General features: G+C 31.9%; 5 protein-coding genes and 1 long non-coding RNA gene across 9 annotated transcripts; 3 read left to right on the forward strand and 3 right to left on the reverse strand.

Annotated features, from left to right (window-relative positions):
- Positions 1-5,311: 5,311 nt before the first annotated feature.
- Positions 5,312-33,960, reverse strand: LOC134683436 (uncharacterized). Of its 4 annotated transcripts, XM_063542721.1 has the most exons (11): positions 33,843-33,957; positions 28,075-28,101; positions 26,692-26,756; positions 25,496-25,668; positions 24,306-24,447; positions 21,359-22,593; positions 19,641-19,737; positions 13,231-13,319; positions 11,883-12,087; positions 10,615-10,818; positions 5,312-10,049 (listed from the first exon to the last, which is right to left on the reverse strand). In XM_063542721.1, the coding sequence occupies exons 4-11, from the start codon at positions 25,595-25,597 to the stop codon at positions 10,018-10,020; spliced, it is 2,106 nt and encodes a 701-aa protein (XP_063398791.1). In that variant the 5' UTR covers positions 25,598-25,668; positions 26,692-26,756; positions 28,075-28,101; positions 33,843-33,957; the 3' UTR covers positions 5,312-10,017. The 4 variants fall into 4 exon arrangements, with proteins under 4 accessions (XP_063398791.1, XP_063398790.1, XP_063398792.1 ...); XM_063542720.1 differs by lacking the exon at positions 28,075-28,101 and having other exon boundaries at positions 33,843-33,960; XM_063542722.1 differs by lacking the exon at positions 28,075-28,101 and having other exon boundaries at positions 33,852-33,920.
- On the reverse strand, positions 29,747-31,112 carry LOC134684952 (E3 SUMO-protein ligase ZBED1-like). Its single transcript, XM_063544274.1, has 2 exons — positions 30,694-31,112; positions 29,747-30,199 (listed from the first exon to the last, which is right to left on the reverse strand). The coding sequence occupies exons 1-2, from the start codon at positions 30,826-30,828 to the stop codon at positions 29,747-29,749; spliced, it is 588 nt and encodes a 195-aa protein (XP_063400344.1). The 5' UTR covers positions 30,829-31,112.
- A 10,702-nt stretch (positions 33,961-44,662) lies between the features above and the next one.
- LOC134684208 (thymidylate synthase-like) lies at positions 44,663-69,693 on the reverse strand. The gene is made up of 9 exons (XM_063543481.1): positions 69,617-69,693; positions 66,738-66,856; positions 64,828-64,955; positions 62,869-63,045; positions 60,202-60,372; positions 48,221-48,321; positions 47,335-47,409; positions 46,641-46,712; positions 44,663-44,994 (listed from the first exon to the last, which is right to left on the reverse strand). Exons 2-9 carry the CDS (start codon positions 66,842-66,844, stop codon positions 44,857-44,859), a joined length of 969 nt encoding a protein of 322 aa, XP_063399551.1. The 5' UTR covers positions 66,845-66,856; positions 69,617-69,693; the 3' UTR covers positions 44,663-44,856.
- Positions 69,694-75,212: 5,519 nt separating this feature from the next.
- Positions 75,213-92,546, forward strand: LOC134684953 (uncharacterized). The gene is made up of 11 exons (XM_063544275.1): positions 75,213-75,384; positions 78,902-79,132; positions 79,955-80,029; positions 82,201-82,311; positions 82,844-82,963; positions 83,826-83,980; positions 85,182-85,227; positions 86,430-86,660; positions 87,781-87,855; positions 91,596-91,703; positions 92,349-92,546. Exons 1-11 carry the CDS (start codon positions 75,313-75,315, stop codon positions 92,544-92,546), a joined length of 1,422 nt encoding a protein of 473 aa, XP_063400345.1. The 5' UTR covers positions 75,213-75,312.
- Positions 92,547-93,606: 1,060 nt separating this feature from the next.
- Positions 93,607-96,995, forward strand: LOC134684210 (uncharacterized). Its single transcript, XR_010101202.1, has 4 exons — positions 93,607-93,754; positions 94,547-94,592; positions 95,336-95,572; positions 96,937-96,995. It is a non-coding gene; the product is annotated as an uncharacterized LOC134684210 (long non-coding RNA).
- A 5,869-nt stretch (positions 96,996-102,864) lies between these two features.
- Positions 102,865-105,997, forward strand: LOC134684211 (uncharacterized). The gene is made up of 3 exons (XM_063543482.1): positions 102,865-103,002; positions 104,274-104,357; positions 105,306-105,997. The coding sequence occupies exons 2-3, from the start codon at positions 104,307-104,309 to the stop codon at positions 105,900-105,902; spliced, it is 648 nt and encodes a 215-aa protein (XP_063399552.1). The 5' UTR covers positions 102,865-103,002; positions 104,274-104,306; the 3' UTR covers positions 105,903-105,997.
- The last annotated feature ends 38,182 nt before the right edge of the window (positions 105,998-144,179 follow it).

Raw genomic sequence — 144,179 nt, forward strand, 5'->3', positions numbered from 1 at the left:
GCCAGTTACTTTATTTCAAGAGTAATTGCATTAAAGTGATAAATAAACTCATCATAGATACCAGGATTAAATTTTGTAACTAAGCCAGACATGCATTTAGTCCACAATGACTCGTCAGTGACGTTCAAATAAACAAAAACAAAAAAAGGCCAAATAAAGTACGAGGTTGATTTATTTATTTTTTTAATGATTCATTTTCATGTTTTTCTTGATATCTTGAAAACTAAAATAGAGATAACTTTGGTATCAAAACCAGAATGAAGTACAGGGGTGCCGCACTTGCACTATCATTTTCCATGTTCAATGGACCATAAAATGAGGGTGATAAATCTAATTTGGCATTAAAATTAAAAGATCATACCATGAGGAATGTGTGTACTAAGTTGCAAGTTGATTGGACTTCAACTTCATCATACAGGAGTGCACACGTGAAATGTCTCACCTTCTTTACTAATCATTGATATTATGTTGATAGTCCTAAATAAAAAGCTTTATTACAACTGTCACATAAACTTAACATTAACCAAGATAACTAAACATTAACTAATGAACCATGAAAATGAGGTCACGGTCAGATGAACCATGCCAGGCAAACATGTACAGCTTACAATTCTTTCATACTACAAATATAGTTGACATATTGTTTATAGTTTAAAAAAAACAGAGCAAAAGCACAAACTGAAGACTGAGCAATGGACTGTGAAAATGATGTCAAGGTCAAATAAAACCTGTGCGACTGACATAGATCATAAAATATTTTCATACACCAAATATAGTTGGCATATAGTATTATATAAAAAGACCAAAACTCAAAAACTTGGACCACTGAACCATGAAAATGAGGTCAAGGTCAGATGACATCTGCCTGCTAGAAATGTACACCTTACAATCATTCCATACAACAAATATAGTAGACTTATTGCATAAAGTATGAGACAAGAGTGCACACACTGAAATGTCTCGCCTGTTTAGCTCACCTGGTCCGAAGGGCCAAGTGAGCTTTTCTCATCACTTGGAGTCCGTCGTTGTCCGTCGTCATTAACTTTTTACAAAAATCTTCTCCTCTGAAACTGCTGGGCCAAATTTACCCAAACATTGCCAAAATCATTATTAGGGTACCTAGTTAAAAAGTTGTGTCCAGTGCCCCGGTCAACCAACCAAGATGGCCGCCATGACTAAAAATAGAACATAGGGGTAAAATGCAGTTTTTGGCTTATAACTCAATAACCAAAGCATTTAAAGCAAATCTAACATGGTTCAAATTGTTAATCAGGTCAAGCCCTATCTGCCCTGAAATTTTCAGATGAATCGAACAACCCGTTGGTGGGTTGCTGCCCCTGAATTGGAAATTTTAAGGAATTTTTGCTGTTTTTGGTTATTATCTTGAATATTATTATAAATAGAGATAAACTGTGAACAGCAATAATGTTCAGCAAAGAAAGATTTACAAATAAGTCAACATGACCGAAATTGTCAGTTGACCCCTGTAGGAGTTATTGCCCTTTATAGTCAATTTTTAACCATTTTTCGTAAATCTTAGTAATCTTTTACAAAAATCTTCTCCTCTGAAAGAACTGGGCCAAATTAAACCAAACTTTGCCACAACTATCATTGGGGTATTTAGTTTAAAAATTGTGTGACGTGACCCGGCCAACAAACACAAGATGGCCGTCACAGCTAAAAATAGAACATAGGGGTAAAATGCAGTTTTTGGCTTATAACTCAAAAACCAAAGCATTTAGAGCAAATTTGACATGAAGTAAAATTGTTTATCAGGACAAAATCTATCTGCCCTGTAATTTTCAGATGAATCGGACAATCCATTGTTGGGTTGCTGCCCCTGAATTGGTAATTTTAAGGAAATTTTGCTGTTTTTAGTTATTATCTTGAATATTATTATAGATAGAGATAACCTGTAAACAGCAATACCGGGGTAATGTTCAGCAAAGTAAGATTACAAATAAGTCAACATGACTGAAATTGGGAGGAATTGCCCTTTATAGTCAATTTTTAACAATTTTTTGTACATCTTAGTAATCTTTTACAAAAATCTTCTCCTCTGAAACTACTGGGCCATGTTAATTATAGAGATAGTTGTAAGCAGCAAGAATGTTCAGTAAATTAAGATGTACAAACACATCACCATCACCAGAACACAATTTTGTCATGAATCCATCTGCGTCCTTTGTTTAATATTCACATAGACCAAGGTGACCGACACAGGCTCTTTAGAGCCTCTAGTTTACAAATCATTGATATTATGTTGATAGTCCGAAGTATGAAGCTTTATTAAAGACTGTCACATAAACTTAGCATTAACCAAGATAACTAAACAAAAACCAATGAACCATGAAAATGAGGTCAAGGTCAGATGAACCATGCCAGGCAGACATGTACAACTAACAATGCTTCCATACAACAAATATAGTTGACCTATTACTTATAGGTTAAGAAAAATACACCAAAACACAAAAACTTAACACTGAGCAATGAATCATGAAAATGAGGTTGAGGTCAAACAAAATCTGTGCGACTGACATATAAATCATAAAATATTTCCATACACCAAATATAGTTGACCTATGGCATATAGTATTAGACAAAAAGACCAAAACTCAAAAACTTAACTTTGACCACTGAACCATGAAAATGAGGTCAAGGTCAGATGACATCTGGCTGCTAGACATGTACACCTTACAATCATTCCATACAACAAATATAGAAGATCTATTGCATTAAGTATGAGAAAAACAGACCAAAACACAAAAATCTAACTATAACCACTGAACCATGAAAATGAGGTCAAGGTCAGATGACATCTGCCAGTTGGACATGTAGTACACCTTACAGTCCTTCCATACACCGAATATACTAGACCTATTGCTTATAGTATCTGAGATATGGACTTGACCACCAAAACTTAACCTTGTTCACTGATCCATGAAATGAGGTCGAGGTCAAGTGAAAACTGTCTGACGGGCATGAGGACCTTGCAAGGTATGCACATACTGAATATAGTTATCCAATTACTTATAATAAGAAAGAATTTAACATTACAAAAAATATTAACTTTTTTTCCAAGTAGTCACTGAACCATGGAAATGAGGTCAAGGACATTGGACATGGGACTGACGGAAAATTCTTAACATGAGGCATCTATAAACAAAGTATGAAGCATCCAGGTCTTCCACCTTCTAAAATATAAAGCTTTTAAGAAGTTGGCCAACACTGCCAACGCCGCCTTATTACTATCCCTATGTCGAGCTTTCTGCATTAAAAGTTGCAGGCTCAACATAAACTACCTTGATCAAAAACTTTAACCTGAAGCGGGACAAAGGGACAAACATATGAACGAATGAACAAAGGGATACACAGACCAGAAAAAGTATGACCCTCTACTATCCTAGGTGGGTCATAAAAACAAGTCAAAATGCCCAAATCATCAGTCAACTTCTTTAGAAAGTTCTTGCTCTGTAATGACTATTTTTTACCAATTATTTTTGTATTGAGCAAAAACCAGAAGATAGAAAACTGTAAACATGGTTGATAGATGATAGCTTAACACTACATCAGCACAAAATATAGTCTGTCAACTCCTCAAACAAGATCTAGTATTACCTTTGAAAGACATTTTCATGTGTTTGCAGAAACTATTGAAATTCAGAAAGGAAATGGGGAATGTGTCAAAGCAATAACAACCAGACCATAAAGCAGACAACAGCCGAAGGCCACCAATGGGTATTCAATGTAAGGAGAAACTCCTGCACCCTTAAGCATCCTTCAGCTGGCCCCTTAAAAAAATATATGTATACTAGTACAGTGATAATGGATGTCATACTAAACTCTGAATTATACACAAGAAACTATAATTTAAAATAATACAAGACTAACAAGGGCCAGAGGCTCCTGACTTGGGACAGGCGCAAAGCTAGTTTACATTGTTACACTACTAATCATATTGTTATTGTACCCTATGTAACAGATTTGTATCAGCTATAATGTTTCTGACCTATCATCCTGGTTCTTTTAGTTGCAACATCTTTGAAACTACATATCAGAATTACATAAAACTTTGCAGAAAATAAGGACAGACTACATGTATGTGCATATCAACAGATGATTTGAGTTAATGCTTTTTTCAGGAGTTATGCACCTTTTAACTTCGAATTTTGGCTACTAGAAATGTCTATGTAACGTACTAATACCCAGTCATGTCCACTTGTTTTTTGTTAAATATTTTTCTATTTGTATCCATCTGATGAGTAAAGCCTTTTTCAACTGATTTTTATTGTTCTTTCTTATAAGGTACTGTTACACCACTGTCCAAGGTTAGAGGAAAGGTTGGGATCCTGCTAACATGTTTAACCCCACAATCTTCTGTATGTATGTGCCTGTCCCAAATCAGAAGCCTGTAATTCATTGGTTGTCGTTTGTTGCTGTGTTACATATTTGTTTTTCTGGGTTCTTTTTTTAAATTCATTAGGCAATTAGTTTTCTTGTTTGAACTGTTTAACATTTGGATGTTGTAGCCTTTGATAGATGACTTATGTAGTATGGGCTTTGCTCATTATTGAAGGCTGTAGGGTGACCAGTATAGCTGTTTATTTCTGTGTCATTAATTGGTCTCTTGTTGGGAGTTATCTCTTGGCAATCATACCACATCTTTGTGTTAGGAGTTGTCTCTTGGAAATCATTACACATCTTCTTGTTGGGAGTTGTCTCTTGGCAATCATACCACATCTTCTTTTTTACAATATTTATAACAATATTATATACCACTCAAATCTGAAACTTGAAATAAAACAGACATCAACCAATTTTAGTAACAATTATACTCTGATCAATTTCAGTCAATTTTAACAATATAAATAAACTATCAAAATGATTCACTAACAACAATATACAATATAAAATATCATTCAAAATTTTCCATTTTAAAAAAATCACATTTTTTCAACACTATTTTAAAAATATATAAGAGCTTTGGTGGATTTACTTAATTCTCATTTAAATATTGTGGATTATATTATTATTCATTGAATATCAATTTTAATGGATTTCCTTGGGAAAGATGAACAACGAATTTAAGGGTTCAGCGTGTACATGCAAACTTTGGCAAACCACAAAAATCAAAAATTTCCACAATCCACAAAAATTGATACCCATGAAAATAAAAGAATCCACATTATGCATGGTGGGAGAAAGGACACAAAATACCCTGCCCATTATGGAATGACTTTGCCATTTCTACTCTTACATAATAAGAATTGTACAAACAAAACCTCATGTCATTATTATGAGGGGGGATAGGGTCAATCCCGAAATCCGGAGCTTAAAAACACCCGATCCCCGAGTCCCAATAAAGGTCCTGTCCCCCCTCTCTCATTTACATATCAAAATGTTTGAGCATTTAAACAATTCAACATATTTACTGCAAATCTAGAAATGATTGTGTTTTAGCCCATTCTTGTCTACTTCACATTGATTTAATTTCATGATTGTCAACTATATTTGATGTATGAGAGTAACATATCAAACATAAGAACATATCAATTCAGTGAATAATAAGCATGATAAATAATTTAGAAGATTTAAAAAAATTCAGAAAAAGTGTATTTCCTAAACCGCTTTGGTTTTACTTATAGACGAAAGCCAATAGGATAAATTAAGGCACTTTAAATTGACTCCAGTGAAAGCAAGATAATAGATTCATCAAGTTTGAGAAAACACATAAAAAATAATGCTTTCAGTTAGTAACTTGTGCCAATTTTGCTTCACAGAAGGAGCTGTACACATGTTCCTGTGGAGGTAGTTAAAATTTATTTGATTGATTGATTGATTGATTGTTTATTGCTCAATGCCCAGTGGCAAATATTTCATGCATGTTCAGGACGACGAATTGATTTAAAAAATACCTATATGGTTTGAATATTGGGTCTTTAAAAACTAAATGAGTATAAAACTCATAGGGCCGTACCATATGAGTATACCCATATGGTCATGGTCCAATTAATGAGTATAAAACTCATAGGGCCGTACCATATGAGTATACCCATATGGTCATGGTCCAAATAATGAGTATAAAACTAATAGGGCCGTACTATATGAGTATACCCATATGGTCATGGTCCAATTAATGAGTATAAAACTCATAGGGCCGTACCATATGAGTATACCCATATGGTCATGGTCCAAATAATGAGTATAAAACTCATAGGGCCGTACCATATGAGTATACCCATATGGTCATGGTCCAATTAATGAGTATAAAACTCATAGGGCCGTACCATATGAGTATACCCATATGGTCATGGTCCAATTAATGAGTATAAAACTCATAGGGCCGTACCATATGAGTATACCCATATGGTCATGGTCCAAATAATGAGTATAAAACTCATTGGGCTGTACCATATGAGTATACCCATATGGTCATGGTCCAAATAATAGTAAGGTCAGAAACATATCCATAGGATATAATGTTGTTTCATGTTCAGTGAAGCACAACATCTACGACAAATACTTGTTTGGCATGTCTTACAGACAAAAAGTTCACACCTCAATGATTGATTGATTGTTGGTTGCTTTACGCCGCATGAGCACAAAAAGGCTATATCGCATCGCGGCAAGCACACCTGAATGAAACAACAATGATACACGACATATGAACTGACGAAGAGAATCACAAACCTAACAGAAACAAAATACCCCCTTCTAATAAAGCTAGGCAGGGTGTAAAATATTGTATCAATAATTATAAATTTTATAGAATAATAAACAAGAATGTGTCCCAAGTACACGGATGACCCATCTACACTATCATTTTCTATGTTTAGTGGACCGTGAAAATGGGATAAAACTCTAATTTGGCATTAACATTAGAGAGATCATATCATAGGGAACATATTTACTAAGTTTCAAGTTGATTAGACTTTAACTTCATCAAAAACTTAAACCTGAAGTGGGACGAATGGACGCACAGACCAGAAAACATAATGCCCATAAATGGGGCATAAAAACACAAAATACTTTATAAAAAATACCAAGGCACAAACATTATTGATTGTCATTAATAAAACATGATTTAAAACATTATAGCCTGGGTTATCTACCTTTGAAATACTTAAACAATAATACATAATAATATAAACATTGCACTATCAGCATAAAAAAATATTATATATTAGGGACGACATCAAGAGTTCGATGTAGGATATAAAAACTTAAATCAAATAGTTTGGGGGTGGTGGGGTGGGTGGGTGGGGTTAAAATTCTGCAAGTTTTGTATATCTATAATCGATTTTTACATATATCTCTATTGGTAAATCAATTTTTCCCAAATTAAGTTAAGAGGGGTGCAGAATTTTTCCCAAATTAAGTTTTTTATTCTACATTGAACTTTTGATGTCGTCCCTTAAATTGAAGTATCAATTTTTCTCTTCAATGAAATTAAGACACTTTGAACAATATAAAAATATAGTGGAAATATTTATCAAACAAGAAGTAAAAATACTACATCTCTAATAGAAATACAATAAATAATGTTGACACAGAATAGAAAAATAGGAAAAATTTACGAAATAATGAACCACAAAAATAAAGAATAGAGAAAAGTACAATTTCAAGTGAAATTTACAGATGAATTCAAATTTGAAACCTTAAAAAAAAAAGCATTCTTGAAATTAATACAAGTGTAAATCCAGAATCCTGACGTATTGTAAAAGGTTCTTCCAACCCTCTATTAATGATGCATGACATAATTTATATTTTTAAAACAAGTTTTTGGGTTATGAAATAAGACAATATGAGACACACTGTATAATTGCTATAAACAATCTAAAATTGCCACTTATATAAAATATAAGTATTTCATTGATAATACATACCGATAATAAAAAAATAAATAAATCATAAATTAATAAAGTAACTGACTGTACATAGTTCCTGATAAAATATAACAAAATTTCAACAAACATTTATCATTAACAAAAATACTATTTAAACCTAAAATATTAAATCAAAAATTGTGAAATCACATATTTGCACTGGAATGTACATTTGATTAAGGCAGTTAAAGCTGTTTATTTGGCAACACACATTTAACCATATAACCTTGCCACTTGAGCAAAACATTGATGGTAAGAGTTGTCTAACTTAGGACCAATATGTTTTAAGGTTGCTAACTAGCATCCAAACATACTGTCCACACTAATCTGTGTCCACATTTGTTTAAGGTAGTAAAACATTGATTTTGTTCACATACATGCAGAAACATTATTGTTAGATTATTAAAGTTGTTTATTTGTTGAATGTCTATATATTACTATTTGATTTTTCTTAAAATAAGTCATATATGAGGTTTGAATTGTTTGCAATTTTATCTTGGCAGGTCATTTTTATAGATGACTACATTATATGAGATTAGGCCAATTGTTAAAGGCTAAATGATGATATATCTATTGTGGATAGTCGTCTTGGTATATGTATAAAGGCAGTTATTCCTAACGAAAACTTTAGGTATTAAATCAAATTGAGAATAGAAATGGGGGATGTGTCAAAGAGACAACAACCTGACCGTAGAAAAAACAACATCAGAAACCTTTTTACAAAATTTACCTTTAATAACGAACAACAATATGTTTTCATTTTATACAAACTACACATATGCCGATACAGTATTTTAATATAAAATCTGAAACACCTTTTGTTTCTTAAATAAAAAAAACTTAACCAGTTTTTAGAAAAGAAAAATTTTTACTTATTAAATTGCTCCTTTCTGTTATAACATTCACGACAAGTGAACCACTTCCGAAAAAGCTTCCAAGAAACTCACTCTGAAAAACCCAATAATCTGATTTAAAATTACAAACAAAATACAAATGATCTCCCTTGTAGGAAAGTTAACTGGTTTAAATAATACAGAGCAACCAGTAGAAGTAATACAATAAACAGTGAGTTAATTTTTAAAAGTTTCCAGGTTTATAAACCAGTTTGATTACAAGTATTTTAGGAGATAAAATAGACCTTTAATAATTTTGAAACTCATCTTAACAAAGTAATATCTCTTAACTAAACAGGGATTGAAAACACTAAGCATTTAGCCTTGACTCTTGATTGAGTATTACTGTAATAAAGTAGTTCTACTTATTAAAAAGGAAAAAAAACTCCAAATTGTAGTTTTGGGGTAAAATTCAGTGGCAGATCCAGAAATTTTCATAAGTGGGGGCCCACTGGCTGCCTAAGAGGGGGCCTGATCTCGTCATGCTTCAGTTATTCCCTATATAAGCAACCAAATGTTTTTATCAAAAGGGGAGGGCCAGCCAACCCCCCCCCCCCTAAATCCTCCTCTGAAATTAATGATTCTAGATATCAGTTTTTGAAAGAGACTATAGACTACATGTGCAAAGTTTTCTCTCAAAAGTTTTCATCATCTTTTTGAGAAAACAACTGATTTCAAAACAAAATGAGGCACATCTAGCCACATATTTCACTTTTAATGATCTGGTTTATTGAGTTTGTAAAATTAGTTAATGCCATGGAAACCAATGCAGCCATATAGGTCCTGAGTTCTCTAACATCTGCTAATCATTAATAAATATTTAAACAATACTGTTAGCAAAATAATATTGTAAGACACAAGTCATTTTTATACTTTTGAGCAATAAGTTATGGAAAAAGATTTTGATTGTCGATATGTATTTATATGTTGATAACTTTCTTCATTGAATTATCTCCCTTTTTGCAAAAAAGTTATCACAAAACTCACTAAAAAACAAGGCACCATAGAGGTTAAACAAGAACCAAATGTGTGTTTAGGGTTTACTACCTATAAAATAGGTAAGTTACTAAGGTCAGAAATTCTGTATTTTTAGCAGCTGCTATTACATCATACTGTCATAGTAGATAAAACAATACCATTTATAAAGGAACTTAAAAGTCTTCGTTGTTTTTTGTCAAAATCTTTGGTAAAAATTCTGTAGCGCTGATCCATCTTATATCTCATCTTGTTCTTATACATCATGTTGGGGTCACTTCAATTTCAGTTACAACTAAAACAGAAACAATTTACAAAAAACTAACACATAGCTGAGAGGATAAAAGAGCAGTGTTATCACAAGAAAAAATAGTCAACTGAGGCTTGGCCAAGATAACGCTTCGCTAGATTATCTTTACAGTGACCTATAGTTGTTAGTGTCTGTGTCATTTTGGTCTTTTGTGGATAGTTATCTCATTGGCAATCATACCACATCTTCTTTTTTATATTTAATCAGGATTTTTCAAAGGCGAATATTTAAAAGCCAATGTTTGAGAACTGAGACAGTTGAAGGGATATGATCAAAAGAACCTACATAAACCTTTAAACTGTATATTTGTTTATTTCCATATAGGATCACTAAAAGAAATTTCTGAATTGACAGAAAACTGAACATCAACTTCTGCAACAATTCTCCTTTTCAGAATCAAAAGGACCATGCCTATTATTTTGTTTGTACAGCAAAATGAAAATAGCGTACTTCATTGGTTGAATTTCTATCAAATATCAAGTTTCAAACCAATCACAAGGTTTTGGTGTACACTTGAGGAAATATTACCCAGAATGCACTAGATTCTTACCTTCTACGGGTGGACTATCCAAGCTAAAGTTAAAGATGGCCTCCTGTTGAAGCTGGGTAATTGTTTTTAATACAGACATGTACTGGAACAGAGACAATGCCATTCTGCTACTGTGGGGCCTCTTGTTGAACATACTGGCAAAAATATCCAGAAAGTGAGAGTTCAGGAGTTCTACTTTGTCTTTTTCTTCCAAATTCTCAACATCTATAAATAAACAATAAAAAAACGTAACTTGTATTCCTTCTTATCTTTCATACTTTTCATGTTATATACAAGTGACCTGATGAAAACAAGAAGTATAGATGTTTGCACTTATTTCAGGTGTTAATACCAAAAACTCATATTATTTTTGGGAATTAGTGTTAAATAGAAGCAAATTATCTCCCTTATTTCAAGCAAAAGTGCTTAGAAACCATATGTATTTGGACTTCATGTAAAATAACATTTCATATTAAAACCCTATGCTTCTTACTTTAATTGAAATATGTTCATATTCTTGATTATTTCAATAACAAATACCTCAATCTATTTTATTTTTAATCAGTTCAAAATCAAAACTATCTCCTAATAATGGAACTTACTTTTTTACAGAAGAACCTATTATTTTTCACCAAATTTTCTTTAATATAAATATAAATTTGGGAAAATGACGAAAGACCTTCAATTGTAATCATGTGAACAATTAGAAAATATTTCTAATATTCCTTTCAGAATGAAAACTTATAGGAAATATAAATCATACAGAATACGCCATAAACATGCTATTAAGGGAGATAACTCATGATATGCAATGCATTTCTTTTACTTTCAAGTCAATTTGTTTTCCATTTGACCTGAGTTCTGGCCAGGTGAAATAGACACAAAAAAACCTGTCGAATTTCCATAAGGAGGTATCATTTTTTTTAATATTAGAGACTTTAGTGGCAAAGTTGTCTTTGTACTTCACTTATAGAAATCATTGATGGACTTTTTTTTTCATTTACAAGCTTTTGAAAAAAGATTGCTAGTATTTAAACGCCACATTTTTTTGTCACTTTCAAGTTTGTATTTGTGGAGGAAAGTGGAGTGCCCGGGAGAATCCATTGACCTTTTATAGGGAAACTGATTATCTGAGTCAATTAATATAGGAGTTGAGTGCATCTTAATGAGTGGGATTTGCGCTCAGTGTGGCCTGGCTTGTGATTACAGGAGTAGAACTACTAAGACCACTTGGCAACTGAGGCCCCGCAAACTTTTAAGAATTTAACAGCCTCAGTATTGACACTAACCTGGATTAGTCAGTCTTATAGCACTCAATAAACCAATCTCAGTATCAGACAAGTTGTACTGACTAAACTTCCTGCCAAAATCTAACATCAGCGTTGTCAACTCTTCACCAAGTATCATCTTCATCGTAGCCTTGGAATAAAACACCTTTGTGTTGTTTAACAGCACATAAGATTCATTCTCACACAAAAACTCTGAATTTATCATCTGTAACAAAGAATACAATGTCATATATTTGCATTCATATTGATTTTAATACTGTGGATTCATTATTACTCACTGGTTGCAATTTTCCAAAAGAGGTGAACCACAAATTCAATGTTCAACGAATTACATATTTTCAGTAGGATCTATAAACAGTGATTGGCAAAACAACCAAAACAAAAATCCACCAAAATGCAAGTTTTCAGCAATCCACGAAAATTGGTACCCACGAAAATAAATGAATCCACAGTATATATTGGGACAGCCACAGTGACACAAATAAATGGGATTTGCATATCCAACAAGGGCCTGCAATTGTCACCACAGCCCTATAAAGCACCTGAAAACTCACCCAAAGCCATCCCATATAGCTCTACTTTACATAAATAAACTTAATAAACACCACATCTTCCTATATCTATTAATAAAGTATACTGTAAATTCAGAAATTAATGCCAGTTTTTTATTATTGCGAAAAATGCGACAGAGTTGTAAACGCAATAATTTAAACTCGCATTTTGAAATATTTTATATGAATTTAATAGGATTTTGTTTCATTTGAGATTTGATTTGAGAATAGAAGCCAGCTGCACAAGTTTTCATTTCTTTTATTTCTTAATTAACAGAAGATATGAGACCAAAATAATACCAATGCAAATACAAGGTAAAAATTAGAGTCAGCCTTTTCCAGCAACTTTTTAAAAATAGAATATGTCGAAATGAAACTCCATAACCTTTATAATAAATATTTTAGCTTATTTTGTTCCTTAAATAATGCTCTTCTGAAAATTAAGAAATAACAAGAATGTGTCCCAAGTACATGGATGCCCTACTTACACTATAATTTTCTATATTCAGTGGACCGTGAAATTGTGGTAAAAACTCAAATTTAGCATTGAAATTAAAAAGATCATATCATAGGAAACATATGTACTAAGTTTCAAGTTGATTGGACTTCAACTTCATCAAAAACTACCTTGACAAAAGCCTTAACCTGAAGCGGGACGAATGGACGGACGAACAGACAAACGAACAGAGGGACCTACAGACCAGAAAACATAATGCTCCTCTACAAGGTGTAGGTGAGGCATACAAAAATAAAAACAGAAGCAGCTGGCTTCTATTCTAAGCAGATTGTCTAATTACCATCCAGATTTCCATATAGGCATTCATTGTTAGTTTTTCTTGGTCAGCCATGGTAAATTTAGAAAATCCTGGAGTCTTACTGGCAAAGCCTAAAAATATAAAGCATCAAGAAAATTGAGACAAATAAATGGCTGATTGACATCAGCATGTAACCAAAAACATTTATATACTAATTCAATGTCAAAACAAATACTAAAGATGAAGTAAATCAATTAGATCCTGGATCATTTCAAGGAAAAGATCAAACTTTATTTATAACATTTTCAGAATTATTTGTGGAATACCTATTTTTGTCAATTCTGTGGGTATATATCCAGGAATTAAAATATCTAGCTTGAATAGAGAGTTGTCTCACTGGCATGCATACTGCATCTTCTAAGATTTATGTACCTTTTCTTAAATATTCATTTACAGAGTTTAGTTAAGGGACGACATCAAAAGTTCAATGAAGGATAAAAAACTTAATTCACATAGTTTTTTCACTGACCCCCCTCCCCCATCTTAACTTAATTTGGGAAAAATTGATTGACCTATATGGATATATGTAAAAATCAATGTCGGAAAACCAAATCTTGCAGCAGTTCAACCCACCCCCACCCCCCAAACTATTTAAATTAGTTTTTTTTCTTACATTGAACTTTTGATGTCGTCCCTAAACCACAAATCATATATCCACAAAACATCAATTTTTTTTATGCAGGGAAATTGTTACAATGTACATAAAAATAAATATTAGTCCATAACAGCCAATATTCCCTCTGAGAAGTAACCAATTTCACTTCACCAATAAATGTCTATTCAGTGATGCTATTCCAAAGTTCACAAGAGTGCACACGCTGAAATGTCTTGCCTTCTTTACAAATCATTGATATTATGTTGATAGACTTAAGTATAAAGCTTTATTAAAAACTGTCACATAAACTTAACATCAACCAAAATAACTAAACAAAGACCAATGAACCATGAAAATGAGGTCAAGGTCAGATGCCAGGCCATGCCAGGCAGACATGTACAGCTAACAATGCTTCCATACAACAAATATAGTTGACCTATTACTTATAGTTTAAGAAAAATAGACCAAAACACAAAAACTTAACACTGAGCAATGAACCATGAAAATGATGTTGAGGTCAAAGAAAACCTGTGCGACTGACTTATAGATCATAAAATATTTCCATACACCAAATATAGTTGACCTATGGCATATAGTATTAGATAATAAAACTCAAAAACTTAACTTTGACCACTCAACCATGAAAATGAGGTCAAGGTCAGATGACATTTGCCCGCTAGTTATGTACACCTTACAATCATTCCATACAACAAATATAGAGGATCTATTGCATAACAATGAGAAAAACAAACCAAAACACAAAAACTTAACTATAACCACTGAACCATGAAAATGAGGTCAAGGTCAGATGACATCTGCCAGTTGGACATGTACATCTTACAGTCCTTCCATACACCAAATATACTAGCCCTATTGCTTATAGTATTTGAGATATAGACTTGACCACCAAACTTAACCTTGTTCACTGATCCATGAAATGAGGTCGAGGTCAAGTAAAAACTGTCTGAAGGACATGAGGACCTTGCAAGGTACGCACATACCAAATATAGTTATCCAATTACTTATAATAAGAAAGAATTTAACATTACAAAAAATCTTAATTTTTTTTTCAAGTAGTCACCAAACCATGAAAATGAGGTCAAGGACATTTGACATGTGACTGACGGAAAGTTCGTAACATGAGGCATCTATATACAAAGTATGAAGCATCCAGGTCTTCTACCTTCTAAAATATAAAGCTTTTAGGAAGTGAGCTAACGCCGCCGCTGCCGCCGCCGGGTCACTATCCCTATGTCGAGCTTTCTGCAACAAAAGTTGCAGGCTCGACAATAAAACCAGACTATTTAGTATTTTTACAGACAGTTAAATTAACTCATTGGCAATCACACTACATGTATATCTTCTTATTTCATACTGAATGACTAATAAAAATAAAAGTGCACCTTCCATTATACATGTTATAAGCCTTACCCATAACTTATTTATTGTAATATTTTACTCCTTCCATTTGCCTTACCCGTAACTTGTTCATTGTAATATTTTACTCCTTCCATTAGTCTTACCCATAACTTGTTCATTGTAATATTTTACTCCTTCCATTAGCCTTACCCATAACTTGTTCATTGTTATATTTTACTCCTTCCATAATCTTTACCCTAACTTTTGCATTGTAATATTTTACTCCTTCCATAAGTCTTACCCATAACTTGTTCATTGTAATATTTTACTCCTTCCATAAGTCTTACCCATAACTTGTTCATTGTAATATTTTACTCCTGCCATTAGCCTAACCTATAACTTGTTCATTGTAATATTTTACTCCTTCCATTAGCCTTACCCATAACTTGTTCATTGTAATATTTTACTCCTTCCATTAGCCTTACCCATAACTTGTTCATTGTAATATTTTACTCCTTCCATAATCTTTACCCTAACTTTTGCATTGTAATATTTTACTCCTTCCATAAGTCTTACCCATAACTTGTTCATTGTAATATTTTACTCCTGCCATTAGCCTAACCTATAACTTGTTCATTGTAATATTTTACTCCTTCCATTAGCCTTACCTATAACTTGTTCATTGTAATATTTTACTCCTTCCATTAGCCTTACCCATAACTTGTTCATTGTAATATTATACTCCTTCCATAAGTCTTACCCATAACTTGTTCATTGTAATATTTTACTCCTTCCATTAGCCTTACCCATAACTTGTTCATTGTAATATTTTACTCCTTCCATTTGCCTTACCCGTAACTTGTTCATTGTAATATTTTACTCCTTCCATTTGCCTTACCCATAACTTGTTCATTGTAATATTTTACTCCTTCCATTTGCCTTACCCCTAACTTGTTCATTGTAATAGTTTACTCCTTCCATTAGCCTTACCCATAACTTGTTCATTGTAATATTTTACTCCTTCCATAAGCCTTACCCATAACTTGTTCATTGTAATATTTTACTCCTTCCATTAGCCTTACCCATAACTTGTTCATTGTTATATTTTACTCCTTCCATTAGTCTTACCCATAACTTGTTCATTGTAATATTTTACTCCTTCCATTTGCCTTACCCATAACTTGTTCATTGTAATATTTTACTCCTTCCATAATCTTTACCCTAACTTTTGCATTGTAATATTTTACTCCTGCCATTAGCCTAACCTATAACTTGTTCATTGTAATATTTTACTCCTTCCATTAGCCTTACCCATAACTTGTTCATTGTAATATTTTACTCCTTCCATTAGCCTTACCCATAACTTGTTCATTGTAATATTTTACTCCTTCCATAAGCCTTACCCATAACTTGTTCATTGTAATATTTTACTCCTTCCATTAGCCTTACCCCTAACTTGTTCATTGTAATATTTTACTCCTTCCATTTGCCTTACCCCTAACTTGTTCATTGTAATATTTTACTCCTTCCATTAGCCTTACCCCTAACTTGTTCATTGTAATATTTTACTCCTTCCATTAGTCTTACCCATAACTTGTTCATTGTAATATTTTACTCCTTCCATTTGCCTTACCCGTAACTTGTTCATTGTAATATTTTACTCCTTCCATTTGCCTTACCCATAACTTGTTCATTGTAATATTTTACTCCTTCCATTTGCCTTACCCATAACTTGTTCATTGTAATATTTTACTCCTTCCATTAGCCTTACCCATAACTTGTTCATTGTAATATTTTACTCCTTCCATTTGCCTTACCCCTAACTTGTTCATTGTAATAGTTTACTCCTTCCATTAGCCTTACCCATAACTTGTTCATTGTAATATTTTACTCCTTCCATAAGCCTTACCCATAACTTGTTCATTGTAATATTTTATTCCTTCCATTAGCCTTACCCATAACTTGTTCATTGTTATATTTTACTCCTTCCATTAGTCTTACCCATAACTTGTTCATTGTAATATTTTACTCCTTCCATTTGCCTTACCCGTAACTTGTTCATTGTAATATTTTACTCCTTCCATTTGCCTTACCCATAACTTGTTCATTGTAATATTTTACTCCTTCCATTTGCCTTACCCATAACTTGTTCATTGTAATATTTTACTCCTTCCATTAGCCTTACCCATAACTTGTTCATTGTAATATTTTACTCCTTCCATTAGCCTTACCCCTAACTTGTTCATTGTAATATTTTACTCCTTCCATTTGCCTTACCCCTAACTTGTTCATTGTAATATTTTACTCCTTCCATTAGCCTTACCCCTAACTTGTTCATTGTAATATTTTACTCCTTCCATTAGCCTTACCCATAACTTGTTCATTGTAATATTTCACTCCTTCCATTAGCCTTACCCCTAACTTGTTCATTGTAATATTTTACTCCTTCCATTAGCCTTACCCCTAACTTGTTCATTGTAATATTTCACTCCTTCCATAAGCCTTACCCATAACTTGTTCATTGTAATATTTTACTCCTTCCATTAGTCTTACCCATAACTTGTTCATTGTAATATTTTACTCCTTCCATTAGCCTTACCCATAACTTGTTCATTGTAATATTTTACTCCTTCCATTAGCCTTACCCATAACTTGTTCATTGTAATATTTTACTCCTTCCATTAGCCTTACCCGTAACTTGTTCATTGTAATATTTTACTCCTTCCATTTGCCTTACCCATAACTTGTTCATTGTAATATTTTACTCCTTCCATTTGCCTTACCCCTAACTTGTTCATTGTAATAGTTTACTCCTTCCATTAGCCTTACCCATAACTTGTTCATTGTAATATTTTACTCCTTCCATAAGCCTTACCCATAACTTGTTCATTGTAATATTTTACTCCTTCCATTAGCCTTACCCATAACTTGTTCATTGTTATATTTTACTCCTTCCATTAGTCTTACCCATAACTTGTTCATTGTAATATTTTACTCCTTCCATTTGCCTTACCCGTAACTTGTTCATTGTAATATTTTACTCCTTCCATTTGCCTTACCCATAACTTGTTCATTGTAATATTTTACTCCTTCCATAATCTTTACCCTAACTTTTGCATTGTAATATTTTACTCCTGCCATTAGCCTAACCTATAACTTGTTCATTGTAATATTTTACTCCTTCCATTAGCCTTACCCATAACTTGTTCATTGTAATATTTTACTCCTTCCATTAGCCTTACCCATAACTTGTTCATTGTAATATTTTACTCCTTCCATAAGTCTTACCCATAACTTGTTCATTGTAATATTTTACTCCTTCCATTAGCCTTACCCATAACTTGTTCATTGTAATATTTTACTCCTTCCATTTGCCTTACCCGTAACTTGTTCATTGTAATATTTTACTCCTTCCATTTTCCTTACCCATAACTTGTTCATTGTAATATTTTACTCCTTCCATTTGCCTTACCCCTAACTTGTTCATTGTAATAGTTTACTCCTTCCATTAGCCTTACCCATAACTTGTTCATTGTAATATTTTACTCCTTCCATAAGCCTTACCCATAACTTGTTCATTGTAATATTTTACTCCTTCCATTAGCCTTACCCATAACTTGTTCATTGTAATATTTTACTCCTTCCATTTGCCTTACCCGTAACTTGTTCATTGTAATATTTTACTCCTTCCATTTGCCTTACCCATAACTTGTTCATTGTAATATTTTACTCCTGCCATTTGCCTTACCCATAACTTGTTCATTGTAATATTTTACTCCTTCCATTAGCCTTACCCATAACTTGTTCATTGTAATATTTTACTCCTTCCATTAGCCTTACCCCTAACTTGTTCATTGTAATATTTTACTCCTTCCATTTGCCTTACCCCTAACTTGTTCATTGTAATATTTTACTCCTTCCATTAGCCTTACCCCTAACTTGTTCATTGTAATATTTTACTCCTTCCATTAGCCTTACCCATAACTTGTTCATTGTAATATTTCACTCCTTCCATTAGCCTTACCCCTAACTTGTTCATTGTAATATTTTACTCCTTCCATTAGCCTTACCCCTAACTTGTTCATTGTAATATTTCACTCCTTCCATAAGCCTTACCCATAACTTGTTCATTGTAATATTTTACTCCTTCCATTAGTCTTACCCATAACTTGTTCATTGTAATATTTTACTCCTTCCATTAGCCTTACCCATAACTTGTTCATTGTAATATTTTACTCCTTCCATTAGCCTTACCCATAACTTGTTCATTGTAATATTTTACTCCTTCCATTAGCCTTACCCATAACTTGTTCATTGTAATATTTCACTCCTTCCATTAGCCTTACCTATAACTTGTTCATTGTAATATTTTACTCCTTCCATTAGCCTTACCCATAACTTGTTCATTGTAATATTTTACTCCTTCCATTAGCCTTACCCATAACTTGTTCATTGTAATATTTTACTCCTTCCATCAGTTGGTTCCAAATGAATTTCAATTCTTCCCTGTCTGTGTTTGTCATAGGAACTTTCCACTGAAAATAAAAACACTACTGTTTAACACACTGCAATATTGGCATAAAGGAAATGTTTCCAAATCCCCAAAATTCAGATGTGGTAAAAAAAACTTCTACAAGGTATATTTTGGACAAACCTAAAGGCAGATCTTGAAAAAAAAATTAAGAGCAGTTTATGAAATGTATCCTAGTCCAGAATTTTTATACTAACTGCAATGAAGACCAATTTGGGGTCTTGGGTTGTTTTCTGCTCTTTGTGGGTGGGATAGCCTTTTTGACTAATTCCCAGTTGCCTTTCTCAATTCATATGTCAAATCAAACAAGATCTATAGTATAGTGTATTTAAATTTCATCTGTGGCATATTTTTACCTTACCTGAAGTGTATTTTTACCTTTCTTATAGAGTATTTTTACCTTACCTGAAGTGTATTTTTACCTTTCTTATAGAGTATTTTTACCTTACCTGAAGTGTATTTTTACCTTTCTTATAGAGTATTTTTACCTTACCTGAAGTGTATTTTTAACTTTCTAATAGAGTATTTTTACCTTACCTGAAGTGTATTTTTACCTTTCTTATAGAGTATTTTTACCTTAATCATGTTAATTGTGATGTATTTTAATGTCATCTGTAGTATATTTCTATCTAGCCTGTAGAGTATTTTTATCTCATCTGTAGTGTATTTTTATCTCATCTGTAGTGTATTTTTATCTAGCCTGTAGTGTATTTTTATCTAGCCTGTAGTGTATTCTTATCTAGTCTGTAGTGTATTTTCATTTCATCTGTAGAGTATTCTTATCTTATCTGCAGATTATTTCTATCTAGCCTGTAGAGTATTTTTATCTCATATAGCCTATAGTGTATTTTTATCTCATCTAGCCTGTAGTGTATTTTTAGCTAGCAGGCTGTCTGTAGTGTATTTTTACCTTACCTGTAGCGTATTTTTATCTAGTCTTTGGTGTATTCTTATCTTATCTGTAGTGTATTTTTATTTCATCTGTAGTGTATTTTTATCTCATCTGTAGTGTATTTTTATCTAGCGAGCAGTGTATTTTTATCTAGCCTGTAGTGTATTTTTATCTAGTCTGTAGTGTATTCTTATCTAGTCTGTAGTGTATTTTAACCATAACTGTGTATTTTTATCTAGCCTGTGGTGTATTTTCATTTCAGCTGTAGAGTATTCTTATCTCATATAGCCTGTAGTGTATTTATATTTAGCCTGTAGTGTATTTTTATCTAGCAGGCTGTCTGTTGTGTATTCAGGTATTTTTACCTTACCTGTAGTGTATTTTTACCTTACCTGTAGTGTATTTTTACCTTACCTGTTGTGTATTTTTATCTAGCCTTTGGTGTATTCTTATCTTATCTGTAGAGAATTTTTAACTCATCTGTAATGTATTTTTATCTCATCTGCAGTGTATTTTTATCTAGTCTGTAGTGTATTTCTATCTAGTCTGTAGTGTATTTTTATTTAGCCTGCAGTGTATTCTTATCTAGCCTGTAATGTATCATTTATCTCTCATGCAGTTAGGTAGTGTTTTTTTTTATCTCAACTGCAGTGTTTTCACATGTAGATCTCACATGTAGTGAGGTTTATTTATTTCGTCCGTAGCATATTTTTAAGCCATTGTTTTAACATACCTCACCACTCTTATACTTTTTATAACACTCCTTGTTAAAGGCTTGATAATGAAACAGAAGATCGACTGGTGCTTTAAATCTTTCCAAGGTCACATCGATCAGCTCTTTAGATTCTTTCGCTACTTCCTCAGATTTTTCAACTTCAGTTCCGTTCATGTCAAAGTTTATTTGTTGAACATTTCCTATTTGCCTGCTCGCCAGATTTTCAGCATCAAACATATTATACGTAACAGCATTGTTAGTGTTGTCTTCATTGGGCGACGAAACTTCTGCCAATCTCAATGCATCTAGTTGTCCTTCGCCAATAGACGTTGAACTCTTACTGGACAGGCTGTTTGATCGTTCGTGAAGTATCTGGGTCACCTCAGGTTTTTCAAGAACCTGTCTAACGAGTTCTTCTATCACTATTGAGCTAAAATGCACCTTAGAAGTAGAAGGTATGTTAGGACCACATGTGGTCATTTGGACATCTGAATTAGGAGAAGAAAATGTGGATGGTCGTAGAACATCATGATTGTTTGAGAAAGACTGTCCATTTTGAGAATTTGATTCATGCATGTTTTTATCACAAGTTTCACTAACTGCACTAAAGGATGATGGAATTATATCATCAGTGGAATGGCGCTGCGATAATGGATTTATATCATCAGTGGAATGGCGCTGCGATAATGAATTTATACTACTAGTGGAATTGTGCTGTGATGATGGATTCTGTAGCGCTGGTATATGCCCTTTCTGCAATGTTTGCCATGACATCTCGGAAAATTCAGTCTTTTGAAAATCCATAGGTAAATTTTGACAATTTTCATTTGCTGAATTCCTTGGATTTCTCCAGTTCTCAAAATTCCTATCGTTTTGTGATTTTTCTTGAAATTCCTGACAATTTTGTAATCTCTCTTTGAAGTTCTGTTCAATTTCAGATCTTTCATGAAAGTCATGATGATTTAGCACTCTTGAATTTGTTTCTATCTCACCATTTTCTAAAGTATTCATGTGTTGAACATGCATATGATTTCCCTCTTCAAAGTTTCGTTCTAATGATTGAGGGATCACAGCACATACCTTTTGGGAGGTAAAAGAGTGTCTCTGTTCCATAGAACAAACGTTTTGAGAGAAAGAAGAACTATGTTCTTCACTTTGAAGAAAGTTATTAATCTGGTCAGGTGTTGTCTCATCTGCAGCTTCAGCCAAGGCTTTCTCCTTCTCTGTCTTTGGAATTCTGCCCATCTTTACGGCTGAAAAAAAAAATATTATACATGTTATAAATGAAAATGCTGAATTTACTATACTAAAATAGAATTCAATTTCTAGATGAATTATATTAAAAACTCACCACACTATTCTCTCTCAATCTCTTTCTCTTTCTATCTCTCTCTCTCTCTCCAGTGTTCAAACTGCCTTAATACTCTTTATCTTATATTTATATATTCAAAAAAAATTGCTTCCTAATAGACAGTTGTATTGATTAGATAATATCTTTAGATTTATATATAATATATTGCTTTTATATTTGTGTATATTATGTTGTAAATTGGAAGTTATAAATAATAAAAAAAAAAAAAAAAGGAGAAGTGAAGATGTCAAACACTGATTTTTTTTTTTTTAAATGAAAAAATATATATATATATATGTGTAAATTTCAATGATGTTACTTTTGGTCATCTAAATGTTTTTATTGTTTTGGTATACGTAATAACTGTGGATTCATTATAATTCATTTTTTGTTGGTTTAAATTTAGATGTTCAACAAATTAACACATTGTCTATACATGTAATATCAGTGTAGGACAGTACAAAATGTCAGTGAAAAACAAAATCATAAGACATTTTATAAACGTTATATTTTCTTATCACTTGTTTCTGTCCTTGGGGGTTCGTATGAAAAATATTTTGACAGCTTCTCAGTTGTATCCGTGTTTTGAGTTTTTTTCAGAATTCCCGTGTCCTTGTTTGGTTTAGTGCGTCAGACGAGATTTTACTGTCAATGACTGTCGTTATCTTTTATTAAACACAATTTGTTTAGCGACCACCATTGCCAGTAAAGCCTTATTTGACCCACTAAACAATCAATATCACACATGACATGTTTGTCATCCACCATGTTTAATATTCTACTGCACTTATTCTTCTTCTATATGTATATCCTTCCAATTATGGAACACCTCCTCAACTTGTACGTTTTAACGATGTGATCAGAGGATTTCCGAAAATTATTGTTCCGAGGTTGGGGTGTGTTATTTATATGAGTAATTACGATTTTGAGAATAATAATGCACTCGCCCAATGATTTATTTTTGGGTCAGTAACTATCTTTCTTTTTACAGTTTCTAATCGCCCAATCAAGGTTTTGGTCACATTTGGCGACCAGGCAACCGGCTGTGTTCTACACTGAATATGATTGTAATTGAAAATCTGTCATATTTTTTTTGGTCATTAATTCCATAGATCTAGAGCTTTCTAATTTAGTATTTCTTCTTCATTGGTCAAAGGAGTATATTCAGTAATTTCTTTCAACCAGTTTTTATCAGTCATTTATGGCGAAAATTTATTCAGTAATTCTGGTAATTTAAACTTTTCTCCAAAGACTTTTAACTTGCAAAAAAATTAGTCATAGTGGTTTTTTTTATCTTTAAAGTAACACATATCAATACTTTAAATCTAAATGTTATTGTTCTTTTTTAACTTGGTACAGGCATTTTCTTAAATTGAAAATGGTGGATTAAACCTAGTTTTATCATGTTTATAGCTAGCTCAACCACTCGCCAGTATGACAGTTGCAGAAAATTATATTATTATAAAATAACTTTATTTGAAAAGCACTTTACGCCCATATGGACCAATGGCTTATATTATACTACCAACAATGTGTGATTGACTAATTTATGTTAACTCCCCCCCCCCCCCGTCCCCCCCCATCCCCCCCCCATCTATCTTCACTCCTACTCACCATCAATAGACATTCCAAATTGAAGACACATATTAAACCTGCATGATTTACATCTATTCCGATTCTTTGGTGAAATATCACATTGTCCTCCGAAAAAACACTTATATTTATGTGCTTTTGGGATGCTTCTCTTGAAAAATCCCTAAAAAATCAAACATAAACAAGATCTACTGCACATGCTGATTCATTATTATTTGTCTGATACCAGTTTTGTTGATTCAGAATAATTCATTGGATACCAGTTTTGTTAATTCATTATTATTCGTCTGATACCAGTTTTGTCGATTCATAATAATTCATTGGAAACCAGTTTTGGTAACTTTTGTGGATAAATAAGAAACATGAGTTTAAATGTTTAACAAAGAACATATTTTCTATTGACTTGTATAATGCATTAACACAAACTATTACCAGGGTTCTCAGTATGGATTTTTGCCCATGGCGAGTTCAGCAGTGAGAAGATGAAATTTTATTGATATATGATATGATTTCAGTCTCCATGACAAAATAGAGCAGGGAAATAACATCACATTTAGATTATGTTTTAACTTTTGTTAAAAAATGATAATATATGTGCTCAGTTGATAAAACATTTTATAATTTTTATACATCTTTGGACTCATCAGTTTTTAAAATGGTGAGTCCAGACAGATTTTGATTAGTCAAGGACTCAAGGACTCGTCTTAGTGAGATTCCTGCTACTGTGGATTCATTTATTTTCGTGGGTACCAATTTTCGTGGATTGGAGAAAACTTGCATGTTCGTGGATTTTTAATTTCGTGGTTTTGCCGAAGTCTCCATGTAAGCCTATAGAAAATGTGTTATTTGTTGAACATTTAATTTCGTGGTTAGAATCTACCCACGAAAGGCACTTAAATTGGTATCCAACAAAAAATAATGAATCCACAGTATTATAAAGGGTTAACAGTCTATATTTCTTGCTGCATTGAAGACTCATTGGTGGCATTTGGCTGTTGTCAGCTCTATGGTCAGGTTGTTGACTCTTTGACACATTCCCCATTTCAATTCTCAATACTATATTCTATAATATTTTTCTGCAATGAAATGCAGGGTTAATTTCTGACAACTGTCAAATTCAATGGAATGTTTTTTTCTGACTCTTCTGTATGAAACCAGATTTGACTAACTATAATTTGGTGGTAGAACACTTAAAAGAAAGATCTGTTTACCTTACAACCTTCACATGTAGCCACCCCATAATGGACACCAGTAGCTTTATCTTTACAGATCTTGCACTTCCCGAACGGGAATGGTATGGCTCCTATCGGCATAATCTCCGCTCCCAAAAATTGAAACTTTTATAGTATAGCTGGTATGGCTCCCTACAGCTTGATGTTCATATCTAAAATATAATGACAATCTTTTTCATGATTATATAAAGTACTGCTTCTATCCCCATATTAATCTCCTTAATTGAAAATGTGTCATTTTTAGGATTACAGGTACAGTTCCTTACAGCGTTATTTTCCTCCATAATGACGCCTTTTGACGCCCCCCCCCCCCCCCTTACTCCATAATGTCACCTTTTGACGCCTGTGTAGTACCTCAGTTGAAACATTTTGACTACAAAGTGTCTGCAGTTGACTTAATAAAATTTGTATCCAATATGAAAAGGAATATCATAGGAATATCTGACTTACATTTATTTCATGAAATAGTTGTTTTTCACAATGCCTTAATACTTTAAAGCATATGGTCAGCATTTTATAAAAAAAATCCTATGCGAATCAAGCATGCAAAAAAAGAAATTCAATGGAGGAAAGGGTTAAGAAAATGATAAACTTTTATATGATTGCAGGATGAACAATTCTTTTCTGCATCTTTTTTTTTAGTTATATTCTCTGTCCTACCTTTTTATGTTTCACTCTATTTGGTCCTGCCTTTTTTTATAAGTTTTATCATTAAAGTTATAGCATGAATTGTAATCCTATAAAAAAGAAGATGTGGTATGATTGCCAATGAGACAACTGTCCACAAGAGACCAAAATAACACAAACATTAACAACTATATGTCACCGTACGACCTTCAACAATGAGCAAAGCCCATACCACAAAGTCAGCTATAAAAGGCCTGATAAGACTGCCTTTTTTTTGTGGCAAGTTGCTCATCCGGTTTCTTTTTTACTAAAAACTTCTGTTCTGCCTTTTTTCAAATTTAACTCTAGCTCCTATAACAATATACGGGTATGTCTGAAACCTTTGCAATCAATTTACCGGTAATACAAATCTGGCAATGTAACATTAGATTGGGACTTGTAAAAAGTATATATGCATTAATTAATGATTTAAAAATTCATATAGCTTCATAAGTGGAACCATGAACCCCCTCCCCTAAATAAAATTCCCATAATAATATGTCACTTACTGTATTAACACCAATGTTCGACTGAGTTAAAAGCTTTCAACATGTTCAAAGTCTTCATTGATTTTCTACAAACAAAAAATAAAACTTCCCACTTATAATCTGTAACAACATACATATGTACCTATTCATAAATCAGGGGAAAACACAAAAGATACGTCTACTGATAGAACAACAATAACATCAAATAATACCACAAGATGAGCATTTTAACGATTTTGATTACAATATCTCTGCAAAGATTTTTTTCATGGACAAAATATCTGCACCTGAGATTATGATAACAGTGTATACAATATCTACATGATTAAAAAGATTTTCAAATTTTTATTGATTTTTCTACGAAGAATAAAGCATGATCTAACAATGGCCATTATAAACACCCTCATTAATTAATCAGGGAAAACACAGCAGATAAAAGTTAAAAATAGATCAATACATGTAGAATGAATAAAGGAAGAAGAAAGATGAGGCCAAAACAAATCACATGTGTGTTTCCAGCTACATGTATTACATCTTTGAAAATAATAGGGTACATACATTTTGTAGGTAACGGTAGGGATTTTTTTTCTATTTTACATTTTTTAACATTTTAGTTTATGGGAGAGAAATTCTGACTTTAATGGTTCTAATATTGAACCAGTTGCTTCACTGTGAGGGCGCACCTTTATACAACCGCAGAGGTCGAACCCTGAACAGTTGGGGCAAGTATGGACACAACATTTAAGCTTGATACAGCTCTGAATTTGGATTGTGATTAAATAGTTGACACAACATAGGTTTCTGACACAGAATGAAAGTGATCTAAGAACTTTAAAACTTAAAAAAATTAAATTGACATTTACCTATTATGGTCCAATATCCAAAATTTAAATACATGGTTTAAGATTCAGCATATCATAGAACCCCCATACTTCAATTTTTAATGAAATCAAATAATGTTTAATTTTAGATCTTTTAGATCTTTATGTGGACCAATTTGAACAACCAAGCCCAAATATTAATTATCTAAATGCATGGTTTGATTCAGCATATTGAATAACCATATATATACAATTTTTGTTGAAATCAAACAAAAAAAAAGTTTGATTTTGGCCCCCGATTTGGACCAATTTGAAAACTTGGCCTATTAATCAAAAATCTAAATACATGTTTAGATTCAGCATATCAAAACACACCAAGAATTATTTTTTGATAAAATCAAACTGAGTTTAATTTTGGACCCTTTGAACCTTTGTATGTATAGACCAATTTGAAAACAGGACCAAAAATTAAGAATCTAAATACACGGTTAGATTTTCAATTTTTGCGGTTGTTAAATTACCAAAAATACTTTAAGGTTGGCCTTTTCTAAGCTTAAAATATACATGTAGGGTATGTACGTACCTTAGTTAGAATTTTTTTTAATTTGGCCTGAAATAAATGAAAAATATAAAAGATTCTTTGTGAAATATCAGAGACATGATAGTAATGTATTATTAGTTGCATTAATGTGTTAGTGACCTAATTTAATATATACAGGGTCATATACATATGGGGTGAGAGCTGTACTCGAACCCAATATGGAATTTACTGACCATATATATATCATATAAAATGTGCCAATTTTTCAGCTATCACAATTATTAGTCTTGCATTATTGTTCATTCTTTAACTGTTTAAAAATCGCAATTGTAATTATTTTGTCATCTGTGATAAAAGTTACATCCTGATAAAGAAAAAAAGAATAAAAGTCTCCTTTTAAAATATTTCTTCTAAGTCAATTAATAAACGAACAGGTGATTTCTGCTGTTATAATAATTATTGATTATCATGTGTTTCACTTATTTTTGGTCTTGTTTTACACTTTTCAGTCATATATTTATTCTTGTTATTGATTTTTTCGAAAGGTGTCAAAATTAACAAATTATCACTATTTTCTCATATTTTGCTTTGGTCTTCATGGTCTTTTCTTGTACTAATTTTACATATCAAGCTTCTTAATAAGAGTGATTAGCTTGGTTTTTTTTTAATTTTTTGGTGTTTTAGGCTATTTTGTGGTGGTCACTTTTTACTGGTGGAGGAAGCTGCCATGCCAGGAGTAAAACCATGACCTTTGATAGGAAAACTGACAATCCTAGTCATTTAAGATTGGAGTCCAGTGCACCCACGTGTTTCAAACTTAAAACCTAAGTGTTGACTGGCTAGTGATTACAGTAGTAACTACTTAGACCACTTGGCCATAGAGGAGAGGAAGACTTCTACAGATTAATTTTCTTCCTGTTTAAGCCAAAATCTGTGAAATTTACTCAAATTTTACATTTTAGGGGCTAAAATCGGTTGTCCCAATATTACTGAAATGTTAGAGGTGATTGATCTTAACCTGCTAACATTTTTAGAAATTGACCAAAATTGAATTTTACTCCTACATGTACATGTACATGTACAAATGTACATGTCCCAGTGTTCTCTCCAGGCCGATATGACGCTGCGGTCCAGCAGCGCCTTAACAATATTTTCGTAATTCATGCAGGGCCACTATAAGCCACTGTCCCTAATACCTACATGTCTCTTAGTTTATAATTATTTTTTTTACTCTGCATTAATAAACACATGTCTATTAGCTTTATATTTAATATTGTATGTCATGATTTATGCCTGATTGCTATCATGTTGCAATAGTTCACCTAACCTTAAAAAAAAGAGTTACACACCCTTGATTTTTGCACCTTCAAAATTTTTTGGTGAGAACACTGTATGAACTATTTAACAGGTTTAAGCAACAGCTGTCATTGATTTTTCCTAAATTGTGACTTGGATGGAGAGTTGTCTCATTGGCACCAGGGATGGGGTCGATTACTTTGAAATGTAATCGATTACATTACAATTACTTTGCTTATTTTATGTAATCGATTACATTATGATTACACCCAATTTCAAATGTAATTGATTACATTAGATTACTTTTCTCCATTGTAATCATGATTACTTGTGATTACTTATGATTACATTGTATATTTTACTTAACATCAACAAACTAAATCTATAGAATTTTTTTAATATCATAAATATATACAAGTTAAGTAAAGTGATACTTGTACTGTTTGATAATGCACCAATCAAGTATGAAATGACCTGTGATTCCTAAGAATCCCTTCATCTGACGATTAGACCATAAATCGATAGTCAGACACACACTTTCTGCTGAGCGTAATTTTTCCTTTATATTTGATTGAATATTGCTTGCTTTCTGATGTAATAGTTTGGTAGAAAGATGTTTCCTGCTAGGAAGTTGATATTTTGGATTCAATGATTCGACAAAGGTCTTGAATTCGTGACTCTCTACAACTGAGAGTGGTGTTAAATTTCCAGCTACAAATGAAACCAAAGCATCTGTAATCTGCATTTGAGAAGCATCATTGGCAGAGTATTTTGAAACTGATGTAGATTTTGTAAAGTTGCTTATATTTGTTTGCGATATTTGTGTACCATCCTCAGATTTACTTTGAATGAAAATGTCTCTGTGCTTTCTCTGTAAAAGAAAACAAAAACATGGTTATTTATTTATTATTTATAAAAAGAATTAAACAGACAGTGACTAATTAATGATCAAGTACATTGTAGTCTTATTGTGTTTGACCTGAGGACATAATTGACATGTATACATGTTTTTACAGGTGTTAATCCCCATTTAAAATTTTATGACAATCAATAGGTGTAAGAAAAATGTGTTGTGTTAATTGCATTATTAAATAATGTTATGAATTGCTAATATTAATTGCATGCACAATTATATAACATATTTTAATATTGAACATTTAAAAAAAACATTTTGTGTAAACTAAAAATTGGAAGTATTTTCAAAGTTTATATAGATGTTTAAAGCAATGAAAACATAAAATATTGTAATATTTATAAAGTACAAATTGTAGACCTGATACCCTTGCTCTAAATTTTGGTCTCTCAAGAAATGATAATAATCATGATAATATTTCAACATTTCAATAATTATTTAAACTAACTTACCTTTAAATGTGTCACAAAGTTTGATGTTGTTTTGGCATTGCCAGAGATGTATGTTGGACAATATTTGCACTTTGCCTTCACAGTCCCAGAATTTGGTGCATGATCGGGAAACACAAAGTGTTTCAAAGCAGACATTTTATATAAATTTCAACATAACATCCAATTCAAAAATTAAAGATAAAAGCTTAGTTATAGACTTATAATATAAATAAAATCTTTCAACAAAGAAAATTTAAATATCCAATAAAAAGAGTGAAAATAACTAGTGAGTAGATTTCAATGCAAGAGTTAATACTAAGAAAATTCTAGTTTAAACCAGTGTGATCACTGAAGTATAGAAAATAAACATGTTTCACTTTTTTCTAATTAAATAGTTTAAATCTTAAATCAATCTCAAATCTTAACCATAGTTATACAAAACTTTTTCAAACAGTAATAAAGATCAATGACAATTGGACAATGTAAAACATTGTAAACTTAAGTTTAATGTGCAAGCATGATTTATTTTAAAAATAAATTATGTCTCTAAAATTTGTAATCATCAAGTAATCATATAAATGTAATCTAGAAGTAATCTATAAGTAATCATGATTACACCTGTTTTTTGCAATGTAATCGATTACATTCCGATTACTTGTAATCAGAAAATGAATGATTACTGATTACATGTGATTACATGACAAAATGTAATCGATTACAGCTGATTACGATTACTGATTACGATTACCCCATGTCTGATTGGCACTCATATCACCTTTTCATCTTCTTATATGTGCTTTATAGTTGTAAGGATCTTTATCCTGGTTAACACATTTTACAACTTCATTTTATCAGAAACATCCATATTAACATTTGTCCACCTTGATAATCAGGGGCGGATCTAGCCATTTTAAAAAAAAAAAGGGGGGGGGGGGGTTCCAACTATATGCTCCCATTCAAATCCCATTCAAATCCATTGATTGGCCAAAAAAAGAGGGGTCCAACCCCAGGAACCCCCCCCTGGATCCGCCAATGTTAATTCATTGTAATTTTTTCAGTTTCTCAGACTTTTTCCCTGATTTTCACATGTATGGATATTTTGACAGAATATCAATAAATCAGCTGATTACATTTGATAGAAAGGTACCATGAACTAATTAATAAACTAAAGGTGTTAATTAATATATTGTTAAATTAAAATGTGTGGTAAAATATTATCAGATGCCAGCTAAACATATTAAAGGATTGTTTAAAGATGTCAACTTAAAGGATTGATAATAACTGTTTGTTTTACAGTTTGAAGTTTTGAAATTATAAATTATTTGAGTGGATAAGCGAGTGGTTAACAGAATATGATGCTATATTGCAGAATTTTTATTAGAAAACTGATTTCTTATAATTGATATTCAGCATTGATGAATTTATGGGAATTGTGATTAAGTATACCTAATGAACAACATTTATTCATATTAATTGAAGTTTTTCCCGCATAATGCATATAGTGATCACGAAGATGCTTGATCACTTGTTGGTGAATTTACAGCTTTGTAACTAGTGAAGCAAAACAGCAAAAGTAACAGGTGATCCCCTTTCTATTGAATAACGTCATTAAGCACAGGCACTCTTCTCAGAAAAAAAATTCTACTTTTTTGTATATATATAAACATGATAAAGGTACATGTATAATAGGAATTTTTTTTCTGAATAGGATTTTTTTTTCTAAGACGAGTGCCTGTGTCATAATGGTATGAATAATTGACATTATTTACAGTTAAAGACATAACTAGAAAGTGGTCTATTTGTTTTCTTACCAAGAACTTGAAAGCAAGTTCTTAATGTTCTTAACAAAATATATTTATGCTACATGTAGTTGGCAATAAAAAATTAAGAGTGGCAAATTTTTTTTTACTTGAGAGGAAACCCTGCCAAAAGTTACATGTACATTTGTAAGTGAGCACAAAATGAGGGGCTCTACCAAGTTGTCTACAAGTACATACTACATTTTTTATTCCAAGAAGGCCACACATCCTTTTCATATTTATGGTCAACTTCAGATTAGAAATTGATCAGAAATATGGTTTAAATTATTGTTCATTTCTAGTCTCTAAAATTATTAATTATTGCTGAGTTATGATGTTATTATTATGTATCTTATTTTGTTAGGTTATTCATTTGTAGCAGTTAGGATTATTATGTCATAATTATTTCCCTTGTTTAAAACTATAAATTTCATATTTCTTTGTTTAATAATTTACATGAAGCTTATTCAGTATATATTTGTTAAATTGCATAGCTTTTGCTATTTGAAATCATTAGTTAAAGGTATTTATTTTTATTGTAAAGTTTAATATTTGCATCGTTGCAAATTCTTTGGATACCTTCTGTAAGAGATTTATATATTTTATATAACTAGTTTTAGATTCTTGATTTGAATGCTCTGAGGACTGACATTCAGTCCCACTAAGGAAAGCCAAGCTTTCCAACCAGTTTCCAATAGGTTAGTGCATTTGCTACATGCCTCCTCAGTATGGTAAATTATTTAATACTCCATTTCTACTCTTTTGGCTATACGTAAATAAAACATGTAATTTGTTAATTAAATCATAATTGTTTTCAGTTTTTGGTTTTTATTTACTTAGATTTATTACAGCTCATCACTTTTGGCATCAGTCGTTTTCCCCACACATCAGTTTACAAACTAGAATTAGCTGTGGTCCGCATCCCCGAATCTTAGGCAGAATTGTTCCTGCTACACATTATTTGTATGTTATCATGGTTATGGAAAAGACATTCTAAGACCTTAACTTGAGTTTATTAAATACAATTGTCAACGTTTTGGACAATAAATATGTTTAAACTACATTTTACAACGAAAATGTGTGTCCAAGCAGTGGTGTGGTTAGACCAACATGACCATGCCAAGTGGCTATAGTCAAGGGGATGAAGGGGCCTCGTTTGCAGGTATAAAATTTTATTTGTTTTGCATGTGTACTTTATATGTGCATATATGTACATGTTGTATTCCGACATTCAGTCATTGCTTTATCGATTTTCTTGTATACCCGACACCGAACCATTTCAATAAATAGCTCAATTTTTAGCATTTTTATGAGTGACAATTAATTCTAAAAGTCGTCGGAAGAAATTGTGAAAACTTAATATTTACTTACTCATGTTACTGTAGTATATCATGTATATAGTGGACAACATCATAGGATATAACCAACACCACACTGGTTTGTTTTGATTTGCAACAGGTGAATTCCACCGGGTGTATTGTGGGAAATGAAATAGGGTATTGTGACGTCACACGAACAGGTGCTCGACTTTCTCACGATCCAGGTCAATAATGTGTTACAATATATACAGTGAAACCTGTACCAAAGACAACCCAAGGGAGATAAAACAGGTGGCCTAAAAATAATCTTCATATCTGCGCTTTGGGGGGGGGGGGGGGGGGGGGTCTTTTTTTTCTATATTCCTTTCATATTTAGGTAGATATTCTGTGAAATTATAAATAATTTTCGTTTTGAATAAGTTAGAATATGTATTATTGGATAAAGCACATGTATGGGCCTTTTTCAAAAAATGTGGATTTTCTTGTACAATCAATATTTCTAAAAAAGTGTAAATATTTTTATCCAATTTTTAGATACACAATTTAGTTTTTGGTGTGTGTAACAAGTTCCAACAAATTCAATATGAAATTTAGCTACAGAAATTGCTTCCAGTGGGTTTCAAAGGGGCCAAAAAACCAAAAATTGCTTGTACGAAATTGAAAAACTAGTCTTTTTTTAATGCTGGTCTTAATAACCAGCCGAAATTATAATTTTTCTTTTGTTATTATAAATATATAGGTATAACTGCAGGTATGTATACACAAATACAGGGAATTATTATATTTTATTAGCATTTTTTTTTTACTTTTCATTTCGTACTTAAAAAAATGTCAACTACATAACACAAATGAAATAATGTTGCCAATAAACAACTGATTATATCCCTTGGAACTAAGGAAGTGCTCTCTACTTACTCTTCATCTTCTGATGACGTGCTTATAAAGTTACAGGATGACATCATGGATTCATTTCATTATAGATTAGTTTTGGCGAGTACAGATTAGTTTTGGCGAGTACAAATTATTCCGTAATTTTATTCTATGTCAACTTTGTAACGGCAAAAACATTGATAAATTTTGGCATAAATATTTTTTTTACATAAATCATTCAAAGTCTATAATACTGAATTCAATAAAAACCCATTTATCTGGTAGTATTAGGGTCAAGAAAAACTTTCAAAAACCACAAATCAGAGGCGGATTTAGGGGGGGGGCAGGGGGCCCGGGCCTCCCTTTGCCCCCCCTTTTTGGGAAAACATTTGGTTGCTTATATAGGGAATCATTGAAGCGTGACTGGAGCGGGCCCCCTCTTAGGTCAGTCAGTGGGCCCCCACTTATGAAAATTCCTGGATCCGCCACTGCAAATAGGTCAACTACATAACGGTCAACTACATAACGCAGTGAATCGTTATGTAGTTGACAAAAAGCGTTATGTAGTTGACAATGCTGAATTAAATTCACTTTTAAAAAATGTTTCTAAAAAGTATTATGACTGTTATTTTAACTGTTTGAAAAAAGTGTGATGATCTTTATGGAAATATATATCAAGCAAAATGTTAATATTATTTAAAAAATAGGGACCGGAACTAAATCCGTTATGTTGTTGACATTTGTCCCATACTTGTTTCTATGTTATTTTTTAAAATATTTTTGTAGTAGCATTTAAGATTGCATATTTTTATTTCAGGTTGTATTGTTGTCAAACTATTCAATTTCATATATTAAAGTTGAAAATTGAATATTTTTTTGTATTGTTATTTCACACCTGAAATATCCACATTTTTTGAAAATGACCCGTATATGACATGTATGATGTCAACTTGAAATAGCGTAATTCAACATATACATCACAGGGACTCGGTTAGCAGATTAAAATTTTGTAAATCAATGTTTTTAATTTATTTTTTATTATTTCCTGTCTATTTGCATTAGAAAACAAAGAAATAGTGATGGCATCTTTAAATACGTTAATATAGTAATGCAAATAGACAGGAAATAATAAAAAATAAATTAAAAACATTGATTTACAAAATTTTAATCTGCTAACCGAGTCAAACTGTGGCAAAAAAATCAAAAGTGATCAAAAGTATGTAAGAATTAATTTCAGAAATAGACCGAGATTTAAAATAGTCCAAAACTTTTATAGAATTTATAAGAATCCACAAATAGTTCATTCCAATATTGAATAATTTTGACGTTTGAAATTGTGGTTCAACGTATTTTATAATTCATAATAGAAATATATCATAATGGCATAAAATAGAACATACTGACGGGATCTTAAGTACATAGTCAGGTTATAAGAACCAAAGAAATACAAAAAGTCGCATATACAAAACACACCAGCAAAAAATGAAAGACAATACAAACACATTGACAGGATGTTTAAGTACCGAGCCACGTTAAATGGATATCACATAAAACAATCCAACAGTAAAAGTAATATTGATAATAGAACAAAGACAAATAAAAGAACAATAAAACACGTTGTTAAGATGATAAACAACACCAGTACGCAGAATCTATACACCAAACCCATCGTGTATTATTTGTGAAGTTTATACGGAATATTTATCAACAAGGTCTTGGTACCTTCCGATGAATTTTTTTTTTAGAAAAAGAACGAGACGTTCTTTGACATACCCCTGGTTCATCAACATTCTACTCAGACACTGATGACGTTTTACAAAGTCTGAGTAAGAGCTGTAAGCTCTTGAATATCGAATAAGTTGAGAAAAATATATACCATATGCAGGTGAAGTTGGTATATTGCACCTAAGGTGGGGGGGGGGGGATTTAAATTTCAAAATTAAAATCGTCTCATTTGTCATAGATTCTGGTACTGAGATGACTATGTGAGTAAAATTTGAGATATAAGTCTAAAAATGAGGCGGAGAAAGCCGTGTCTGTTGTTTCTTTAATTTCTAGTTCTGTGGGCTAGATTAATGGAACCCAAACAGAAAGGTTCGGATTGTTTATGGAAATAACATCATCAATATATCTGAAAGTGAAATTAGATAATCTGGCTTCTTTTATCTTCTTGTTTTGACAAGTGTCTGAAGGAACTCCGATTCATATGAAAATAAGAAGAGGCTCACAGTTTGTTCCCATAGGAATGCCGACAATTTGTTGGAAAAGTCTACCTCCAAACTACACAAAAATGTTGTTGATAAGAAACCGCAGCTTACTGACCACTTGTTCTTCTGTGTATAATATTTTACCTTATTGTTTGTCACTATTTAGGGAGCTACCATTTGATTTTATTTTTTTTGTGGGGGGGGGGGGGGGGATGGGGCTAGGATGAAATTTGAAAAAAAGCGGCGTTTTGAATTTGCGCCGATCTGCATTTCATTTGCGCCGATTTTTTCTTTCATTTGCGCCGATTTTTCTATTCATTTGCGCCGATTTTTTTACAGGTAAATAACAGGTAAATTACAGGTGAAATGATATAAGAAGATGTGGTATGAGTGCCAATGAGACAACTCTCCATCCCAGTAATGTTATTTTCATTTATCAATAAAGACCTTTTCCGTTAGCCAGTTGTACATATGTTATGAATTGTCAATCATAACATGCATACAACTGTTGTCTCCTGTTTTAATTCAAGAAGTAAAAACCTAATATAAAAGCACTTTGTTTATACTAAAATGACGAATCAAAAATATATGTACAGCATTCAAATCCATAAAAACGGAATACATTCAAATCATAAATCTGTTTTTGCCGAGTATGTATAGTAGGCAGCACATCTAATATATTCCTTTCTTATGATTTCGTCTCTTCCATATTTGGCGTAATTGTCGATTAAGAAGGCCATCTTTTCTTTGTCTGGCATACGTACTGGTGGGGGCATTTCTAGAGTTCGCATTTTCTCACAAGGGAGCTATTAAACCAAGAGTTCCACATGGTGAAATAGCAATCATCCCTTCGTTAATTTTATGGACGCCATCACGAATTGGTTGGCCGTTATGGAATGTGTACTTGTATGTTGTCTACGAGTGTACGAAATTTGTCATCAGAAGGAGCGGAGCGTCAGACAATGCCAAACGTGAAGCAGTCATCGATTTCATTTCGGGAAAGGAATGGTAACCCGAAACATTGGGAAAGCCATTTACCAATTGCAATGTCATTTGATTTGTCTTTATACTCTGTGCTCGGCCAATGTAAAAGTATGAACTTACCTGTAAATTCAATTAGGAAAAAATATAAAATCGGCGCAAATGAAAAAATGAAATCGGCGCAAATGAAAGAATGCAAATTTTCAAAATCGGCGCAAATGTCATACCCACAAAAAAAAAGGCAGGACATGATTTTGAGTTTAAAAAAAAGGCAGGATGAGTAACTTGGCAAAAAAAAAGGCAGGAAGACAATTGTTGTAAAAAAGTCAGGATAAGCCTTTATAAGGTAAATAGGATTTTTGTTTCTGAGACAAGTGCCTGTGTATCACACAGAGAATGTGGATCCTTAACCCGAGATTCTTTTTAGTGGTTAAAACAAGCAACAAGTACTAATTTTATAGTCTCTGATAGAAACTTTACATTAATCAATTTACCCGGCCACTAATACTTGCCAGGAACACTACTGATACTACATGACAGTGTTGGTTTTTTGGTTGTCAATTGTTGGAAAATTTATGACTTTATGGGAAAGCTGGGTCCACCTGAAAGAAGCTATCTTATATTTAATTAATGCATTACTTAATTAACTCTGTGTCATATGGGATCTTGTGGAGAGTTGTCTCGTTGGTAATCATACCATATTTTATTATTATGTATATAAACTTAAAACGTTGTTTCAAAATTATATTTCAATAAATTGCTTTGCTGAGCACATCTGGATACGACCACAAAGGTCCAACCCTGAACAGTTGGAGCAAAAATAGACACAATGATAGCACTTGATTCAGGTCTGAATTTCTATTGTTGTCAAAAAACTAAAATAGGTTATATAATTTAAAGTTATATTAAATTTTTTGGCTTTTGTGCAATTCTGTATGCTGTTGCAATTTGAATATCTTTCCATAAAATTAAGGTCATAAATTCAATTCAAATTTCTAATGGAGCTAGCAACCATATACATAATAATTACCAATTTAAGTACATTGTTCTTTAAATGAGATTGGATTACCTCCCTTTCACTGCTTTGAAATTGTCTTAATTGTTCATTTACCATGAAACTCTTGTCCCCCCTCCCCAATTCCTAACCATCCCTTTGTGGAATGCAAACTTATAGTATAATTTCATAGAGATTCATACATTTAAACACAAGTTATTGTCTGGAAACTACTAAAATGCTTATTTTGTCCCTTAATTCCGAAACTGTTGGGACCATAATTCCCAAAATCAATCCTATTCTTCCTTAAGATGTTATAAACCTTGTGTATATCTTCTATTAAAGATTAAAAAAAATTCTAAATCTAGACTGCAGAAAATTATTCTCTAATGTTTATATCTTTACACTACCGGTAATTGATTATTGTTGTATAGTGGGAAGTAGTTGTAGCAGTGAGGGTTTAAAAAGGATATTAAAATTACAAAAGAGGGCTGCTAGGCAGGACAGGAGTTTTTAGTAAAAAAAAAAGTCAGGATGACAATTTATGTAAAAAAAAGTCAGGATAAACTATAAAAAAACCACGCAGGACCGAATAGAGTGAAAAATAAAAAGGCAGGACAGAGATTACAACTAAAAAAAAATGCAGGACAAAAATTTTCATCCTAGCCCCCCCCCCCCCATAAAAATCAAATGGTAGCTCCCTTAGATAGAGACAGAAATAAGGCCATGTAACAGACCACATATAGACCTCTGGGTGGTAAGGATAAGCTATCACACCACAGGCACTTGTCTCAGAAAAAAATTTCCAATATACCTTTATAAGGTAAATAGGAAATTGTTTTTCTGAGACAAGTGCCTGTGTATCACACCGAGAATGTGGATCCTTAACCTGAGATTCTTTCTAGTGGTGAAGGCAAGCAACAAATACTAATTTTATAGTCTCTGATAGAAACTTTACATTAATTAATTTACCCGGCCACTAATACTTGCCAGGAACACTTAACTGGTACTACAAGACAGTGTTGGTTTTTTGGGTGTCATGTATGAATAATTCAATATATATGGTTTAATTTAAAGGTGGGGATCTCGACTGTTTCCAATTTCTCAATCAGGTGACTGCAGGGACTCCCCCTTTATTTCATTTAATTTCGAGTTGTGGATCCCAACTGTTTCAAAGTTCTTAAACATGAGGGGTAGGGTGACCACAGGGACTTCCCCTATATTTCATTTTGGTCTGTTGTAGATAGTTGTCTCATTGGCAATCATACCACATCTTTTTTTTTTATAAGAAACTTCCAGCTATTTTAACTGACCTATCAAAACTGAGAAGAAAAAAAAAACCTTGAATTTGCAGTAATATGTTTAACTTGAAAAACATTTAACATGCATTACCAACATTTATCACTGATAAAAAAAAATTAAACTGTAAGATGAACTGTTACCACTGTCACATTGTATTGGATTTTGACACTATAATTGATGTACAAAATATTTTCGGCTTTTTCTTTCTTTTATGTATATATCTGAGAATACTTTGTTATAGTAGTCTCAGCATATATCTTTTGGTTTTCAATTCTAGTGTTTATATTTATTCACCATGCATAGATGTATTTTGTCACCTGTCTGGATTTTCTAGTTTAAAATAGCCAAAACCCGGGATTACCCTTATCCGCTTCCGGAATCGGATCCGATATTGTAATCTCGCGGCAGCTATTTTATTTTCAATGTTGTTTTTGACAGAGAGTGAGATACGATTTTACCGAGGATTTTACTCGGATTTTCATATTAAATCGGCGATTTTCTGTATAAAGCTAGCGGTTGAACAAATTGAACATCGCTCTCATGAATGGTAATGATAAAAATAAGTTTGAGATCGTTTATTGATCTTTATTAGGAAACTTTGGTAAAAATGTTTGCAGAGTTATTTTTTTATTTTCTTTCAAGGTCCGTCGGGCATGTAGGGCGTAGCTAGTAACCAAGTAGTAAGTCCGACTGCAAAATTGGAAGGTCGCAGACCTGGGACCACCGCTAATTTGAAACTTTGCGTCCAAATTGAAAAGATAGGAAATTTTCGTTTTCTAATTCAAAATTGCCGCCAACAGCGTGATCAGTTGAACTTATATAATAGACTACTGACGTATACATACGTAGTTGACTACGTATTGACGACAAACAATATTCCTACGACTTTTGCAATTTGGGAAATCTTAACTACTTGTCTTTAGAGATTTTCAGCGATTAAATATTTCATACATTTGTTCTTTGACATCTTAGCCAAAAGCTCAGGGGAGAATAAACTACATAAGGATTTCTAATGTGCTCTACTTCCTATGTGCAACTTCAAAACTTTTGGGAAAATCGACGATCATTTAAGGTTTTTCTGGTCATATTTTTTGTAATCCAGAATGAAAAGTATGAAAAAACTGTCCAATAAGTTATAAATAATATAGTAGCCAGCTAGATGATAACAATGGCACATATGTCAGCATTTATTGGGTAGCACACAAATCCAGGGTGCTCGCATAAGGCAGCTTAACTGCCTAAAAATGGGGTCACCGTTCATTTACGCTCACAATCTGCCTTCAAAAGAAGCATACATTTCTGTTAATGTCCTTTTTTCTGTTGAACTAATAGGAGAAAAAGTGGTAATATTGAAATTACAGAAATCGCTTAAATTTTTTAATTATTTAGTTTATGTACAGCTCATTCAGAAACGACAATAAAAAATATAGGTCACTGATGAGTTAAAAAAGACGTTTCATTTTCAATGCCAAAAAATGGCATTTTTGCACCAAAGGGAGATAATTTGGAGCCTTTTCAATGATATCTACAAGTCACCTGGGGCCAACACGAATCGATTTTTTGGAATGATTTTTGTACCATATGATAAAGCAACAACTACTTAAGGTAATTAATAAAATTTGTAATGAAAAATAAATGTTTCATTTTTTTCTGAAAATCTAATACCTGCGAGCCTCCTTAATAAAGATGAAATGACATTTGTGTTTGAAATGAATTGATAACCTCAGATCTACATAATAAAGTTCTGTACATATTTATGGCACAAGAATAATACATAGAATACAATAGCTGCCATTTAGGCTGAACACAAGTGGGTACATGTATAAGTAAAATACATACATAATTTTATCAATATATAAATAACAAGTTACAAACGAAAGTGAACCAACACCTGTTGTTAGACTTAAACAATTACATAGTACAGTTTTAAGCATATGTTATAGCAAGTGGTCAAAAGTAAACCAACAATTGTTAACAAGCCATATGATCCTGTTATAACTCTTTTATAATAAATAACTTCCCTTTCCTAAACCAGACACAATCGGCTTTTGCCCATGTACATAATGATAAGTTTAAAGTGATATATCCGAGTTTTAATCAATTTTTAGTGAAAAATAATTTCTGCTATTAACAACTTATGAAATGGAACAAAGAGATTTATAAACATTAACGTTACACATATTACTCTCATATAAATGTGCTCTTCATTATCAATAAAAAATTATGTACCACCTAATAGAGACAACTGAAAAACAGCATAGGCGGATCCAGGGGGGCCCTGGCACCCCCTTTTGTGGTAAAAATTTGGTTGATTATATAGGGAATCCCTGTAGCATGACTGGAGAGGGCCCCCCTTAGGAAAAGTTCGGGATCCGCCACTGAACAGGATCAATTACAGCAATTGGCAAACAGACTATTGAATGTATACATAATGTGTTTCTGTCTAAGAAAATTGTTGTTACTTTGATGTGGAAGCAGGCTCAATTATTTCATAAGTGAAGGTTGTCAAAGAGGTAAAACACACCAGTTTAGTTAATACATAGATTCAATATTTTAATATCATAATTTATACTGCACATGTTCTAATTGAGCAATCAAAATGCATTGACCGTATATTTCTGTCATATACAGTCACTGACCTGATATTACTTTTCCTCATGAATATTTAAATAGAAATTGACAAAATTATAACTAATTATTCATACGACCTATTCAACCTGTTCTTGTTTCCATTGTATACAATGACTCAAACTTATTTCTTTTGCAATTTTTAGAAAAAAACATATTTCAATTGTTAATACTTTGGGTTCACAACTGTAAATAATCATTATGTTTTATGCTTATTGTTGATAGTTTAGTTCATTCTCAAACAAATTTGTTCACCATCAATTGCGGTTTTCAACAGGTTATGTACATTTCATTGTGTTGTTTATTTCTCCGCCTGCATGATATGAGGCCTTTTTATAAAAGGGTGAAGTTTATATATTCCCGAACAGGGGAAAAAGCTCGAGCCTCGCATTTCCCTGTTTCTAAGCCTCATGCTTACATTGTTGATATATCAAGTCAATGCAATATTATTGTCTATATAATTACTGCGCACAAGTAGCTTAAACAAATGCAAACACACCACAAGTTAAGTTCTTTGAATATTCTGAAAACAGGAAGTTTAAGATTGGTGGTGTTAAGTGTCACTTTCATTACTTTTGGCTTTTACCTGGCAGTTGTTTGGTGGACAAAACAGGAGTGTAGTGGGAGAACCATGACATTCATTAATCTTTGTCAATTATGGTTGGAGTGAAATTACCCGCCATGGCCCAAATGTTCACATGAAGTTCTGATTTGTAGTTTTTGAGAACAATGTGAAATATTTTCATGAACAGATATATGGACAGTTAGAGGAAGAGTTTAGTATCTGTAGCTTCCATCAGCTATATCATTTATTTTGTAAGGAATTGCATAGATCAATTTTTTCAGTATATTTGAACACATAGGGTTATGAAATTTGTGCCACTAATTTCAGTATATTTGAAAACATATTTACTTGAGTATATACATAGAAAAATAAATTATAACATTGGAACACATTGCATAAGTATTTTGGAACACATGTGGGTATGAACATCAATATGATTGAACACAACTAGGTTCAAATAATTACATAGATAAAAAAAAAAATCCTGATTAATTCATACAGAAAATGGTCTTGTTTTATTAAATCATCATATTCTAAAAGAAATTGGAAAAATTTCACACAAAGCAAAAAAAAGTTTACATATTGGGTAAAAAAACAATTGAGCATTAGAGAGCTTTAAATAATTCACAAACAAAATGTAAATTTAATATCTATAGTAGTATTCGAAGCATCTTTTCTTTCAATGTTCCTACAGGAGAGCAAATGAAATAAACAAATTTAGTGGATCTCTTCACGAAAAAACACATCACTATGCAAAATCTTGAGAGGACACAAATCTATACATAACCTTAAGATAACACACTTTTTGGTTTTCTAGTATAATTTTTTTATAGAATTTCTTTTTACATATAAAACCATCATATATAGCAAACAAGAATGTGTCCATAGTACACGGATGCCCCACTCCCATTATCATTTTCTATGATCAGTGGACCGTGATATTGGGATAAAAAATATAATTTGGCATTTAAATTAGAATGATCATAACCTAAGGAACATGTGTACAAAGTTTCAAGTTGATTGGACTTCAACTAAATCAAAAACTACCTTAACCAAAAACATTAACTTGAAAATTGCACTATCATTTTCTATGTTCAGCAGACCTTGAAATTGGGGTCAAAAGTCTAATTTTGCAATTAAATTAGAAAGATCATATCATAGGGAACATGTGTACTAAGTCTGAAGTTGATTGGACTTCAAATTCATCAAAAACTACCTTGATTAAAAACTTTAACCTGAACGAACAGACGGAAGGATGCACAGACCAGAAAAAGTAATGCCCCTCTACTATCGAAGGTGGGGCATAAAAACATGCCAAGTGGGTGCTTCCTAACATTAATATAATGTCATACTTAATTTAATGTTTTGAGCTATACATAAAAGATTTCAGCACTTTTCAATGTTATCAAACACAGGACCTTCCAAATCATTCTTGATTCCACTGATCAATTGAATGCACTGCCATTCCAATGGCAACTTATAAACAATAACAACACTGTCTCCATGACAACCCCAGAAATCACACAGCCATCTCCATAGCAATCTTTGGATGAGGATTATAACCAATAATTTCAAAATCTTCAAATTTAAAATCATCAATGTCGGTTACTTCTCTTTTGATGACAAGTTTTGGAAATTCTCTTGGCACTCGTTTCAGCTGCAACAAATAATAGAATATGTCCAGTTTCATACATCAGTCAGGAGCCTTATTTAAATATGTGATTTTTAAATCACTGATTTGAGTAGCAAATTCGAAGTTTTGTCAAAAATTGCGATTTTGTACATAGGTTTAAATAATATCTGTTCATTAGTAAAATTGAAAAAAAATGACCTTTTTGCTTTTTTAAAGTAGCAAGGTTTATGCCTTTCATGCTATCATTTAGCTGCAAATTTTATTTTAGTTGACAAACTGCTATAAACTACTTAAAAAGGTGATTATTAAAGAAAGACTACTCTAACTTCCAACCTTTGTGGAAATAATGTTACTTGAATCAGTGATTTAGAAAATCACTCATTTAAGTAAGTCCCCTAACTGTACATGTGAACCTCCAACTAATCCAGTTTCTAATGGATCTCTTCCCATTTAATAGAAAAAAATCCACTCTTTAAAATTTCATGAATGAAAATTTTCAGACATTTTTTTCTACCCTGTTTACAAATGTTTATTTATACTGAAGATGAAAAAAACCAATTGTATCAAATGTTTCCAGTGTAAGGGACAACATCAAAAGTTCCATGTACATTAAAACTTAATTCACGTAGTGTTTTCGCTAAGCCCCCCCCCCCTACCCCCCTTCTTAACTTAATTTGAGAAAAATTGATTTACCTATATGGATATATGTAAAATGGATTTTAGAATAACAAAACTTGCAGCAATATTAACCCCCACCCCCAAACTATTTGATTTGAGTTTTTTTTATCCTATATCAATCTTTTGATGTTGTCCCTAACTTGCCATTACCTGATTTCACATTGATAGAAAACATCGTTGTCAAACTATTAGAAACTAATCAAAGAAAAACTGGCTATATCACATTCCGATGCAGACAGAGAGACCAGCTCCTTTGTTTAGGTCAAGTGCAAGAAAGGGTTTAAGTGTCAAAGATAACTGTAAAACCTGAAATTACTGCTAGGTTTTTATAAATGTGAATAATAAGACTGGGTAGGTATCGCAATAATAAGAATTTGCATTCTATGACTCAAACATAAGACCATTATGCAGATTTTGGGAAATCACAATAATTAAACTATCATTTCATCCATTCTAGTAAAATTGTAAAAATAAACACATCCAACTTTTTGTGAATTTACAGTTAAACAATATATTGCATTTCAATTGAAATTTGTTTTTTCCTGTTTGGTTTTTGTATTAATGAGGGTCTGGATTTGGGGGAGGTCTGTTATTCTGTAAACATTTAATTTCCCCCTTTTTTTGCCCGTTATTCTCTAATTCTAATTTTTTAAGGGCATTATTCTTTAATCATTTAACCCCATCCAATCCCTCATTAATTATATATTGATAGGAACGAGTATAACTAATTCTGCAAGATAAAGTACTATTTATAAAGTTTGATGTTACGTGCTCAAGGTACGAGAAAAGTTTTGTCAGTTTCTACGTGTGGGATTTTATAGTACTATATAAAGTTTAGCATTTAAATGTATTAGTATTGAAGGTGCTAGTAGTTACTTCAAATTAGTTCCTTTACTTATCTACTATCAATTTATAACAGTCTTTTAAAAAGGTTGTTATTTTGAAACCGAGTAGCAAACATCTTTAACTCTATATGTATAAAACTACTATACCTGTTCCTTTAAAGGATCCATATGATTAACGTAAATGTGGGCATCTCCAATGGTATGTACAAAATCTCCTGGCTGTAAAGAAAATGTCAGAATTTGATTATATACAAGTAATTCACTTTTCCTTTGCTTTTATGTTTATTTGCTGTGCATGAACTAATTTTGTGATGAATGGAAACTACATATTCTTTCTAATCTATGTTATGAGGATACCAGCACAATATCTATCTCAGTTGAACTCTGGTGTATAGTTGTCTCATTGACAAATCATACCACATCTCGTTATTTATATATATTAATAATTACATTTGATGTATGTTTCATTATAATACTTTATTTTGATTGGCTAACTGCATATCATTTGTTATTCCGTAAGCAATTGTATCAGTCAATAAAACTTTTCATTCATGATAACACGTGGTCCCACAATAAAGTGCACTGGTGAATCAAATACAAAAAATATAAAATTCGTATTTTCGTGATCATAGCAAAAAAATGTAATTATAAGTATTGAATGCTTCTTTTTGTAACTTTATAGGGTTGTAAAAGCGTTGACCGTGCGCACATTTTTAGTATGAAGCGCTTCATACAAAATGTACTTCGGTCAACGCTTTTACACCCCAATAAATTTACAAAAAGAAGCATTCAATTCTTAAATAATATTAGATTTTTGTTTTTCTCTAGTAATAACACTAACCTTTAGATTTGTTACCATAGCAATCATGTATACTAGTAGTGAGTAACTGGCAATATTGAATGGCACCCCTAAACCCTGAAAACAAAATAAAATGTCACGGTTTAATTTCAGGCAAAAGAAGTAGTAATTATCTAGGAAATGAATTTCAATCTGTAATTAAACTATAAGTGACTTCACAAGCTTATTAAATATTGATGTTCTGCCATTTTCAAATGGGATTGAAACTGGTAGAGTGTGAATTAATTTTTGCATATTTCGAATGTACAATAACTTTAAAATTAAAATAAAAATCAAATTTCTTATAAACATGCACACTTAATTTAAAATTAAAAAAAAAAAATCAAATTTCTTATAAACATGCACACTTAATTTAAAATTAAAAAAAAAAATCAAATTTCTTATAAACATGCACACTAAATTTATGAAAACTACCAAATTTAGTACACATGAAATAAATGAATTATTAGGACATCACAACAATACCAAGAATCTAAATGTGTAACATTTTAATGGTTGTGGAGTTGAAATGTCTACCATGTAGTTTAGATGAATAATAAAGAAGCAGGCTAGTGGAAAAAATGCATTCAAAAAATTGTATAATAGTAAAACAACTTATTCTCATGGATATTTTATTCATGTTAAGTCCTTATATACTAGCCTATTTCATTGTATTTTGCAGTGATTTAATTTGTCGATTTTCAAATTTGCTTGAATTAGTTAAAAGAGTAAGGAACCAAGTTGTACATATTTGCAAAGATTTATATTTGCATTATTTTTTTACTCGCTTTTTTAAGTTACAAAGAATAAATTGCTTGAGAAAATTAGTTGGTTTACAATGTGTGTTCCCTATATAGGAATTTTAAAACAAGAATTGAAAATACATTACCATGTCACCAGATCTTTGGTATAACTGACATGATAGTTCACCATTAGCAACATAGAATTGTACAAAAGCATGGCAAGGTGGCAATGCCATCTTCTTCAGATCTGAAAAAAAAATCAAATGAAATGTTGCCAATAAATTAACTGATAAAAACAAACAAATTTCGGTCAAGTGGTGCTTCGTTTATAACTCACATTTAAGATTTTTTTTAAATAATCAAAGCACACAACATTTAAAAGTAAAACTGTCAACACATGTTAAAGTCATAAGAAACCTCAAATCAAAAAAAATTAATGCATATGTTTTTTATAACTCAATGGATAGTTTTCATTGTAAAACTTATGAACATATACTTTTTTCTGAAGAAAATTCTTTAATTTATTCATATTTAGAAGAAGTTTACTTTATTTGAATTGCTTCCTTCCAGCAAGCAATTCCCCCCCGATATATTTTCCGTATGCAAGGTGACCTCAGTGTGACCCATCTCGTAAAAATCCGGTGACCACAATATGCATGGATGTCCGTAAAATAAACTATTATCTGAATTTACATGTTAAACACGTGCTCAATTTCCATGCTTTTTTGTTCTTTTTCGTCAATTGTTGACAAACAGGTGCCAATCTTTAAACTTCGGCTTCAAAACACGAACTTTAATTACCTGCCATATTTTCACAACAACACTGACCGATTGAAAAAAAAATTGACGATTATACGAAATTTACACAAAAAAAAGATAAATTCGAGCACAGAAGACTAAGTTTATGATGTTTGCATGCATTGGTTTAAGAATTGGAAGAACATTATTTTTCACCGGTCACTCGTTTCTTATGACTTTTAAAGGTACAATTGCTTACTTCCCCTTCATTTCAAATAACTTGATAGTTGTCTAATTGGCATTCTTACCACATCTCTTCTGACATTGTTTATATTGAAAGTTTTTTTGAGGTTTTAATTAATTTTTCTTCCTGTGTTATTATCAGCTTATATTTACATTTCTCTAATTCTTTGTCAATTTATCCCTTTCTCCACCTGTTGTATAAAAAAAAAAAAAATCAACGTGTGGTTCGTTTGATCTCAGTACTTCATTGGTTAAAATCCGATTATGACGTCAAATTTTCTTGCTCTTCTCTGAAATTCCTATTGTCACTGGTAGACCTATTTGGCAAATGACCGCGATTTTTGGCAAATCTCCGCGGAACGGATAAAAAATAGAGGTTTATCGTAAATTTTCCGTTTTATAGAATATTTTGCGGTTCTTCGGAGATTTTCCGTGTCTCAGGGAATTATCCGTTTGTCCGATTAAACTGGTGTGTATTGAGTCAGTGATAGAACCAGTGATGCGTGAGCGACGGTTATTAATAGATCGTTGTGATTATATACACTGTTTACAGTCCGATAAAAATAACCGTCTTATAACCCTTTTCAGTCGAGAAATAAAAATCGGTGGTTTTGATATTAAAGTTACTTGCAATTTAAATATCGAATTTAGTTCAATAAAGAATAATCTATTTAAATGTGACCAATGAACAGGAAAATGCACGTGGTAACTTTGCAATACTACAAATATGTTCACCTTACAAAATTCTTCTTTATTGTCATGTTAAGATAAATCAGTTCCTGTAAAAACAGTAAAAACAGGGTCTTAATTACTGCAGATGCCGTAACCCGACATAATGTCATACTGATTTGACACTTGTCTAGTGTGAGTAACACCTGCTGTGATATTTTTGCAATACAACATGGACAAGCGGAAGGTCATAAATCAATCTGTTGATCCGAATTTAACTTTACCTGTACAGATATTTATTTATGGAGGATATCATAGATACATTTAATAAATTGTATTGTATTCAATGGAGATAATTTAAATACACAATATAATTTATTCAGACATATTTGCAGGTATACATTGAACATGTTTATTCCAAGGTTTGATATTGAATGCTTTTTTTTTTTTTTTTTTTTTTATCAAACTTCGATCTGATCAGTCTCGTAGATTATAAACGAGTAATTCGTTTATAGTTACACATTGTTACTCTTCTAACGTCTTTTTCTTTGTGCTATAAAAAAAAACTCCCAATTTTCCACATCAGATCGACATTTATATATATATGAATACTGGAAATCTTTTTTCCGTCCGACACCACGCTCCCCACAAGAGCCCCAAGATATAATCATACCTGTCAAACATATTGGTCAGCCTTCCTCGTGCTTTCAATTATGACATCGTTGCGAATTTATTTTTTTTTAAATTGACATGTGAAAAGAATAAAGTGATGGGAAGTTTATTTTACGACCTATCAAAACTTCTTCTGATTCTAATAAGATTTTTCTTAGGCCGCATTTCTTTCTAACAAGAATTTTGTAAACGTTGTGTCGCGTGTGTTACTGTTTTCTAAACGATACACGAGTAGAAACAAATACATCGTTTGATAAATCTTTAATGACCCTGTTTGAATTTTCAATAATGCATGCACATGTTGTTGGTAATCAGACTTTTTTACAAACGTAGAAACAAATACTTCGTTTAATCAGGTTGAAGTTAGAAACAAATGGAGCGTTTGTACTAACAAACGACAAACTGCAGAAGCATTTTTAGCGTTTGCATAGTTTGTCAAAGTTTATGTAAACTTTGCAAACGTATGTTTGAAAGAAATGATCAAAACATGTGCGAGCTTAGCCGTTTGCATCGTTTGTGTTAGAAAGAAATGCATCTTTAATGAGTCTGAATCCGTAACCGTCAAAATAGCATGCTTTACAAAAAGATCAGCCAATTCAAACGTTTCTTTACACAAAGATGATTTTAAGTACGTCATACATTACATGTAAATTAAACATTTATTTAAGTAAATTTGTTTGTGTATCTATCTTTTTTGTATCTATCAATTTGGTTACAGGGTTGTACCGTGTGGTGCGTTTTCAGATTCATTTCTCAACAACTTCCTGTGAACCGAAATATTTCGGCAGGGGTATCAACGGCGGCAAGCTTACAGTTTAACTTGCTTAAATTTTATTTAAGTCAGTTTATTGAAATAAAATTGAAAATGGAAATGGGGAATGTGTTTAAGAGATAGCAACCCGACCATAGAAAAACAGCAGCAGAAGGTCACCAACGGGTCTTCAATGTAGCGAGAAACTCCCGCACCCGAAGGCGTCCTTCAGCTGGCCCCTAAACAAATATATACTAGTTCAGTGATAATGAACGCCATACTAATTTCCAAATTGTACACAAGAAACTAAAATTAGAATAATACAAGACTAACAAAGGCCAGAGGCTCCTGACTTGGGACAGGCGGGAAAATGCGGCGGGGTTAAACATGTTTATGAGATCTCAACCCCCCCTTTACCTCTAGCCAATGTAGAAAAGTAAACGCATAACAATACGCACATTTAAAATTCAGTTCTAAAGAAGTCCGAGTCTGATGTCAGAAGATTTAACCAGATAAAATAAACAAAATGACATTGTTTTTGCAGAAGATTAATCCAGACATTAACGTACTATGGCTTCCCATTTGTTCCACTGTGTAGGATAACTTATTTACGCATTACATCATTAATAATTACCAATATTAAAATGCTGAAATGCAAGTTGTATACTTATTATTTTACTAATTTGCGTTTTGGTTCCGTTCAAATTTGCTGTTATATCATGTATAGATTCCTTGATTTTCATAACTTATCTAGTTTCAGTTGTTAAATACTAGTCAGTAAAGAGCTAAATATTTTGCCTTCCAGCAGAGCCAACAATTAAGCATCAGACGTATACGTGATACATTAATCATATATACATGTAATATCAGTAATGGACTCCTCGACTTTTTCTCCTTTTATAGACGACTATGCATTATGGGCTGTGCTCATTGTTGAAGGCCGTACGGTGACCTACATGTATAGTTGTTAATTTCTGTGGCATATGGTCTCTTATCCAGAGTTTTCTCATTGGCAATCACACCACACCTTTTTTTTAAACGGACTCATTTAACATTTGTTATATTCTCAACGGTTGAGAAAAACTCCATGGATGACAAGTCAACTGGGGTTTTGAGTTGAACATTTTGATGGTGTATGTTTATAAGGGTTTGAATAGGATTTATATAGAAGAAGAGAGAATATATATGGACAAAAAGTGCACAACAAAGGGCCAAAAAAGTAAATAAAATAGACACCAAGAAAACAAAGAATATAGAATAATGGGGAAAAATATGAAGACTACAGAAAAATTACTTACAACTATAAGACAATATTCAAGACCCTCGTGTGTGTTCAAATACAATCTGTATACACTATAGTATATATCTTGCTATAAAGTTCCGTTCTCAATGTTATTTGCTCGAGCATGACTGTCTGATTCTATTTAATTTTTAAATTGATGTCCAGTGGCAAACATTTCTAGAGTCGTGTCATTCAGGAAGTAAATACAAGAATAAATGAATCTGTTCATGCGCGGGTTGGTTAAAATAGAGCTCCCTACATATATCTTGCTTAAAAAAATATTTATTTTACTCAGCTATCTTCAAGGCACTATCTTCTGCTCTTACATGAAATTGTGATACTATGAAATTGACTGATAAGATTTTATTTTAGATTGCCAAAGTTTGAAGTAGTAGAGACCATTTCCGTTTCAGATAAATCACTCAACAACTTCCTGTTTACCGAACACTTGATTGATTTTACACATGATAGCCAAGTTGAAAATTTTTCTCAGGAACTACAATACAAGGATTTCTGAAATTTGGTTTAATATAAGTCAGCTATACCGTGGTAACCAAGGTCTGTCGTTTTTAACTGTTTATATGGGAATTGGTGAAAAAGTCATAGTTCAAAGTCATAAATGAGCGTAAATAAGTGTTCCGTGAAAATTGTTTTCGAATCTAATTTGTTCATAATTCTTTTATGTAATAAAATTCGTACCTTCCCTTGTCTGAACACCAGCATGGCTAAAGGTATTACTCCCAAATGTATTGTGAGGTGACACGTTCAGGTATTCAAGCGATTTCCTGTCGGACTTGCAAGTTCATGCATCGCTTCACTTCTAAGGGTATTGATCAGTGTATACGACCGATAACTTGAAACTTTCCATTTTGAACTATCAGGTGTATAGTATAAATCTCTGTCTTGCGTGTCCGATATACTAGTCATTACTAAACGCATAAGCTTGTTTATAAATTACATTTCTGGTGTAAAGAATATTATTTATAAAAATCTAAATAATTCCAAAAAAAAAAGATTTGATAAAATAAAAATCCGTTTTCACATTTTTTCCAAGGGTAAATTTGGGGAAATGTAAGTACTCGTTCTCAAAAGTGAAGGACAGTTTGAAACATACAAGAAATATTGATTTAACAAAAATATACGCACTTATCGACCATTCTTTTATACGCCTTGATAGAAAGTTACGGAACTATAGATAGTTGCAATTCAAAATTATATAAATTGCTTGTTACACCCTCAGCTGCCACTATATGTAATGCTAAAATTGAAAGAAAAAATTGTTTTCGACTTGTCGCGAAAAAAATAGTTTGTTTTTCGTCACAGGCGAAAAAAAAGTTTGTACAGAAAAAAAAACATAGCCCCCCCCCCCCCCCCCCCCCCCCCCCGAAACTCAAATGGTTGCTGCCTAATCATGTACAATGATGTGAACATGGTTCTGAAAGTACATTATGCCAAATTTCCTGTTCAGACATGCATGTTATATATGCCACTGGACAAACACTAATTATCCCCAAGGGATGTGAATATTTTGCTGGAAAACTATTGAGTATCAAAGTTTCAAATTAATTTCGGGATTTATTTTCCTTCTTGGTATTCAATATTCAATAACAGAAAAAAGAATAAACTGCTTGTCCGCTAAATAGGGGTATTTTATAGTTATATTAAAAAATAGGGATATATGACATTAAATTGGTTCTGTCTTTTTTTAAACATCGTTAAAAAGATGTGTGTCATACAGATTGACAACTCATGGTCCGATATGCATGTAATATTTGCCACATGACGCCCATAGTTCTTTCTACCATCATCATCTTATTCTTTGATATTGCTGTAAACATCGATGGTTCAAACCCAAACAAAATGGGAGTAATGTACCTTCTGATAGCTTCTCCGTGTTATACACAAATACACTTTATACATAAAGTTTGCAGTATTAAACATATTCCTCAGAAATCAGTTATCATAAAACCATACGAGTTATGATAAACAGTTCTGTTATCATAAAACATAAAAGAATGCACTATGTAAACTGGAGTAAAATTATGAGACAGTTCTAAGCACTGTACATGTACTATAGTAAAGTTGTAAGTCTGTTCTGTCACAAAACTTGTAAGCGATGGTCCATGCAGTTATATTCATGTCTGGAAATGTCCTTGGCTGTTTATCCAAAAGATATAGTCTGTTTTTTTTCTGTTTCCCATCGTTTTTTTGAGAAATGCATTTAAGAGTGAATCTTTAACTGGGTAAAGACCAGTGGCAAATATCTCTCTGTACGTTCTGTCGATTTGGGAAGATATTTTCTAATTCATTTGAAAATATCTATATGTGTTTGCAATGTTCAATGCTTGGACTTTGAAAAGGCGCTCATAAAGCTAACTAAATATTATTTTGATAAAAAAGCGGTAATACAACAAATTTAATTTTTCAAGCAAATAATTCTGTAAACATCGCGTGTGAGGGTTTACACGGAGTTAAAAGAAAAGACAACAGGGCAAATCTGATGAAAAAAAAATCCAGAAAATTCATAGTAACAGGAAATTAAACAGTAATTGAAACCCCCTCCTCAAACAAATGTACCTCATGACCTGTATTATGCTGAGGTACAATTTTTTTGGTGAAAAAAATATAGAATGCTGGAAGTGTTTCGATGTGCTATTGGAAAATCCTTTGAAAAAATGGGTAGGGTTCACCAGGCCACGGCTTAGGTAGCACTTCACAGAAAATATAGTTACAATTGAGCCACAGCATGTTTAATAACCTTCCAACCCTGGCCTTCTAATACGTTAGGCCAACTGTTAGTGTCATACATGCAAAACTACAGACCTATCTACGGAGTGCTACCATACTCACATGCTCCCGATACTAGTATGCTGAAGAAGTAATGAAATTAATAGAACCAGAGCCGGATTTAGTGGGGAATGGGGTTGATGGGAGTTTTTAATAGTCTTGATTTGATTGATTGATATACATGGAAGTTTTTAACGACACTGACTCAATGACTGGCTATACAACACATAGAAGTTTTTGACGACATTGACTGCCTAAACAGCCCTTTGAGTTTCTCAGTCGGCTATAAACACTGTGCTTAAGCGGCCGTGGGTAACTTAAGTTACCCACAGCCCAAGATGTCGAACTCTAAACTCGTTGAGATGACAGTTGATACGAAATATACTTTTTGCAACGTTTTAAATGATCTATGTAAATATTGATAGGATTTTTGAATAAAGAAATCACCTACCATCACTTCAAATTCGTTAGTTTTGACTTCACTTTAGCGCAAGGCCAACTTTAAAAAAATGATAAGATGTCCGTAACTTATAAGTTAAAAATAATCAGACTGTCCGTAACTTTATTTTCAGATGTGGGTAACTTTTTTTTCAAAATTGTAAGATTAACAATTTTAACAGTTAAAGGACAATAAACACTATCAAACCCCTTAATTATTACATAGATTTATACAATAGCGATATGCTTCAAACTGAACAAGAGAAAAAGTAAACCAGAGTGTCACGGATTTTCCGTTAAATTTGAAAAAAATATTCCCGGAATAAAACGGGATCTGACGGTACGGCGAAATTTATCTAACATTCTTCTAGCTTTATAGATTGTTCACTGATGAGTCTTTGGCGGAAAAAAAATGATATTCTTTCCTTTAAATAATTTCTGAATTGTTAGCCAAAAAGGTATGGTCTCTACTATATCTAGTGTGATGTGTTGTTGATTGTGAGAAAAAAATGCCAATATCTAGGAGTAGATGGAAGGCTATATTGTTGAACATGTGTCAGTTTATTATAGCAATAAAGGTAGATTTAAAATCTTCTAACAGTTTCATTGGCCTCAGGGGTTCAATAAGATCGGGTATCAAATCATACATATCTTCTTTAGAGGTTCGGACTGATTCATCTGTATTTCTGCTAAGGATTGACCTCTTTGAAAGTTACTGACATCATGCTAAAGTTACGGACATCCCTATTGGTATACAGAAAAAAGTTACGGACAAGTTGTTTTGAAGTTACGGACATCATAAGTGTTTTGGCAAATCGTGCTGTAATCGTTTATTTTGTAGTAACTAACCACGTTTTACATTGCAGAGTTTCCCTAAAAGATTTTTATAACTTTTTAATTACTGAACCTTTCTTTTGTATACATGTTATTGTAATTATATAGGAGCAAACTTCCTAACCGAAGCCAGGCGGCTCCATCTTGGGCTGTGGGTAACTTAAGTTACCCACGGCCGTTTAAGCACAGTGATAAAGGGGGAATGACACGGTGTCCGCCCCCTTTTGTTGAAAAATAAATATTGATTATATAGGGAATCACTTAGGAATGACTGGAGCTGGTCCTCTCATGAAATTATCAGTTAGTCTCCCCTCTCCTTATGTATAAAAAAATCTGGATCTGCCACTGAAAACAAGTTTAATAAATTAAAAAAAGAATGTGTCTCTAGTATACACGGATGCCCAATCCGCACTATCATTTTCTATGTTTAACAGACCTGGGACTTTCTTTACTTAGTATAGAAAGTCCCTGAGTGGACTGAGGAAATGAGGTAATTCTAATTTGGCATTAAATTTAGAAAGATCATATCATTGTGAACATGTGTACTAAGTTTAAAATTGATCATTGTTGATTGGATATCAACTTCATCAAACACTACCTCGACCAAAAACTTCAACCTGACGCGGGACAGACGGACGAACGAACAAACGAACAGACAGACCAGAAACAATGCTGAGAATTGAACATCCTAAGTATATATTTTTAATCTTTATTGCAAAATTACACCCATAAGGGTCAAGCAATATAAACAAACATTTGTAAATACAATGTAATATAAGGTAATCTTATACACTCCCAGTCCTGAAACACAAACAAAATTAAAAGTCATCTGATTGCAATCTTATAACTGTTAATACTGATGAAGTCGCTTTATCATTGATTTATAAGATACAAGTTGTGACCTTTGAAATTGTTTTATATTATTTTATTTGTATATTTTCCTATAGACTTTTAAGGTACCTCCGTTGTCCTTAAAAAAATCCCTTCCATAATATCCAAAACTTCATCGTTGATTTGAAAAAGAAATGATTTTAGATTTTCGATTATCAATTGAAATGAACCTACTAGAGCCTCAACTTTCAAGCGCACAATAATGTCAATCATTACACATCACTTTAACCCTGAATTGACATTCCACAATCGGTCAGTATATAACATCACCTGTGTTTATAGTTACAGGGTATTTCCCGCCGTTGGAAAATCCCGTGCAGTCGACACAATTGATTTTTAACATTCTCTATCATGAGCGAGGTCAAGTTTTAGATCAAGTTAATTACATATATTTTGAACGTTAATTATTTAATTATTAAACAAAAAACGTATCATCATTTCTTTTCTTTTCTTTCTTTTTGCTAGTATAGTAAATAAATCTCAGTCCCGGAATGTAGATACACTTAAATTTAGACCTGGAAGTGCCTTCTTATAAATGGAGAAACTGTCTTTCACATTAAAATTTAAAAGAATATTATCGCTCAGGCATATTTTAAATTTTGTAATAAGATGATTGATTGTTGGTTGTTTAACTTCCAGTGGCAAATATTCCATAAATGTCAGGACGAACTTAGTTTTAAGATCGAACTCTCAAAAAATAATTGAAAAACAGTAATGATGACAGAAGAACTTTAATACGTGTGAAATAACCATCCAATCTTTTAAATATAACTTATTTATATTTCAAAAAGTAACAGATTAGTTTACAAGACGTGCATTGACGTACTTTCATATCTTTAAAATGGAACTTCTTTGTCTAAAAGACAACCCACGAGTTGTCGAAATCCAGTTGCATGCATACTATATACATACATATGCATATTATGCATCGACGATCGTTGTACAGTGGCGGATCCAGAAAAAAATTTGGGGGTGGTCCCAAATGAACATTGAATGGTATGAAAAAGGTTAAAAAATATCTTCGACATTATGGAAGATCATGAATTTGGACAACACCATGCGATGCACATAATCCTAGGTAAAGGAATTTAAAGTCATGTAAAACTGATTTTTATTTAAGACTCTATATAATATCTTGCAAACTAAAATAGATTCTAACATGACGTCCTTCAAACGCGTTGAGTACACACCCGTGGTAAAATTTGAATATATTGCATGGGCTGTTCCGATCGTACTCCCACGTCATATGTTTTTTTATGAATGAGTTTCGCGACGACATAAATACCTTTCAAAATAAGAAGTCAACTTCTTCATATTGACGATTTATTTTGACAATTTAATTACATGTATACAGGTGAAACGCATTGATCCGTATTCTATCATTGTGACACCTCCAGGTAATCCATAACCAATTAGTGCAATGAAAGGATTAATCTTAAGTGTTAATTTGTTAATTAGCTAGTTATTGAAAAAATAGACACTTTAAAAAAAATTGAGGTTCGTCTTTGGGCTGGTCCGGTGCGCCGTGGGACCACCCCCTGGATCCGCCACTGTTGTATTACGTTACATAATGCTATACCAATTGACCCCTGATATCAACTAAGGTTAGAACTTCCTATAGGCCGTTCATTTTATTTTTGTTCCAATAAACGGTTCTTGAATCAATTATAATTTCTGAAGTATTTACGATGAAAGCATTATTCTCAAATCGTCTTACACAATGATAAAATTGTATTTATACCACAATTGAAAAGTAATTTAATAAAACAAATGACAGATGAACTGATTAATTATAAAGATGAATGTTCATATATATACACATTCGGACTAAAATTCGCAACTTGTCATTATCTCATCGTAGCATATTGTTAATGTTTCTAATATATGCCTTCAACCCAAGAGGTATAAATGTGCATTTCATTCTGAAAGATTAATGGATCAGCAGGTGATCAAGATCGTTTTAAAAATTCCTATTTGCCAATGAAGTTTAAATGATCTTCGGCCTCAGACATACACATGTATTTTTCAATCATAAAAGTAAACCTTTAACCCCGAGAAATATATAATCTGTTTCTCTCTAAATTTACAGAAACATTATATTTTTATGTGATAAATTTTTGAAAATTCCGTATATCTCAATCGATTAATGATAGTTCTGTAAACTTCTACATATATTACAATCTTTACCGTCCCTGATCACACTTAACGGATAATACAACGATCAATTAATGATTGAACGTCGCTCACGCATAACGGATTATACAACCGACCTTTTAATAACCGTCGCTCACGCATCACTGGTTCTATCAATGACTCAATACACACCCGTTTTATCGGACAAACGGATAATTCCCTGAGACACGGAAAATCTCCGGAGAACCGCAAAATATTCTGTAAAACGGAAAATCTACGATGAACCTCTATTTATTATCCGTTCCGCGGAGATTGGCCAAAAAACACCGAATATTTTACAAAAATCGCGGTCATTTGCCAAATAGGTCTACCAGTGTGTGATGGCATGAAAAATGGCGACCATGTCTGATGACATCACATAGGAAGAACACATCTTTTTGCAGATCATTCGAAAAGATAGAATAAGTTTGCCTGCATAATGTTAGAAAATCACTAGAGAAACAGATTCCACCACCAAATCTCGTGTAATACGATATTTATTCACTCTCGACAGTTAAATTTTAAATATCTAAAACGCTCGGGCAAGCTTCACGTTTTAAATTTGAAAATTTAACTGTCTCGAGTGGATAAATATCGTATTACACTCGATGTAGTGGTAGAATCTATGTATATCATCTATAAAATCTTACCAACAGGGTTCCATGCTGACATAATAATTCGTCTGTCGTCAGGATTTGTTTTGATCTTGTTGATGACGTCTGCCAATTGGTCGACGCCCTGTCCAGTATAGTCTGCATGCATATCTTTGTACTCAGCACCAAAATGTCTCCATTGAAATCCATATACTGGGCCCAAATCACCTGCAATCAAAATCGGTAGGAATTATAAAGCCTATTCCATTAAAATGTACATTGTATATGGAAAGTTTAATTATTGATTATTGGTCATGGGACTTTTTTTCAGAATGTGTCTTTTAGTATTACCATTATGCAAAAAATGTTTCATGGTTGTAAGGATATTTTGAAAGTCCCTTCCTGCCCTCCCACATACATATTAATGGAATAGCCTTAACTTAAAAAGAAGTTGGATAATATTGATCAACACAATAATTTTCTATAAAATGAAGATAGTTTTTAAGTAATAAGTACTTAAAAGAGTACAAAATCTTTTCTTGAAACACTTTCAATATCCAGAAATTTGATAGGTCTGAGAACTATATAAAGCTTTAATTCTGCAAGGCCAGTCTGCACGGTTAGCCACTAGTCCGGTGCCCCAGACTAGTAAAATTTCTTTCAGACTAGTAAGTGTTTGCAAAACTTTGTTTGGCCAAATAAGAAAAATGTCAGAACATTGGTCTTCGTACTAGTAGTTGAAAAAGTTTTTGGTGCAGACTGCAAGGCCAGCATAACAAAGTTTCGAAGTACCCAAGTCACATTCTGTTTCTTCTTTTTTACATTGAACACATGAAGTTGTAGGAAATTAAATGAAGAGTAAAAATAAACAGAAGAGTGCGATAATCATATTATTCAAGAATTGAATGCTTTTACAACCCTATGAAGTTACAAAAAGAAGCATTCAATACTTATAATTACATATTTTAGCTAGGATCATTAAAACACGATTTTTATCAAGTTTTTATTTAATTTACCTGTGCACTTTATTGAGGGACCTTGTGCCATCATGAATGATAATTTTTATTGTGTAATGAAGTTGATTAAGGAATAACGAGAGATTGCATAAATATAAATTAATATTGCAATTCCAAATCCGTTGGTACTTACAGTGTTCTCCCCAGGATTTTTGGATAGCACCAGGGTAACGCGTGACAAAATGAATTTTACAGTATTTTGTGTCGCGTTGCGTCGCTTATTTTTTTTCTTGTTTTTTTTGTCATTACCTGTTTGCCTTTGTTTTGTTTACTGTGGTACTGTGTTGTAGGACTTTGGGTCAGAAAATTATTGGTAGAAAAAGTAAATCAATAAACAGTTTCTATACTTTAATATCTTTGAAGAATAAATAAAAGAGAGCACAATTAGTCTTTAAGCTAAAGTCACTTCTTATATTTTGATCAAGCCATTTTGTCCCGATACTTGTAGTTACACTACACATTCCCCATAACAATGAACTTTGAACAAGATTTTGATACAGAACCTTCAGTAAATTAAAAACTATTTTCCATAGTTTTAGACCTGATTATTTTAGACAACAACAAATTTGTTTTTATGATTAACATTTTGTTACAGACATGGGAGTATTTTATAATAGTTTTACAAGGTTCATCCCTAACTTTAGTCCTGCATGGGAATGTATTAAATGTATTAGAGTTGTGGCAATAGGCTTTATAAACCTGTTACAGTCAAATATTCATGCTCATATAAAAAAATACCAATTTATTATAATATGTCTGAACATCAATAATGGTATGATTCTCAAAAATAATTTGCAAAACATTTTTGTTGGTATGTTCTAAGAATGTTTTTATCCTTAATGTAACATTCTAATATAATTTTGCATTCAATTTGTACTTTATTTTTATTTGCAATGAGAAATTATATGTGAGGAGCATTTATTTGTAATTAGCAAAATCAGGGGAAGTAACTCCACAATTAATTCCTAAAAGGCAAATTATTTTGACTTGAGATTCACACTGGCGTTCATTAACAAATGTCTACATGTCCCTCACAAGTCTGTTATTAAAATTATGATCTCTTAATTAATTAAAACACAAAAGAATCATGTACATCGAATAAATCCAATCATCAAGGTTAACCTCAACAGGTAAATCGATCACGTGGTGTAAACAATCTTCTTGTCAATACTGGATTAAACTGGTTAGAACTGGTCAATTTTGATGTAAAGTTGAAGTCATCTGAAACTTTACCAATTTTGATACGATTTTTTTACCGAAAAATTATACATCGCGGCAAGAACGATACCACCGCGGCAGAAAATTATACATCGCGGGCCCGTGGTCCTTTAAGGGCCTGGGGAGAACACTGCGGTACTTTTTGACAATACTGGCTGGCAAACTTCCATCAGGCCAGATGAGAAAAAGATGTGTGTTTCCTCTAATACCCTACCGTCCCTATTTTTTAACCTAAAAATAGCATACCTGAAAGTCTTTTTTGATATTTTTCAATAAGCACTGTTTAAGTTAGAATGTCCCTCTAATACTCAATGTAAAAAAAAAAGGTAAAAAAAAAATTCCATATTTACCTTTCCATTTTTTTTTCAAAGATGTAATAGGAAACACCACCTTTTATTTTTTTTGCCTCTAAACACCTCCTAAAACTAATACTTTTGTAATTGATTTTTTTTCACAATTTCATATTTAATTTTCTAAACAAAAAAAATACCTTCTTCTCTGTGAGTAAGACCTAACCCATCCAGGAAATCTCGGGAACCATTAGCATCCCATATCTTAACATTTTTATCACTCAGCTTCTTTCCACTGGTACAACCTGCCACAAACCACAGTAATTCTTCAGCAACTCCTCTCCAAAACACTCGCTTCGTTGTCAGGAGGGGAAATTCTGAAAATAATGTTAAGTCTTGATAAAGTTGCTTCAAAATAAATCTGTTGTGGAATGGTAGACAATTAAAATAATCAAAAATATTTGTGGTCGCATTTTAGATAGCAACTAAGGTTTCAACTCCCTCAGGCAAAGTTGACTTTAAATAAATTTGGCGCTTTCATTTTGGGCACTTTTGTCATAAAGCTCTTCATACATGTTATACATCCTCAGATTTAAATTTTTGGCTCTGAGCGTTCCTGAAGAAGGTAAATCCAGAAAAACGCTTCGGACACATGAAATTATTTTACCCGTTGTTTTCAATTTTTGTAAGCATTATAAAATATTTTTTTATTTAGTGGGGGTCAGGTTTAAAAAAAAAAGTTCCTCCAGTAACCAAAATTTATCTCATGATGTACATGTTAATTCCGAAACAGTTGTATGAACACTGATGATTTTTTTCTGTGTGCTATATCATTATGTGTAATCATGGTGATAAATATATGTCAATTCTTTTATCTAGTGTTGTAGACCGCATGTATATAAAGCAATCTATGGAATTGCAAAAATAAGGTTCACATTGGTCAATTATATACTTATATCTATAATACTAAAATTACGAGGTCCAATTTGTCAGCCGTCATCACGTAAAAACGACGAATCAAGGAATTCAACTTTATATATAACTAATATAGTACAAAGGTGTAGATTAAAAATTACACCACTCCAGGCCCTTCTGTTTTCCACGTAATTAATATTGCCAATAATTAAGAAGTTCCGGGTCGAGTCCGACACCGATACCAATAGTATATTCACCTGTTACCTTTTACCTTATCTGTACGTTCCGCATCTGACAGACGCACCAACAAACGGTGTATTCAGGATTAATATGCTATATACACGGGTCATAATCACAGGGTTGACACTACTAAATTGTCAAATTGTTACCTATTGTAGTATTTTAATCAGTAAGACTTTCTAAGATAACAATACGAATACTAAAAATCTGGACTTAAAATAAGGCGTATAGGTACAGTTTTCAATTTGTAAGCGGGCATGACGTAAAACAGTGAATCAAAGAATTCAACTTTATTTATAACTAATATAGGACAATGCTGTTGATTGAAAAATACTCCATTCCAGGACCTTTTGTTTTCCAAATAATCAATATTACCAATAATTGATAAGTTCCAGTTCGACGGGTTCAAACAGAAAGATTTGAAAGCAGAGAAAACTTAATATTACCAATAATTGATAAGTTCCAGTTCGACGGGTTCAAACAGAAAGATTTGAAAGCAGAGAAAACTGTACCTTAAATCAGCATGACTTTATCAGATGACAATACTAATACTAAAATAAGGCTTGCGCATAGTTATATACTTTAATTCATTCACCGACCCGCGATATCACGGGTGTATTCTAGTAATATATAAGTATATAATGTAAAATTTGTCTAAACATCAACCCAACAATGTTAGATCTGTAAATTTGTTTTTGTAAATTTTTTGTTCTTCCCTCGCCCGAATTCTAACCCATGCTACTGAGATATGGTGACAACAAATTGCCTGAACCATATCTGGTGCGCTAGACCACACAACCACCTTGGCTTCACTGTATATAATAAGTATATAATATATATCTTTATTATTAATATCAACTTGACTTGTTTAAAATATTTATCAATTTATCATGTATTTAGTTTCTTGTCACTAGTGTATACTATGTTTGTATTTTAATCCGTCAGGGTTTCATGTTTTGCAATAAAGTTATTATTACATTATTTACAAAACATTTCAAACGTACGATCTCGTAAACTGTATCTCATCTGCATTCCAAAAATGGATAACGTGTCTATACCAGTTCTGTTACTCTTCCTAACACCATGGTCCATTACTTCTTGTATGGCATCTAAGTAGTGGTATTCATCATGTCTATAAATAGAAAAAATAATACCATACATGTGAACCTCCTGATGGGAGTACAAAACTCCCGTTTTCAGGGGTCTCCTCCCGTCCTCCCGTTAAGGAGAAAAAACTCCCGTGTATGAAATATTTCATGAATGAAAATTTTCAGACGCCATATTTGATCATTTCTTACTACTGCACGGGTGTAATTGACACCTGTGTTAAATTTTACCTGTATATTTAAGAAGATGCATAATTATATGGTTTCACTTGACAGCTGTCAAACATACTGGTAATCAACGATGTTTACCTCTGGCTAACTGCCGTTGTGTTATAAAAACGATGTGTATTGGGAATATTGAAATACATTTTTGTTACTTACCTTTGTTCTATCCTGTTTTCAGTTATTTTGCTTTTAAAAATGTAAATTGTAAAAATATTATAATTGATTTTTATTTTAATCAAATAATCATAAAAGGATGTTGATTAAATGAATTAAAATGTTTTGGGACAAATAAAAAAATATAAATTTAAAAATTATTTTAGCAATCTAGACCTCCTTTCAAGGATTAAATTAAAGTTTATATTATAAATCTGTTTACCTTTCTGTAAAGTCAACTCCCATTTGTTGCATGACTGCAATGACTTATAAGAGTTTTAGGTAGTTTAATATTTATAATAAAACCCTGATATTAAAATTGTTAAGAATTGTAGATGTTAGTACATATAAGATTTTAATGTGTAAGCTAAAAATAACAAAACATTTTACACTGTTTTTAAGTCTGTTTAAGTTTTCTACAAATATGAATTTCATTATGCTTAAAAGCCATGCAGTAATACTGTTAATGTTTGTTATTTTTTTAATTAATTTATGATGTTGCAAATACACATGTAGAGCTTATTTTCTTTCTTATTTGTCTAATCATTTACCAATGATAAGGAGATGGAGACATGAATAAAAATATATACAGATAAGATAAATAAATATAATGATTTATTTGCAAGCAGTGAACAATCAATTATCAAAAACAAAACAAAACAAAACAAAACAAAACAAAACAAAACAAAACAAGAAACAGATTCTTCTTAATATTTTATTTTATTCAAATAGAAAGGCAGTAAGGAGACTATAAACATAATACAATTTGAAGGAAATTTGAAGAAAAAACACAATTTCTAAACTTATGGTTACATTTACGACCAAATTTATGTCGATAAAAAACTTCCTGATCTGAGTCCTAATCTCCTGACCAAAATTTCCAAATCTCCTGATCTGAGTTTCACAGTCCATCACATGTATGTTATACGGTACATAATACCGCAGAAGAATTTGACATTTTATCTAGCAAGTGAAGGGAGCTAGCTCTAGTCTAATAAAATTTGTCGTTGTTTGTAAAATATTGAATACAAAAACTTAATTCAGTTTTCATGGTTTGTTTTTTTAGTTCTTGTGAAAAAAAAAAGTTTTTTTTGGTGTAATATGAAGATTCCTTATACTTTTTGAAATTTATACATGGCTTACAAAACTGACACCTCTTTCAAAATTATTTACTATTTAAATCATTAAAACTATTGTATCTTATAATAGCAAATTCAACAACAGACAATTATGAAATCACATACAAGATACCATCTTTTGTACTTCAAGGGTTCTTATTTTGCATACTGTGTCCTCATGACGCTGATCTATTAGCAAAACCTATTGTCAATGCAGCAGCATTTTATTTATTTATCTGACAACCCTGCATTCCATCTGTTATCAGCTTAAGGGAACTCTATCAGCACAAAACATACAAGATCTTTATTTACCTTCTGGTTGTACCGTTTGTGTGTCCATTACACCCGTTCTGTTTTATTTCTCCTGTTTTAACCAAATTGTCGCCATGTCCATTCATCTGTTTCTGTTCTACTTCCATAACTATAACTGTCTAGTAAAATCAAGATCAGATCACATATACATATATTAAAAAATCTATCAAATAAAACCCTACAATACAGTGGTTGTGGCCATGGTTTGTTGCTGTGTAACATATTTGTTTTTTGTCATATTTTTTATTTTGAATATAAATTAGGTTAATTTAGTATTGTTTTACATTTATCATCTAACATGTCTAAGGTCAGGGGACTATGCAGTATGGGCTTAGTCTAAATAAAAATTTGTAAGGGTTACGAGGAACCCAGTGTCTCGCTTATATTGCTGTAAATCGCAGGCTCAACAAAAATGAGGAAAAAAATCAATAAAAATATTCCTCTTGATACAATCTTTTGATTGTAAGAAGCTTCTGTCCAAATTTGGTAAAAATATAGGATAGTTATTGAATCTAATAAATGTTTTGAAAACTTTAACTGCAGACTGTATGTAATGTTTCCCCGCAGAAAAACTAAGTCCATTTATAAGAAAAATACGGAAAAAATGGAATTTTATTTTTACAAAATTTACTTCTGGATACTATCTTATGATCATTAACAAGCTTCTGTCCAAGTTTGGTACAAACCTAGGATAGTTTAAGAAAGTTATTAAAATTATAAAAACTTTAACCACAGAGTGAATGTAATGTTTCTCGCAGAAAAACTAAGTCAATTTAAAAGTAAAATACAGAAAAAACTGAGTTTTATTTTTACAAAACTTACTTCTGGATACTATCTTATGATCATAAACAAGCTTCTGTCCAAGTTTGGTACAAACAAAGGATAGTTTAAGAAAGTAATTAAAATTCTAAAAAACTTTAACCACAGAGTGAATGTTATGTTTCCCCGCAGAAAAAAATAAGTCCATTTATAAGTAAAATATAGAAAAAATTGAATTTTATTTTTACAAAATATACTTCTGGACACTATCTTATCATCATAAACAAGCTTCTGTCTAAGTTTGGTACAAACCAAGGATAGTTTAAGAAAGTTATTAAAATTCTAAAAACTTTAACCAGAGTGAATGTAATGTTTCCCCGCAGAAAAAACTAAGTCCATTTATAAGTAAAATACGGAAAAAATGGAATTTTATTTTTACAAAATTTACTTCTGGATACTATCATATGATCATAAACAAGCTTCTGTCTAAGTTTGGTAGAAATCCAGTATAGTTTAAGAAAGTTATTAAAATTTCAAAAACTTTAACCACAGAGTGAATATTTGTGGACGCCGCCGCCGACGACGGAAAGTAGGATCGTTAGTCTTGCTTTTTCGACTAAAGTCGAAGGCTCGACAAAAATGACGTCTGGCAAGGCAATCCCCTCCCCCCCCTATGACATCATAATGCTGAAGCCAATTTTTACGTCTGGACTTTGAGAGCAAAATTTTGAGGAAACTTTGTGATCTAATTTTGATTTTACTTACAAAGTCATACCTTTTTAGTGCTTATTGGTGCAAATTATTTCCAGAAATATCCAAAAGAATTGATAAAATATATGATTGGACAAATATTTATTTTGCTTTCAAAATGATAGGCAAAATGACGAAATCCATGGGTCACTGTGAAAACTGTCAAATATAGAAAAATAAAGGTTGGCAGGTAGGTAAAACTTACATAAATGAAGAGATAAATGAAAAATGAAGAGACTGAAGCCCGATTTATATATCTGTATCTGTATCTGTATGGTTACGTCGTAGCTACCAATTCTGGCTTTAATACAACGGGGTGAAGGCGCTGTCGATTTACTGACGTCTCGTGAGAGCAGATTTAAAGCTCTCAACGCTCGTAAGAGTCGTTTCGCGCACAATAGTGTCCTCAAGATGGTTCCAGTTAATAACTGTGGACACAAAGAATGAGTTGAAGTATTGCTGAGTTTTACTGGTGGGAATGTCAAAGCACCTAGTATTGTTCCTCACTTGTTTTTCCACTATGTTTGTTGCCTGGTAATTTTCAAACTTTTTCGCTGTGATGGTTCGTCTTGGTCTGGCTGATTTTAAAAAGTCGTCTGGATCGATAGCAGGTACCAATCCCTCAACCACCTTGTTACCAAAAATATAAGTTTTTGGCTAGTGCGTCTGGCTTTTAGTTCTTGAAGTTCCAGTTTGGCGAGCATGTCTGTTACGCAGCCATCTTCTCTGGTTTTGTAGTCGCCTGTTATAAAGCGTGCTGCTTGTCGTTGTATACGCTCCAGTTTGTTTGCATCTATTATACTCTAGGGGTCCCATACTGTTGCCACATATTCCATTGTTGATCTAACTAAGGCAATGTAAGCTGTTATATAATTCCAAGGCCGTCAGTTGGCACCAGAAGCAAAGAATGTTTTTTTTTGGTGGCAAATATCCACTTTTTGATATGGGACCAGCTCTGACATCCCACAGCCCTATCTTGTCTGGCAAAACAGCTGTTGGACGTCAGAGTAATCTCGGACTAGGCCATGGGCTATGCTTTAGCCATTTTCAAGAGAGGTTTCCTGACCTAGGATCAAAAGGGGTCATTATGTCCCTATTTGATTGCGTAGATAGTCCAAAAGGGAAAAAAAAGAGGGGTCCAACCATAGATTATATGAAAATACATAGATTAAAAAGTTCTGAGTATATAATAAATTTGTCGGTAAAATAAAATGTGTCTCTGCATCACATTGTGATTGTGAAGCAGTCTGATATCGAATATTTGCAAAGCGTACAAAACTGACGATTATAGATAGTTTTGACGAATACACAGCTATCAAATTAAATATAAAGTAGAGAATAGAAAAATAAAACTTTGCAGCTTTGTCTACCTTCTTTAATTTCCCCGCCTAAATAACGCGCCAAAATTTTCTACGAAAACTCTCGAAAACTTCCGAGTGAAACAAATACAAATTCGACCCCGATTCACTTTCGGCCTAATACCTGTTTACAAAAGATCCATTCGCTCTGATTTTTTTCTTTCTTATTGTTGTCTAGTTGCATAGTGTTTATTATTTGTAAAGTATATGAACATATTAAAGTTTGTTAAAAAATTCGCCGAATATTTGTTATGCTACAAACAATTTATTATTTTCCCTTTAATTTGCATAGTGCTAGAACTACGGCTAGTGGAATACAATGATTTATATCTATTTAAATATTTAATAACAAAAAGTCAACGTATGCAGTATAACTGAAACTACCGTACCAAATGTGCTATAATAGTCTTAGAGTATAATATGTGAAATCCTTTTCTTAATGAACAATATTCCGTAAATCATTTTTTAAATTAATGTTAAGCTGACTTCAGTGTTTCTCCAAACAAAACGTTATTTTCATTATTAATCCATCAAAGACAAATTTGACAAGTATCAGTGAGAATTATATATGTCATTGAAAAATGAGTGCCAGAGGCGGATCCAGCCATTTAAAAAAAAAGGGGGGGTCCCAACCCAGGACAAAAAAGGGGGGTTCCAACTATATGTCCCCATTCAAATGCATTGATCGGCTAAAAAAAAGGGGGGTTCCAACCCCCGGACCCCCCTGGATCCGTCAATGAGTGCACCTAATTACAAGCCATCAACTTTTAAATATTTCAATGTGGTTTAAGTGTCAAGGAGACACCAACCCGACCAAAGAGCAGAGAAGAGCCGAAGTCCACTAAAGGGCCGGTCTTCATTGGATGCAACGAGAAACTCCTGCACCTGGAGTCGTGCTTCAGCTGGCCCCTAAACAAAAATGTATACTAGTTCAGTGATAATGGACGTCATACTAAACTTCGAAATATACACAAGAAACTAAAATTAAAAATAATACCACTGAGACATGGTAAAGTTTGCCTAAGCATGCATAAATGGTAAATTTTAAGGCCCCAACCCGTACTACCGTATTACATAGGATCACATGCAAATAAACATATATTTGTAAGGATCTCATTCTGATTTTAGTGGTTTGCGGTAAATAATGTTTATGTCGTGTACATATTATTATTTTGTACAGGTTATATTACTTGTACCACTATTTCATACAAGTTATTACCTGTACAAACCAATTGTACAAGTAATTACTAGTACATTTTTTACTGAGAAAAAGATAATAACTTGTACAAATCATTATTCTATATCTACCTTGGCCTATTTAATGTTCTTAACAATTCGTTTCCCTTTACATGTACACAAATAATACAAATACATTTTGACTTAGACTCAAAATTAAGGTGTAAAGATGCAAAACAGTGTAGAAAATATATACTCTGATGAAATAATTAACGTCTGGCATGACAATAAATCTTCTAACAATTCGGTACTCACATGGGTAAAATAAAGAGAGAAAATTAGTAATGTGAAGCATTTGTAAAAAAAGCCAAATTAAACACTTCAAAAGTATATCTACGGCAATATGGTGTTTTGAATGCAGCAAAAGCGAATTCACAAAGTGGAGAAAATTACTAGTTGTTGTACAGGTCATAAACTTTACCCTTTGATTAGGACAGTACATTCCAAAACATGATTAAAAGATTTAGAAATTGGCAACAATGTTTTAATACCAGTGAAAAGAAAGAGCAAGGTCCGATTGACTAGAAAAAACAAAGGAGTTGTACTGAATAATCATGATAATGCCAAAAATGGATATAGAATAGGGAAAAAAATTAATTGGTTAATCAAATCTAAAAAGATTCAGAGAAAATATTTGACAATGTTGGACATACACATGTACCAGAGAACATTGCGATTAAAGTCATGAAAGAAGTACAACTGCTATCTTTAAGTGGTGACCAAGGCCATGCAGTTATCATAGTGACAGTATGACAGGTACATGCAAAAGCTTATTGTGTAATTCCAGCTGTGATGCTTACTTGCATGTATTGTGCTAATGAATAGTAGATTTGCTCTATTAGGCTTTACTTTTGTTTCCAAAACATGATATAACATATGCAACTTTTTATTATGGTTTATGTTTTGAAACGAATGGTAGAAGGGTTTTATTGATGTTTTTCCTTTTAATGACTTTTGATAACCAGTACTCCGAAATTGAGTGGGCTGACAGCCAGCTGTTTAGCTGACACAAGGTGTCATGTTATCTTATGCTGTTACTTCAGCGCGTTCGTTGTTGGTACAGGTTATATTACTTGTACCACTATTTCATACAAGTTATTACCTGTACAAACCAATTGTACAAGTAATTACTAGTACATTTTTTACTGAGAAAAAGATAATAACTTGTACAAATCATTATTCTATATCTACCTTGGCCTATTTAATGTTCTTAACAATTCGTTTCCCTTTACATGTACACAAATAATACAAATACATTTTGACTTAGACTCAAAATTAAGGTGTAAAGATGCAAAACAGTGTAGAAAATATATACTCTGATGAAATAATTAACGTCTGGCATGACAATAAATCTTCTAACAATTCGGTACTCACATGGGTAAAATAAAGAGAGAAAATTAGTAATGTGAAGCATTTGTAAAAAAAGCCAAATTAAACACTTCAAAAGTATATCTACGGCAATATGGTGTTTTGAATGCAGCAAAAGCGAATTCACAAAGTGGAGAAAATTACTAGTTGTTGTACAGGTCATAAACTTTACCCTTTGATTAGGACAGTACATTCCAAAACATGATTAAAAGATTTAGAAATTGGCAACAATGTTTTAATACCAGTGAAAAGAAAGAGCAAGGTCCGATTGACTAGAAAAAACAAAGGAGTTGTACTGAATAATCATGATAATGCCAAAAATGGATATAGAATAGGGAAAAAAATTAATTGGTTAATCAAATCTAAAAAGATTCAGAGAAAATATTTGACAATGTTGGACATACACATGTACCAGAGAACATTGCGATTAAAGTCATGAAAGAAGTACAACTGCTATCTTTAAGTGGTGACCAAGGCCATGCAGTTATCATAGTGACAGTATGACAGGTACATGCAAAAGCTTATTGTGTAATTCCAGCTGTGATGCTTACTTGCATGTATTGTGCTAATGAATAGTAGATTTGCTCTATTAGGCTTTACTTTTGTTTCCAAAACATGATATAACATATGCAACTTTTTATTATGGTTTATGTTTTGAAACGAATGGTAGAAGGGTTTTATTGATGTTTTTCCTTTTAATGACTTTTGATAACCAGTACTCCGAAATTGAGTGGGCTGACAGCCAGCTGTTTAGCTGACACAAGGTGTCATGTTATCTTATGCTGTTACTTCAGCGCGTTCGTTGTTGGTCTATAATCTTCTAATCTTTAAAAAAAATATACTAATACACATTTAAAAAAAGGGGGGGGGGATAAACCCAATATGCAATTCAAAAATACATGTACTGAATATTATCGGACCATAGATGAATTATCACGTTGTGATTGGTTAAACGCCGTCACGTGGTGACCCCCTATGAGACCGTAGGGGGTTAGTAGGTTTCATAGGGGGTTTATGACGCGTTAATGGCGACGTCATCTATTAATGGTGTTGCGTTTCGTTGTTTATTTTTCAACAAAACGCCGCAGAAAAGTCCAGCGTCCGATAAATTCGTTATACGGTTAACTACTGACCCCCTACGGATCCATAGAGGGTGAATAAAATTCATAGGGGACTCGGCCTCCGGCCTCACCCCCTATGGATTTTACTAACCCTCTATGGATCCGTAGGGGGTCAGTAGCGAACCATATAACTTATAATATCTAATTTATGCAAAATAAACAAACACATAAAAAGATAAGAGAAAATGGTAAAAGAAAAAAATAATACCTGACACTCGAGGAAGAAATTTTAAGGATTTTTTTAGTCAGCAATGGCCAACATCGAAGGTCGTAATTGTTCACAATAATTATTTTAGTGCACAGGTTCTTTAGTTTACATAAGGATTTTCTGTACCTTTAAATTAATTTTATTGCGTAACATTTTACAATAAATTGATGATAAACATATTTGTGAAGCATGTATTTAAAACACGGTGTTAACAAAAGAACTTAATATTGACTGAATGAATTACTGGCATCGTATATAACACATCTACTTGGAGGGTCTAGATGGTGTTTCTAGAATTATGGACCATCATGTACAGAAGCAACAGAAAAACTATCTAAATTATATTTTTTACACAAAATTAGCAAATATTATAGTTCCCTTTGTGCATTCTTATATTTCCAAGTCATCGATAAATGTACGATCATTGTTACAAAAACTGAAAAACTCATAGATGTATGTACATAAAAGGTGATAATAAATAATTCTATATATTATATGTACATGTACTATAGTTTTAGTATGATGTCCATTATTACTGAACTAGTACACATTTTTGTTTAGGGGCCAGCTAAAGAACGCCTCCGAAAGCGGGATGTTATCGCTGTGTTGAGGACCCATTGATTGCATTCGGCTGTTTTCTGCATTTTGGTCGGGTTGTTGTCTCTTTGACACATCCCGGCCCATTTCATTCTCAATTTTATTTTATATGGAATTAGAACAAAATCATACAGAAAAATCATACAGAAGTTGAAAAAATGCATACACGTTTTTTTTTAGGTGACACGGGTGGGGATTTTATCCTCAATTGGTCTCGTTGGGCTGTTTTCTGCTTTTTGTCTGGTTGTTGTCTCTTTCACACAGTCCCCTTTCCATTCTCAACTTATATAGAAATAGAGAAAAATGCATATACAGTAAGAGAAAATGACAAATACTCAGAATTAGACAGAATCTGCAAACCCTACCGGATCACATGAGATCGCCCCGGTGTTAGAATGGGTCCAGTCTTTAGTTTCTGTGTAAACGTTTGTAGAATTGTTAGTATTTTCGCCTTTTTCTTGTATTTTGAGATGGTAATGTCTGTTTTTCTTAGACTTATGTCTTTTTTTTATTGGATATCTATGCAATCACGAATGGAGCAGTTTAAAAATGTAAAAGGGGGGGGGGGTGCTTTTTTTAACCGACCACCTTCCCCGTGAATGATAATGTATGTTTTTCTTAGGCTTATGATTTTTGATTGCATATCCATCCAGTCACGGATGAAGTCCGTTTTAAAAAGGGGAAAAAGGGGTCCAACCACCGGAATACACCTCCCTCTGGATGGGCTGATGTTATCGCTAATTTTTCTTAATCCACCCTCGCTCGGAACATCTCCTTCCGCCAATGTTATCGGTCTCTTTTTAATCCTCTTGCCAACGTTAAAAACTGTCATGCACTTATTCAATAATACCCATTTTACTTTTATTATATTCAGATATATGGAAATTACAATCAAATTTTAATTTAAATCAATTTGACACATGTCATTTCTTCAGGTTACCTATATAACAGTGAACAAGGAAGTCCTCGTTTGTATATTATATATACGTTTACAATCATATAAAACCAATATTTAAATATTTAAAGGAACATTTTTTGAACGATTCTTTTATTCAAACTTACAATGCCTCGATGCATTTTAAAGTAATATAAGTTTTAAAAACTTCTAATCGTCAACATTGATCATTTACATGTTGTAAATCAATATATAAAAAATACAACATTAGACAAAATTCAAAATGGCGAAAGTAAGACGAGGTCGTTTTACTCTTTCAACCAATATTATTATGACAGCATCATTAATCACTAGGGTAAGTTAATATACTTCTTAAAATAACTTATAATCTGAAATTGTTCGTTAAAGTTACTCATATACTAATGTAATATGAGACGGTCACTCGCTGGAGAGGCGGATTTTTTTTTTTGGGGGGGGGGGGGGAGGTGCCTGCCACCCTTTTGTCGTAAATGTCTCGTGTATAGGGAATTACTGGAGCGGGCAATGAGTGCCCCCTATTTTTATGAAATTTCTGGATCCGCCGGATGGTTTGCTTTGTAATGATAATATTAAATATATATTTATATATTTGTACGGAGCTATACATATTTGAGGAGCATTTGCATTTCCCATTGATGAAAAAATTATATAAAATATATTTTCGTCAAAAGAATTTTTTTGATTGTTTTATTTACTTGTAAATTCTTTTCGTCGTCTCTTGTTATTCTTTCTTTCATTGAATTACTAGGTTACACCCGCCACTATGATCTACTATAAAAAGATCAAATAATTTGTCTCTTTTTGTTTATTTTTGACATTTCACATTTCCTATTGATCATTTGGATTTTCTTTCTTTTATTTTAAAACACGGATGAAAAAAAAGATATAAAAAATACCAAAGGTCAAAACAAGGAAAATAAAATATCGGAAGGTTAAAACATGGACACTCGGGAGACAGCAAAAAAAAGGTCTACTATAAAATAAAGTGAAGAGTAAAGATGCAAAACTTAATAAATTATAGATTTTTTTCAAAAGGAAGTGGTCCGCATCAAAAAAATAAATAAATAATCATTTCAAATTACCTATAACGTTACATTTGATTAAACAAATGTTCGATTCGGCAAAAAAAAAACATATGCCTCTGCTACCTCATAGGTGTTTTTTCTTTTTTTCACTGCACCCTATGATATATTAGTACACCGGTAAAAGTGAACACATTGATGCTCAAACTGAATGCCGGGACATACACAAACAGATATAAACTTCGAGGATCTGATAACTGAAAACTGGACAAAAAATTTAATTTGCATCACAAGGAAGGTATTACAAATTTGAACAAAACAATAGCTGTATCAATATTGTTACTATCTGTACAGAAATACTTATTTACTGGACTGGTGACACCAGGGACAAACAGTCCAGCAAGCATGAAGAGGTATCAATATAGTGGTATAACTAACACCAATTGGCTCAAGGGGGTAAACCCGTTAACAAAGGGATGAACCCGGTAAGACATCTTTATGGCCCCAAAATTTAAGCGTTTTTACCAAAATGTTAAATTGTTAACTTTTACTTTAAATATTTATTGGAACGTAACATGAGCTGTTTTTGATAATACAATAGGCATGCATCTGGCACTAGCATCATTATTTCATGCAAAAATAATAGCATTCAAACTGTATGAGTGATCTGGAATAACTATATATACCCATAATGTGTTTATAAATTATATGACTTGAAAGAAAACGAAATTACAGTATTTCAAAAAGACACCACAGGAATTTGTCCAAAAGTATGTAGCGTCCACACTCATATGATTGAAGAACGGAATGGCAGATAGACGAACGGGAAGGCTTTATTGAATATGCCCCCAAGTGTCAGTTATGGGGGCATATAATCAAACCACTTATATTCTATAAACATACCCAACTATATCAGTCCTATTCAGGACCGATAACTCTGTCGATAGATATAATCGGGTATACAATATTGTTAAAACCAGAACAATCGTATTATACGACCTAGTTGGAATGTTTACAAAAATCGGGTATACAATATTGTTAAAACCAGACCAATCGTATTATACGTCCTAGTTGGAATGTTTACAAAAACTCTTCTTTTTTTTTACACAATTTAAACTTAATATCGATTCATTGCCTGGATTTAACTTTAAATGTTGAATTCAAAAATAAATAACAATAAAATCATATTCAATGATCGAAATTCATTTAAATTAAAATTTGAATCAGAATATTTCTTTAATAATTATAGAAACATATAAATATTTGAACGCCTTTTATGCAAAATATATTTTTTTAAAGAAATTTTCGAAATATTCATATTTTCCTAAAGTTTATTATGAAACAAAATTCTTCTGATTTGACACGGGAAGGAGAAGATATTTAATTATTTGTACATTTATGAAAACTTTTGTATATCACAAAATTTAAACTCTTGTAATACATGTATACACACTGACAGGATGTTGAATGTCACCTGGTTGCTTTTGGTTTGCACGTCTACCTGACAATATATTATGATGTAACATTATAACCCAAGTTAGATTTCACCTGTTCGGTCAAGGAATGAAATTTTAAAGGTACAGAATATTAATCTATTATAATTGGACATTGATTTTTTTCGCTTAGGATGAAAGGAATGTATAAATATATTTCTAAAGAAAGATAAAATATACAGAAAACACCTTTAAAAAAAGAAGAGATTTTTTTTTTATAGATATTGTAAACTTTTTTCTGACTCAGTATCTCCTGGATGAATATCTGTCAAAATAAATGTTCCCGTGTCACACATAAAATATTTTTTTTATTAAGAAATTTTGAAATCAATGACATCGAAATATCACTAAAGGAAAATAACAGAAATATCAGAGATTCTGTATGACAAATTAAATATACTCTAGGAAAGTCTTACTATAGCAATCTTTGATTTGATGCAACATTTCCAGATGATACATCAGCCGCCATTTTGAAAAATCTCGGAAAATACCCTTTTTTAAATCAATGTTTGACCGAATTTGCCCTGAAATTAAACTGTTTTAAGTAGTATTCATCGCAAGCTATATGTTTGAATATACTTAATCGATTTGCAAAGATTGTGTTTTATTTAAAGAATTTCTTTATTTGATGTAAAAGAAGACATGGGTATCGGTAATTTAGCATTGAGTCAACGGAGAAATGACGAGAAAAAGTGCATGTTTTACGATTCCGATTTGACCGAATTTAATCAAAAATTAAACTGTTAGGACCAACATTGTTTGATAGAAATGTGTTTGAATATCAAGGATTGATTTGCAAAAGTAAGAAAACGGGTCAGGTTTATGAGAAAAATAAACTTTATTGAAGCATATATGCATTTTATATGGGGAAATATAATACAAAATGGCGGCTATTATACGTCACAAAAGTCACGTGATGTCCAACTTAGTTGGATATGTTTGAGAATGGAAATGGGGAATGTGTCAAAGAGACAACAACCCGACCAAATAAAAAAACAACAGCAGAAGGTCACCAACAGGTCTTCAATGTGTATATAAGATGTTTTAAAAGACATACATGATATCTCACTCTGGATAATTCGTTAGCTACCAAGGGCTTTGCTCTCTCTCGAATCCAATACAAACAAATGTTATTACCTGAATCCGCTTGGGGCTCTTAGATCCCTACCCGAGGTTCGGTTGTTCACGTTAAAATGATCTAGCTACGCCACTCATAAATTCTCATATGATCAGCACCTGTAGCGGCTCTAAACCATTTCTAGAGATCTCACCTACACACCAATCATAATCATGATAATCTGAATTAATATCTTTCCAGACTCTGGCTTTCGGATACATAATGATGTCAATCTACATCAAAGTTGGCGATGATATTCTTGATGAAGACGTCATTAAAGTTGTGGATATGGAAGATGTAGCCGGCATGCCTCTTGGAACCACAATAAAATCCATAGTGTGGTCCTTGATTGGGGTTTTTGTTCTCGAACTTATTACTGGAATATTTGGTATATGGGGAGCTATTGGACGAAGTCAGCGGATGCTGGCGATAGTAAGTATTGCAAATTAAGTTATGTGTATAAAAAGACTCTTCTGCGTAGAAAATCGACATAAACAGTTTGCAATTCCTTAGAACTTGTATCTTCGAATTCAAATCTCATTTTTTTATTACTTTATACATACATTTTCGATTTCAAATCTCATTTTTTTAATTGCTATATACATACAAAATGTAGACTTTTGCGCTGACACAGTTTATTTGAATCATATAGAAATCATGTGTTTTATTATAATTTTTTTTCTGTTGGTTGGTCATGTTGCATCACTCAATAACTAACACATGCACGCATTGATTATAAAACCTTAACAGTAATAGAATAAAAAAGGAAAAAAAAATTCAATGAAAAGAAATCGAATGATTTATTGTTGTTTTCTTAATGTCCAGTGGCAAATATTTTTCATGCATATTCAGGACGATAAATATATGAAATCGAGCTACAGTAATCAACAAATTCATTATGATCATTGCAAATGAGGTAACTATTCCTGGAGCAAACGACAAAAGTGTAAATATTCACGATCGTCTCACATTCTGTTTACAAATTATGTAACCTGAAAGAAAACGAAATTAGAGATTTTTTTAAACGACGCGACATACTATGTGTCCAAAAGTGTATGGCCACCGCACTCACTTGATTTTCTTGCTTCGTTATACAATATATAAATAATAACTTATACATTTTATTATAACAGTCATCATCTTCTTAAGTAATAGAATACGTCAAGTTTATACAGTTAGCTGAAAACCAATATGTTTGAGAAAACTTTAAAAATAAAAATAAGTTTTTAATTCTGATTTTTTTTTTAATTACAGACAGTTTTGATGAGTTCATTGATGATTATAATATACAGTATATACTTAGTGATTCTTGCTATAGTATACCATCAGGTAAGTTCTTGTATATTTACATACAGCCCGTATCTTATGGATTTTGTATTTACATTGGGAACTTATTCGATCAATATATACACTACTATTGTCTGCTCTGTGGTCGGGTTGTTGTCTCTTTGGTACATTCCCCATTTCCATTCCCAATTTTACTAGTTTGTGTTAATTACTGTTTAGTAATATGTCTTTTGATTGAGTCCATTTCAGTTGATAGATTATGGTTTTTCTGTCTATGTTGTGTTGTTACACTATTATTTCAGCTTAGGGTGAAGGTTGGTATAATACTTAGTGATTCTTGCTATATTATACCATAAGGTTAGTATATACATAATACAGTGCAACCTGGCTAAACCGAATCCTGTATAAACCGAATCCTGTATAAACCAAACATGTTTTCACATGTGTGTTCTCAAGCACCTTCGTTTAAAAATGTATGAGTTGTGAATCTGATAAAACCGAACATCAGCTAAAACCGAACAAAATATTAAGTTCCAAAGAGGTTCGGTTTAAACAGGTTTCACTGTATATACATACAGCCCCTTTTTATGCATTTTGTATTTTACATTGTGTCATAGATCAAATTATTCGTTCAGCGTATAATCTCTAGTTTGTGTTAATTAATACGTCTTTTGATTGAGTTCGTTTCAATTGATAGTTTATGGTGTGTCTTTCTATGTTGGGCTGTTACACTTTTAGTTCAGCTAAGGGTGAAGGTTTGTATATACTAAACGTTTAAACTAGCTGCATTTGTTTAATAATACACCTGTCCTGAGTCAAAAACCCGATGTTCAGTGCTTGTCGTATGTTGATGTGGTTCATTTATGTGTTTCTCGTTTATTATATAGAGTAGACCGTTGGTTTTCGCGTTGAAATGGTTATATCAATTCTCATTTTTGGGGCCCTATGTAACTTGCTGTTTGGTGTGAGCCAATGGTCCTGGTTGAAGACTTTACTTTGACCTATAATGGTTTACTTTTACAAATTGTGAGAGGTGTCTCATTGGCACTCATACCACATCTTCTTATATCTATGTACTCATGATTTAAATACCACTATATGAGACAAAGCTCTGAAAGTGTCTTACGGTAGGCAATTAGATTTTACACAGGTAACTTTTGTCTATAAATAGTCGAATCTTCTGGAGTAAACAAAAACGTTAAACTGTTAAATGATATATACTACTTCATAATGTGTGACCTCACGTGTGTGGTAAAATTTGCTGATTGATGCACGTGGCTATTCTAGTAAATGAATTAATCTGCAAAGCGAGAGCACTTTCTATTTTCATCAACTAAGAGTCGACTGTAGCCCTTTTGAAAGGCTAATGCGTGTGAGGATACTTCATTTGATCTAATGTTTTACTGCCTTATTTGCACGAGGGTCTGGTGGCGTCTACAGAGTACAGAATAATGTTCAAAAATAAAGAATAGAGAAAAATGGATCAACATATGAATAATTGTAATGGGGGGCTATATTAAACATGCAGAGATATTATATTGGTTATTAAACTGCTTGTATTTCTCTGTTGTTAAATTGTTATTTTCATAACATCCAGTGGCAAATATTTCACAACTACTTCATGTTTAAACAGGAAGAGAAAAACATATTGACGTAATGATCTTGGCAAGTCTTTTACTTTACGGAGTTGGTTTGTATGTTTTGACTGACAAGCCGACATACTAAAGTATAAGGAAAGCACATCTGACGTCCGAAAGATATAAAGGACATTCTGTTAATTCGTTCTGATCTCCGTCATCGTACCATGTCTTCAGAGAATGATTTCCCCCTCTCAAAACGACAGATTTGACTTGATACCAAAATTTGAAGCTTGGAAATACTGAATTTTAAATATTCCATAGAAGGCATTGTTTACACCCAACAGCTTAAATTATTACCGGTCAAACCGGTAATCTCACATCTTTTGAATACAAACAATGGTTTAGTCAAAATTGATATTTGCATTTCAATTGAAATTCGTAAAAACAATACGAAGATTACAAATGTGTATTCGCAATCAGACCCCCCAAATATATTATATTTGTGCCATAACATGAAATTGTATGTTATCGAAGATATAAAACGCAATAAACGTAGAAATAGAATAAAATAGATATCTGTTCAGAATTCTTGACTAAGGTTAACCATAAACACGTCGAAATATATAATTGTAGAAGTCAAGCCTACGTGATACATTGTACACTTATACGCAAGCTTATCACCAAGGAACGAATTTTATGTCAAGCACATACTATTATGATACTTTTCCAAGCTTTTTATCTAAGGTAAGTTCTATCTTATTTTGTTATTGCATTTTTAAGAAGAGTATATAACGTCCTCAGTTTCAAATACCAAAAGGACATCTCCAAGTGTATGTTCAGTGACTATATTTGCTCGTTGAATTTATGCATACTAGAAAGAAAAACGCATAAGCGCGGGTATGAATGATGTTTTGTTTATGTATCAATGATTACAGCAAAGTCATTCTTTTTTAATATTACTACTAAATAACGTGTATTTGTTTTTAATTTAAACACATACTTTTGATTGGCTGACAATAATCGCGGAAGCCCTTCATACTTTTGGCGTACTAGTAATTACACCCATATGCTGCAACCACGAAATCTTTCGTTCATTTTTATGCATTATTTTACTTTTTTCATGGATAGCACATGCTGTCATAATTTTGAATTTTATACGGATATAAAATATTATTCTAGGAACCATTTTGAATTTTATGCGGAAATCAAATACAATTTTAGGAATACGTCCAATCATAATAACGGAATGTAATGTAGTAATTTATGTTCATTGTAGTTGGGATGTGAACAAATATACACGTCTGGTGTTTATTACTGCTATGAAAACTATAATGAACAACTAAGTAGTTACCTGAAGACCTATTTTGGTTTGATCGTAACATCTATCGTGTGTCAGGTACGTAATATTACTCAATTTATTTCACTTGATTGGGCGGAGTTTAACCGGTTCGCTCATTATAAACCAGTCCATCTATGGATAGGTGTTTTAGAATAATCTCATCAATGAAGTGTCCAGTCATTCTTTTGTAAATTTTTTGATGACACTGATAGGTAATTAGAAATCAGTTATAATTATAACGGCAATCATCCTTATCACACACATCTTCAAATAGACTCTCCACATGCAAATTAAAACGTTAGCTCCGCCCGATCAGTTGAAATAACATTGGTAATACGATTAACTCATTATAGATTCCAAGATTGATACGTTTTACTTCAGAGGTGCACGTCGTCTACAAAAGACTATCAATGACGCTCTTATTAGAAAAAGGTAAAAAGCCAAACAATGTGCAAAGATAAAGAGCAGTAAGGACACAACATTCCAAATGATTGGTACCAATATCGATAAATCAGCATCATATATAATTGAATAGTTTAAAAAAGAGTATGCTTATGTCTGCGAAAATACCATTATGTTGTAACTTTCTAAATACACTAATTGTATTACAAATAATAGACACCAAAGCTTCCATACATAAATCAATTGACAAATATTCTAGTTTGATATATCTGAAATACACCATTTTTTCTGCATTAAAAAGTTAATAAATATTCCTTCCTATGCCTTTAACAAGAAAACAATTACTCGGATAAACTTATTTTAGTATCGTGTTTGTATGTTGTCTCAAAATGCAACTTTTGTACAATTAATCATCTTCGATGAATATTACTATAGCTCATATTCAATAGATAATGATTCCTCCATTTTGAGAAAATCATGATCATGATCATGTGATGTTATATTTGTTTCGTTTTAGATAGTAACTATAGTTGCAGTAGAATATACATACAGGAAGTTTGAGTTTAAGGAAAAGAAACCGAGAATTTCAGACAACAAGTACTATTTACTGTTAACGTTACAGCATGGAATATTTCGAAGTTTTGCCATATTTGTTAGAGATAACTGGAAAAGGTAACTAAGGAATATGAATATGATATAGTAACAAATTGTTACAAAAAGAACAATATTTTGTTTACAGCATCATTTCTGTTATTGTATCCTATAGTTACACCAAACCCATTGCACTAAAAGTATTCACTTATAGGCATGAATAGCAAGACCTCGATTTAAATGAGTACCCGAATAACCCTTAAGCATGTGACAGTTCTATGTCGTCTTATAATGACAGTTATCACATGGTCCTATATGCAGAACACGCCGTCGCATTAATTGAAACCATTACTTCAAAATGTTTAAGCATTCCATGGAGGAGTTTGCCATAGCATAGACAAAAGAGGGACGAAAGATACCAAATGGACAGTCAAACTCACAAATCTAAAACAAACTGACAACTCCATGGCTAAAAATGAAAAAGACAGACAGACAAACAATAGTACACATGACACAATAAAGAAAACCAAAGAATAAACAACACGAACCCCACCAAAAAGTAGGGGTGATCTCAGGTGCTCCGGAAGGGTAACGAAAAGAGAGACGATGTTGTACTAGACACTTTATCAGAATGGGCTAAAGCTTTCTCTGATCTCTGATTAATATCCAGTCCAAAAGTTGAAAAAACTGTGTAAATGATCGACCAATGTCTGTATTCAGAGACAAAAAAGTTGTTCAAAATCTTTTATTTTTCCTGATAAATATGTTGTTGTTCCTGCGGACAAAGCTTCAAATACTAGAATAATTATTTTTGGATGTGAATCGAGTGTTTTGTAAAAGACTGAGAAATAAATGGGCATTCAGGTAATCCAACCTACTATTAAAGAGGGACGAAAGATACCAACGGGACAGTCAAACTCATATAACATTTTTGCAAATCATAAGTTTTTCATGACTTCCTTGAACTTTGATTTGAACTCGAACTCAGGACTAACCTCGTGTGTATTGGATACCCAACCCTCACAAAATTCCGTTTAACAACGTTACATTGCCGGCTTACCTACAAAGGAATTTTCTGCTATAGATGTTTTGCTTTTGTGTTCTAGACGACATATTTTTTGAAATCATTATGCTTTAGTTAATCATTGACAATAAATATCTCGAATTAATCAGCATTCCTATGAGAACGAACTGTTCGCATCAGTTCTTATTTTCATATGTGTCAGAAATCTTTCAGACAATTTTCTCTTCAGTGAAAAATTCAAATTCATTTCAATTTCAGGTCTAAATTGATGTTTATATCAGTAAGCTTCAAGATTTGTTCACTTGTAAGTATGAATTATTTGAAAACACTTAATCGATATATATACTCGTAAATTGAAGTATGATAATAATAATTGAGTCGATTGGAACATAAAAGGAACAAGGATTTAAAATATTTTCAGGAACATATACTTGGTATTAATGACAGCCTGACACGTAAATATGAAAACAATATGTAATAAAAATCATGCGTTCGAAGAGCTTTTCTAATTATGACTTAGCTAAAGGTTTTAACCAATGTTTTTTAATAATAAAAAAAAAAGGCCGATCGCAAATATTTCACACGAAGAACACACATGCATGGATGTCCAATTGATACTATTGCATAGGTAATATCATCAGCTTCATACATGCCATTTTTCATATTAATGATATTTACAGATAGTTTAAGGTCTGATGTCAGACGAGAACTGATAATACATCTGATATCATAAATAACATTTTATATATATATTTTTTATCATATGCACAACAATGATGAACAGTTTATTATATTGATCCTTTTAAGGGGTTCTCAAGTAAAAGTTAAAACATTGAAAAGTTTACGGACGTCAAATATAACAACCCCGATATGAAATCTTCCTTTCATATGCCTCTATACAGGACACATTCAATAGTATGATATATGTTTCAAATTACGGATTACAAATGAATCGAATTTTGTGATTGGATAACAGAAGAACATATATTTCAGTTTATATTTAGGAAACTGCCAGGGCATATACGACGATTATAACCCAACAAGAACCTTGAAAACGTAAAAAAAATCAACAAAATATAATGAACACTGTTTGGAAATATCCGTTATATGTAAATTACCTTGCTAGATTATGCTGCAAAGTTGAGTATGACATTACCAGCTAAATGGGCATCAGAAAAAATGGAATTGTCTCGTCTTTATAAATCTTATAAATATCTGTTTCCTAATTTTGGTTTGTAACCTACTTTACTGTGTTTTTCACTGAAAACGTACCATTGGGGTGTATTTTTCGGAATTTGCCGAGTGACGTCGAAATGCTATGTAATAACTTTACGATAAGGCACGAGATGATAACCATAAGCAGTCGATATTTTTTCACATCATCCCGCTAAGACCTATTTCGAGGAATATGGGATTCACGTAAATGTAAAGCTGCTTCTATGATACTGCTAAGTTATAAGTCATTTACTCCTAGTATATGATAATACGCATTATTTGGATTTTCAGGTAATTGGAACCGGACTACTAGGGCTTGGACTAACTCTGATTGGAGATAAATTCATAAATAATTCAGCATTACGATATATATTTAGACAAATACAATTCCACAATTATTATTTCTATGACATTCTGGTGGGTTTAGCTGCTTCAGCTGTAGCGATTGGCATTTTAACGATGGTTACATCTATAACTGGTTTAATTGGTTCATGGAGAAAGTCATCAAAACTATTGATCACGGTATGTAAACGGGAAATTTATAAATTTTATATGTAAACGCATACATGTAAATAAAGGCAACAGTAGTATACCGCTGTTCAAAACTCATAAATCCATGGACAAAAAACAAAATCGGGGTAACAAACTAAAACCGAGGGAAACGCATTATATATAAGAGGAGAACAACGACACAACACCGAAACGCAACACACACAGAAACGGACCAAGCATTAGACAAAATACCACGAGAATAACAAATATGACATCAAAACCAAATACATGAATTTGGGAGAATCAAGAACCGTGCCACGTTCTATCTTGATATCTCAAAAGTAAGAAAAAACAAACGACACAACATTAAAATGCAACACACACAGAAACGAACAATAATATAACAATGGCCATCTTACGTGATTGTGGACGGCGCTAACATACTTTTATATTAAAAAAAAGATGTGATATGATTCCCAATAAGACAACTCTCCACAAGAGACCAACATGACAAAGAAATTTTAAAACAACTGTAGGTCACCGTACGACCTTCAACAATGAGCAAAGTTCATACCGCATAGTCAACTGCTGTAGATCTTCAAGGCTTCAGTTAGGACACAGTTTACTACAAAAAAAGGTACTCAGAAAAACTTACAAAGACCGTAGATAACTCAGTGTTGGCTACAGGGTGCAGTAAAAAAAGTATCATTAATGGCATCTATAAGAATGAGGAGATATTCATATGGTAGTATGTGGAAGGAATGCTTTCTATGTTGATTATTCACCATACCATTGCTTCCATAACTATTGAGTATTCTATCTTTGTATCCGAACTTGGTATAATGTATTACATAATAATGTAAATAAACTCATCATAGATACCAGGACTAAATTTAGTATATACACCAAACGCGCGTTTCGTCTATAAAAGGCTCATCAGTGACTCTCGAATCCAAAAGCCCAAACACATGAAACGAATGGATGACAACTGTCATATTCCTGACTTGGTACAGACATTTAATTTGTAGAACAATTGTGGATCAAACCTGGTTTTTAAGCTCACTTGAACAGAATTATTTAAATCATTTCCCTTGCATTATGGTAGTTCATTTCATAAATAAGTTTCTCTTTTTATTCTATTGTTTTGCAGAGTTCTGTTATGTCGAATATTTTACACATTCCTAGAATCATTGCTATAATCATATGGATTTATCTAGTAGAAGAGGTATGTATATTTATGTGGTTTTTAAATTTTATTTTTTTTTAATTACAAAACAGTATGATTTTCTTCCCTGCAAACTTCGGATAGAGAATACCTTGATAAAGCCAATCTTTTACAGTAAAAAATTGTACCGTTAATGTTATTTCCCCCTACTAATCCCCGAGGATATCACCAGCCTAATAATCAATACATGAGTACTGCCATTAAAATACAGATATGGTTGGTTGAAATTTGCAGTAACAAAAGGTGTAGGTCCTGAATATATGAAAGATTTGAACTTATTTAGTCATAAGAGACGCCCAAATTCAAGTTTGAATATGAAAATTCTACCAAATATGCTATAATATGTCACTTTTCAGATGTGTTTTTTTGTCATACATGAAAGTGGCCACTTCCGTTGTTCAGTCTCAATCTTGATATATGTTATGTATTATCATCAAATACAACTTACATTAAAATATCAAGAATGAACACAAATACTTTTAGAATATTTTGGCCTCGATTATGCTTAAAGAAACATTAATGCTCGAAACTCGAAACTGGTGCAGTACAAAGGGTATCAATAATTTCAGTTATGAGGAGGTGAGTCTATTAAAATGGTAGTATGTGAAAGGAATGCTTTCCATGTTGATTATTCAGTCACCATACCATTGCTATTATAACTATGAGTATTCTATCTTTGTATCCGAACTTGGTTTAATGTATAACATAATAATGTAATTTAACAGTCATGACTTGAGATACTTGAATTGTCGAATGCGCAATTGGTGAAATAAAATTGATGAAATAGAATTTGTACCTTGAAAGCTGTCATAATAACTGAGTCTCCGATGGAATCACCAACCAAGTAGCCAGGTCCTGACATAAAAATACCGATAATGTTGTACTTAAACTGCTTTTAAAATTTTCCAAATCATTTGAATTAAGGAATATATCTTCATCATGCCTATAAAGGCAACAGTAGTATACCGATGCTACTAGTTATGGTTCCTTTTCAATGATAACATTTGCTTCTAGTCCTTTTTTAATTTGTGTGTTTTTCAACGTTAATACTAGATTTTCATGGTTTTGGAATTTCCCTTTTTGATTATCACTGAAAGGACGATAGTTGTAGAATTGGTACAGTTAATGTCATTATCATAATCAATCTATATCTTTTATGGATGTATGACTAGCACCTTTTTCATATACATAATGTTTAAGTTTTGAGGAAATATTTTTTTAGACACGAACTTTGACATATAATAATAAAACATGTAGGAATCAAATCTATGGCGGGTTCCAAATATATTGCAGTTTTCTGATCTATGGCAAATTTGACGTCATTCAATTCCAAATCTATGGCAGATTTTGTAATTTCCTAATCTTTGGTGGATGTTTTGTTGTTTCAAACTATATGTAAAATTTTTGTGCAAATGAAAAACAATGCAGTGCATATGACCAATAACTTGTCTCAGCGTCACTGATGAGTCTTATGTAGACGAAACGCGCGTCTGGCTTACTAAATTATAATCCTGGTACCTTTGATAACTATTTACACCACTGGGTCGATGCCACTGCTGGTGGACGTTTCGTCCCCGAGGGTATCACCAGCCCAGTAGTCAACACTTCGGTGTTGACATGAATATCAATAATGTGGTCATTTTAATAAATTTCCTGTTACAAATCTTTGAATTTTCGAAAAGCTAAGGATTTTCTTATCCCAAGATTACCTTAGCCTGGCGTACTAAATTATAATCTTAGTACCTTTGATAACTACTTAAACAAGTGGAAATGTACGGGATCATGTCTAAAAACATTTATGAAATACACATTTTATAATGGTCAATCAAACCGTGATGGCAACCAACACATTTTGTAAATGATGAATTCATGCACCTGATTGTACACTTCAAGATTGAAATGATGTGCTAATAAACATGTTCTAAAATGTGCGCTGTACCTGTTTAACTCATTAATTAAACCAACTAGTAAGTCACTTAGTAAACAATATGACAGTCTTTTAAAAAAAAATGAATAATTTATAATTTGAATTTTCAAATAAAATTTATTTCATCGTTAATACATCTTTTTAAATCTAATGACGATTTGAATCAAATCCAATTTGGTATCTGACTTCGGCCGGTACATCACCTTTCACCCCTCTTCCGATGATGATGGAAGTTGTTAACGACCTTGACTGGTTATACAGCCCTCTTCCGGATAATAGGTCACATCTTTCTTTAAACCGTCCGCAAATTGTTGTCGAGGGAAATACCATCATATAGAAAGGTTTCAAATCTATGGCTTGCGCCATCGGTAGCGGCTGCGACGATGTAAAATGGCTAATTCAATTGTGACGTTATATGTTACTCTTTTCCCGGAAAATGAAATAATTTAAAAATCCGCCATATATATTTGATTTGTTGATTTGATAAGATGCCCAAATAATACTATCTAGTTGTTTTTAATTTGTCTACAGGTATGTAGAACCATATTATAAGACAATCGTAAAATTTTGGATAGCATGTACGGTTTTAACGTAAAATAAAGGCAGCAGTAGAATACCGAAAGTATATGCGATAGTCATAAATCGATTAACAGAAAACAATTCCGGTTTACAAACCAAAATGCAATTCACATCAACTATAAGAGGAAAACAACGAAACGACCGAAACACTGAAGTGCAACATGAAACCAAAACGACAATGCAATACACACAGAAACGAATTATAAGATAACAACTGCCATTTGTTAGACTTGGTACAGGATATTTTAAGAAAAAAAATGGTGGGTTGAACCTGGTTTTGGAGCTAGCCAAACCTAGCGTTTTATGGCAATGTTAAATACAACACTAAAATGACAACATTGCATGACAGGACTACAGTACAAAGAAATGCAAGAACATTCAGGACAGAGAAATACCCAAATAAACATTACAATATGACATTTGGACATGCTAAAAGGTACCAGGCTTATAATTTGATACACCTTACGTGCGTTTCGTCTGCATAAGACTAAAAAGTGATGAACAGTTCCACTTGTATTTATTTCACTGTCTTGATATTATTTTAGTGTTGTAATTGTTTTTGAAATCATACAAAATTAAATGCAAAGCCTCAAAGTGAAGCCTTGAAGTGTTGAGGGGGCTCGCAAGTCTAAATCATTTTTTATTTTATTTAATATAGGATTCCTCTTTATATTTCCAGAAATGAACTTTATACTAAATAGAAAAATGAAATAAAAAAAATGGGGTCACCGTTCATTTACGCTCACAATCTGCCTTCCAAAGAAGCATACATTTTTGTTAATGTCATTTTTTTCTGTTGAACTAATAGGAGAAATAGCGGTAATATCGAAATAAAAAAGACCTAAATTACAGAAATCGCTTAAATTTTACAATTATTTCGTTAATGCACAGCTTATTCAAGAACAACAATAAAAATTTTAAGTCACCGATGAGTTAAAAAAGATATTTCAATTTCAATGCCAAAAAACGGCATTTTGCACCAAAGGGAGATAATTTGGAGCTTTTTTTTTTAATGATATCTATATTTTTAAAGTCAACTGGGGCCAACATGAATTGTTTTTTGGAATGATTTTTGTACACCATGATAAAGAAACAACTACTTAAGGTAATAAATAAAATTTGTAATGAATAATTATTGTTTAATTTTTTTTCTGAAAATCTTATACCCGCGAGTCTCCTTAAGATGAAGCAAAAATTTTTGGCATTTATGAACAAAAGCGTAATTTTTTTTTAGATTGACGATGGTATGAAATATCAACTCGATGTACAACAGCAAGGTTACTACTACGGCAGCGGTAGCCAGAATACACTCACAAGAAATTGGAATGAAATGATAATGACAGTAAGATTTTAAACTGTGTTCGATTGTTAACATTTTCCGTATGCGTGTGGTGTCTTTGTCTACTTCTATTTATCATCTACGTTTGATTAAACTGCCTCTATGTTACAATCGTTAAATTATATCAATCGCTTAGTTTGTTTTTTTTACAAAACACGTCATCACGAATCATGCTGGTGTTTATCTATGTATTAAATAGTATAAGCTGCGGTAAAACGTCTGTGTGACATCGATAAATAAACTATGAAATCCAAAAGCAAGTATAACAAATTAACTCTTGTGGCAAACATTGACATTCAACAAAGGGAAGCAATTAAAACATTTCGAAAATTTAAATCTTAATATCGCAATCAACGTCACGAATTAAAAAAAAAATAACATGATTTTTAGAATTATGAAAAACAGGTTAAAATAGTTTATTATGTTATCATAAGTTATAATAAAAAACGAACTAATGCTTTTTAATCATAGCATTGCTGTAAGAACAGAACAGTCTAAACAATATGACAACGTAAAGCCTTCAACAATTAGCAAAGTTTAAACGGTATAGAAAATCATCCCCTTGTATGTCAAAATGTGAAACAGTTCAGAAGAGAACTCACAGTAATACTGGTAAAGTTGATAAATCTGAAGATATTTTATTGACAGTTACAGTGCTGTGGAGTAAATTATTATTACGAAACTTGGTCCAGAACGTATGGAAATAGATTTTGTTGTACAAATGCTCATGAAAGTCGTATGGATCCAGGAAGCCATTATAGCAATACTGATACTAATATTTTGTCTCATTTTGGTGGATGTTATGAGCACAAAACAGATGTAAGTTTAGAAATGAAAGTAGTTTGAAATTTGAACTAGTAATACGGAATATGACATAAAAAAATATACAATATAGATAATTTTGTCATTTTGTGTAATTTCCTTTTCAAACAACCACACACTCAAATTGATCGAGTTCGTAAGTTGTAATGGCGATGTCAACATCGTCGCCATTGTCAGAAATGATTTGATTTCTGGACGATAATATGGGTATCAGTGAATGAATCTCTATGAAATTGTGTTACAAGATTATGTTGGAGTTATTATCCGAATTAATCTGTTTACGAATGAGTGACCATAACGGGCCATAAGTTGTTGTTACAGTACAATACCTTTTTGTATGAGTCTATTTATTTTTACCATTATGTGCCATATCTGAAAATAAAGGTTCGGAATGCTTTTGGAGGGCATGAACATACCGCTTAGTTTTATGGGACCAAATAAAGACAACATAAGTATATCACTATTCAAAAGTCATAAATCGGCTAAGAGAAAATAAATCCGATACGAACTTTAACCGAGGGAAACACATCAACTGAAAGAGGAAAACAACAGAAACACCGAAGGACAACAACAAAAAAAGGCAATGTATCATATATATAGAAACGAACCACTTTTTCTTCTTGTATTTAGTCGAATAATATATAATTGCAACAATGTATGTTTGTTTTAGACCTGTACAGATGTCATTTTATTTAAAACCAGAATGTACATTGGTTGGTTCCTAGCAATTGTGTTGCTGCAGGTAGTCATTGAGGTAAGCATTTAGTAAAATAACCTGTATATACATTAAAGGTAAGTGACAATATTGTTTAGCAAACTCAATTATCGAACCTGACCTTAATTCCAAAATAGTCTGCTACTTAGTGTTGCTAGAATTTATTTAGCAGGAATTTACAAGTACAAGACACTGAAAAAAGAACTGTTTGTCGTGGTTTCAAATTGACAAGATTGAAAGCGTAAATATAAAAAAAGGCCTTGCATTCCAAAAATACTAAAATGATAATTAAACATTCTCGTACAATAAAAATTATTTGAACATGACAGAAAAAATTGCTTCCTTTAAACTTGATGTTTTGATAGATTTTAGGTTTGATATTTGCTAACAAAGAATATCTGTTTATATCTACACTGAAAAACGTGGAAACCACGACGGAAAATGAATCAACTGCAACATCAATTTTCAGGACAGCATTTCAAGGGATACAATCTTTCCTCGTGAATAACTGGAGAAGGTCTGTGGTTTAATTAGTTACAGGTTCAAATGAACACATATACAATTTGTATCGATAGTATTATATTTTGATAATTAATAATTTTTTCTGAGGAGAAAATGTGATAAAAAATTTCTAATAAGATTTTCGACATTTTTATTCTAAATATATAACACATTTGTACTCATAGGTCAAAGTTATGATATTATTTTTTAATCTGATACATATATACAATATGAAGCATCAGTAGTTTACCCATGTTAAAAAAATCTTAAATCAATGACTATTACACAGAATACATAAAAATAGAAAAACAATAATCGCAATTAACCCGAACAGAGTGAGACTATGAGGGTCGACTGAATTAAATAAGTTCCAGATAATAAACTGATGTTTTAAAGGACAAGGTACGATAAGGACAACTTATTGCCAAAAGTAAAATCAAAAACACAATAAGAGAAATACTGACATCACGATGATTTCAAACAGAGCGAGACAATGCGCGTCGACTGGATATTTAACTGTATGTGATGAATTCTAGGTGATACTAGTTATCAAACGTACCAGGATTATAATTTAATACGTCAGACGCGCGTTTTGACTATATTAGACTCATCAGTGACGCTCAGTCGAAATAGTTATGAAGCCAAACAACTTCATAATTACCAAACAAGTACATAGATAAACTTATCCACCGATCTTTGCCACAAATAAAACAAGTCAAATGATCTCACATATCGACCTTAACAGTTCGATAGTATCGAATTAACAATGTTGATAACAAATTATAATCCCATAACTGTTTTGTTTCAGATCAAGAATTACATTGGTGTATCTCATTTCACTTATAGTTTTGTTTGTGAGTTAACTTTAAAACCTTCTTAACATATGACAATTAGTGACAATTAGTTTATGATAATTGATTACAAAGAGAGAAGAGTTATCCCAATGAGACATTCAAAACTCATAAGTCAAACAAAAAGCTGACAATTGCATAAGCCGAAACATGACGAAAAGACAACCAGCCCATAAAACACGACATGACCTCGGCTAAACATGAAGGGTAACAGATCTAGCTCAACGTGTGACCACCGTTGTGTGACCCCTACACGTAGTATCAAGTTATTAGGCATCGTTGACATAGGTATAACAAAATAGCCTATAAGCAAAGCATCAATTATGCGAATTTTCTAATCATAAAACTGTGAATTTATGAAAACGATACAGTGTTTTCATTACCGAGGATAGTCAAGACAAATACCGATAGAAAGTGCACACACATTTAAAAATTAAAAGGACAGAGAAAAACTTTTTAAACTAAAGTAAATTCTACACAGACCACTTTTAAGCAGAGGTGAGAGTTCAGACTCTACGATTTAATCTCACTCCACATGTGGTACCATCATGTTACTCATTATAAGTACGGTGACTCGGGTATTTATGGGATGCTACAATGAGAAAAAAACATATTTTGAAAATAAGCGATTATCACAAACTGATAATTGATTATGTTTCACGTCATTTATACTGCCAAATCATTTCCAGCATATTTTAATTTTTGTACATAGTCATTTTTGTTATCATCACCTATATCCATTTCAGATATCGAATGTTGGTTTACTTGGAATAGCAATAAACATAAGATATGATACTGTGTTTGGAAATTCAGATATCCAGGACATACTTTCGAGATTTAGTATAGCAAATCACACTTTCAGCAAAGCTCTCAACACGTTTTCTATCGTGGTTTCAACTTTTTCGTCATTGTCGATTGTTGCAATTATCTACTCTGTTGTTGCCATTGTTTCATGGAGATGGAGGAGAATATTTTTATATACAGTATGTTATCTTGTTTGTATAAACATGATTCACATATGCTACTATAAACACATAAACAATAAAAGCATGCCTATATACGAGGAGAAAAATTTGAGCAAGATGTACCATAGTTTTCAGTGGTACTTGTACATATATCGAAGAAGGTTAAAGTTTTATTAATACACAAACTAACAAATAGGACGTGCACGGATTTGGTCACTAAATGAGTTAGTCAACTGTCTAGAGTAACTTATACACTAAGAAACCATATTAATCAATAATAATCCGGTTCGCGATGTGCAATGCCGGACCTTACACATTTTAGGTCGTTTTCCATTATCTTTGGAAAATGACTGTACCAAGTCAGTAATATAATTGTGTTTTTTATTGGTTTCTTTGGGTGATGAAGTCTAATTTTTGTTTGTTTGAAAGTACTCTCATTTTGAAATGAACCTTGTAAATTTGAGAGATTTTTGAACTAAGTATTGAGTTATTTTAGATATAAAGTGGCATTTGTCGAGACAATACCTGCATAACAAAACAAATATCAGACAAATCGTACCATCGTCAATTGCAATAATATAATGACTATATAGATATAGGAAGATGTGGTGTGAGTGCCAATGAGACAACTCTCCATCCAAATAACAATTTAAAAAGTAAACCATTATAGGTTAAAGTACGGCCTTCAACACGGAGCCTTGGCTCACACCGAACAACAAGCTATAAAGGGCCCCAAAATTACTAGTGTAAAACCTTTCAAACGGGAAAACCAACGGTCAAATCTATATAAACAAAACGAGAAACGAGAAACACGTATATATTACATAAACAAACGACAACTACTGTACATCAGATTCCTGACTTAGGACAGGTGCAAACATTTGCAGCAGGATTAAACGTTTTAATGGATCCAAATCTTCTCCCTTTTTCTGAAACAATATCATAACATCACAACATAGAAACACATACAATAAAATATCAATTGGCAGACTTAACTCAATAAAAAAAACGTATGATTACACAATGAACGAATAAATTTGATCTGCGATATCTGAATACAAATGCACAGTAAATTAAATATTAGAGACAAACATTCATGACCAAAAAGCTAACAAACAAATTCAAACACACTGAGAAATATTTAACCAATCAATGTTCACTTTAGAAAAAAAAACGTTTTTTTTATAATCTTGAAGTTTATACAAATGTTGTAAGAATAAGTGAAAAATTGAAGATATTACAAATAATCAAAGCTTGATATGGCTGTTAAGATGATCAATTGATTTTCCCCACCGTTATTTACTGAAATCGGTGTATGTTTATATTTAAAGGTACAAACCAATAAAATTCCAGTCTAAGAACAGGTTTAAATATCATTTCAGAGTGCTGGATTGTGGAGTGTTATATTGGTTGCAAATATAGTACAGATAGGTCTATGGGGGAAATTTATCACGAGTGTAAGTCATATTTTTTCAATTGTACATACTAAATTGAGAACCGTCACATTTCTTAATTGGATACAGAAAGTACCGGTACATTATCCCGGCGTTGTTAAACATATATTGTATTGTATATTTAGATTGGAACTAGGTAGTCATTGCTAGTTTCAAGATTATTAAATGCATACACTATATAATTAATATGTATCCATTATTTCTATATTGTTCCATTAAGAAAAAAATGTATTTCCGGAGAAAGAATGGAGAGAAGACAAAATAAGAAATAAATAGAAAACAAAATAAAAATAAAACTAATAATAAAAATACATTAAATAATAAAAGTAAAAAAATATAGAAAAGAAAAAATCAATGAAATTCAATTTGAACTTTTGGCAGCAGTATGTTGGTTAAAACAAGCGTGTGTCTAAAGATACACCATTGATTAAATTTGGCAAAATTGGTTTTCTATTGTAAATAATTCAAACAAACACAAAACAGATATTAAAATAACCGTACAATAAAAAGTCATGTAGTTTTGGGCACACATCAAGAATAAAAAAACAATAGACAACGTACATTAATATATTATACAAAACACATTTGGTGGTATGTAGAAGTCGTAAACACTATACACAGTAACATTATATAAGGTAATGCCAAATTGTTTAAGTGTAAATTATTAGTCATGAAAATCAAGTGTCACAGTAGAGATGAGAATGTGAGGAGGCTTTGTTTTAAAACAAGATATTCTTTTCTGGTATTAGATTATTTTTTAGATCATTTTTCAGCCCTACAAATGTTAACTGATTTTTACACAGTTTTTGTTCTATAGATAAAACAAAATTTATAATAGTATTTTATGTCGGAAAAGATTATATTCATGTTAAACGGAACATATATTTGTGGGTGGCTATGATATCAGACACAGAGTCTTATCCATTGATCTACTAATGTTTATCTTGTCCAACATATGTGTTCAATATCTTCGGTTACTTCATTGCAGAAAGAACATTTATCGCTTCGTTTTATTTTCATTTTAAATGAAAATGTATTTGTGACCAAATTTTATGTATTAGTCTATACAAAAATCATTTAAGTTTTGAGACTTTTGTTGGGCAAAAAGACGTATTATGCACGGTTTCCCTATCAAAATGTGTCTGAAGTGTTAAGGACTATTTGTATTCACATTTAGGTTTAGTATTTTCTTCTCATAAAACGTTATACATAATTTTCGATTTTTTTTTTGATAAACAAAATATTCTTATATTATTTGGAATAATTTGTCCTTGTGTATTATATGTTCCGGACGATATGAGTATTTGGACCATACGGTTATGGTCATGGCCGTATGGGTATATACTCATATGGTTAGGGCAATTAACATTCCGTTACAGATTATTTTATATATATTTCTAAAAAGACGCTATCATAAAGATATTTATTATTATTATATTATAATAAAAAGATAAGCTAAAAAAAAAAGTAGTTTCACATAGTTAATTTTACTTACTGGTCAAAACTATAATAAACACATTTTATACCGATGGTCATTACCGATTTGTTATTACGAGTGAATGACAACATGTCGACTTAAAAAAATCAATTAAAATTTCTTAATGAACTGTTACACAAGAAGTGACTGGAAAGTAACATAGTTTGAGATCTAAAGCTTCTTAAGAACACCGTAGACTTATCGGAATTGCACAAGACCTCGGTATCACTGTGCGCAGCTACAAAAAGGCTAGCTGCTCACTCGCCAACAAAAGGTGAAAATTTAAAGAATCGTGCAGAACCAAGACTTGCAAATGCAAAAAAAGCTATGATACCGTGTGAAAGTAAAAGTCACCCCATGTCTAGATGCAAAATAAAGGCAACAGTAGTATACCGCTGTTCAAAACTCATAAATCCATGGACAAAAAATAAAATCGGGGTAACAAACTAAAACCGAGGGAAACGCATTTAATATAAGAGGAGTACAACGACACAACACTGAAATGAAACACACACAGGAACGGACCAAGCATCAAACAAAATCCCACGAGAATAACAAATATAACATCAGAATGTAATCAGCGATGAAAACTAACTATGGCATCAATATTTAATTTGTACGTAGTATTTGAATTATAAAAACAATACATTTTCATGTAACCATCATTATTTTTGTATTTAAGTTTTATAATGTAATTTAGAAAAATACCTATATAGTCCAAATACTCTTATGGTCCGGCCCGTTAATAACCTTATGAGTATACGCATATGGTCATGATCATACGCGTATGGTCCATATAATCATATTGTTCGGAACATATATATTGTTTGTGGATATATACCGTTCTCGAGAGTTTTTTTTATTATATAATTTTAGTAATGAAATTACCCCAATATAAGTAAGAAAGATTTTGAATTGTTAAAAATGCATTAATTTTCCTTCATCGTTTAATAGATCATTTATCAAAAAGACTCCTTTTTAGCCCTATTTCCCAAAAGGCCAATTGAGATTTTCTCATCACTTGGCGTCCGTAGTCCATAGTCCGTCGTCGTCTGTTAATTTTTACTAAGATCTTCTACTCTGAAACCACTAGACCAAATTCATCCAAACTTGGCCACAATCATCATTGGGGTTTTTAGTTTAAAAGATGTGTTCGATGACCCGGCCAACCAACCAATATGGCTGCTATGGCTAAAAATAGAAGATAGGGGGTAAAATGTAGATTTTGGCTTCTATCTCTGAAACAAAAGCATTTAGAGCAAAAATGTTCATCTGGTCAATAAATAAACTCATCATAGATACCAGGACTAAATTTAGTATGTACGCCAGACGCGCGTTTCGTCTTCAAAAGACTTATCAGTGACGCTCGAATCCAATTTTTTTTAAAAAGGCCCAATAAAGTACGAAGTTGAAGAGCATTGAGGACAAGATATATCTGTCCTAAAATTTTCAGAAGAATCGGACCATCCGTTATTGGTTTTCAGCCACTGAATTGGTTATTTTAACGAAATTTTGCAGTTCTTGGTTATTAACTTAAATACTATTATAGATATAGATCATCCGTAAACAGAATAATATTCTGCAAAGTTAGATCTACAAATAAGTCAGCATGACCAAAATGGTCAATTGACTCCTTAAGGAGATATTGTCCTTTATGGTAAATTTTAACCATTCAGACAATTATTTGTGAATTTTTGTAATCTAACAAAAATCTTCTCCTCTGAAACTACTGAGACAAGGGTATCTAGTTTAAAAAATGTATCCGATGAACCCACTAGTCAACCAACATGGCCGAAATAGATAAAAATAGAACATAGGGTTGAAATGCAGTTTTTGGCTTTTATCGCTGAGGCTAAAGTATTTAAGATCACATTTGACATTGATAAAGTGATAAAGTAAAAGTTTACAATTTTGCGTAAATTTTTGTAATCTGTTTCAAAAATATTCTCCTGAAACAACAGACAAATTTAAATTAACTTGTTCACAAATAAGCATAATTTATCAATTATATGTAGGTTCAAATTACATCAATTTTATAAAACACAAGACAAGGTTAATTGTCATTATTTTTATTTCAAATTTAAACTTAAGTAAGCCAGTGTTTGTCGAATATTTACTGTAAACCAACTTATTTTCGCGGAGACTTTATTTCGCGTTTTACCCTTTCTTGACCACTTCGCGGCTACTTAATTTCGCGATTTTCTAATTTACTTAATAAGGTTTGATAAGGAAAGATCCAAATTTTACATATTCGCGACAATTTATATTCCGTTATTATTCTAAAATAAATCGCTCGTGAAAGTAAGTTGGTTTACAGTATTTATTTGTAAAGCTTCTTCAATGGCTAATTTTTCAAGTTTTATGTCAAACAAGAGACATTCAAGCAACATTACAAGTTTGTATCGAATACACAAAGTGTACAGCTAGGGTAATAAACTAATTCAAATTAAGTGAAATACTTTGTAAGGATATTACGCCTTTTTTTTGTTTTGACCATGTGTAATCATTTGCTAATTTTGCCTGGTTTTCTGTGGACCAGGCGTACTCATTTAAATTTAACTCCTTTTTTTATGCCTGGTTTTTATCTCAGTTACACTTGGTGTCCGCCTGGTGTCCGCCTGGTTGACGCCTGGTTGACGCCTGGTTGACGCCTGGTTGACGCCAAAAATGCATTCCGTAAACAATGTAATGAAAACCAGATAAAGTATGATTTCTACGCCTGGTTTTCGTGTCATTTAAGGGCGTCACATTTGATACAGGTATCTAAATAAATGATTGAGGGCATCACTGTTTACAGTTTATAATTATGCTGATTAAAATTTTGATTTACAGTTAGACTCAGATTTAGAGGGGAAAATGAGAACCGAGTTAACCAGTCAATATAGCTATATGTATTCTCATGCATCAGGCCACAACCACCGCGAAACATCATTATCTTGGAATACATTATTTGTTAAGGTTAGTGTATGCATAAACGTATATCATTCGTTTCGTTTGATACGAAACGTGATAAGTTGCAAATGAACAACTGAATTAATTCTTAAACATAAATAAGTATCAATATTGGCGTATAAGAGGGATCATTGACAAAGCCTGCATCAATCATTATGACCAAACAATAAGAAGACAAAAAATAAAATATTTGTAATCAATAATCCCCCAAAAAACTTAAAAACCAAGTTGTACCATTGTCAGAATATGGAGATAGTCGACACGTTTATGTTAATGTCCACTATCATTAAAAGAAATATTTAAACTGATTGTTCATGTATTTTAACAATTATTTGAATCACTGTTTTTTGAGCACTAACATTGATTACTCATACCGATTTTAGTCACAACTTTATGGAATTTTCTGTATTTTTAAAACGCTTGTCTAAAAGTCAAGCGCAAATGATAGGTGCAATTTTGACGAAAAGTCCGTTTTGTATATAAAATTAAAACGTCGACTGTCAATGAGACAAAAAAAATACCAGAGGAACATTTAAACTCATAAATTGAAAATGACCTGACAACGCCAGGACTAAAAAGGAAAAAAAGACAAATAATAGTTCACAAAACACAACATAGAAAACTAAGGAATAAGCAATGCGAATCCCACCTAAAAATCTCAACGAGAGACAAAATGATACAGAAATTACAGCTTAAGACCAACGTATTACCTTCAACAATGAGCCAAGCCCGTACCACATAGTCCGCTTTACAAGGCCCCGAAATCATAGATGTATAACAATTCAAACGAGAAAACTAACGATCTGATTAATATACCAAAAAAATAACAAAAAATTATCTGTAACACAGAATCAAACGACAACCACAGAATTACAGACCCTTGATTTCGGACAGGCACATACACGCTTACATGTTAACGGGATCTCAATCATCCCCTAATCTGGAACAGTGGTGTTACAGTAAGCTGTTAACAGACATTCTAGAAAGATTACTGAATAGATGACTGCCCTGGGGGTAACAATACAACAGCATTGGAATATACTTACTCCAAAATAAAGAAAATAATGTGAAATTGTTGCGTTCAAAATACTTTTCGTCATTTACCTTCATCGATGAATGATCAACCCGACAAATTAATTTGAAAACTAAGAATATATAAGTTGTAAAATGTCACTGGGAGAGGCTTACAGTCTTTAAAATGCAGAAGACGTTGTATTTTGTTTGGTTTTTGTTTGTTTGAAGAAGTGGTATAATTATGTACGAAGATCGTCAATTTCATATACTCTGTAGCCGTAGATATTATATGTTGTCCTTCGTTTTTTTTAATGCGTCCATTGATCTAAAAATAATATATATGCTTATGTATATAGGCTGAATGCTGTGGTGTTGGGACCTACATGCCGGACTCATTTATGTCATCGGATTGGTATATAAGCCGGCGGGATTCGAACTCCCAACGTATACCGGTACAGTGTTGTAAATCTCAGACAGATGTGTATCCATATACAAGTCAATACGACACGGACTGTACATATAATCTATTTAACGGTTATTACCATAGTCAGGTAGGAGTTATGTTACAGGTTTAACAAAATCGTCTTATCTGTAGTTGCCTTAGTAAAGGTTCTAAGTTTACCCAGAAAACTTAAAGCTTACTATAGACACGATAGAACAAACTTAAATTACATTTTGAAGTTTCCTAAATCAGTGGTGTTGTTCGAATTGTTTTCAAATATTGGTTCGATTTTGGATTTGACGACTCAATGTAAATACGATTGAAGTTATCGATAATTTTGTTTTGATACTTCGACATTTACACCATTTAACTTCTGCTTTATGATACTGTTAATCGTAATCGTCCCACTGAAATGGTGCGTATTATCTCGTTTTAAAGTGTGAAAACTCGGAATGGAACATAAAAAAAACCCAAAAATTTCAGAGGTTGGGAAAGCGACTTATTTGAAAAAGACAATTTTTCCACATTGACCTACGGTCTAAAAGGCCGTATTGACATCAAAAGGACAACGCCAACGGAACTGATCAATCTATTTCAGGAATACTAGCTTATATATTATATAAACAATTTAAAAAAAGACCTGCTTTATGTAATGTCCAAGTAGTCAAACAATTTATATATTCATTTCATTAAAATCCAGACTTTGTGGTATGATTGCAAATGATATACTTTGATAAGAGAGACCCAATGAAGTAGATGTAAGAAATCATAGGTTACCGCACGTCCTTTAACAACGATCCAAACCAATATATCAATCCATCGAGAAAAAACTAATGCCAAAGTGTATGTACAAAAACAATAAAGAAACACAAAATTCGATAGACAGCAACCAAACACAATACTCAATGGGAAATGTCTTAAAAGATGCACATATAGAAGTGGCGGGTTTTAATATGTTTGCGATTTGTCGATCCGTCATAAACATGGGACAGTTCCGATACATCACTTTTGTAAAATATGATTTGATCAATCGAATCGATACAAATGACAAACGCATTCAGATTGAAACAAAGCACCGATCTAAGAATTCGTTGCCTAAGAAAAAGAAGCATAGATATAATATGAAAAAAAATGTAAATTGATAAGTGACTCGGCAAAACTCGCTCCATTGTTCCAATAGACATTTGTATAGCACAAACCATGTTTAATACAAACTCAAAACAATAATAACAAAAAAATACTTTCAAAAAGTTTTGTTTTTATTAAGAGAAAAAGAAAGGAATTTAAATCATATATATGCTATAATTTTGATTAATTTAAAAAAAAGTATTGAATGATTGCACATAAAAGATAAATAAATAAAAAACAAATACATTTTAGGGATGTGATTCTGTAATTGAAGATAGATTAAAAATGTACAGCACACCGTTCTTTGTGTTCATGGCAGTCGTCATTTTAGCCGAGGTTTGTAAGAAAAGTGCACTTTTTACGATATTGTTTTCCATATCTTTAAAGAAAATGAAACACAGAGAAGAAAATGAATAATCGGAAACTAAGCTGGATAATTAGACCGGTAAAGATCGTCACAAAACAAGAAAAAAACAGCAGAGAAATATATTCGAGGGATGTTACATCATGTAATTCTTTTTAAGAATTCTTTCATTCAAGCGGATGCATCTATCCGTCAACACATTATGTTAAAAAGGTGTACGAAAAAGGAGTATTTCATAGTAAAAAGGTCGCAATTCAAAACGTGAAGTGATATGAGTGTCAATGAGAAAACTCTCCGTTATAACAAATATTGATCTTTACTCATCCTCCAATGATATTCCAAACCCATACCATTTAGTTTGTCAAGTAGGTTTTTGGTCATGCAATACAAAACAAGTAATTTATTACAATACATTAGTTGCAACACCTTAATGTTAGGAGACAATGGTAAGTATTCGGGTGTATTTAATACTAGAATTATCTGATGAAGGTCACATGTGCTTTAGAAAGGCACACAAATTAGGTTCCCCTTTTGGGATTCGTGTGGTTTCTCATGAAAAGGAAATTTTCGCGAAAAAATCTCATAATCCGTGGTCATCTATGAAATATCAAACTTTACGCACATTTGCTGTGTAAGTAAGGGAGTTTTTTTTTTATCTATTATCTCATTTTTGTATACACTAACGACTCTGTAGTTATTTTTACACAATATTGTACGATTGATATGTAAATGTGCCACTAGAATATTGTGGAAATTATTTTGTTAAAAGAATATAATACTAGCTAAAACATCGAATAATCAGACAATGAATATATATTTAGAATATAAATGGGTTAGTATTGGATCCGTTTTTGACATAGTCCTGTTTGTTTTACTACGCTATTGGATTTAATTGCAATAAAAAAATATTGTCATTTCAGATATCGTGTATAGTGATGACACTATATGACGCTGTTCGCCTACCATCTGAACCTAATACTATGCATCTAGAAGAGAAAGCAAATGAAGGAAAGATAGAATTGTTAGGAGTAGATGAAAAACCCTCTTCAAAACCTACAAGCACTGTTTCTGATAAAAAAGATAAGAAAAAGAAGAAAGAAAAAGAAAATTCCGGAAAAGCTGCAAAAAGTGAGCGGAAGCAATCAATTGAAAAACAAAAATCATTCGTTAGGCAAAAGACAGATGAAACTGAGAAAGTTAAAGACAATATTGACATACAGTCGTTGGAAGAGACAAAGAAAGAAAATGAAAAAATGAGAACGAATACTGAGGAAAAAAATGATTCAAAACATGTCAATAAAACAGAAAACACCAACGATGACGAAAAAGAGGAAATGGACTCAATAGATCAACATAAAAACGACGAAACAGTCAACAGACACCAAGAAAGAGAAGATAAAACAATGAAAGACACAAGTATACAAATCAATGAAGAACCACCTTCAGATAGAACCGAATTGAAAGACAAAGTAATAGAAGATGTTAATGCCGAAGATCTAGTTGAAGAAGACTTTTAGTGTTGAATTCGCGAGACGAATAATACATTACGCTATATACTCGTCATTATATAAAATTCAACTTGTAACATTTGGAATTGGACTTTTAAACTATAAGCTGTCAACTAATATAAAATCACGTTTTCAAATTTTTAGATATATATATATATAACATCTTCATGCCTTATATATCATGTATTGTAGTACGCCGCTAGATTAAAACTGACGTGGAAAGGTAACATACAGCCAGCGAAAGCTCTTTTTTTGAGAGCCCAGCTGGTCGTGTGGTCTAGCGGGACGGCTGCAGTGCAGGCGATTTGGTGTCACGATATCACAGTAGCATGGGTTCGAATCCCGGCGAGGGAAGAACCAAACATTTGCGAAAGCAAATTTACAGATCTAACATTGTTGGGTTGATGTTTAGACGAGTTATATATATATATATATATATATGTTACAGTGAATTTGTATAATCAGGGATTATGTAGAATCCCTGATTTTTCAGGGAATATGTAGAATCTCTAAAATCATTAATAATTATATATAATCCCTGAGAATGACCAGTGATTTTACATACTCAACATTTTAATAATTATTCTACAAATTCCCTTATATGATTTCAGGGATTATGAATAATTTAATGGTCTTTTGTTTGATAAACAAAATTAATATAGACAAATTATAATTTTAAGTTTCTTTCATTTTCCTTGCCAGATAAAATAATTTTGCTTTTAAACACAGAGGATGATCTAAAAGATATAACCAACACAAGGTTTCGAGATATAGTTGAAGACCTCAAAATTAAAAATATTAACCTTCCCTTTATAACGATAGCTTTACATGTATTGTTTGTTTATTAAAAGCCAGCGTCAAGTTGATATTCATGCTCTATTTGTAAATCCACAAAGCATGGTATTTGTGATACATGTAAGGCAAATGGTGAAGAGGATTATGAAATAACTGTTTTGTGTGTTTTTTTTGTTGTTCATAGAACAATTTGCAAGAAATTCAAACTGTGAGAACTTAGGCATCTAAATGTATAGAAAAACAGGCAGAACTTGGGATTGACAAATAGAACAAACTTTAAGAGAAAGCTTGCATATTATTGAATATTTATGTTGCGCAATACTTGCGTTTCATGAGTAGAAAAAAATGTTTGATTCACTGTAACATATATATATATATATATACGATATATTGATATACATGTATTATTGTGTGCAACACATATTTATAATAAAAAAAAACAATAATCACGTCCTTCAAAAGTTTAAAGCGATAACACGTCTTAAGAATGGAATATTTGCCAATTCCCGTAATTGACCTTGTAATTAAAAATACCCGTTTTAGTTGTCTCCCTTATGAGGGACATTAATGGTTTATTTGAAACGGAGAGCTACCAGAAAGAGCAAATTTACCTGTGCGTAATGTGAGAAATATTTCAATTACATTTAGTTTGTTGTAAAGCTAAATACTTTTTACAGAAAATATTTTTCATGACAAGTTAGAGAAAACGCCGATACATCATTTCAATTCATCATCCTTCGCATTGGCAAAAACCAATTCTGTCCGGTATGGAACCAGTCTACGATTGGCAAAGGGAAGTAATTAGTTTTAAGAGTGTTATAACAAAATTAAATCGGTAATTGGCAAATGGACTTTTGCCAAATGTTTTCCTGATTTATGTTGCAATAAAACAATTCAGAAGCAAATAGCATCATTTAATAATTTGGCTTTAACAATAAGTCAAATACTGAACAGTGCAGTTCCATTCCTAATTTTATGTTCCAAACAAAAGTTCCGTATATTTTCTTAGTGCAACAGATATAAAAATATTGATTTCAAAACGTTTTTAAAAGAAAATGTAGTTTCAAGTATGAATTTTGATTGATTTTATCTAACAACATTTTTATTCTGGTGTGTGCCTTGTTTTATAGAATTTGTCAGATAATGAGTCTTTAACAGTTTTAAGGACACTAGTAGACATGAATTAATCCTCGACGTTAAAAAAACAGGAATTTCAAGTTTTGTGTTTTATAAAAGGAAACGTATATACTAATTGATGTTGGATACGATATATTAATATCTTGTGTTAGATAAAGGTCATCCGTAGAATAAACATATTTTTATGTCACACTTAAGGTGATATCGTTAACATCATACAAACAAAACCTAAACCATTAAGACGAATGTCAGTGTCATTTTTAAAAAGGAATACGAAGATTTATTAAAGCAACCAACCGAATAACGGAGGTAAACTAAGATGTCAACACAAACATGTTTAAAGATTTTTTTACAGGAAAAGAACAATATGTTTACTTACCAATAAAAAAAGGAGGATAGAAATTCGGGACCTTGTGCCTTAAAATCACGAGCCAACATTTTACACCACAGGACTGCAAAACTCTTGATTGGTGTAAAATATTAGAAAAGGCATTGTATTTCAAAATTTCCAAAAATTTGTAAATAGTTACTAATTTATAAATATGACCATATCAATGATGTTTCAAGCGGTCGTAATTTATTCGAGAGGTATAATATCTAAAAAAAATAAAACAAATTGAAACAGTTAATGTATAATGTTTTCATATAATTCATATTAACACAGAGGTGCTTACTACTAGGCTGGGGATACCCTGGGGGAATAAAAACTCCACCAGCAGTGGCATCAACCTAAGGGTTGTAAATATACTAATCACAGATTCCAGAATTGAATATTTATGTTGCGCAATACTTGCGTTTCATGAGTAGAAAAAAATGTTTGATGCAAAAATTGGTCCAATTTATTGAGCGCAAGTTTCGTGGAAAGCGGCAATTTTTCTTATTTATTGTGTTTTAGTGTCCTGTGTGACAAAGAACTCGGAAGTCTATTTGTTATATAACTCTTGACTGGCATGTATTTAAATGTAATTAGGCTCATATTTCACGTTAGTTCGTATAAAACACGTAATATATCAACAAATAAGACATTTAAATTGACAAGCACATCACTGCTAGCATCAAAATATTATTTGAGAAATGGAGAAAATAAATCGAGGACGATTGACTATTTCAGCAAATATACTTTTGACAGCATCCTTAATAACCAGGGTAAGTTATACATATATATGTTGTCTGCTAAAATAATGTACATATCACTTGTTTGATACTTCTGATTGTGGGTTATTAGTCCACGAAAATATCATCAATCCGGTAGCCAGTCCTTCGGTACTGGCATGACAATACATATACTGTATTATGTATATTTTCTGTGACAGAATTGAAGAAATACACTTGAATCAAGGAATATGTCTCCTGAATGAAAGGCTCTAGTTTCTGGAACTGTTTTTGCTTAACTATTGACCTTTGTTGTATGATCAGTATAACAATTTGAAAATTAGATATTTTGGATTTTCAAATATGTTTGTCTCGAACATCACTGACGAGTCGTTTATTGTCGAAATGCACATCTGGAAGTGTAAAATAAGTTTCATTAATAATTAAAACTCCAATGACAGAAAACATGAAATTGAATTAAGTTGCATTTATAAACACAGCTCTGCTAACTGAGATTGTAATATAAACTTAATTTTTAATATGTTGAAAATCTTGGACGGCTTTTAAACGTCAATCACAATCTCACAAAGGAATACACAACATAGAAAATTTTCCATCCTCAATAGAGACCATTGATTCGAAAGTTGTGTTTTGAAATAGTTTAAGGAAAACTCAAAATAGGCATAATGTTGAAGGGGAAGATATCGTTTTACGATTTTTACGTTAACTATGATTCTCAAATTTTTGTTTTGTTTTCAGATAGATACGTTGTATACAAAAAAGTATAGGACCGCCCTATGAACATTTGTGCATGATTTGGTAATAAGATATGGTTTGGTGATAAAAAAAACCAAATCTATCGTTTGTTTCTATCATTTTCGTATTTAGTATATTTTTATTTAGTCCAAAAGTAATGAAATAAATGTAGGACAATAAAGGTATAATAAGTGCATATTGTAAATACTGCATAGAACGGTATTATATGAAGTTATGCAGAACAAACGAAAAGTCTCTGGGGGGAAAAACACGCATGTTGATGAACCGAGGAGTACTTATATTGCTTCAAAGTTGACTGTTAAAAAAATTTCAAATTCTAGAATATTTGAAATCAAAAGCTAGGTCATAAACCAATTACAGTGAGTTAAGTTTGAAGGAAACTCAGGCAAACATACTAGATCTATTACATGGAATTTTGTTTTCTTCATCCACGGTCAAAATCTATTTGCTCAGAACGGAAATACCAGTATCATTTTTATTAGAACGTATTGTCAAATTCACCAATTCCCACAATTAGGTATACTAGTATTAACCAAGACAAAAAGGAGAGAGAACCCCTCTCCAATGATGGTACAGCTAGCATGAGACAAATTTAATCTAAACTGACCCCCCAAAAGCTGGAATGTTCTTTTTCTTCTTACACAAACCTGTTACGGCAGAGATATGACAATAAGACAGTTTATTCTTAACATCACGAATTGGATGTCTCAAACAATAAGCGACATTTGTTCGCATAATAAGAACTTAAGGTACTAGCTATTTATTCTTTTAATATATTAAGTCCCTTTTATTGTTCCATTTGCATGTGTACCAAGTCAGGAATATGACAGTTGTTATACATCCGTTTGGTGTGCTTAATTGATTTTGCAATTTGATTAGGGACTTTCCGTTTTGATTTTCCTAGGAGTTCGTTTTTGTTTTTTACATTTAACGTTTTTGTGGTGATTTAAGGCGATACTTTCCCTGTATAATACGTGGATCGTTTTCTACTTGTTTTAAGATATAAGTAGAAGAAAAAGTAATAAACATTCGAAATAATTCTGAATATACATTTTAAGCATTACATAGTATAAATAAATTAAAACTGCTTTTTTGTATATTGTACACAGACTTTTTTTTTTAAAAGAAGACGGATGGAAACGACCTTGTTATTTTAGAACTTCAGGCTTTGGTGACTTTTTTGTTGATAACAAAGAATATTGTAAAAATAGAACACGGATGTTTATGAACCAGATTTAAATTTAAATCCCGATTAATCGTTTCTAAAACATTAAATATTGTATCACTTTAGAAATAAATTTTTTTTCCGAAATCAATTTCAATTATGTAGGAATATTTAACTTACATTCTGTTTTGTTTCTATATATATATATTTAAATACGTATATCAATTGATCTAAATCTTTACCAAACGGAGACCAAATCATACGTTAGAATCTATCCGTAATGTTTCTTAAGGAATTTACGAAAAAGGGGTGAACAGCGCATGATTTGAAACTCAGTTTTCAAACATGTTAAATGCTGAAGATATTTAAGAACATTTTACCATGAAATGTTTAAGCACTTTTAATGAAATGCTATGCACATATAACTTTAATATCAAATAAATATTATTTAACAAGAACTTCCAATTCAATAGAGCTCTCCCTTGAATGGTTTATCCCCCCCCCCCCAAAAAAAAAACCAAACTCCGTATATTTGTTTTAGAAGGATGAAAATGAAAACATTCTTTGTGATGGCCAATAGGTAATATGTATTAATGAAAAAGGGAATGGTCTATCATGTGTTTGGGAAAGGTGTATGCGTTTTAATGGTACATTATCGTGTTTGACTAGATGTAGAAAATGACATGGTACTAGTATATGATGCAATAGGATAAGATAAAAAAGGGAATGATGTCTGATGCTGATGTTTTAATGAAGTTGAATAGTTTTTACAATTTCAAGACTATCATTTTTGTATTACAGACTTTTACTTTTGGATTCATGATGATGTTGATATTAATCAAGATTAACAACGATATTTTAGACGAAGATGTTATCAAAATTGTCGACATGCATATATTATCTGGGATGCCATTAGGAACAACAGTTAAATCTATTATATTTTCTTTCATTGGAGTATTCCTCTTAGAATTGATTACTGGTATTTTTGGAATATGGGGAGCTATTGGACGAAAAAAACGAATACTGGCCGTTGTAAGTACAACTGGTATCCTGCTTACTATATAACCCAAAGTATGTCAGATTATAATACTATAAATGCATGACATATTTGGATTTACAACCTCCCCCGCAACCCACCATATATACAAACCTCGGAGAGATATGTCTTTGCATGTGCTACTTCAAATCGAGTAAAAGTTAAAAATGTCAAGAATCCTAAAGCTAAAAATTAAAAAAGCGATGGTTTGTATTTTTTTAGGTAAGGTGTAGCAATATATAAAACGATTTTTAGTTATGTGCATAAACTGATTTTGTGTCATAGATGGATACCAAATATAATTTGTTTTTTCTACTAGTTAAGTCTGTTCTTAACATTCTTACAAAATATTGATAGCACACAATCTGATAACAAAGATACATGATGTTGGCTCTCGATTCACACTCTAACAAAAGCTGAGTATTTCAACCTTTCAAATGATCAACATTTAAAAACAATCGAAATCTCATGCGGTTATTGTATTCAAGAGCACATTAACTATAAAACTTCTAGAAAATGCTGATGATTATGTAGTTAGTTATCAAAGGTACAATACCTATAATTCAATACGCCAGACGCGCGTTTCGTATTCATAAGACTCATTTGTGACGCTCAGAACAAATTGGTATAAAGTAAAACAAGTACAAGGATAATTTAATATTTATATTAATCAATTACATAGGATACTACACACTTATATACTTCAATTCATTATAAATTCAGTTTGGAATGGACAACTCAATTTAGAATATTAACCTCCTACGGGAATTAATGTCAATTTACTTTTAGTTTTAAAACTATGTATTTGCTGAAATATGCAAAAGGGATGTTACAAATTTAATCAAACTTATTTAGTCTCAAATAGAATATTTACAAAGCATGCATACAAACAATAATTTATATATATCTATAATCTTGAACTGTGAAACGATGATGTGTGATGATGTTAATAGTTGTACACAATTATTTGCACTTTAGTGTGATAAATTTCACAACTAGAAACATCTGAGACTCTTAAATGAATTCATATAATTTCTTTCATTTTCATCATAGTTAAGGACATATGAGAGGAGTTTAAGATGTTCAAATTAGTGGAAAATTCTTTGGTTACCAGTTCAAATTATAAATATAATGGTTCTTATATGGACCCATAGCACCACATCTTTAAGACGGATCTGAAATAATATTGACTCTGTTAGGATCATTATTCAAAACAGAGGCTAAGCACCTCAGTTGTGAAGAAATAATGTTCAGTGTACGATTGCCAAATTCATAATGTTTTTGAATTAAATTTAAGATTTTATAAGTCCATATAATTACAAAATCCTCCCAGAAATACGTTGCTAACACCAAATGGATAGGTTTGTATATATATCAAATTGATTATTTATTGCAGAACGTCTTAATGAGTTCTATCATGATAGTGGTCTATTTGATATACATAGTGCTTCTCTCTATTACATACGATAAGGTAAGTTACAAATATTTATCAGTGGTAAAAAGTGAGGACACAAATAGAACTAGCAATGATAAAAAATTTGGGTGTTTTATGAAAATATTTTTAGTTTGATTTTATCAATTCTGATAACACCTTTTGGAGCTGCTTTCGAGTTCAGACGAGGATTTGTCTGGTCTTTGTTTTTAAAGTTAATGAATTTGTTTCCCTCAGATTTTTTGTTATAGTTTAAAAAAATATAGCTGTTCTCCTGTTTTTGATTATAAAAAATATTATTCTTCCATATCAGAAAAGACTGTCAAGGTCATTACAGCACTTGAACTTTCGCAAAACGTACATATAGTATAGTGAGCAATTTGTTGTTTTTTCTACGTTATTTGGTGTAATTGGGATACAAACTACTGTTCTGTTCATTGTATTTTGAAATCTAATCGATGCTTATCAAAAATAAGTATTATTTCAATTAAGTTTGTTTCCCTTTGGAAATAAAATTGCTGCATTTCTCAGGTGTTTGAGTGTATTTGGAGAGAACTAATTATAATGGTTAATGCATTCATTTTAAGATTTGAATTATGGTGGAACTTATCTCTTTCTTCTTTTTTTTACAGAAAAGTAGCCTCAACGACACATTATCTTATTATACTTCAGCGTACCAGGCACAATTTCCTTATAACGCACACTACATATCACACACGTACTGGTACAAAACCTTCCCAAACTTTCTAAAAAAGGTGAGATATTGTTGTTTCAATATGGGATATGCCGTATCAAATTGAATAAACCAACAGTATTAAGTTCACAAAATAATTAAATACTAAAAAGGTATGGTACAAGTCTGAATTGTAACGTCTTTGAAACAATATGAGGCATGTTTTTCGATGAAATATACAAGTTCGCGGGTAATGTTGCTTCTGTATTACGTGTAACGAAAAAATACTTGCAAAATAAAAACAGGAATAGCATTTACCCTTCCTATTTATATAGAATTTGTTGGTACAAACTGGTAAAGTTACGACTTGTTAAACATCGCAAAGGTACAATATGGTAGAAGTTTGGCTTAGTTAACGTTGTATGATTTAATATTAGATTACACTGTAAAAGGTTATAGACCATCGAGGCACAAACATAAACATAAACATGTTTTGATACACTACATAGCATACATATTTTTATAAGGATTTAATCGTAGTAAATTTATAATTGATTTTTTTAGCTGATATATTTCACATACTAAAGTCCAAATAAAATATATGATAGCAAAATATCCAAGTAAAAGACAGTTTTTAATTGTAAGTAGATATGAGAAGATGTGGTATGAGTACCAATGAAACAAATCTCCATCTAAGTCACAATTTGTAAAAGTAAACAATATAGGTCAAAGTACGGTCTTCAATACGGAGCCTTTGCTCACATCATTAAAATACATTGATATATTAAAAGTTATATAAACAAAGAAGGACGTCGATTGTTGTGAAATGATCCCAAAGAAACTGTTTCATATGTTAGACATAAAAAAAAATATCATAATTTTCAAGCTTGATAAAAATTCCAGTCATGTGCATTAGACAAAACACATTAAACGAATTAAGACTTGACATTGTGCGTTTTTTCTTGATATTTGTAGCTTGGATGCCAAAATAGTAACCCAGAAATATATCAATGTGGGAGTGTGTATCTCCAGAAATTAGACACTTTCTTAGAGATATACATCGGTATAATTGTAACGTGTATAGTATGTCAGGTATTTGTCAATAAATGGTAATACAAGGCGTTTAAGGCATTAACGCGAATTTGCTGAATGATTTATGTCGACGATACCAATTTAGAACAACATCAAATGTCTTTTGCATTATTTTGCATTTGCATTGTAAAAGTAATCATTAAATTTTAATATTATTTTTTGGGAAATTCTTATAAACTTAAATGGATTTAAACAGATATGTGTCAGGCAATTATAATACTCTGATTACGGAAAACAAAATTATTGGATAAAACTTATATCCATTCGTTTATTATGTTTGAGATTTTGATTTTGCCATTTGATGTGGCACTTTCCGTTTTGAATTTTCCTCTGAGTTCAGTATTTTTTAGGAATATTTTTTTTCTAACGATCAAAAGATAAACCATAATTTTAAAACAAAGAAAAATAGTACCGGTGGCTGTCTGAATGAACAACTGTCTCTTTAATTCTGTAAACATCGATGTTCTGTAAACGTCCAGGTCTTCCGTACGGTTTGTTTGAACTTTTTCCAAGTTACTGAAATTCATATGCAAAAAAGACAGTGACGATATCAAGGGGGCTTCTAAATACAATAAATAAATAAAAACAAACAAACGATACTATTGCCAAAAAGAAACAACGAAAAGATAAACAACTGTCCACAAAACGTTACAATAATGGAGTCTAACACACCTCACAATAAACTTGAATTAAAGAGTTTATTTGTCTCCGGTTTTGATCGACTTTAACTGAAAACTGGTAAACAACTGTTGAACATTAACCAATATACTCATAAATCATAAAAAGTTTCATCAACATATTCACTCGACAACTGACTTTGTAATTTACAAACAGACCGAAAACCTCACGCCTAATTCAAACATAAGTAGCTGAATCGGCAAAGGAAACTGATGTGAAAAATATCAAGAAAATAGTAGGTATACAATATGTCAAAAAGGACGAAGTACATGTAGTATAATCAAGTAAGATATATATATATAATAGAGCAAAATATAAAAAAAAATAAAAATTGAAAAACTAGAAGACATTTCAAAAATATATGTTAAAATTTTAAAATAAGATCATACAAACACTAATTATAGTCATTTATTCCCCTAAAGAAAAGAATTCGATCGAGTCCGAACAGCTGTCTGGAGATGAGTGTTTATTAAATTATATACACACGATAAACACACAAGGCAGATCAATACACAATAGAGTAATCTTTCTTTTAGAATGAACCTACTATTCACATGTTTTCTTGAATTAGTAAATACTGTGTAGTTACAATACTGTTTCGTTCGCATACCAATCACGATAACTATGTATTATTCTTGTGCACATCTTTATTATGTGCTGTATTATACTTTGTTTTTAGATAACATGAACTAAATGTATTTTTGATTTGCATTTTTCATGCCCCACCTACGATAGTAGAGGGGCATTATGTTTTCTGGTCTGTGCGTCCGTGCGTCTGTTTGTCCGTGCGTCCGTCCGTCTGTTCTTCCGTCTGTCCGTCCCTTCGTTCGTTCGTCTGTCCTGCTTCAGGTTAAAGGTTTTGGTCGAGGTAGTTTTTGATGAAGTTGAAGTCCAATCAACCTGAAACTTAGTATACATGTTTCTTATGATATGATCTTTCTAATTTTAATGCCAAATTAGAGTTCTGACCCCAATTTCACGGTCCACTGAACATAGAAAATGATAGTGCGAGTGGGGCATCTGTGTACTGCGGACACATTCTTTTTGTTTATTATTAAAGAGATATGCTGGGAAATCACATAACTGATAAACCATTATTGAAATAAGGTATATTACAGGTAGTTTCAATAGTTGCAGCTGAATATACATTTCGTAAACTTGAATTCAAAGAAAAGAAACTCAGTCTTTCAGAGAATAAGTATTATCTTTTGTTGAGTTTGAAGCATGGAATATTTCGAAGTTTGATCATCTTTATAAAAGAAAATTGGAACAGGTAAATTATAGTATTTTCCCTATAACTGGTATTTTATCTTTTCATTTAAATATTAAAACAGTAAAGACAAGTTTTTCTTTCTATTGCGTTGATGATGAAAACTTGGCATATTGTTTTTTTTCATTAAATTGATCATTTGTTAAGCATTCAGTTTGTTAATTACTAGAAATATTATATTTTTTTTTATGATAACGACACTTGGTTCTTGGTTCAACCAAATATAGCTCTTAAACCGACTAACGTTGAAAAAAAACCCGAAAACAAGTAAATTGATTACCAATAAACTTTCCAATATAAAGTCATGTCAGAAAATGTCGATCAACAGTCTAATAGAAAGTGGGGTCAGATGGATCATTGTAAAAATTCTAACTACCTTTTGTTGCAGGTCAAAAGCTGTTGTTGGGTCGGTCCTACTTAAAATATGCTCTCTTGTGAGTATTTGATAGAGGTCACGAGAAATAGATATGTTACCATATGTTCAATGTTTGTCGAAAATTTATATATATGCCTAACAATTGTGCCTTGTATTTGATTGAACATTTTACTCTCTTGTACAATCACATTATTGTAGAAATGTGAATTTTGCCAAATTAAATGGATTCAAATTACAATTGAAATTTTTAAAACTGTTCATACCACCTTCGTCCGAATTTGATTTTACAGAAGTATTGACATAAATTAAATTTAATGAAGCAATTTAGGCTAGCACCAAATAAGACTTTGTAAATACTAAAAAAACTGAAAACAAAAAAAGAAACCACATTACTGCGATTAATTACTTAGTTGAAATAATTTTTTAGACAGCAGGGATTGGACTTCTTGGACTAGGATTATCAATTCTAGGAGACGAATTCATAAATAATAGTTCCCTCAAACATATATTTTACAAACTGCAGTTTCACAATTACTATTTCTATGATATACTGGTTGGTCTTGCTGCAGCTTCTGTTGTACTTGGTACTTTGACATCGACGATAGCTGTTCTTGGTTTAGTTGGATCCTGGAAAAAATCATCAAACTTACTTGTGATGGTATGACATTAAGCACAAAATTGTTAAGATAAAACAGAAAAATGATAATGTCAATATCAACAATTTTTGTTGTTGAAGAATCCTAAATTCACCAGTTTATTATTTTACCATCATTAAAAAAAAACAGGTAGTTGAGAGTTGAGATTCAAAAAACAAAGATCCTAAAGATATACAACCAATCGCTTACAACATGATTTTTATTGAAAAAAAGACAATCATCAGTTCACATATCAATACAGATAAGATTGCTTTTTTATGTGTCATTGTGTTGATGGGTTGATTTTGCAGTTAAATAATAATATACATAAATAGTGAGGTGTATTATGACATAAATGAGACAACTATCCATTAAGGGTCAAGTAATGAAGATGTAACACAATTGATATATGAATACTTTCTATTTCAGAGCACTGCTCTTTCTCTGGTCTTGCATGTACCAAGAATCATTGCAGTTGCATTTTGGATATTATTCATTGCAAAGGTATACACGATAATATTGCAAATTAAAATTCTATTTTTTTGCGGCAGCGCAAAAGCTATTGGGTTTAATTTTATACTTTTGAAGAAAAGTCTCAAGTCATTGAAATGGCTGTAGTTAATATAAAAGAAACGAAGAAACAAAGGACATTCAAACTCACTTGTCGAAAATACATTGACTACGTCATTGCCAAAAAATAATTCATAGAATATGAAAGAAACCTCTCAGTTTGATTTTTGTGAATATAGGACTAATAACATTTTCATTTTTTGTAAAACTGAAAAGTTTTGATTGAATAATGGGATCCAATAATATTCCTTATACAGGAGAAAGATTGATTTATACCCTTAAATATTTGTTTATTTCCTAACCAGTTTTGTTTTGTATTAAAAGTGCATATTGTAATATTTTTGTCTTTTGATTTCTTTGGTTGAAGTCTCATTGACCCAACAACAAATGGAAGTTTTTAACGATTTTGACAGGCTTTACAATCCTTGAACGGTCGGCCATGTCTTGCGCATTTTGGGCATTAAAACAATTTTAGTTTTACCATATGTTCATTGACGAATATCTGTACATTATTAAAATATAGTTTACTTTTTACTTTCATAGCATTTTGGTTTTTGATATAGAAATACTGATTATCGATCGGTGTTTTTCTTCTACATAAGAATTGCCTGTAAAGACCCATGAATATAACAGATGTCGTGTGATGTATTTTGAATTTTCCTTGAAGTTTGGTATTTTTCGATATTTATTATTTTTAGCTACTATTGCAATGTTTTTTGTATGCTTCTTCTATTTTGTCAACGAAAATCTTTAATATGTGATTTTAACGTAAGTAAGAAGCGATATTAATTTACAATTTTTCAAAATGTAAACACGAGACAGTAGTGTCTGAGCAGAAAGTTGATGAACCAGGTGTAAATTAAAGAACGTATCGTCCATTTTCTAAAGTTCATCGGACGATATCAAGACCTTGTCGATAAATATTCCGTTTCAACATCACAAATAATAAACGATAGTCTTGAATATAGATTTTGAGTACTGACGTTGTTTATCGTCTAAATAACGTGTTATATTATTCTTTTATTTGTCTGTATGAATATTACGTTTACTTTTTTAATCTGTTTTGGTGATATCCATTAGACGTGACTATGTACTTATTTATCTTGTCATTGTGTAATTGTTTTTGTATTCTTGTCTCTCATTTTTTCTAATTAGCCTTGTCATGTATGTCTATATATTTTTTTTTGTTTCTTTGAAACATATGACGCGGTCCTGAACATCACTTCATTATGTGATTGGGCTTTTGTAAATATTTTACTCTTGTCTTTCATTTTTGCTAATGTGCTTTTTCTATATTTTTTGTGCTTCTTTGTTAAGTATTTGTTTGTTTTTATAGTGATTAGGTTTGAAACACAATGTTGACTCCCGTTTTTTTGACATTATAACCTATTATGTCTTTGTTTTATTCACACATCGTTGCCAATATAAAGGAATTTGATGCGACTGTTATACAAGCGAGAGGTTTAGCTAGCTATAAAACAAGGTTAAATCCATCGTTTTCAACATAAGAAAATGTCTGTACCAAGTCAAGAATATGACAGTTGTTATCCGTTCTTTTGATGTGTTTAAAGCTTTTGATTTTGCCATTTGGTTAGAAAATTTCAAATTTGAATTTCCCTCTGAGTTTATTATTTTTGTGATTTTACTTCGTAAATCCTTTTTGTTTAAAGATTTCACACAAGAGCTAAAAAAAAAGGTAATCACAAGAATTCAAAATGGATTAATATGTATTTGAAGCACTAACAACAAAAGGGCAATTAGACTAAATTTTATGTCCGTATTGGACCTCATCGACTGTGAAGTTTATTTCTATATAACCTTCTTTGCTTTCAAATTTTCGGCTTTGATCTTTCCTCTTCCGACGAATGTAATTTTTTTAATAGAAAGTGGTAGCTTTAAATTGAAAATATATTCCTTTACAGATCAATGATGGTATGAAATTTCAGTTATGGTTACAACAATTAGGTTATTTTAGTACAGATACTGAAATAACTACAAAGTGGAATGATATGATCATGACAGTAAGACATTTGTAGACATATAGAGAGAAACAAGTGTCCGACATAACTATGTTAATAAATATAAGTTTTGAAAATACGGAAAGAATATAAAATTTGTAAGACATTGAATTAATCGACACTCTTAAAGAAAGGAAAGTTACAAAGAGAGAAATGAAAATAAAGAAAAAATGACGAAAAGACAAATATAAAAAAAAACAGTCGAAAGAATATTATTGGTGGAGAACTACATCAGTGACACCATAATCAATACAGATACAAAAAAACATAAAAAAATTATCAGGCTAAAAATCAAGACCGCAATACGCCCGTCTAGTCAACACCAGAATTATAAGTTGGGTTCGAATTACATTAAGAAAGCGAATAAAAAGAATGAAAAGCTTTAAAACCAAATATTCAAAAAAATTGTGCCGAAAGTGTAAGGATCAAATTCGTACAATACCCCCCCCCCCCCCCCCCCCCAAAAAAAAATAATCGACATTAAATACTAAGGGAACAATGCTAAAAAAAATTTAATAAAATCCATCATCCTTCAATTTTGTCATACAGGTGAGAGTTAAACTACCTAAAAAAACAGGTTTAATCATTCATGTTCTTTATAAGTAAATGTCTGCCCCAAGTCAGAAATATGACAGTTGTTATCAATTCGTTTGATGTTTGTGAGCTTTTAATTTTGTCATTTCATTAGGGACATTCCTTTTTGAATTTTAGTCGGAGTTCAGTATATTTTTTTATTGTACGTTGAATATTAATAGCTTCTCTTTTAATTTTTTCAGCTGCAGTGTTGTGGCGTCAATCATAACAATGAAACACTAACAAGGCTAGGAAAAACATTTTGTTGTAAAAACGCTCATCCCAGAATACTTGACTCTTATGAATATGATACAATATTCTACGCATCATTTGATTATTTTGGTGGATGTGGCGGATACAAAACAGATGTAAGTTTTAAAAGTAAATCTTTCTTTATCTGATATCTTTGGTCATATCTTTTTGCAACAACTGGGTTGATGTCGCAGGGGGTCAAAGTTTTATCCCGTTTATATCATCAGCCAATTATTGATCAATAAAAGAAAATCCCGAAACGAGTGTTGAGAAAAATAAAGTAAATTGTCACTTCATAAGTTAAGGGTTTAAGTCACGACTTGTAAGATTATACAAACTTGTCTGTGTCTTGAATGTTTTCTAGGTTTTAGATCTTAAAATGTAATTATATAAGTCTTTTCCGTCAATTAACCGAGTGTATCATATTCAGTATATCATATATCTGGATTCTCATGACGTTTGATGCCTGACTCGCAGGAACTTTTCAACTTGCTATCGCATATGTCACACACTATTTATTCTCAATTTTTATTCTAAAACATAATGTTATGAGATTTCAACAGCGATAACCAAGTATTTAACGGGAAGATGATCTATTTACATAAAAGCGATTATTTTCTTTTTGGCAATTTTATTTTTTTTTTCTAAACCACTTCAACCGAAAATGATTTAGGTTGTCATAAAAACAAACAACACAATATAGTAATATATAAAATTGAGAATGGAAATGGGGAATGTATCAAAGAGACTTCAACCCGACCATATAAAAAACAACAGCAGAAGGTCACCAACAGGTCTTCAATGTAACGAGAAATTCCCGCTCCCGGAGGCGTCCTTCAGCTGGCCCCTAAACAAATATATACTAGTTCAGTGATAATGAACGCCATACTAATTTCCAAATTGTACACAAGAAACCAAAAATTAAAATAATACAAGACTAACAAAGACCAGAGGCTCCTGACTTGGGACAGGCACAAAAATGCGGCGGGGTTAAACATGTTTATAGTTATACACACTTGAAATTTAATTCTGCGTCCACACTTGTAGAAATATAAATTAAATTAAATTTCAAAACGCTCTTCAGGGGGCTCGAAGGTATAAATCGATTTTTTTTTTTAAATATAGTATTTTACTATTTTTTCTATAAACGAACTTTGTCATATACCTAAGCGAAAAATAAAATAAGCGAGGTCACCAATCATTTAAGCTCACAATCTGTCTTTGAAAGAAGGGTGCATTTTTGTTCAGGTACTTTTTTTCTATTGAATTAATAGGAGAAATATAGGTAATATCGAAATAAAAAGGACTAAATTACAGAAATCACCCAAATGTTACAATTGTTTAGTTTAAGTACAGCTTATTTGAAAATAATAATAAAGAATATAGGTCACCAATGATAGTTCAATTTAAATGCCAAAACATAGGCATTTTTGCATCAATAGGAGCATTTTCTTCATTTTCTCCAACCGGTTTCACATCTTTGTGATAATCATGTATGATAATGAATGTAACTATTGTTAATGTAGCGTCACAATAATAAATCGTGCACAATACACAAAGGAACGTAACCATTACAAAAGTAGCGTATTATCAGTTTAGGCTTGGTTTGTACTTTTGGATGAACATACTTTCTTTATTTATTCTCATTTCTTCATTCAATTGGACGTCACATTGGTAGAAGGGGAAAACATAATATTTTGGTAATGTATTGGTAGCCGATACATCCAGGTGTCCACTAACGTTAATCATCCTAGTTTCTGGATGTCAGACTTGTTGACGGTGAACTGTACATATCTTCCGTAATATGTTTCCTGTTTGGCCAATATAATTTTTTTGACACCAATTACATTTATTTACATTCATTAAATTTCCCGATGAGCAAGTAAAAGAGTTCTTAATAGTGAAAATAACTCTCGATTTACATTCATATGATTTTCCATCCATAAAATTTTTACAAATACCAAAACATGAACGTCCGCATTTTTTGACAGAAGATGATATACAATGTAACATCTTTGTTCAATTTTTCACTACAGAGTATCTTCTTTAAAGATTTTGACTGTCTTTTACTTTTAATAGTTTTCTGTGTGGCTAGGGCTCTTTTCATTATTTGATCATTCATCAGTGTTGGTACATTTTGATAAATAATGTTAAACGTTTCTGTATTTCTCTGGTAGTATGATGAGACGTATGGTTATACTTGTTTCGTATTAGGTAGCAATGAACATTTAAGAAAAAATATTAAAGTTTACCCTCATAAATTTTACCATCCCCTTTTCATTGCTTTCTTGCAATATTAAGCTACTGTTAGTGTCGTATATGTGGCTATACATGTAATCAGAACCTTCCATAGATTTTATATCCAGTATATTAAATGGTAAAATATTATTTGGTTTGGTGTATCTATGGCAACAACCTGATTTTTTTTGTTATAAAATATTGAAAAAATAGTAGGTGGGGGAGGGGGGGGGGGAAGATGTCACATATTTCCCCAAAATTTTGTCAAAAGTGGAATTTCAATCCCTTCAAGTAATACCTTTTCAGAAACTGTTTACATATATCTTTCAATAAATCCATTTAGAATCATATGTCTTTCGTCTCATTTTTTTGGTAAAATTGCGTCAAAAACTTCGTGTTGAAAAAAGTGTTTGTAAACATTACATTTAGTTCTGGACTTATGACCAGTCTAGCTATGAAAATACGGAGAGTCAAACAGAAAATAGCCCATAAAAGATGTAAAAAATAGTCTTGGTGTTCTTATAAACCATCTTTGAAGGCTAAACTAGGACTCAGCTGTCTAACAATGAATTTTGATTACACAATAACTTTTATATTTGAAATATCCACCAGGGCCAAAATGAGAAACCAAACTCCTAACTGTGTATTGCTACCTTAATTACCGTGTTTTTTGGTCTTCTCAGTTCTTGGATATCTATAGCTTTTGCACGTCCAATTTAATTATTAACTTAAGTTTTTTTATACTGTCTTTTTTATAGTTTTTTGTTAATTATTAAAGTCTTTTATTTCTTATTTCAATACTCGAGACAATAGTTCAAATTTTTATGTTTATTCTTGTGTGTTTTGGATAACAAGAATTGAAAAGTAAGTAATGTTTGGAGCCTGTCGGTTTAAAGTAAATATCGGTTTTAATTTCAGTTTTTTTTTATTATTCTTAAAATATCTAGAAATAGTCACATACAATTTCATTTTATTGACAACAATGAAGGGCAAAACAAACATAAATACAAAAATGTAACAGGTGAAAATGAAATACATAGGAGTACAGCAGTCAACATTGTGTTGTAATCTTAATCAATCTAAAAATTGACAACTATTTCAACAAAGAAAGACATAATAGTATATAAACACTTTATAGATAAAGTACATAAGTAAAAAGAAAAACAACGATACAAAAATGACCATTACAAAAAAAAACCAATAAGAAATTACCAGGAATAAATACATAGTAACGATTAAAGTATATTGCAAAATATGGACTTAGCAGTAAGGTTAAAAAGAATACAAAGACTGATAAAACAATACTTTAACATGAAAGTTAAGATGATAAACAACGTCCGTACCTAGAATTTAAAATTTAAGACCATTATATATTACTTGAAGTGTAGTTGATGCGGAATATTTACCAGCAAGGTATTGGTATATTCCGATTAAGTTGTTTAAGGTTCCACTAAAGTCAAAATATAGGACACTTCATAAACATCTAAACTTTGCCTGTATTTTTCAACCTATTAGGAATAAAGTCATAAACTATGAGAACATATGTTCATTTAAACATACTTTACATATACACACTGTATGAATTGTAAATAAACTTGAAATTGTTATGTTGTGGCCAAACCGGTTCTTGGGGTGAACACTAAATTTTCCAAAAAATCTGGAGGCCTGCAAGAAGACTTAACTTGCCTAAAATTGGTATGGACGAATACTATAACATGTAATGCAGGGCAAGCGGATGTTGATTTTTTATAAAATGTATTGATTTTCGAGTTTCAGTTAATTTCATGTATCTCAGTGAATGAATATCGAAGGTACAATACAGAAATTGGACAAACATGCCATTAAAACATATGTATGTGACAAATCAACATCCGCTTGCCCTGCATTACATGTAATAGTATTCGTCCATACCAATTTTAAGCAAATTAAGTCGTCTTGCAGGCCTCCAGATTTTTTCCAAGAACCGGTTTGGCCACAACATAACAATTTCAAGTTTATTTACAATTTACACAATGTGTATATATAAAGTATGTTTAAATGGACATATGTTCTCATAGTTTATGACTTTATTCATTATAGGTTGAAAAATACAGGCAAAGTTTAGATGTTTATGAAATGTCCTATATTTTGACTTTAGTGGAACCTTAAGAAAAAGGAAGAGATATACTTTCAAATAGTCCTGGCTCTGCAACTTTCTGTTCAGACACTGATTGCCCGAGAACAGAGTTATTCTGTAGTGCATTTTTTAGACAATAAATGGAAATTAAAATATTCACACCTTTTTAACTGGACCAAATCCTTACTTTTCTTTTAAGTTCATTACTTAACTTTTCTTACAGTGTAATTTCGTCCACATACTTTCTACTAGTAATTAGCCATAAAACATGAGGAAATGAATTTGGAAGATGTATGCAATATACATTGTCCACACGAGGGAGTATATTTGTAGACAACGAAAATCTAAGGACGATAATTATGTTCCAGGACCTGATGACAGTTCTTAAAAAGCTGAAATATCCACTCGATGTTCATTGTATGTCTTTTTCAAATCGATAAATCTACCGTCAATTCTTCTGAAAAAATAGCTACATTTACATAAAATTTAAGATTGTTAAAATTCAGTGTCATGGTTTGATTCAGTAGTGTCATCGTTCAGTCCATGTTCGACAATGTTCGATTTTGTCCTTCCTGTGAATGATGTGATAGTATGTCCTGTACTAAATCAAGACTGTGACAGTCGTGATCAAATAATTCGTTTCTATGTTTGTTAGCGTTTTTTTGTTCACTTCAGTGTTCATGTTGTTTGTTTTCCTCTTATAGGTGATGTGTTTCCCTCGATTTGACTTTGTAGTCAAGATTTGTTTACTTTCAATCGATATTTGACATCTGAAAACCTTTTTACTGCGGTTGCCTTTATTTAACCCATTATCTCATACATGTGCTTTGATGCATATATTGTTCGCGAGAAAAAAAAGTCACCCAAGTAAACTTACAATTTGATCATAATCGGTATAATAATAGAACACTCACGTATTAGTAGATTTAAAGGTCAATGCATTTCAATAACATTTTTTTTTTAGAATATATTTATCTGGAATTGAAATGGAAAGAAGTAAAAACATAACCACATCAAAGCTTAAGGTTTTTTCTGAACATTTGAAGGTCCCTATTATGTATTGGTTACGTGAACTACACAAACAACCTTTTAAATATCGTTTCATCTCGGCTTCTAGTAAGTGTTCTACAACTAATTGTTCAGTGCTTTGACGGATGTATTCCTCTGACTTTCAGTCTCGTTGAAATCTCGTTCTGGAATTAATCTAAAAGATGTGATACAACTGGAAAATATCAATGAATTTAAAAAATGTTATAATCAAACTTAACTCTGTGAAAAAATTGGGTATTTCCAATGAGTAGTTTTTGAGTAATCAATTTTTCAAATTGTATTTCCAATCAAATCAGTCTTTTTAGCCCAAATTTTGAGAAAATGGATGAGGGATACAAAAAATGATTTTACCAGAAACATGTACATCTCACATCCCTTTTTTCTTTTCAAATTTCTTAGATATGTTTTTTCAATCATTTATAACATAGAATTTGAAAAAATATGCAATATGTACTTAAAACGGAGAAAAATCACAAATTTGCAAAATTGGCAACATGGGAAATTTGACACAAAAAAGCATCAAAATATGATAACACTTTCTTATATTAACACCTACCTATAGTTTTTTTTTTTAACTCAAATTTATTCAGATTGGTCCCTTCATCTTTTTTGAAAGTATGACAAAAAGTTTAATTGTGGAAATGTGATTTTTTTCATAATTATAGGCCAAAAATAGGTAAAAATTGATGAACAATAGGGAAATCATCAAAATTGGGTAATTTCAAAGGGCCGTCGCAAAAAAAGAAGTGCACCACCATATGTTTTTTTTCATCACCAATTATTTTTTTACTGTCATATAAACCCAAAAAGCAGGTTAAGAAAAAAGTTTAATTCTAGAAATTTTTGGTTCCTCAGAGGTGTACATCCTTAACAAGTTTTTTGACTAATATCAAAGAGCGTATCATTATCTTTTGTAATAAAATAAATGAACATAGTGGAATTAACTATTTTTGAAGGGTAAACAATTCTTTGGATGTTTTAGATAAATTACGTGCTTTTGATGGTCCTTTTGATTCTGTTGACAGTTTTGATTTTTCTACCCTTTACACTACACTTCCACATTATCTTATCAAACAAAAGTTTTCACATTTAATTAAATGGTTGTTTGTTCAATCTGAATGCAACTATTTTTATTACAACTCATTTAAAGCCTTCTTCTCTAATGAGAAAGGTAAATGTGCTAGATATACTTACCGGACGTTGATTAGATGATTGAAGCTGTTAATTCTTTCCTTGATAATATTTATGTACGTTTCGGCAGCAAAGTTTATCGACTGGTTATAGGTATCCCTATGGGCACTTATTGTGGCCTTGTAATAGCAGACTTGTTTTTGTACTATTATGAATCACAGTTTATGACTAAACTTAGTAAAAACCCGTCGAAATTGGATTTGATTGATAAATTTCACAAATTGTACCGTTATCGTGATGATATTTATTCGTTAAATAATCATGAATTTTCTCAATATACTGCTGAAATTTACCCAAATGAACTCAAAAAATAAAATTTAAACGGTAATAATAGTACTTTCCTATTTAGAGTTTGGTTTTAAACGGGAAACTTCACATTAAAATTTACGACAAAAGGGACGATTTTTCGTTCCCTATTGTTAATTTTCCATTTTTATATGGTGATGTTCCTTTATCACCATCTAACGGTGTTTATATTTCACAGGTCGTTCGCTATGCCCGTGTATGTTTTTGATTTTAACGAATGTAATCTTTGTATTACTGGTAAATTATTAACCCAGGGATTTCGTTACCATAAATTACTTAAAACCTTTACTAAATTTTTCTATGATATAAAGCAATGTTTTTTGAAGTTTGGTTGTACCTGTAGAAATTTTTGTTCAAACGGGATAGCGCATTCTACTTTTTACGGAAATGTTGTTAACCGTGCCCGGAAATTTAGAAATGATCCTGGTAAACTTATCGATCTTTAAATTAACTTCTTCAAAAAGTTTACCTATTCAACACTGTAATAAGATCATTGAATATTGTTTTTATTGGTATAACTTTTGATGTTGTAATCAGTAAATTAAAAACAAACTAAATATTTGTAGTATGGTATATACATATACACGTTCATGGATGTACAATATGTCGATACCTGTATCTTGGCATTGCACAAGGTCATGTTTTTCTCTGACTGTACATGACGTCTTTACACTCAATCCATTGGATGTTGGATGTGTACGGATTGATAATTTAGTCTTAGATGCATGATTTGTTTTATAACTTGTTAGTGGCTTTGAACTAGCTGTCATTAAAATGCATGTCTCTCAGATAAGTACCTAGTGTCTTTTTGTTGTTGGGATGTACAAGTACCCGGACACGTCCACTTGTATTTTTGTCCATCTGAAGAGTTAAGCCTTTATCAATTGATTTATATAGTTCGTTCTTATGTTGTACTGTTATATCACTGTCCCAGATTAAGGGGAGGGTTGTCGTTTGTTTATGTGTTTCATATTTGTTTACGTTCATATTTTGTACATAAATAAGGCCGCTGGATTTCTCGTTTGAATTGTTTTACATTCTCATTTCGGGGCCTTTTATACATGACTATGCGGTATGGGCTTTGCTCATTGTTGAAGGCCATACGGTGACCTATAGTTGTAAATTTCTGTGTCATTTGGGTCTCTTGTGAAAAGTTGTCTCATTGGTAATCATACCACATGCTCTTTTTTTTATTATATATAGTCATACATGATAAGATATGATGTATGATTCAGGGGTCAAACATCTGCGATTTTTACAGCCGGCATGGACAGGACCATTCCAGATTTAAATTTTGTTAAGAGTCTGATTAAGATCCTGTGAATTGTGACTTGAAATTCAAACTTTAATTAAAATGTGTAAAAACACGTATATATGCGGCGTTCATACAGTGACGAGTATGGCTCTCGTTTGAGTTCAGAAAGCACTTATACACGAAAAGTTAAAAAATCGGATTACTATCCTCATTGATTTGGAATGTCCTAACATTGTCTAGATGAAGTCAAACACATTTCTTACAGAATCTAAAGGATCAGGAATGGTCCGGAGAGGTAGACTAAGTACCTCGACAGTTAGGTGCGTCTCTTAACTTTTGGGAAAACTAAATTGTGTATTTTCGGATTACAATCGTGACTATGCCGTGACAGCTTCTGATGTATCGGATTAAAACCAACAATGTTCTGTGTTTTCTGACGTTGTCCTCTAGCATGTGCATGATATTGAGTAATTTGTCATTGTTGTTTGACAAAGCCGTTCTAAAATAGTCCCGTTATTAATACGACATTCAGCAATTATACACACGTGAGAGTCCTGACAATTACAGACACAATACGACTTGTCAAGACAACGCCATGTGCAATACAAAACAGCAGAGTGTGATAGTAATGCGTTCTGATAGTACCTGATCATACAGAATATGGCGACAGTATTCTAACGGATATCTTCCGTTATCATAGGTTCACTCTCTGGTCACTGTCTGATCTCTGTCGAATGACATTCCGTAGAAACGGGAAGATGCCGTTACAAATTCTGTCTTATCAAATTATAAGCATGGTACCTTTCATAACTATTTATACCACGCGAAAGATATAAATCGGATTGAAATCGGATTAGAACTAGATACAATATCTGATCGTTGTCGTGATTCAATAAACGTTTTTAAAAAATTTAATCAAAGTTTAAATTTCAGCCACGATTCACAGAATCAGGATCAGAATATTGACAAAATTTAATCGCGAATGGTCCTGTCAAGGACGGCAGTGAAAGCCGTGACTGTGTGACCTAATCTTTAATCATGACAATAATTAGATACCGTTCAGGAAGTGTCCTTATTCTACCGTTTCCAGGCGATTTTGTTCAGATTGTCCATTTTCTCATTCCGATTGTAACCCGATTTGTATCTTAAGCATGGTTAGAAACAACATAATTTGTGCCGACAGTGTCTCGATTCAACCGAATGTGATCCCACAGAGATAAGCCAGTGACCAGACAGTGAACCGACGATGACTAAGATATCCGTTAGAAAACTGTCGTCATAGTCGGGATGATCAGGTACTGTTAGAACGCAGTCCTTTCACAGTCTGCTGTACTGCATTGTAAATGGCTTTGTCTGGACTTAATTGTGTTGTGTTCTGTAATTGTCGGGACTCTGACGTGGGTAACATTGCGGAATAACGTTTTAAAACCGGAACTTTAACGGCAAAGAAGATTCGAATTCGGAATGATCTGGATACAATCTGGGCACAATCGAAAAAAAAAATATCCAGCAATGACAACTTTTCTCTGAATTATGCCCTTTCTACGTGACACCGTACAGGAAACAAGGATCATTGTTACGATTTTGATCAGATATATCAGAATCTATCACCATATAGTCACGACAATATCCATCGTCTTTAATCTTTTTGTTGTTATCAATAAGGATGATTTCTCGTCTTCTGGGTCACAAAATAAGTTCGTACACACATAGGTTCAAATATACTTGACGTACTAAACAAAATATTACGTGTATCTTGTAATTTGAATTATGTTTTACAATTATATTAACTAATGTAAATATCTTACTAATTACTAGACCGACATAGCTTTTTCTGATATTATAGATCATTTATTGCTTTGCAGAAAAAAAATGGTTATACAGGTTAAGTAATATTACACAGTACAAAGGATGGGTCAATTACTTTAAAATGTAAGCGACTAAATGATAATTACTTTGCTTACAAAATGTAATCGATTACAATAAATTACTTTTCTTTAAAGTAATCATGATTACTTGGGATTACCTATGATTACATTGTATAAAGCAAAATTAAAGAATTTCTTATAACTTTTTATCCTGACAAAAAAAGCTAATTTTGGTGATTTTTTTTAAAACCTGAATTTATTCATCTTATTTAATAGATTTTAAACAAGTACAGTGTAACAAGTGAAAAGATTGATAGCATAGCTATAGACAAGTGTCCTTTCTCTATGTAGAATACATAACTCCTACAAATTTTTACCAACTGCCAAATTAACAAAAAATCTGAACGAATAATGAAGAACTAATAAAGTATAGTTTTATTGTCCGTGTTTTTACAGGTGTGAATCACTATTTCCATTTTTTAAACAAATAATATGGCTTAGGTATTAAAAAATGATTGCCTTAATTGTAATATCAATAAAGTTATAAGTGTTTTATTGTCATTATTTATAGAGTTATTTCAATTTTGTTAATTCTTGATGTAATAAGAAAGAACATATTATAATATTTATGGAAAACAAAATATTTTCAAATTGTTTAGAAATGAAATCTGGTTTTTAATTCAATTTTGAATTAATTCATGTAAGTGGGCTCATTTGTCAAATTGGAACTAAAAGAGGGACGAAAGATACCAAAGGGACAGTCAAACTCATAAATCTAAAACAAACTGACAACGCCATGGCTAAAAATGAAAAAAGACAAACAGAAAAACAATAGTACACATGACACAACATAGAAAACTAAAGAATAAACAACACGAACCCCAACAAAAACTAGGGGTGATCTCAGGTGCTCCTGAAGGGTAAGCAGATCCTGCTCCACATGCGGCACACTAAACGTTTTCTGCTTTTGAATTTAAATGTAGTTTTATCAAAATATTGGGTACACTTATATAAAATGAAATTTGAGTTAATATCAGGAGTGTTCAATGAAGGAACAAAACATGCTTTCAAGCTATATTCTTGTATTATGAAAGCTCCATCTCACAACGAAACATTGGAAAGGCAAATTCTTTTAGTAAACTGTTAGCAAAAAAAACCCTCTTGGTTTTACAACATTGGCGTATATACAAAATTTAATCCTCGTATCTATGATAAGTTTACTTACAACTACTGGGTCAATGCTACTGATGGTGGAGTTTTAATTTCCCGAGGGTATCACCAGCCCATTAGTCAGCAATTCTGTGCTGACATGAATTATCATTGGTATGGTCATAATTATTAATTATCTGTTTACAAATCTTTTGAATTTTGGACATTCTAAGGCCTTTCTACCACAAGGATAGATTACCTCAGCTGTATTTGGCAAATCTTTTAGGACTTTTGGTCCTAATGCTGTTCAACTTCGTACTTTATTTGGCCTTTTTAACTTTTTTTGATTCGAGCGTCAATGATGAGTCTTTTGTAGACAAAACGGGCGTCTGGAGTACATACAGAATTTTAATCATAATATCTATGATGAGTTTATTTCTTATATATATAGATGATACGATTTATCACATTAAACAATGTCCCATCATAGTAAATACAAGTTTTATGATTTTTTATACATGCTTTACATTTTCTTATTTTCATATTGTCTATCAAAAACTGTTTGCATATAAATACAATATTTGTAATCAGCAAGTGATCATATGAATGTAATCTTAAAGTAATCTAAAAGTAATCATGATTACACCAGTCCTGTTTTTTGCAACGTAATCAATTACATTACAGTTACTTGTAATCAGAAAAGATATAATTACTGATCACATAGGATTACACTGCAAAATGTAATCGATTACAACTGATTACGATTACTGCTTATGATTACCCCGGCCCATGCCTGCACAGTAAACTTATACAATTAGACGAAACATAATCATTCGAAATAAAAATTGATAAAAAGTAGACATTATATTGACCCTTTTTTAAATTCAAAATTGTGATCTGTCATATATTAAAATTCGGAATTTTAAAAGATTTTTTTTTATAGTAATTTCACTTAATAATTATTCAAAAACATAAGCTTATAATGTTGTCCATTTTATCATTTTGTTCTGTGGAGGGTTGAAAAATGTGTGGTTACCACTCGATATTATAAAAAAGAAGATGTGGTATGATTGCCAATGAGACAACTATCCACAAAAGACCAAAAACATTAACAACTATAGGTCACCGTACGGCCTTCAACAATGAGCAAAGCCCATACCGCATAGTCAGCTATAAAAGGCCCCGATAAGACAATGGAATACAATTCAAACGAGAAAACTGACGGCCTCATTTATGTAAAAGAAATGAACGAAAAACAAATATGTAACACATAAACAAACGACAACCACTGAATTACAGGCTCCTGACTTGGGACAGGCACATACATAAATAATGTGGCGGGGTTAAATAGTCTATTTACAAAACTTTTACACCAATTTAAACAAAATGTATTTTTCTTATGTTCAATGTATATAAAAAAGAATATGTGGTATGATGCTAATGAGACAACTGTCCACAAAAGACCAAAATGACAAAAACATTAACAACTATAGGTCACCGTACGGCCTTAAACAATGAGCAAAGCCCATACCGCATAGTCAGCTATAAAAGGCCCCGATAAGACAATGTAAAACAATTCAAACGAGAAAACTAACGGCCTCATTTATGTAAAAAAATGAAACGAAAAACAAATATGTAACACATAACATCTCCTATTATTTATCATAAATATAACAAGAACTATCTTTAAAAAAGATATCCGACGTATTTAAATTTGAGTATATGTTTAAAACTATCATTTCGATTTACCATTTAAATAACGTTTTCTCTGTTTGTGTTCAGTATTCTCGGTCCTCGTATCTTTCTGTTTACATTCACCAAAACCCCGCGGAAATCTCACATGCGTAGGTGCGTTCTAAAAGTCATGTACGTTCGTACAACAAAGTTTACATTGAAAATTATATAATTGTCCCGAATAAACAGCTGTCATAGATGCAGAGAGCTATTGGAGAAACAATTATTTTAATAAAAATATAAATCTTTGTAAGATCTAGTTCAAATATTTATAGTTTTATTCTTGCTTTCCATCACGATATAATTAACGAGACGTTTTTTCAAACACAACCAAATCACCCACCATGACAGCATTTTGTCCAATCACAGAAAGAATTTTCGAGCATGCGCATTCTGTTGCCATAGTTAAGCGTCCTTAAGTTCAAAGGGCACAAACCGAAACTATACCGACTACGTCGGAAAAACACCAGATGTATAGTTTTCTAGAAACAAAATGAATGTCAAACAAAGATTATTTTTTACTAGCTGCTTCGTTTTTCGTCACTAAGAAGATGTCTTTGATCACTTGTCTAGTGAAGCCGCTCACGATATCACAAGCAGAGTCATTGAAATATTGCAATTAAGATCGTTTGACTTGTTACATAGATTCAGACATGCTATTTTCTTTTTATTTTACTCATTTTAAAAGAATTGAGGCAATCATTTGGAGAAGTAACATATTTAATACATAACCAACTTCACCAACATATGACAGAATCACTGTACGAAACGCTCCTCGAAATAACTACGTTACTACCCGTGTTTTTATTTGCGTTCTTTGTAGCTTTGTTTTCTGTAAATAACATGCAGTTAACATATTTAATAAATATCTTTCAGACATGTGCAGATGTAATTTTGTTGAAGACTCAGATGTTTGTTGGTTTGTTTCTGGCGATTGTGATAATACAAATTGTGATTGAGGTAAAGAAAGAAACGAACTATAGGTTGCATTTCTGTAAATAATTACAGTGCAATTTCTCATAGGTACTCCTTTTACGACTAAAACTGTGACACTTTTACTATGAAGTTTTGAATAAAATCTTATCCTAGGATTGAAAGTTCATATACATTACAATTTTTGTTCAAAGCTCAAAATATAGGGCTGTGCGGCATATTTTCAACGTTTATATGCACTGAACTTCCCACAGTTTAAACTAACACTAATTTTCTTATCTACCCCTACCTCGATTGATAGGTTTCCACAAATTTCAATATAAACAAACTGCACATGTATATTTACTGGTAACATTTCCAAGTTATGTCTCTATGAGATGGAACACAGAGATCATAACTGGGAACCAGTATGTGAACAAAATTAATTTTCTATGAATATTCTAAATCTCCCCAAAAGAGGCGTGGTTTGAGAAACAGCTGTATTTACAAAGTGCAACCTCTATTCTTATTTTAATTGTGTGGCTGAAATTGTTTTAAGTTAAATTTAATTTTACGATGACACATAATTAAAGAAAAAAAGGAATAGATCAATTAAGAAAAGGTACCAATGTAATGATATATTAATATCAAGCTTGATTTGTGAAATCTCTCTTTCTCTCTCTCTCCCTCTCTTTTGCAATTTTAGTAAATTATCAAATAGTGAGTTGATTCAGTTTCGCCATATTAGAAAATAATCTATCTAAATAAGGCAAAAACGTAAGCTTTATAAAACAGTGGCCTAGCTTTGAGATTTTAGTATTTTTTTTAATAAAGCTAAAGAACAGTTGATTGTTATGCTATGATCAATATGAGACAAAGGTAAAGACCTAGAACATTTTCACATGTATATTCTATAATTTAATTGGATAAAGAAAGATCATTAAAAAAAAAAAAAAAAAAATAACACAGGTTCAAAAATAAATCCTTGAGGTTCAACCGGATTTTTTTTTATTTTGTACGTCTGAAAATGTATTTGAAATAAATACTATCTGGTATCTGTCAGCAAGATATGATGTAAACCAACTTAAGGAAGTATAAGTAAATTTATATTTGTTTAATTTTTATGAATCAGTTCATAGTTGAGGAGATTAAATGCTTTTGCTAGATCAAGAAGCACTGCCCCAAAAAGATAAGAAATTCAATGCTTTTAAGCCATTTATCCACTTAAGCTGTCAATGCAGTTTGGCAAGAAGGGTTTGTAGGAAACCCTGACTGTTTTCTACACAATAAATTGTTTTTATTAAGATTATTTACTAAGTGTGTATCTCTCTAAAATAAAAAAAAAGTATGCATTCATCATAATTTGTTTCACCTAAGATTATTGGTGGCGTGTTTGTTAACAAAGAGTATTCAGTGATAATGTTGACAGACAAATCTGAAAATTCAACAGGAGAATCATTGAATTCCAAATCAGTATTGTTCCGAAAGATGTTAAGAGGAATACAATCATTCTGTGTTAATAACTGGAAAAGGTAACTAAAAAATTTAAGCCTATCATTTATTACTTTTTAGTGTATGATGCTTTACATATTCAAAACATGACAAATATGACATGCATCTTATTTTCTAACACATCGTATCTCAGGACTGTTTTACATTTGAAGAAAACAAAACCGAACGAACGTTCCGCTTTGCTAATTGTTCCTATCAATGTCAAAAATCGTATAAAGTACTGAATCACGTGTATGTTTTTGTTGACATTTTTTGTAAAAATATGTTGTTTTGGATTTTTTGACATAACGTTAGCGGACATGTTTGAAAAATGTATTCAAGATGAATTTAAAACAATAAAAAAATATGCGATGCTGTTTTCTACAGCTTCAACACATACACAGGGGGCAGCCTTGCAATTACTAACTCTTTGTTTGAAATAAAAATAGATGTGGGGAATTACTTACAAATCATATTCTTTACGGGAGATACTTAGCATTCAAATATATGCTATTTTATTTACCATCTGGTTCCATGTTTCATATTATAGAGAAACATCTTCGAATTATCAACAGCCATATAAATCAGCATATGAATTTGTTTGAAACGCAACTCATGTGTAACAGTAAAAATGACACAGTTATAGGCGCAACATAGTTCCAAGGAGTTCCAATGTGCAATTGCGTTGTTTATATTTACAGAGATGCAACCTATAAAACCTACATACTTGCAATACGCGCATGTTTCCATAATCATAGCTTCATATTGTAGGTCAAAAATAGCCTTGGTTCACTTAATATCTCTTGGAAGTTTGATGGTGAGTTTTTTTCTAGTATGAATTAAAGAATTTGTTGACTGATAAATATCTTGTTAAAGAGTTATTTAATTGCTCTTCTTTGACATATATTGCACATCTGCTTTAGTATACTGTGGATTACGTGGTTACGAATTTTCGTGCATTGATGGGAATCTGCATTTCCGTGATTATTTGGTTTCGTGGTTTTGTTAATTTCAGCATACAACCCTTTCAAAAATTTGCTATTCTTTGAATATTTGAATTCTTGGTTGACCTGTTCCTACGCGTTCCACAATATTTTGTTTAACCATCGAAAAATAATGGATATGAAATATCAATAGCATAATTTATATATAAATGACACAAAAAAAAAATAGCCCCCTGTCAGCAAATTATCATGCATATATTTATTACATGGAACAGTCACACGAAATGTGTCGGATAATATACATAATCCTGTTTACTCTTTCAGTTGATAAAAACATTCGTTTGTAAAAATGCATTACAGAAATCAGAGCAGCATTTTCACATTATATTTATTTCGGCACCAAAGACAGTAGTAAATGTTTTTTTCTAATCCTTCATCAATTTATCTTTTTCTGCACCCATTGTATAACAATAATAATCAACGTGTGGTTCGTTAGATCTCAGTTCTTCATTGGTTAAAACCCGATTATGACGTCAAATATTCTTGTTTTCCTCTGAATTTCCTATTGTGACGGCATGCAAAAAGGCGACCATGTCTGATGACGTCACATAGAAAGAACACTTCTTTTTGCAGTTCAGTCGCAAGGAAGCAATAAGTTTGGCTGCGTATTGTTTGAAAATCATTAGAGAAACAGATTCCACCACCAAATCTCGTGTAATACGATATTTATCCACTCTCGACAGTTTAATTTTAAATATTTAAAAGTAACTGTCTCGAATGGATAAATATCCTATCACACTCGATGCAGTGGTAGAATCTATATGTATACTATTCATATAACGAATAAGTAAGGAAAATCATGTTATAAGTAATTTTTTTTTTGATTCCTTAATCCTGACCCGCAAAATCTCTGACGACTAGAGCTTGAACGTTTTTTGACAAACAACTTTTTATTTTACTTTTTTATCACTGAATAAGATTGTGAATCATTGATTTTTTAATTAACAGATATGTAACCTTGTGGTACTTTGTCTAGCTATAAATATACGAGTGGACAAAGTTTTTGGGAACTCGGAAATACAAGAACTATTCTCCAGGATAAACGTTACTGATCCTACCTTAAAAGCGTCTGTCAACACATTTTCCATTGTGACTATAACATTTTCGTCTGTATCAATAGCAGTTGTCATATTTTCCACAATTCTTTTGGCTTTACCAAAAAGGAAATATGTTCTTAGTTTTGTCGTAAGTACTGAATATATAGTTTTCATTTAGGGTTTGTCAAAACTTATTCTCTAAATGATTTTGTTTTAATCGCGCATTTCTAAAGTGGTTTGCGTTGCTTCCTGGTGGTTCAGAAATACACGAGAATAGAATTTGTTCCTTTAATATAGATATAAGATATAAAAAGATGTGGTATGAGTGCCAATGAGACAACTGTCCATCCCTGTTAGAAAAAAAAACAAATTATAGGTCTTAATACGGCCTTTAACACAAAGCCTTTTCTTACGACGAACAGCAAACTATGATAGCCCCAAACACTACTAGTGTAAAACCATTGAAACACATAACCAACGGTCTAATCTATAAAAACAAGAAACACTTTAAACCACATTAACAAAGGACAACCACTAAATAAACCCATCATAGATACCAGGACTGTAATTTGTTGAACAACAGGCTCCTGACTACGGACAGGGGCAACAAATACAACGGGTTTAAACGTTTTATCAGACGCCAACATTCATACACTGGAAAATACACTATAAAATTGCAAGTGAAATTGCTCAACTCAAATAAGAAACGAAATTGCTCAACTCAATCAAGAAACATATTAGCAAAAACAAGTTAACTTACACAGATCGAATAAATTTTATCTTTATGACAACGTAATTACAAAATTGATAAAGAAACGGAGTTGAAATGTAAAACAACATCAGAAATACAACAATAACCTTGGACAAAAAGTTTTAAAATAAAATAACGTTCACAGGTGAATACAAATATTTCTATTGTAGAGAGTATACAAAATACCGAAATATAGTTTACCAAATTAATACATTTGTTGATCATTTTACGTAATCAGAAATGAAAATTTATCGTAATTTTTAATACTTATCGAAGGTGGTATATATAAAAATTGTCATACTTTCTGTTTTAATAGAGTGCTGGGCTGTTGTGTATTGTGGCTGTTGCAAATCTTCTCCAAGAAGGATTATGGGTTGCATATTTTATTAATGTAAGTTTACCAGTTACATTAATTATTCATTCATGTAAACAAATAGTGATTACAGCCTTTCCTTTTCTTCCAATTATTTTCAGTTATTATAACGTTCCTGGAGAAAGTTATTCAATAAAAAGAATAACATATTGTCTTTTTTTTAAGTATCTGTCTTCATTTTCATAGACTATTATGTTTCGTGGAAGGTTACATTTTCAATCCTGGTAGAGTGATTGTTTTCCTAATTTAAGGGTATACCAATATTATCTTGGCAGATGCATATTTTGGAGGATTATATGTATAGATGTGCTTTGCGTACTTGTTTTGAAAGGTTGTGTTATGTTCTACATTAATCTCACATATCCGTTTATTAATAAGAATATATACTTTAATAATTTTACTGACAGGTATCCTCGGAGCTAGAAAATGAACTCATGAAACAGTTGATTAGCTATAACAGTGGTTATTACAAATCTGAAAATTCAGCACTAGATTTTCGGTCCTTATCACTTTCGTGGAACACACTATTTGTAAAGGTATGTAGTGGGATTTATGGAAATAATGATAACACAAGAACAATTAAACAATTCTGAGACCCCTACAGAAATAAAGGCGTAAAACATTTGTACTAAAACATTTAAAATTAATACAAGAGTGAAGAGTATAACTAAGAATGGGCAGAAATCGTTTACCGAAAAGATTCGGTACCTAGTTTGAATAAGAATTGAAAATATTGAAAAGTACTCCAGAATATTATACGACAATTTTGTCAATTTTAAAGATCATTTTTTTTTCAAATCTGTTTCCATTACTACATGTACTAGTGACTTTAAAGAAAAAAAAAAACGAAATGCTATATTAGTTCCTCACACACGTCCCTGCTCACACTTGGCAAAATTAAAGAAAACTAACTACATTGTACATGGTGTCTTTAATCTCAGTGTGACTTCAAAAAAGTATTAAAAAAATACCCAACTCCAACGTTAATTCATAAAAAAGGAACAAAAGAATAACAACTGTCATATTCCTGACCTGCTACCGTCTTTTCCGAAGAAAAAAAAGGTTATAACTGGTTTAATGTGTTGACCTAGGTTGTTTTTAGTGTTCGTTTATTATGTGGTTAATTACCACGTCCGTGTTGACATGTATCAATTATATGGTCATTTTATAAATTTACTGTTTGCAAAAAAAATTGAGAATGGCAATCAGGAATGTGTCAAGGAGACAACAACCCGACTATAGAGCACAGTGAATTATTGAAAAAACTGAGGATTTTCTTATCTCAGGCAGATAACTTTAGCCGTATTTGGCATATATTTCTGGAATTTTGGTTCATTAATGCTACTCGTCTTTGTGTAGCTTTCTTTACTATTTTGACCTGAGCGTCACTGATGAGTCGCATGTAGACGAAACACGCGTCTAGCGTATTAAATTATAGGCCTGGAACCTTTTGATAACTGTAAGTATTTCGAAATGTTCTATTGTATTGATAATTTGTGTATTTCTGTCCTGAATGTTCTTAAACATATTTGTACTGTAGGCCTGTCATGTAATTTTGTCATTTTAGTTTCATATTTAGTATTGCCATACAATGCGCAGGGTTTGGCAAGCCACAAAACGAGGCTCAACCCAACATTTATTTCCTTAAAAATGTCCTGCACCAGATCAGGAAAAATGGCAGTTGTTATCTCATTTTTTGTTTCTGTGTGTGATACATTGCCATTTGGTTTTTTGTTTCACTTCAGTGTTTCCGTTGTTCCCTCAGTTTTAGTTTGTAGCATGGATTAGTTTTCTCCCAGTCGATTTATGACTTTCGAACAGCGGTATACTGTTGCCTTTATCTATAGATAACTAAACCACCAACTCAAAAAACAGCAGTTTCTATTCCCGTGACACAAAAAAATTGGGTTGGCAATAAATTATCAAGGTTCATGTGACAATAATTTGGATCTGTACTCCAAGATATATTACAAAAAAGGGACAGTCATTAACAGGACAAAGACTGACAAAATCAAATGTTAAACTCGACGAAACAACGCAACGAATAAAATACATTTGTAGTATTCCCGAGGTAAACAAGTTTCTGAAGAAAACGGAGACTTAAAGGGCAACTTCGCAAAATAATCAAAAATTGATATTATGTCCATTCTGTATAAAAATGCTCAAATTCATAGATATTAAAGTTTTATTCTGCTAGATAAGCGGTCACCATCGATTTTAAATTTAGAGTGTCAATTCCCTGCGTGCCGCCATTTTGTCATCTTCTCCGTTCTAAAACCAGGATATGTCTATAAAACACAAAGGACCAAAACGATAGAAACCTGATGTAGTAATTACGTGTCGATATTTTGTCAATCGTACGGTTGTTTTATCCGACTAACCAATTTGATACGGAAAATGTTATCATTTTTTAAATAACCATGGTCTGTCACTTTTAAACTGTTTATATTGGAATTAGTTAAAAAGTCAAAGTTCAAATCATAAATAAGTGTTCCGTGAAAATTGTTCATAATTTTTTTATGTGATTTAAATAAATTCGGACCTTCCCTCATCTGTACACCAGCATGGCTAAAGGTATTACCCCCAAAGGTATTGTGAGGTGACACGTCCAGGTATTCAAACGATTTCCTGTCGGACTTACAAGTTCATGCATCGTTCCACTTCTGAGGGTATTGAGGAGTGTACACGGCCGATAACTTGTAACATTCAATTTGGAACTATCAGGTGTATAATTTACATCTTTGTCTTGCGTTTCCGAATGTGATATACTAGTCATTACTAAACTCATACGCTTGTTTATAAATAACATTTCTGGTGTAAAGAATATTATTTATAAAAATCTAAATAATACCAAATAAAAGATAAAATAAAAATCTATTTACATATTTTTTTCCAAAAGTAAACTTGGGAAAATTTAAGTATATACTCGTTGTCAATAGTGAAGGACAGATTGGAACATACCAGAAATATTGATTTAATAAAATGTATCCACTTGTCGATCATTCGTTTATACGCCTGGATATAAAGTTACGGAACTATAGCGCAATTTTAAATATATACATGTATACAAAAGAAAGAAACATTGATTTTGTGTAAATTGGGGTAACCGTTTTGTAAATAGACTAGTCCACGTATGCCAACAGTATATAATCATCGAATGTCGATGGACTATTGTATACCAAAAGAAGAAGAAGAAGAAGAGAACCAATTTGTTTTAAATACAGGTCGATATATAACTTGCTTTAGCTCATCGAAGTTATGGACATAGTAAAATCACAGATTTATTTTCAATTAGATTGTTCTCGAATAAAGGAAGAAATTCGTCATCATCACAATTGTTCCGACATGCATGTTATATATATATATGCAACTGGACGTACACTATTTTCCCCCAAGGGATGTGAATATTTTCCAGGAAAACTATTGAGTATCAAAGTTTCAAATCAATTTCTGGATTTTATTTTCTTTCTTGATATTCAATAACAGAAATTTAAAGAATAATCTGCTTGTCCGCTTTTGGGGTATTCTTGCCAGTTAAAACAGACTTATAATTACACTTAAAAATAGAGATAGATGACCTTAAATTCGTTCTGTCTTTTTTTTTTAAACATCGTTGGTCAAATAACTAAAGTATTATACGTTGTGAGACGAAGACTTTTTTAAGAAGGACATTCCCGATTATGTATAAATTTTGTTGATTTTTTTAACACTTGAAAAAAATATCTGTTTTTTTAGTTCATACACGGATTGTTTATAAATTTATTCAATTAAATTAATTCAATATTTCATCGTTACAAAAGTAATCGGCGGTCATAATTCATTTAAAGTGAGCTTATGCAAAATATAAAAATATGCAACGACTATCCAGTTATTGTGCGACCTCATTACTCCACTTAATTTATTTTAATTCTTTTTTTACATTTTCTGTGTCTGTGTATCAATCATACGAAATGTTGTTCACACCTGTAACGGTAAACCGTGACGGCTAAAATTCACAGATTACAATTACAGAATGCCAATCTTTTAATTACCTTGAGTTTAACCACGCATTCAACATTCACTGAGTGTCACATAACAATACACATTGTTTTTCCACACTAAAAATAATATTTGCTGGACTGAAGCAAAAAGCAAAAAAATACAAACAAGTATTTGTAATACACCATCGATCATGTCAGTTTCATATGTTTGAACGGTTTAAAGTATTTGTTGAGAAAAAAATCATAAAAATGTTTTATTG

Source organism: Mytilus trossulus, chromosome 9 (assembly GCF_036588685.1).
Source record: "Mytilus trossulus isolate FHL-02 chromosome 9, PNRI_Mtr1.1.1.hap1, whole genome shotgun sequence".
In the NCBI taxonomy this organism is placed as follows: domain Eukaryota; kingdom Metazoa; phylum Mollusca; class Bivalvia; order Mytilida; family Mytilidae; genus Mytilus; species Mytilus trossulus.

Excerpts from the sequence above, each read along its gene's own strand:
- LOC134684211 (XM_063543482.1), top strand. The coding sequence starts at position 104,307 with ATGTACAGCACACCGTTCTTTGTGTTCATGGCAGTCGTCATTTTAGCC. Across the intron at positions 104,358-105,305 it reads CAGTCGTCATTTTAGCCGAG|ATATCGTGTATAGTGATGAC; the intron begins GTTTGTAAGAAA and ends TTGTCATTTCAG.
- LOC134684208 (XM_063543481.1), bottom strand. The coding sequence starts at position 66,844 with ATGGAAGTAGAACAGAAACAGATGAATGGACATGGCGACAATTTGGTT. Across the intron at positions 64,956-66,737 it reads ACAAACGGTACAACCAGAAG|ACATGATGAATACCACTACT; the intron begins GTAAATAAAGAT and ends TTCTATTTATAG. Across the intron at positions 46,713-47,334 it reads CTATGGTAACAAATCTAAAG|CCAGGAGATTTTGTACATAC; the intron begins GTTAGTGTTATT and ends TTTTCTTTACAG.
- LOC134684952 (XM_063544274.1), bottom strand. The coding sequence starts at position 30,828 with ATGTCTGCTTTGAAACACTTTGTGTTTCCCGATCATGCACCAAATTCT. Across the intron at positions 30,200-30,693 it reads ACTTTGTGACACATTTAAAG|AGAAAGCACAGAGACATTTT; the intron begins GTAAGTTAGTTT and ends TTTCTTTTACAG.
- LOC134684953 (XM_063544275.1), top strand. The coding sequence starts at position 75,313 with ATGGCGAAAGTAAGACGAGGTCGTTTTACTCTTTCAACCAATATTATT. Across the intron at positions 82,312-82,843 it reads TTCCAAGCTTTTTATCTAAG|TTGGGATGTGAACAAATATA; the intron begins GTAAGTTCTATC and ends TGTTCATTGTAG. Across the intron at positions 82,964-83,825 it reads TAACATCTATCGTGTGTCAG|ATAGTAACTATAGTTGCAGT; the intron begins GTACGTAATATT and ends GTTTCGTTTTAG.
- LOC134683436 (XM_063542720.1), bottom strand. The coding sequence starts at position 25,597 with ATGCCGATAGGAGCCATACCATTCCCGTTCGGGAAGTGCAAGATCTGT. Across the intron at positions 22,594-24,305 it reads ATTTGGAATGTCTATTGATG|CCGTAAAGATGGGCAGAATT; the intron begins GTGAGTAGGAGT and ends TTTTTTTTTCAG. Across the intron at positions 10,819-11,882 it reads TATAAGACTGACTAATCCAG|ATGTTGAGAATTTGGAAGAA; the intron begins GTTAGTGTCAAT and ends GTTTATTTATAG.